Here is a 121,896-nt window from a genome sequence, read left to right on the forward strand (position 1 = left end):
AGTCACTCTGATACTGTATGTTGTGTGGTCCTCCCAGGGAGCGTGCAGTTTATTAGGCTACAGAGTAAATACATTATGATGAACTTCACAGTGTCATTAAAGTGCACGTTGATGAGCTTGATGCTCCTTTACAATAATGATCAGGGGTCTTATTCTGGTGACATGACGATCGATGCCTGGCTGCCCTTTGATAAATAGAAATAATCTTGCTCTTATCCATAATAATCTCATCATGTAGGCTAGCCTAGCTGCATTGTATTTGCAAGCTGTTGGCTAGAGTGCACACGCCAAGACCAGATGGGGCACATTTGCTATATAATGCAACAGTTTTTGTGACAAAACCGTCAGTAGAGTTGAAATTTGCTTTTTATTCAGTACATGACAATTTAACCTCATTCTTTCTGTGTACTGTCTTCAACCACAGCCTTTTATCCGCAACAAGTCAGTTTGATAGAAACGAAAATGCACATTGTTTTTATGCAGATTGTATAATAATCACATGAAAATCTGTCGCCAATTGGATGGAAATCTAGCTACTGCAACCAAAACATCTCGTCTTTGACGACTTTGTTTTACTTTGGCTGTGTAAGTGTCACTTTTCTTCCTTCTTAACGAGCATACTAAAATTGGGCACAAACAAACCAAATGCCCACCTTAAACACAACACCTCTAACTTTAAATTCAGCAGTAAATATTGTTGTAGTCATTCTAGTGCTCGGCCAAACACCACTTCACAGCTCACACTCTGTGCTGCTGCATCTTCCACAGACATGCCTTTTCTGCAATATTTAATAAAACTATAATTTATGATTTTTGGAAATGGCGTAAGACACTGCTTTTAGTTTGTGCTATTTTAAGCAATAAGGCCCGAGGAGGTGTGGTACATGGCCAATATACCATGGCTAAGGGCTGTTGTTAAGCACAACGCAACGCCTTAGCCGCGGTTTATTGGCCATATATCACAAACCCCCGAAGAGCCTTATTGCTATTAGAAACTGGTTACCAATGTAATTAGAGCAGTAAAAATAAATGTTTTGTCATGCCCGTGGTATACGGTCTGATATACCATGTCTTTCAGCCAATCAGAATTCAGGGCTCAAACCACCCAGTTTATAATGGACCATATGTACTTGACTGACATGTTTTATATTGCTGGATGTATTTATGATGGTTGATTGAGTAACTTCTGGCAATAGATATAGTAAAAATGTTTACACGATTACAAAAATATAAAAAATATTTAAAATCTTGACCAGGTGCTGGCATTCTCATATGTGCCCTGTAATAAAAATAAACCTGAAATAATTTCTCATATTGTTACCAGTTGAAACCACAGAGCCCAGATGGCATCAATCCAGAGCCAAGAGCAACTACTGACTGTTGGCAGTTATTCCATTGGTTTGGAAGAATGAGGCTGTGGGAAGGCAAAGAAGCAGGGTGGAATCCACATATCCAACCTTAACTGGTCCTTACCAAGATATTGGTGAGTTTTTGTACCATCTTGGGGTGTGTAGAGGTGAGCACTGGGCTTGGTGGGAAGCCAAGCGGGTGAGAGGTCTGGGCTCGGGGTTAAGAAGTCAAACATTAACTTTCCCGTGACCCCATAAGATGCGGATTTGGGCAAGCAGTGTGGAATGTAAGTTGGAGGTGAGATATCTTTCTTTTTGCGCCCCTTTTTTTGGAAGCATACAAAGAGTCACTCATCCTCTGTCTGTGTGTGTGTATATAAAGTGAGATCATGGAAATTCTTTCACATGCGAAAGGAGCTAAGAAGGCAGTGGACAGAGGAGTTAATCTCATTTCATATTTTCGCTCTTGCTGTCATGTTGTGTGATCTACCAATTTGTCACAAATTGTCATTTCCTCCCTAGTAATCAATGAGATGCACAGCTCAGAAAACTTTAACGCAGTATCTCGAGGAAAAGTCTGGACTGGATTATATAGTACCTGATGTGTACGAATGGGTATGCAACTCCAAAGCGTGCACTTGACACAGGCAATGAAGCCGTTCCTCTGTCTCCTCCCCATGTGAAGGAGGGGAGAAAGCCCATAGCTCAATGATCTGCGATCTGTACGAACTCTTGATAATGTTAGGCATAAAGGCCGGATTAGGATGCAACACCGCCCTGTTCAGATCGCCATTGAGGCGAGACAGTCGGGTCGCGTGGACCGAGTGCATAAGTCACTGACACGCTTAACAGAGATCAGGGCAAGTAACAATGCCATCTTCAAAGACTACATGTTTAGAGGAATCTCGGTACAGCCACCGGGTTTCTTCACGCATCGCGCCGACAGAAACAAACATCTCTCTAGTAAGAAGTGTGTATGCCTCATGATTAACGAGTCGTGGTGTGATCATAACAACATACGGGAACTCAAGTCCTTTTGTTCACCTGACCTAGAATTCCTTACAATCAAATGCCTACTGCATTATCTACCAAGAGAATTCTTGGTAGATAATCCCCCCCCCAAGCAGACACCTCGACGGCCCTGAAAGAACTTCATTGGACTCTATGTAAATATCCTGAGGCTGCATTTATTGTAGCTGGGGATTTTAACAAGGCTCCCTAAATGTTATCAGCATATCGAATGTGCGACCTGGACTGGAAAAATTCTGGATCATTGTTGCTCTAACTTCCGCGACACATACAAAGCCCTCCCTCACCCTCCTTTCGGCAAATCTGACCACGACTCCATTTTGTTGCTCCCAGTGTAATGTGTCTGTGTGTAGCTGGTGTAGAAGAGTCAGGCGCAGGACAGCAGATATGAGTAATGTCGCGATTTTACTCAATAATAAATACAACACGTCAATAATACCAAGGCAACAAATATGGACTGCAATACAATAAACAATCACTCACAAACAAACATGGGGGAACAGAGGGTTAAATAATGAACAAGTAATTGGGGGATTGAAACCAGGTGTGTAAGACAAAGACAGAACAAATGGAAAATGAAAAGTGGATCGGCGATGGCTAGAAGGCCGGTGACGTCGACCGCCGCCCGAACAAGGAGAGGGACCGACTTCGGCGGAAGTCGTGACACCCAGCCTATAGACAGAAACTAAAATGGGAAACGCCCATGCTCAGGTCTGTTCAACGCTGGTCCGACCAATCTGATTCTATGCTTCAAGATTGCTTCGATCACGTGGACTGGGATATGTTCCGGATAGTGTCGAACAACAACATTAATGTATACGCTGATTCGGTGAGCGAGTTTATTAGCAAGTGTATCGGTGATGTTGTACCCACGGCAACAATAAAAACCTTCCCTAACCAGAAACCGTGGATTGACGGCAGCACTCGCGCAAAACTGAAAGCGCGAACCACTGCTTTTAATCAGGGCAAGGCGACCGGAAACATGACCGAATACAAACAGTGTAGCTATTCCCTCCGCAAGGCAATCAAACAAGCTAAGCGTCAGTATATAGACAAAGTAGAGTTGCAATTCAACGGCTCAACCACGAGAGGTATGTGGCAGGGTCTACAGTTGATCACGGACTACAAAAAGAATACCAGCCCCGTTGCGGACCATGATGTCTTGCTCCCAGACAAACTAAACAACTTCTTTGCTCGCTTTGAGGACAATACAGTGCCACCGACACGGCCGCTACCAAAACCTGCGGACTCTCCTTCACCGCTGCCAATGTGAGTAAAACATTTAAACGTGTTAACCCTTGCAGGGCTGCTGGCCCAGACGGCATCCCTAGCCGCGCCCTCAGAGCATGCTCAGACCAGCTGGCTGGTGTGTTTATGGACATATTCAATCAATCCCTATCCCAGTCTGCTGTTCCCACGTTTCAAGAGGGCCACCATTGTTCCTGTTCCCAAGAAAGCTAAGGTAACTGAGCTAAATGACTATCGCCCCATAGTACTCACTTCCGTTATCATGAAGTGCTTTGAGAGACTAGTCAAGGATCATATCACCTCCACCCTACCTGATACTCTAGAGCCACTCCAATTTGCTTACCGCCCCAATAGGTCCACAGACGACACAATCGCAATCACACTGCACACTGCCCTAACCCATCTGGACAAGAGGAATACCTATGTAAGAATGCTGTTCATCGACTACAGCTCAGCATTTAGCACCATAGTACCCTCCAAACTCGTCATTAAGCTCGAGACCCTGGGTCTCGACCCCGCCCTGTGCAACTGGGTCCTGGACTTTCTGATGGGCCACCCCCAGGTGGTGAGGGTAGGAAACAACATCTCCACCCGCTGATCCTCAACACTGGGTCCCCACAAGGGTGCGGTCTCAGCCCTCTCCTGTACTCCCTGTTCACCCATGACTGCGTGGCCATGCTCGCCTCCAACTCAATCATCAAGTTTGCAGACGACACTACAGTGGTAGGCTTGATTACCAACAACGATGAGACGGCCTACAGGGAGGAGGTGAGGGCCCTCGGAGTGTGGTGTCAGGAAATTAACCTCACACTCAACGTCAACAAAACAAATGAGATGATCGTGGACTTCAGGAAACAGCAGAGGGAGCACCCCCCTATCCACATCAACAGGACAGTAGTGGAGAAGGTGGAAAGTTTTAAGTTCCTCGGCGTACACATCACTGACAAACTGAAATGGTCCACCCACACAAACAGTGTGGTGAAGAAGGCGCAACAGCGCCTCTTCAACCTCAGGAGGCTGAAGAAATTTGGCTTATCACCAAAAACATTCACACATTTTTACAGCCCAACAGAGAGCATCCTGTTGGGCTGTATCACCGCCTGGTATGGAAACTGCTCCGCCCACAACCTCAAGGCTCTCCAGAGGGTAGTGAGGTCTGCACAATGCATCACCGGGGGCAAACTACCTGCCGTCCAGGACACCTACACCACCCAATATCACAGGAAGGCCAAAAAGATCATCAAGAACAACAACCACCCGAGCCACTGCCTGTTCACCCCTCTATCATCCAGAAGGCAAGGTCAGTACAGGTGCATCAAAGCTGGGACCGAGAGATTGAAAAACAGCTTCTATCTCAAGGCCATCAGACTGTTAAACAGCCATCACTAACATTGAGTGGCTGCTGCCAACATACTGACTCAAATCTCTAGCCACTTTAATAATTCAAAATTGGATGTAATAAATGTCTCACTAGTCACTTTTAACAATGCCACTTTATATAGTGTTTACATACCCTACATTACTCATCTCATATGTATATATGGTACTCTATACCATCTACTGCATCTTGCCTATGCCGTTCGGCCATCGCTCATCCATATATTTATATGTACATATTCTTATTCATTCCTTTACACTTGTGTGTAGAAGGTAGTTGTTGTGATATTGTTAGATTACTTGTTTTTATTACTGCATGGTCGGAACTAGAAGCACAAGCATTTCGCTACACTTGTATTAACATCTGCTAACCATGTGTATGTGACCAACGGCAGACGTTTTGTCGTAAACATTCGAAAAGGCCTTTTGGCTACACTCTTGTTTAGAACGCGTAGGTCCATAATTGTGTTCCAGGCTTTTGTTTTTCCATTTCCATTTTGTCATCTCGTTAGTCAGAAGGTGTTTCACCTGTGCTAGCCCAGGTGATATTTAACAGCGGCTGGCCCAGTGCTCCAGTTGTCTTGAGAGATGTGGAGGGTTAACACCTTTAGTCGGCTATCCCTATTTGATTTTTAGAAAAACAATCCATTATCTGATCTTCCCTGTTTTTGTTTTGCTCCACTTTTTGGTTTTCTTCCTGTCTTTAAGTTTGGTGTGGGTTTTTCTTTTGTTTACCTCTTCTTGGGCAAATTTTGTGGGTACTCATGGTGATTGTCTTTTAGGTCCCAGTTGTTGTTGTTTCAGTGGACACCACCTAAAGCCCCCCCTGTTTTGTTTTGGTTGTTGTCAGTGACTCTTTATTATCCCCCCCCGACAATTTTGGTTCTCTTGCTGGGGAATGTTACATTTAGCACAAAGAAACAAGCCAAGTAAAGACCCTTGTTTCTCTCCTCTGGGGGAACTACTGTGACCGACTCTTTCGACCAAGAGTTCTGCAATATCTGTATTTAGAGCAGCGACCTTCTCTGGTGATGTCATCTCCACGACCCCAAAAAAAGTGGTCCAGTGAAATTGTATAGTTTAACCCTTCCTCAGCGTCTGGTCTAGCCAGGCGGATAGAGTACAGCTTCCCATGAAAGGGAGATGCAAGTGTGTCAGGCTTTTACAGTTCTTCGGTAATTTGATAGTTCCCATCAAATGTCTTGTCTTTCCACGTTTTTTTTCTCCTGTCATGCGTCTTATATGAAATGTATCATCATGCTATCAGATGCTGTCTCTTTCAAGTCTTTTTCATGTCCTCAAAAGGCGATTCGTCCTGTGTACTGTGAAATAACTCCTGTTTCATATTTGTGTTTTCCTAATATGTGGGTGCAGTTCTGAGTCATTGATGCCTGAGTGTGAGTGTTATTTTCTTATTTACCTCGTCTGTGACTTTTATGCCTTCATAGTTGATTGATTTACTTGACTGTGTTTATACTATATTTAATATGTATATTTTATTTACTTGAGTGTAATTCTTGTCTTGTTGTCTGAATGTTTTGTTTCAGTCGATTTGAAATTATTTAAAGTGTAAACTGTTTGGAAGTTTGTCTTTCACTGGGTTACATTAAGAGGTGAAAATAACGTCTTCACCTCAGGTTCCTACCTGTAGACTAGAGTCTAGACTGATCCATGTTGAAAATATATATATTTTTAAAGTGGTGTTGAGTCAACCCTTTGTCTGTGATATATTAATTACTCAACTTTGTTGTAGAGTGTGTAGTTGGGAGATATTGCTCCTTATTGTAACAAGTTATATTCCCAGTAGCTGTACTGAAGGGATGCAAGTCTTTCATTGGTGCAAGGCAGCATATCATTTTTACAAAGGTACAGTTTACAAATTTGGCTTGCTTTTTTTGTCCAATTGTAAACATTGTTAAGACAAGCTTACTAAGGCTGATTGCCCACAAGTCAGTGCTAAGCAACTGCTTTGGTTTAAGTGCACTGTGTTGGCTTCTTTTTCCCATGTATCCAACCTTGGTGATTCACCATGTGGAGCCCATCAGTCACTGTCCTATTTGGTGAACCCCCTTCTCTTAGTCTAAGTGTTAATGTACTTTAAGTGTCCAAGTGTGTACACCATGGCCAAGGAATTGGATTGTGGGGCTGTCGTGTTTCCTAGAAAAGGGAGGAGCATCTCCAAAATGGGAATGTCCAAAGCCAGAGAGCTGATGAGAGGAGGGGCACTTGAAACAAGAGTGTATATGAAGCCCTCACATGCACAGGATATGCCAACAGTAGAGCAGCTGCATTCCCTTTTCTGCTGGTGTCTCTCTCTCTTTTGGCTTTTTTATTCTGTTGGGTCTCCACCATGTTGGGATGGCTACTTCTACGGACTTTGCTGGTCCTTTGGCTGGCGCATAGTGCACACCTTAAGAACAATGGTAAGTGGAAGAGTTGTGGAAAGAGAAAGGGTCTGTCACATATTTCTCAGACGTATCAGTGGTTTTGATGGCTAAGTAGATTGGAGCATAGTGCTGGTAACACCAGGGTTGTGGGTTCAATTCCTGGAGGGGCCACATACAGTATGTGACACTGTTAATGTTGCCAGGTCTGTAAGTTGCTTTGGATGAAAGTATCTACATGATGCCAACCTGACAATCCTCTGAGAGATACTCACAGATGGCAATATGTAAGTGCTACCCTTGAGTTTAGAATGCACTGGCACAGGGAATAGCTGTAGTTGAAGACCTTAAGGAAATGTAATTGGTTACAAATCTTTCTTCAATTTTTTTGATTCTTAAACATTCCTTTTTATTTATTTATTGAACATTCTTGCACAGAGTCTTGAATTGCACCTTCAATTGCAAATATTGTATTGGGCGTAATATTGATTTGTTACCTTGGATGTCAGTATGCAGGGAAAATGGTGGAGCTAGTCTTACATTTTTATGGTGGCATTTTGATCATTTAGATTAGTATATAGTTGCTGATAGTTAAATTGTAAACATTTACTGGAATAAAATCTTTCTTTGAAGAATTTCATGAAGTCAGTAGTTTGTCAGTGGTATGTCTGCTATGAGAAGGTACGACGCTCCATGACCCACAGCTTTTGAGTTATGAGCGTCAAGACATGTGGCCAGCAGTTATGATGCTGTGGCTCAGTAGCAGTTGGCGCTGAGGTGGTTGTCTCGGTTTTATGTTTGTGTAAGCCCCCCATAGCTACCTTTTGGCTATTTGTGGGTATACTTGTCACTCCAATACAATTCTTAAGATGTGGACATATTGGTTTCTGTGGTTCAGTTCAAGTAAACAGCTGTAAAGTAAATCTACCTGTTGCTACTCATTGCTCATTCATAGGGAATTATACTGTACACGTTTATGCAACATTAAACTCGGTATACAGTACTACTTGTATTACCCTCACACATCAACTTTTAAAAAGCAAATTTGAAAAATATATCATGTCTTTCTATGTGGCAGTTTTCCAACAGACTCAAAATGGTTGATAATAAAACTCAGGATCATTAGAGGATCAAGATGATGATAACAAAGGGAGTTTATAGATACTTGACAAGTCTTTTTATGTGTTATGACCATATTATAAGGCATTACACTTGTTATCTAGGTCAAAATACGATCTTCAACCTAGCCTGTTGTAAAGGTCTTTTCCATTTGTTTGAAGGCAAACATGTCAGTTTCACTTGGAGCAGTTAATTACCATTTGTACCATTTAAAAAAAACTTAGATTGGTTTTTAAGGAGCCAGACACCTACAGTACATGTATAAAACATTCTGGATGTGTGCCCTCTAAGATCTGATGTGAGATGCACCATTGTTTAGATTACCATACAAAACTAGGCATGCGTATTGAAACACTTGGAGATGGGTGGTATGCTGCATGGGGATTCAAATACGGCTTGAGTCTGCAAACAATATCAAATCACATGTGCCGAATACAACAGATGTAGACCTTACAGTGAAATGCTTACTGACGAGACCTTAATCAACAATGCAGTTAAAAAATATATGGATAAGAATAAGAAATAAAAGTAACAAGTAATTAAAGAGCAGCAGTAAAATAGCAATAGCGAGACTATATACAGGGGGGTACCGGTACAGAGTCAATGTGTGGGGGCACCGGTTAGTTGAGGTAATATGTACATGTAGGTAGAGTTATTTAAGTGACTATGCATAGATGATAACAGATTAGCAGCGGTGTAAAAGAGGGGGAGGGGGGGCAATGCAAATAGCCAGGGTAGCCTTTTGATTAGGTGTTCAGGAGACTTATGGCTTTGGGGTAGAAGCTGTTTAGAAGCCTCTTGGACCTAGACCTGGTGCTCCGGTACCACTTGCCGTGCGGTAGCTTAGAGAACAGTCTGTGACTAGGGTGGCTGGAGTCTTTGACAATTTGAAGGGCCTTCCTCTGACACCGCCTGGTATAGAGGTCCTGGATGGCAGGAAGCTTGGCCCCAGTGATGTACTGGGCGGTTCGGACTACCCTCTGTAGTGTCTTGCGGTCGGAGGCCGAGCAGTTGCCATACCAGGCAGTGATGCAACCAGTCAGGATGCCCTCGATGGTGCAGCTGTAGAACCTTTTGAGGATCTGAAGACCCATGCCAAGTCTTTTCAGTCTCCTGAGGGGGAATAGGTTTTGTCATGCCCTCTTCACGACTGTCTTGGTGTGCTTGGACCATGTTAGTTTGTTTCTGATGTGCACACCAAGGAACTTGAAGCTCTCAACCTGCTCCACTGCAGCCCCGTCGATGAGAATGGGGGTGTGCTCGGTCCTCTTTTTCCAGTAGTCCACAATCATCTCCTTTGTCTTGATCACGTTGAGGGAGAGGTTGTTGTCCTAACACCACACAGCCAGGTCTCCAACCTCCTCCCTATAGGCTGTCACATCGTTGTCGGTGATCAGGCCTACCACTGTTGTCATTGGCAAACTTAATGATGGTATTGGAGTCATGCCTAGCCGTGCAGTCTTGAGTGAACAGGGAGTACAGGAGGGGACTGAGCACGCACCCCTGAGGGGCCCCTGTGTTGAGGATCAGCGTGGCGGATGTGTTGTTACCTACCCTTACCATCTGGGGGCCGGTGTTTAGTCCCAGGGTCCTTAGCTTATTGATGAGCTTTGAGGGCACTATGGTGGTTAACGCTGAGCTGTAGTCAATGAATAGCATTCTCACATAGGTGTTCCTTTTGGCGCTGGAGATGAATTTTGAAAATATTATGCTGGGCACATGCAGTGTATGTTTCTATGCAATATATTATTCTGAAAGTCAAGACAACATTCAATGTAAGGATTTTTTTTTTATGATGCCAGATACTGTAGCTCTGTTCAAAAGTATGAATTAAGTTTGAGATGGTGGCGTTTGCATAGGCCTTCTTTCATTTATTCATTATTACCTATGATTGCAAGAAGGGTGTTAACCGGGCAAAGTCTGTCTTTTAAATCTATTTTGAAACTTTTAATAGATGACCTTTAATTGATTGGCATGTACACAGTAAATATAGTATACAGTATTGATTACTTGGCGTGGGTTTTATCTAACCTTTTATCTTTATATTTTACTCATTGATAGTTTCACTGTATGTTGTCTTCACCTGTTTCTATATATATATACATATACCCATTGATTCTTGAAGAATATAACTATGTTCAACTGTCATTCCCCATCAGAACTCAATATATGAGCTTGTTTTACTCCTTTTGTTTGAACATTGTAAACGTAAACAAACACTGTATAGCCTTAAAACATGGTTAAAACTATCATCTTTATCATGGATGGTTAGACCCTATATCCATAGCTCTGGCCATGAGTTTGAGAGTGGTTCAATTTCTCCAGCCCGATCCCTCAGCTATTTACCAAATCAGTGGCAGGGTGACATTGTTATTGTTCGACAGATTGCCCATTTAAGTGTTTATTGTACATTTACAAATTGTAATATTTTCAAAAAATGTTGTGTGTGCAAAGCACTTTGAACTGCTGTGTGTTAAGTGGTATCGAAATAGTAATTACAATTAGTATTACTAAAAGTATTTTCTACACAATTAAATGTCATTTTGTTGAAAGATGGAACTAGTATTACTTCATGAAACGGTCCAGTCCTCATGCCTGAATGAAGAAGACGGAGAAGGCAAAGAAGAGAGAAATCTCTAGCAAAAGCTGGTGTTTACCTGTCACATTTCAAATGATCATGTCAAATTGAAGAAAGACAAACATCTGAGTGATGCTTGCTATGCAACTCTTAAGTGCATTGCTGTGGCCCTCAAGTTCTCTTGTGATCGTGCGAAACAACCATATATTCCTTTTCCACTGGTTCTCTTTCTTGAAATCAAAGGCAGCTAAGCTTTGGTGGCAGCGACAGTCTAAATTTGACATCTCACTGTGAGAAAATAGATTTTACTACTTGTACACAGTCCCTGTATTGAGGGATTTCCCTCTAGTGTCAATGGAACTCATTTCCCTTAAATGATCTGCAAAATGCAGACTCACACAGGAATGTCATAGTTTTTATATTTAACATACATTTTCATCATTAAAAAGTAGCCAATCAGTTTCTCCAAATGTCATGTTGATTAGTTAATGTGAGATTACATCACTGTCAAAATGTGACAGCTTTTACATTTTTGCTGATGTAATTTGTGATTCCCAATTGTAGGATATAGACTGGCACTGGCAGCTGTTGTGCCCGATGGACGTGGCCCTGAACCCAACTCAATTCAACTTAGGCTATTTGAGATCTTTATGCTTTATCTTAAAACCTTTTATTTTCCCATTTCAGGAAATGGTGGGGGTGTTGGAAGGATGTTGATGCCATCCAATGGATATGGATACAAGGGAAATGGTAAGTTGTGTGAAGAGGTTGCTGTGGCCTACTTGGTCTGTGCATTAGGGTAAATGTGTGATAACTGGTATGGTAGTCTGACCTAGGTCAAATCATTTCAAATACTTTAAACATTTTCTTGAGTCTCCCTGGAGTGCAGGGTTTGCAATTTTTTGACAATTCTATTGGTGCATTAAGCCAGACAAGCTCAAACAAAGTGTTTGAAACTATTTTAAAGTATTTGAAACCTAGGTCTAATGGTAATAACAGTTGCCATACTAATTGTAGGATATTTAACTAGGCAAGTCAGTTAAGAACAAATTCTTATTTACAACGATGGCCTTCTCCGGCCAAATCCTAACGCGGACGACGCTGGGCCAATTGTGTTCCACCCTATGGGACTTTCAATCACGGCTGGTTGTGATCCAGCCTGGAATCGAACCTGTAGTGACACTTCTAGCACTGAGATGCAGTGCCTTAGACCGCCGCGTCACTCGGGAGGGGGGATAAACCTAACGGTATGATTTGTTTGACATTGTGAATCTGCTTTATTTTGTCGGACAACGTTATATAAACAACGTTGTATAATCATGCTTGGTATAACACTGTATGATCCCAATTGAAGTTTATGGTGCTTGAGGTGGACTGCCCAATGGACAGGGGGCTAAACCCAATGGTAAATCCACCCTATTTTGTGTGTGTGTTTTTTAAGGCACACAGGCCGCCCTTTTCTGATATATTTTTACTACTACTTTTTACTGCTCTTTTGACCAATCAGATCAGTGTTTTGCCAATAATTGGGCAAAAGATCAGAATGGGCTGCTTGTGTAAACGCAGCCTAAGAGTTTACATCCTACTGTATATCAACAACTTGAATGCTTGACTATTGACCAGTAGGTGTCATGTCCTAATCATTGTCTTGTAAACATTGTCAAATCAGCATAAGGGTCATTCCACCAAATGAATACCCTTTGTGTCCCTTTGAAATTTTAAGTAGAAATTGTGCACCAATATTGAATATTAAAGGAAGTTCCCTTTAATATACTGTATACCACATGGAAACATTAAAGAAATCAGATTTTGCATATGAATGAAGACTTGCTAAAGTGCCAAAATTCTGCATTTTGACATGTTCCACTGTTTACCCTGTTATTTCTCTGAAGATTTGAACCCACTTAACCCCAACATTTCTCCCAATTCTCATTGTAAAGCCTTCGTTATTTTGTTGCTTTGACAGTCATTTCTGAAGATTATTATTTATTTAATGTGATTAGTTATTCATCTAATCACATGAAAAGTCTGTCCCTCATTTTAAGTGCCTAAGAACACCAACGTAACCTGCCTAAATGACTACCGACCCGTAGCACTCACATCTGTAGCCATGAAGTGCTTTGAAAGGCTGCTCATGGCTCACATTAACACCATCATCCTAGACACCCTGGACCCACTCCAATTCGCATACCTCCCCAACAGATTCATAGATGACTCAATCTCTATTGCACTCCACACTGCTCTTTCCCACCTGTAGAAAAGGAACACCTCTGTGAGAATGTTGTTCATTGACTACAGCTCCACGTTCAACACCATAGTGCCCTCCAAGGTCATCACTAAGCTAAGGACCCTGGGACTGAACACCTCCCTCTGCAACTGGATCCTGGACTTCCTGACGAGCCGCCCCCAGGTGGTGAGGTAAGGCAATAACACATCTGCCATGCTGATCCTCAACACTTGGGGCCTCTCAGTGGTGCGTGCTCAGTCTCCTCTTGGACTCCCTGTTCACCCACGACTGTGTGGCCGCACACGACTACAACACCATCATTAAGTTTGCCGACGACTCGGCGGAGGTAGGGCTGATCACCGACGATGAGACAGCCTATAGGGAGGTGGTCAGAGATCTGGCAGTGTGGTGCCAGGACAATAACCTCACCCTCAATGTGGGCAATACAAAATAGCTTATCTTGGACTACAGGAAACGGAGTGCCGAACAACCCCCATTTACATCTACGGGGCTGTAGTGGAGCGGGTCAAGAGCGTCAAGTTCCTCGGTGTCCACATCACTAAGGACCTATCATGGTCCAATCACACCAACACAGTTGTGAAGAGGGCATGACAATTCCCCCTCAGGATATGGTGAAACTCTTCCTTTTTAAATATATATAAAAAAAATAATATTGTACATCTAATAGTCAAATCATAGTGTAAAAGCAGATGAGCTGGTTCTACTCTTTTGGGCCATTTTCTGACATTTTGTGGTGGAAAACTGAGTGGGTCGAGCATAAGATGTTAACCATATATAGGCTACAAATGTTTTAGAATTATTTATTTTTTGTGAAGCTTGCATTCAGTTGCCCCTCCCTGTTGCACCCAACAAGCTTCCATTCCCCCTGTCACAAGGGGATTTATGGCTGATTTTAAGATGAAATCGTCAACCCTTTTACAGTCAACCCTGTTACAATAGTCATGTTTTCATTTAACCTCTTGAAATGGGACCATGTGTTTTTTATTAAGTTGTACATGTGATCTTTATGATAATGTCAAAATTAGGTGAAATAAAACCTTTTTTTAGGTTACACTACCCCAAAAATACTCATTTGGTGGAACGAACCATAACGCCATGTATAACTTTTATACCTGTAATGCCAATGCTAACATTTTGTGTGTTCGTAATTTTCATATGTTACATAGTATATGTTGGTAACACCTGGGTGTTCTTTAGGTTACAGTGCTGGAGCTGGGGTGCCCAATGGAAACAGTGCCAAACCCAATGGTAAATACTCACTTTGCACTGTGTTTCTCTGTTTACATTATGTTTCTTGCACAATACTACAGTTGGGAAAACATGTTTTGGTTGGTGTTGAATTGATGACCTCTTATCAGTGTACAGTGGGGCAAAAAAGTATTTAGTCAGCCACCAATTGTGCCAGTTCTCCCACTTAAAAAGATGAGAGAGGCCTGTAATTTTCATCATAGGTACACGTCAACTATGACAGACAAAATGAGAAAAAAAATCCAGAAAATCACATTGTAGGATTTTTTATGAATTTATTTGCAAATTATGGTGGAAAATAAGTATTTGGTCACCTACAAACAAGCAAGATTTCTGGCTCTCACAGACCTGTAACTTCTTCTTTAAGAGGCTCCTCTGTCCTCCACTCGTTACCTGTATTAATGGCACCTGTTTGAACTTGTTATCAGTATAAAAGACACCTGTCCACAACCTCAAACAGTCACACTCCAAACTCCACTATGGCCAAGACCAAAGAGCTGTCAAAGGACACCAGAAACAAAATTGTAGACCTGCACCAGGCTGGGAAGACTGAATCTGCAATAGGTAAGCAGCTTGGTTTGAAGAAATCCCTCGATCTGGGGCTCCACGCAAGACCTCACCCCGTGGGGTCAAAATGATCACAAGAATGGTGAGCAGAAATCCCAGAACCACACGGGTGGACCTAGTGAATGACCTGCAGAGAGCTGGGACCAAAGTAACAAAGCCTACCATCAGTAACACACTACGCCGCCAGGGACTCAAATCCTGCAGTGCCAGACGTGTCCCCTTGCTTAAGCCAGTACATGTCCAGGCCCGTCTGAAGTTTGCTAGAGAGAATTTGGATGATCCAGAATAGGATTGGGAGAATGTCATATGGTCAGATGAAACCAAAATATAACTTTTTGGTAAAAACTCAACTCGTCGTGTTTGGAGGACAAAGAATGCTGAGTTGCATCAAAAGAACACCATACCTACTGTGAAGCATGGGGGTGGAAACATCATGCTTTGGGGCAGTTTTTCTGCAAAGGGACCAGGACGACTGATCCGTGTAAAGGAAAGAATGAATGGGGCCATGTATCATGAGATTTTGAGTGAAAACCTCCTTCCATCAGCAAGGGCATTGAAGATGAAACGTGGCTGGATCTTTCAGCATGACAATGATCCCAAACACACCGCCCGGGCAACGAAGGAGTGGCTTCGTAAGAAGCATTTCAAGGTCCTGGAGTGGCCTAGCCAGTCTGCAGATCTCAACCCCATAGAAAATCTTTGGAGGGAGTTGAAAGTCCGTGTTGCCCAGCGACAGCCCCAAAACATCACTGCTCTAGAGGAGATCTGCATGGAGGAATGGGCCAAAATACCAGCAACAGTGTGTGAAAACCTTGTGAAGACTTACAGAAAACGTTTGACCTGTGTCATTGCCAACAAAGGGTATATAACAAAGTATTGAGATAAACTTTTGTTATTGACCAAATACTTATTTTCCACCATAATTTGCAAATAAATTCATTAACAATCCTACAATGTGATTTTCTGGATTTTTTTTCTCATTTTGTCTGTCATAGTTGACGTGTACCTATGATGAAAATTACAGGCCTCTCTCATCTTTTTAAGTGGGAGAACTTGCACAATTGGTGGCTGACTAAATACTTTTTTGCCCCCCTGTATGTACAGCAGGGTTGGTGGGGTGTGACATGTTGTTCCATGAGAGTTGAGTTTATTCAATAGCTAAATTACATATGGAGGGTTTACACCTGTGGAGTGCAGCGATTTAATCTACATGCAATGTTTGTATGATTTATATAGGTTACGGTGCTCCTGCAGCTGTGTCCAATGGAAATGGTGCCAAACTCAATGGTTAATCTCCCTTTTTTCTTTCATGCCAATTATTTGTATTAAAGCAAGTAGTCTGCATTAGTACTTTTTCAGGGATTCAGTAAGTGATACAACTTTGACCATTGGTTTTAATCTGTTTTATCTCTAGGTTATTATGGTGCTCCTGCAGCTGTGTCCAATGAAAATGGTGCTAAACCCAATGGTAAATTACCCACTTATCTGTACTATGTCATATCGGATTTATTTGTTGAGATCTGGTACAATCATGCATTTTCTGTAACACTTTGACATCCCTGTTGAAGGATATGGTGCTCCAGCTGCTGTACCCTATGGTCAAAAGTCAAAAGGTTAATCACATCTTTTTTTTCTCTTTTGAGTATCAATTTTGTGTTTTAGTAATTATATTGGCACTAGGTTTTCAGAGGTTCAGTAAGTGACAGATGTAGCATATGGTTTGTTTGAGTTAACATCTGTCTTATCTCTAGGTTATGGCGCTCCTGCAGCTGTGCCTAATGGAAATGGTGCAAAGCCTAGTGGTAAACAATTGTCTTTGTATGCCATTTAGTCTTAGGCTATAGCAAGTATATTCATATTTTGTTTTCAGAGGTTCAGTAAGTCACACAACTACCATGTGGTTTGAGTTAACAACTGTCTGATCTCTAGGTTATGCTGCTTCTGCAGCTGTGCCCAATGGAAATGATGCTAAACACAATGGCAAATGATCCCCTTATCTGTACTATGCCATATCAGATGTATTTGTTTATCTGGTACAATCATGCTTTTTCTGTAACACTGACGTCCCTGTTGCAGGCTATAGTGCTCCAGCTGCTGTACCCAATGGAAATGGTCAAAAATCAAAAGGTAAATCATTTTTTTTCTTTGAGTATCAATTTAGTGTTTTAGTAATTATATTGGTATTCAGAGGTTCAGTAAGTGGCACAAGTACCATTTAATTTATTTGAATTAACATCTGTCTTATCTCTAGGTTATGGTGCTCCTGCAGCTGTGCCTAATGGAAATGGTGCTAAGGCCAATGGTAAACCTCCTTGGCTTTGTTTCTGTCCATATATAGATCATTCATGGTGAATTTGCAGTATATGATAATTGTTTTGTTGTGACAACTATTTTATTTCCAGGTTATGGTGCCGGTGTGCCTAATGGCAATGGACAAGGAGCTAAACCCAATGGTATCGTAAGCTCTTATATTGGTGCCACAATCATAGCTCATAATGATGTCTTTGCCAAGTAAATTTTCATTGAGACTGTTCACAATGACAAATGATTACTTGTTCCCAAACCGTCTGTGAACGATTGTTTCAGGTTCCGTTACGTTTAATAATGTATTTATAGGTTACGGTGCTGCTCCAGCTGCTGTGCCCAACGGACAAGGAGCTAAGCGCAATGGTTCGCCTAAATTCATTTTGTAAAGTGTGCTTAAATATCAATAGAATTTTATAATATTGTTTAAATATCAATTTATAAAAATAAGTTGTTTGGTGTCATTTACCTGAAACCTCTAGGTCAAGGAGCTGCAGCTGGTGCACCCAATGGACATGGTGCGCCAAATCCAAATGGTGTGTGTGTTGTACTTATGTGTTGTACTTCAGAGTCTGTACAACTAAAATTGGCATATAGATGGGTTGGTTGTTTAGCAACGAAACCGAAACTTGCGCAGCTATGCGGCAAAACAGACTGGGTTGGCTTAGATTGTTGACAACAGGTCAACTTTATTTTGTCCCCAATGTTTATGGAAAGCATAAATACATTTGCACAATGTTTCTCAAATACATTGTTAGTTGTTGGTTAGCTAGCGAATTTAACTAATATTAGCATTGACATGAAATTAGTCGAAACACCTCAAAACAAGACATCGTATCAAGAACAACGTTAAACTATCTGAAACGAGCCACTTACGATTCCCCACATGGCAGTTTCTTGTCAATGTTGCTAACTATCTGGCCATCGGAATCACAGCAACACACGGTCTTTTGCCCCATTGAAGCGAGTGCATCGCTTTCGTGACGTTGTCAACCCGCCTATACATTGCCAATATTCATTCAGCATGACTAAATTAATACGTTTACATTAGCACTGGATGCTAGTTTTGTTACATGATTAAGTAGCGTTCCTCATCTTTTCCAAGATAACTTCTGCATGTCTGTGTTTTTAATGGTGGAGGAGTTTGAGTTGGGTTACATCATGTTGTTTTGTGTATTGTATTTGTTTCACAGCTGGCATGAAAGGACCCATGAAAGGATACGGCCGACCACCTTTTGGTGCAGGTAAAGTACTGTGTTCTCTAACCACCCACCATTTCTTTATAGCATAATAATCTATCATTTATCACAATGACTGCATATTTGCTCCTTTGTTCTTGTTTTGGTATCAGGTGCTTCTCTTGGAATGGGGACTCGAAAGGGTCTGGGGGTACCTCAACTAGCTGCAAACAGGAGGGGGGGTAAGTGAGAAACTGAAAATTGTGTATGGGTATATGAATTCACTTTTTATAGATGCTTGTTTTAACTATTAATGTTGTAATTTGTGTTTCTAGTGTATGGCAGTAATGGGTATGGTGGTAATGGATATGGCGCACAGCCAATGAATGGTGAGTCAATGCAAAACTCTATCTGAGCTATTGAAAAAATGTTCCTAATCATTTTGAATATTATAGTGTATCCTTGTATACTTTTGACCCTTGTCCATTGTCTAACCAGGTTACAGGCCAAATGGTGCCTATGCCAGGGCTGGTCTTGGCCTGGGTGGTGGCCTCTCGGCTGGATACTCTAATGGAGGAGGCCAAAAAAGACCCACGCAGGGTAAGCTTAGCATTGTGTTTGAAGAAGTCTTCCTCAGCTGTTGATATGAAAAGTGTTTTGTTTATTTACACCATTTGTGATTCTCTCTGTAGGTTACGGTGGTCCCAATGGACAAGGTGTTAAACCCAATGGTAAATCTCCCTTTTTCTTTATATGCACATGTTGTGTTTTACCAAGTTTGAATGTTTTAAGATATTCAGTAAGGCTATACACATAATTGTGTACTGTTTGAAGGATGCCGCACTTCACATTTCTCAATTCGCTGTAGTGTGGAAGTTTGGGTTTGGATCAATCGCGGTAAATCGAATCATGGGAATCAAAATAATAATTTGTCAATCATGGTAAAAGTAAAAAAGATTAGCTGTAGCCTTTCATTTGAATTATGTCTCTGTGACACATGTATTGTACATACTTAAACTTGATTTGGGCATTACATTTATGGGACATTGCAACAAAATAGATGCTAGTCAGCCTGCAAATGAAACACTTCTAAGGTAAGTTAAATACATTACATGACCAAAAGTATGTGGACACCTGCTCGTCGAACATCTTATTCCAAAATCGTGGGTATTAATATGGAGTTGGTCCCCCCTTTGCTGCTATAACAGCCTCCACTCTTCTGGGAAGGATTTCCACTAGATGTTGGAACATAGCTGCGGGGACTTGCTTCCATTCAGCCAAAAGAGCATTAGTGAGGTCAGGCACTGATGTTGGGCGATTAGGCCTGGCTCGTAGTCGGTGTTCCAATTCATCCCAAAGGTGTTTGATGGGGTTGAGGTCAGGGCTCTGTGCAGGCCAGTCACGTTCTTCCTTATCGATCTCAACAAACCATTTCTGTATGGACCTCGCTTTGTGCATGGCGGCATTGTCTTGCTGAAACAGGAAAGGGTCTTTCCCAAACTGTTGCCACAAAAGTTGGAAGCAAAGAATAGTCTAGAATGCCATTGTATGCTGTAGCGTTAATATTTCCCTTCACTGGAACTAAGGGGACCATTGTTCCTCCTCCACCAAACTTTATAGTTGGCACTAGGTAGCATTCTCCTGGAATCCGCAAAACCCAGATTTGTCCGTTGGATCGCATTTCGACTGCTCCAAAGTCCAATGGCGGCGAGCTTTACACCACTCCAGCCGACCCTTGGCATTGCACATGGTGATCTTAGGCTTGTTTGCGGCTGCTTGGCCATGGAAACCCATTTCATGAAGCTCCCGACTGGTTGAGAGAATGCCAAGAGTGTGCAAAGCTGCAAAGGGTGTCTACTTTGAGGAATCTGAAATATATAAAATATATTTTGATTTGTTTAACACTTTTTTGGTTATTACATTTTCATAGTTTTGATGTCTTCACTATTATTCTACAATGTAGAAAATAGTAAAAAAAATAAGAAAAACCCTTGAATGAGTAGGTGTGTCCAAACTTTTGACTGTTACTATATATATATATATATATATATATATATATATATATATATATATATATTGTGCATTTGGAAAGTATTCAGACCGCTTTACTTTTTCCACATTTTGTTACGTTACAGCCTTATTCAAAAATGGTTTAAATAGTTTTTTCCCCTCATCAATCTACACACAATACCCCATATAGACAAAGCATAAACATGTTTTTAGACTTTTTTTGTAAAATGTGTGTTAAAAACATGACACATTTACGTAAGTATTCAGACCCTTTACTCAGTACTTTGTTGAAGCACCTTTGGCGGCGATTACTGCCTCGACTCTTCTTGGGTATGATGGTACAAGCATGGCACACCTGTATTTGGGAAGTTTCTCCCATTCGTCTCTGCAGATCCTCTCAAGCTCTGTCAGGTAGGATCGGGAGCGTCCCTGCACAGCTATTTTCAGGTCTCTCCAGAGATGTTTGATCGGGTTGGGCTCTGGCTTGGCCACTCAAGGACATTCGCAGAAGCCACTCCTGCGTTGTCTTGGCTGTGTGCTTAGGGTCGTTTTCCTGTTCGAAGGTGAACCTTCACCCCAGTCTGAGGTGCTGAGCACTCTGGAGCAGGTTTTCATCAATGATCTCTGTACTTTGCTACGTTCATCTTTCCCTCGATCCTGACTAGCCTCCACCATGCTGCCACCACCATGCTTCACCATAGGGATGGGGCCACGTGAAAAGTCACTGAGCTCTTCAGTAAGGCCATTCTACTGCCAATGTTTGTCTATGGAGATTGCATGGCTGTGCTCGATTTTATACATCTGTTATCAACGGGTGTGGCTGAAGTAGCCGAATCCAGTAATTTAAATGGGTGTCCACATACTTTTATATAAATGGGATGTATAGACATTATGGACAGAATGTGGATAGAATATGTACTATATATGAAGAATACATGGATAGAATAGTAAATGTGCAGCAATATTTTAATAGGATGGCCTTGACTAAAATACAGTATATACATACAGTTCCAGTCAAGTTTGGACACACCTGCTCATTCCAGGGTTTTTCTTTATTTTTACTATTTTCTACATTTTAGAATAATAGTGGAGACATCAAAACTATGCATCATACAGAGATAATTTCAGTATTTTGAAAGTTACATCCCGCAATTCAATTGTGACATGAGGCAGAGAGAGAACTTTTTAAAGCTTAAATTACAGTGCATTTATGTAAAAAAAAAAAAAATAATTATATATATATATATATATATATATTTTTTTAATATATTTTATATATATATATATATTGGTGAATACAAGAAGCGTTGAGTTAAAAAGGTTATAATTGGTGAAGTGCTATGGATGCCAATATCCCTGTGAGCCTCCCAGACCCATGTTGCCCCAGGTTAAGAACATAAATTGTAGATTAATAATATTACATTGTATTACACCCTCTAAACGTATTCCAAGAACCCCTGTGCCAAAATGTGTTTAATCTGTTCTTAGTAATATTCATTAAAAAATTACATGTAAAAAATATACACTGAGTGTACAAAACATTATGGACACCTGCTCTTTCCATGACATAGACTGACCAGGTGAAAGCTATGATCCCTTATTGATGTCACTTGTTAAATCCACTTCAATCAGTGTAGATGAAGGGGAGGAGACAGGTTTAAAGATTTTTAAGCCTTGAGACATGGATTATATGTGTATGCCATTCAGAGGGTGAATGGGCAAGACCAAAGATTTAAGTGCTTTTGAACGGGGTATGGTAGTAGGTGCCAGGCGTCAAGAACTGCAACGTTGCTGGGTTTTCATGCTCAACAGTTTCCCGTGTGTATAAAAAATGGTCCACCACCCAAAGGACATCCAGCCAACTTGACACAACTGTGGGAAGCATTGGAGTCAACATGGGCCAGCATCTCTGTGGGCTGTTCTGAGGGCACTTTGAGAACCCCTGGCCTAAGTGGTACAACCATGTGCGTTGGTTTGAATCTGTCTGATCTCTAGGTTATGGTGCTCCTGCAGCTGTGCCAAATGGAAATGTTGGTAAAAAAAACAAAGGTAAATCTCCCTTTTTTTCTTTATAAGCTAATTTTGTGTTTTACCAAGTATTTTAGGATTATCTTATGCTTGGAGGTTCAGTAAGGGAAACATGGTGCTGCTGTGTACAATGGAAATGGTGCTAAGCCAATGGTAAACTGCCTTGGCTCTGTTTCTGTTCATTCTAGATAATTCATGTTGAATTAGCAGTATATTATAATTAGGTGTGCTTGCTGAAAGCAAGAACAACAGCTGAAATCTGACATTTATTAGTCGTCTTCCGCTGCCACCTGTAGAACCAAAACCATCAAAGCTACTAATACCAAAACAACTACAAAATGTACAAGCTGATTGTCTTCAGGTTGCTAGAAATAAACTTCTTGATACTTATGATACTTTTCACACTACAACCATATTTGCATAAATCCCAATGCATTTTAATGGCCATAGACTTGAATGGTAAAAAAGAAAATACAAAAATGGGGACATCTCCGATTGAACTGTTTAAGCTATCAACATCAAACCAATGTTGAAATGTGCAGACTGACTAAACATAGATTGCTTATATACAGCTTTTTGTTACTATTTATAATTTGAACTATAACAATTTTACATTTGCATAAAAGGTCTAAAGGCTTTACTGGGAAGTATTTGGATTCGCCACTGCTCAACCGTTTATTCTACAAACACCACACTAACATTGAAATGTGTAGACTAACTCAACTAACATTGGTTTTAAAAAGCTTTTTGAATATATTTATACTTTTTGCACTAACATTCTACATTTACATAAAAGCTCCATAGGCTATGATTGGTACATTTTGCTTTTCCTCACTGCTCTTGAACCGTTAAAGTAACAAAACACCAAACGTTGACGTGTACAGATTGACTGAACTTAGATTGCTTGTAAAATATATTGTTGATACTATTTGTACTTTTAACCCCAACCATTTTATATTTTCAATAAATGCTCCGTAGACTTCAATGGTCAAATTGGATCCGACACCTTTCTTGAACCATTTATGCTACAAACACCAAACCAAAGCTGACGTGCTGACTGACTCAACTGCTTGTCAAAAGATTGTTGATACTATTTGTACTTTTTGTACTAGAACTATTTTAAATTTGTACCATTTTAAATTTGCATCCATAGTCTACAGAAAAGCACATTTTGAATTTGCCACTGCTCTTGATCCTTTTGAGCTACAAACACCGAACCAACGTTGAAATATGCAGACTGACCCAACTTAGATTGCTTTAACACATCTTTTTGCTTCCATTCATAATTGTATAATCTATAAAGCTTGTTGTATTCCCACTTCAATGGCAGAATGCAGGCTTCAACATTCTAAACTGAGATCACTGCTACAGAACTTTCAAAATGTTGAAAAACACATTTCAAGACTTATGATGCTATAGGGTGCATTTGTAAATTCACTCTGGCTATCTATTCCGATTTCAGAGCGCTCTCACCTGAGTGTGCCAGAGTGCAGAATGACTGATTAATTTACGAATGCCCGCTGAATATGGCCGGTGTCAGTAAATGGTGGCAAAAAATTGTCATTAAATTGTTGCCAGCAGCACAGTTAGTCACCAACGCGCTGGATAACATGAAAACAGCCCAACTAGCTCTGCTAGGGCAAGTAAAATGGTCAGAGTGAAGTGTTCTCTCATTTGTGTCTGGAAGTAGCTTGCAAGCTAGCCAACGTTAGCCAGTTAGCTTGGGTGCTTGACTGCCGTTGTGAGGTCACAACGCTTGAATCAATCCTACTCCTCAGCCAGAGTGTCCAGTGTGCGCTCTAAACGCTCTGCGAGCGGAACGCTCTGAATTTACAAACGGACAATCTGACAACGCTCTGAATTTATGAACGCCCAGAGCGCACTCTGAGCACACTCTGGCACTCCAGAGTGAATTTACGAACACACCCATAGTACTCCCTCTAGCCTACTATACTAACTCACTATAGAGACTCCACACTACAGCTCACCACACAATTAACCCATAGGCCTATAACAGCCCTATTACTACCATTGCTACTACTAACATTACGACTGCAGTCACTACCACTACTACTATTTCACAACGATGCAAGCACACACATTTTCTTTAGGAAATGTCATTTTCTAGTTGTTTTTGTGACAACTGTGTTATTTATAGGCTATGGTGCTGGAGCTGATGTGCCAAATGGACATGGTGCCAAACCCAATGGTAAGTCCAAATAAAACAATTCTGTGTTTGTCAGTTTATTGTTAGTGTTTTAGCATATATCAGTATTATGTTTTCAGAGGTTACGTGACACAACTACCATTTGGTTTGAGTTAACATTTGTGTGGTTTCTAGGTTATAGTGCTGGAGCTGGTGTACCCAATGGACAAGGAGCTAAACCCAATGGTAATGTAAACCCCTACACTGGTGCTACAATCACAGCTATTAAAGATGCCATTGCCAAGTGAAATTTCTGTTGAGACTGTTCACCATGAGAACTGGTTTTTATAACTGCATGTAGTCCAGGGATTCTTGAAAGACGGGACAATCCCAATAAATAAAAAAATCTCAATATTAACAACATTGTAAATATACTCCATCAGACACCATAAAAGGCATTTACAAAAAAAGTGTTTAAAGACCTTGATTCTAATATTAGATTATTCCAATATTTAATACAAATATCCAAACCCAATAGTAAGTCCCCCCTAGAATTCTGTTTGCGGAGTTTCCTAAATCTTATGATTGTTGTTGTTGAACCATGTCATTCAAGGACCCAATTTTGTTTGAAATCGGTCACAATCATCTTTAAGTAAAAAAAGTTTTGAATTTATTCTTCCTGTGGGGATAACTTCAGGTTATGGTGGTGTACCCAATGGATATGGTCCCAGACCCAGTGGTAAGACTGCAATGTTACTCAGTTGTATTAATTCCTTTTTTGTTCTATAGTTATGGTCATTTGATATCAAACCAGTTGTAATGACCGTCTAAGAACATAAGCATTTGTCTGTTTCTGATTCCAAGGGTATGGATATCCCAATGGTGGGGCAAAGGCACCCAAACCAGGTAAATATCAACAACACGTCCCAACCCGTGTACGACCCGACTGATTTCAGATAGAAATGCGAGTTATAGACATGTCATTCTCATTTAATGCAAGTCTGATAAGTGGTAGATCCTTTTTATGAGTGATACTTCTATGCTTCCCTTTCTGTAAGTTCTGTTTTTTTTTTTTACTTTCTGTTTTGTACATCTGCTTCATACTGCTGAAAATATGATATTTTTGGTTATTGAAAAGATATTTCAGAGTTTTAGATGGAACAATCTTGAGCCACCCATAAGAAAATATATGCACACATTACTATAAGTCGCTTTGGATAATAGTGTCTGCTAAATGGCATATATTATAAAATTGTAGTATATATTATTATATACACTTCCGTTCAAAAGTTTGGGGTTACATTAGAAATGTCCTTGTTTTTGAAAGACAAGAAAAAAAATGTGTCCATTAAAATAACATCAAATTGATCAGAAATAGTGTAGACATTGTTAATGTTGTAAATGACTATTGTAGCTGGAAACGGCTGATTTTAAGAAAACTATTTTCTTTATGGAATATCTACATATGCGAACAGAGCCCCATTATCAGCAACCATCACTCCTGTGTTCCAATGCCACATTGTGTTAGCTAATCCAAGTTTGTCATTTTAAAAGGCTAATTGATCATTAGAAAACCCTTTTGTGATTATGTTAGCACAGCTGAAAACTGTTGTTCTGATTTAAAGAAGCAATAAAACTGGCCTTCTTTAGACTAGTTGAGTATCTGGAGCATCAGCATTTGTGGGTTCGATTACAGGCTCAAAATGACCAGAAACTCGTCAGTCTGTTCTTGTTCTGAGAAATGAACGCTATTCCATGCGAGAAATTGCCAAAAACTGAAGATCTTGTACAACGCTGTGTACTACTCCCTTCACAGAACAGCGCAAACTGGCTCTAACCAGAATAGAAAGAGTGGGAGGCCCCGGTGCACAACTGAGCAAGAGGAAAAGTACATTAGAGAGTCTAGTTTGAAAAACAGACGGCTCACAAGTCCTCAACTGGCAGCTTCATTAAATAGTACCCGCAAAACACCAGTCTCAACATCAACAGTGAAGAGGCGACTCCGGGATGCTGGCCTTGAGCCATATCTCAGACTGGCTAATAAAAAGAAAAGATTAAGATGGGCAAAATAACACAGACATTGGACAGAGGAACTCTGCCTAGAAGGCCAGCATCCCGGAGTCGCCTCTAAACTGTTGACATATTAATGCTATATTTGATCTCAGCTGGTGTACCCAATAGATATGGAGCTAAACCTAATGGTAAATTCCTGCTAAAGTGTTTGAAAGTCCTGAAAAGTGTATCCAATATTTATTTTTTCTACACATAATACCCTTTAAATGTTTTTTTTTTTTTTAAAGGAAATACAGAAATATCTAATTTACCTAAGTATTCACACCCCTGAATCAATACTTTGTAGAAGCACCTTTAGCAGCAATTACAGCTGTGAGTCTTTCTGGTTAAGTCTCAGAGCTTTCCACACCCAGATTGTGCAACAATTATTTAAAATAATATTCCAGCTCTGTGAAATTGGTTGTTTATCATTGCTAGACAACCATTTTCAGGTCTCGACATATAGATTTTCAAGTAGATTTATGTCAAAACTGTAACTTGGCCATTCGTGAACATTCACGGTCTTCTTGGTAAGCAACTCCAGTGTCGATTTGGCCTTGTGTTTTAGGTTATTGTCCTGCTGAAAGGTGAATTCCTCTCCCGGTGTCTGGTGGAAAACAGACTGAACCAGGTTTTCCTCTAGGATTTTGCCTGTACTTAGCTCCATTCTGCTTCTTTTTTTATCCTGAAACTGCCCAGTCCTTAACGATTACAAGCATAGCCATAACGTGATGCAGCCACCACTATGCTTGAAAATATGGAGAGTGGTACTCCATAATGTGTTGTAATTGGATTTGCCCCAAATGTAACACTTTGTATTCAGGACAAAAAGTGAATTGCTTTGCCACATTTTTTGCAGTATTTTTTTAGTGCTTTGTTGCAAACAGGATGCATGTTTTAGAATATTTGTATCTGTACAGTCTTCCTTCTCTTCACTCTGTCAATTAGGTTAATATTGTGGAGTAACTACAATGTTGTTGATCCATCCTCAGTTTTCTCCTATCACAGCCATTAAACTCTGCAACTGTTTTAAAGTCACCATTGACCTCATGGTGAAATCCATGTCTGCTTTAATAAAACAAAAAATTATCCATCTACCAATAGTTACCCTTTGTGAGGTATTGGAAAACATACCTCGTGTTTATGGTTGAATCTGTGTTTGAAATTCACTGCTCGCCTGAGGAACCTTACAATTATCTGTATGTGTGGGGTACAGAGATGAGGTAGTCATTTAAAAAAAATCATGTTAAACACTATTGCACACAGTCCATGTAAGTTGTTGGGTTGCACACTTTTCAGCTTTTAATTTTAATTAATTTTTAAAGAATTCAAAAAACCAAATTCCGCTTTAACTTTATGGGGTATTGTGTATAGGCCAGTGACAAAAATCTAAATGTAATCTATTTAAAATTCAGGTTGTAACACAAAATCTGTAAAAAGTAAATGGGTGTGAATACTTTCTGAAGGCACTATCTGATCTGTTGAATAGGAAGTGTCTACATTAAAACTATTATGGTGAATTTGCACTAGGTCGATTAGGAATTTTCAGTAGGTCTAAATCGTAATTGTTTTGTTGTTATTTCCAGGTTATGGTGCTGGAGCTGGTGTGTCCAATGGACAAGGAGCTAATGGTAAGTCTACCCTGGAAGTTTGTTTAGATTCCATCCCAGGTAATACATGTATCTTCTTCATTGTGCTGTAGCAAATTGATATGTTACTGGTAAATGTTGTAGGTTATGGAAATGGATCACCTCAACCTCAAAATACTAAAGGTGTCGGAGCACGTGCACCCATTGGAGGAACTAAAGCGTCAAATGGAGGAGCTAAAGCACCAAATGGTGGTAAGCATTCACTATTAAAAACTGAGATTGTGTAAATGTTAAGAACTGCGCACTGTATGTTTGAACATTTGTATTATTTAAAATAAAACATTTGCTCACTCTATCCGATGTTTGTCATTTTCCAATGTTTTGTCAATTGCCACTTTGATCTTGTTGGTTATTATGTTGGTCATAAGCAATGTATATTGTAATGCGCACTGGATTTGTGAGTCAGTATTTTTAACTCTTGTGGTTCCTAGGGTATGGTGTTCCTGCTGGTGTACCCAATGGACATTTGGCTGAAGTAGTCAATACTGGTAAATGCTCCATGTTGTCTGATTGTGGCCTCAGCTTTTCCGTCTTAACCAGTTTGAGTCCATTTTGTTCTGTATGGTTGAGTTTATCTTGTATGTGGTTTGTCTCAGCATGTCTTACAATATGTGTCTTCTAATCTAATGTGGGTGAAACTAGTAGTATGGTGTTTAAAGCATGTTTTCATGTTCTTCTTGCATGTTGTAATTTGTGTCAATCGGTCTGTACTGAACAGTTTGTCTATATATGTGGTTTGTCTCAGAGTAAATGTACTAAGGTATTATGGTGCATGTGTTTAATTTTATAAGCAATAATTGAGCAGTATTGCGTTTCAGATTTCAAGCATGTCTTCCTGTTCTACTTATGCATGTGCTGTATGTCTATCGTGGTTTGTGTTAATCGGTAAGACGTCCCCTGTTTGTTTTATCTCCTAAATTATCGTGTCAAGATAATGTCATACTGCATGTTTCACTGTTGCACTTTTTCACTGATTTAGTTATCTTTTTAGTTGGTACAAAGTTACTGTGTTTTGGTTCCCAGGTTATGGCATGCCAAATGGATACAGCATGTCAAATGGTCAGGGTACTAAAGGTGTTGGTGCACCGAATGGAAAGGGCCCCAAAGGTGAAGCTCTTACTCCTGAAGCACTAAGCCTTGCACCAGCACCCGAGCCAGGACTTGTAGTACCTGAGCCAACAAAGGGTGTAGCTCTAATCGTTCCACAAGGGAAGACATACCCTAAGCCAGCACCAGTTCCACAAGGGAAGCTTTTCCCTAAGCCAGTACCTATAGTACCACAGACAAAGAGTCCAAAGACAGTACCAGAGCCAGCAATGGTTCCACAAGGGAAGACATACTCTAAGCCCGCACTAGAGCCAGCAATGGTTCCACAAGAGAAGACATATGCTAAGCCAGCACCAAAGCTAGCACCTGTCATTCCACAAGGAAAGCCGTGCCCTAACAAAGCACGGGAGGCAGCACCAGTTCCACATGGGAAGACATACCAAAAGCCAGCCCCAAAGCCAGCAGCTGTAGTACCACAGGCAAAGAGTCCGAAGACGGCACCAGTTCCACAAGGGAAGCCGTACCCAGAGCCAGCACCTGTCGTTTCACAATGGAAGCCGTACCTTATGCCAGCACCTGTGGTTCCACAAGGAAAGATGTACCCTAAACTAGCACCAGTGCCAGCATCACAGGCAAAAAGTCCAAAGCCAGTGGCATCAGCCGTGCCTCAAGGAAAGCATCCCAAAGTACCAAACATGGGTAAAACTCTACTATTCTCTGTATGTCCATGAGGTGGTGTGCCATGTTAATGGCATGCTTCATATGTAGTTAGAATTTCTATCACACTGGCCAAGGGGTGTAAAAGCTTCAGATTTTCTTAAAGCATGTGAGTAGCTAGCTATGGCAATAACCTGTATTGAAATGGAATATCCTCACACAAACAGGATAATGGTTTGGGATGTTCAATCAATGGAAGAATATTTTTAAACCAACCTTTACTTGCCGATTCTTCCTTCTCGACTTGGAAGGAACCGTTGTCTTCTGAATTCCCATGGCTAGTTGCAGGTGTATTTAGGAATTTAGGAAATGCTCTGTTAAAACCTGTTGGGGATAAGGGGCAGTATTTGCACGGCCGGATAAAAAACGTACCCGATTTAAACTGTTTACTACTCTTGCCCAGAAACGAGAATATGCATATAATTAGTAGATTTGGATAGAAAACACTCTAAAGTTTCTAAAACTGTTTGAATGGTGTCTGTGAGTATAACAGAACTCATATGGCAGTCAAAACCCTGAGACAAATCCTAACAGGAAGTGGAAATCTGATGTGTGGAATCACTTCAAACCTTTGCCATTGAAACACACAGTGAGTTAGGATTCATTTTTCACTTCCCAAGGCTTCCACTAGATGTCAACAGTCTTTACAAAGTGGTTTGAGTGTTCTCCTGTAAAAACTGACCGAACGAGAAGGCTGTAAACTAGGTCACAGGCGGATGGCCACGTCTACAATGACGCGCATGCGTGTGGGGACCCTTTCTTTCCGAAACGTTTTATAAGACAATGCAATCGTCCGCCTTGAATATTATTGAAGTTCTGATTGAAAAAGGCCCTAAAGACTTATGCTATACAACATTTGACATGTTTGAACGAACGTAAATATTATTTTTTTTGCTCTTTTGTGGCGACAAGTCCCGCGGGCTTCGGTACATTTTGAGTAGCCTACAGAACGCGCTAACAAGGAGCTATTGGGACATAAATTATTAACTTTTTCGAACAAAACTACATTTGTTGTGGACCTGGGATTCCTGGAAGTGCCTTCTGATGAAGATAATCAAAGGTAAGTGAATATTTACAATAGTATATTTGATTTTAGATGGTTCCAAGATGGCGCTAACCTGTATCGCCTAGCCTATTTTTCTGAGCATAGCACCTCGTTTATTGCAAAGTGTGATTTCCCAGTAAAGTTATTTTGAAATCTGGCAATGCAGTTGCATTCACGAGATGTTAAACCTCTTACATCTAGCCGTTCCGCTAGCGGAACACCTGCTCCAATATCCAATGATAGGCGTGGCGCGAATTACAAATTCCTCAAAAATACAAAAACTTCAATTTTTCAAACATATGACTATTTCACAGCATTTTAAAGACAAGACTCTCCTTTATCTAACCACACTGTCCGATTTCAAAAAGGCTTTACAGCGAAAGCAAAACATTAGATTATGTCAGCAGAGTATTTCTGGCTGGGTAATCAGACACCCATTTTTCAAGCTAGCATATAATGTCACAAAAACCCAGAAGACAGCTAAATGCAGCACTAACCTTTGATGATCTTCATCAGATGACACACCTAGGACATTATGTTATACAATACATGCATGTTTTGTTCAATCAAGTTCATATTTATATCAAAAAACAGCTTTTTACATTAGCATGTGACGTTCAGAACTAGCATACCCCCCCGCAAACTTCCGGGGAATTTACTAACAATTTACTAAATTACTCACGATAAACGTTCACAAAAAGCATAACAATTATTTTAAGAATTATAGATATAGAACTCCTCTATGCACTCAATATGTCCGATTTTAAAATAGCTTTTTGGTGAAAGCACATTTTGCAATATTCTAAGTACATAGCCCAGCCATCACGGGCTAGCTATTTAGACACCCGGCAAGTTTAGCCTTCACCAAAATCAGATTTACTATAACAAAAATGTTATTACCTTTGTTGTCTTCGTCAGAATGCACTCCCAGGACTGCTACTTCAATAACAAATGTTGGTTTGGTCCCAAATAATCCATCGTTATATCCGAATAGCGGCGTTTTGTTCGTGCGTTCCAGAAACTATCCGAAATGGTAAATCAGGGTCGTGCGCATGGCGCAATTCGTGACAAAACATTTCTAAATATTCCATTACCGTACTTCGAAGCATGTCAACCGCTGTTTAAAATCAATTTTTATGCAATTTATCTCGTAAAAAAGCGATAATATTCCGACCGGGAATCTCCTTTTCGGCAAACAGAGGAAAAATCACAAAGACGGGGCGGCCAGGGCACGCGCCTAAGCCCACAGTCCCTTGATCGGCCACTTGAGAAAGGCGATAATGTGTTTCAGCCTGGGGCTGGGATGACGACATTCAGGTTTTTCCCGGGCTCTGAGCGCCCATGGAAGACGTAGGAAGTGTCACGTTAGAGCAGAGATCCTTTGTAAAAGATAGAGATGGCAAAGAAGTTCAAGAAATGGTCAGACAGGCCACTTCCTGTAAAGGAATCTCTGGTTTTGACCTGCCATTTGAGTTCTGTTATACTCACAGACACCATTCAAACAGTTTTAGAAACTTTGGAGTGTTTTCTATCCAAAGCCAATAATTATATGCATATTCTAGTTACTGGGCAGGAGTAGTAACCAGATTAAATCGGGTACATTTTTTATCCAGCCGTGAAAATACTGCCCCCTAGCCATAACAGGTTAATCTATAATTCTTTGAATGACAATATTATAATTTACCAATGTTTTCGAATAGTAATTTTGTAAATTGTAGCGCTGATCCACCGGCAGCATTTGAGGGAAAATATTTTCTGAATTTCACTGCCACTGTAAAATGCTGTTTTTGGATATAAATATGAACTTGATAGAACAAAAAATGCATGTATTGTCTAACATAATGTCCTAGGAGTGTCATCTGATGAAGATTGTCAAAGGTTAGTGCATCATTTTAGCTGGTTTTCTGCTTTTGGTGATGCCTGTCTTTGCATTGACAAAACATTACACACAGCTATTTTCAGTGTACTGTCCTAACATAATCTAACTTCATGCTTTCGCCTTAAAGCCTTTTTGAAATCGGACAACGTGGTTAGATTAAGGAGATGTTTATCTTTCAAAGGGTGTAAGATAGTTGATTGTTTGAGAAATTTAAATTATTCGATTTATTCTGTTTAGAATTTCGCGCGTTGTATCTTGTCAAGCAATCCCGTTAACGGGATCCGAACGGGAAGGGGTATCCCCAACAGGTTAAATAAAATAAATGTTTGTGCTATGAAGTAATCCAACAATGGATTATTGTATACTCATACAATTGCTCATTGTGTACTCATACAAAATATAGGGGTCAAAATTGACACCCCTGTTTTCAATAACTTTCAATACCACACCTTGCGAGGATAACGACACTGAGACTTTTTCTAAAATGTTTTATGGTTTGGAGAACATATTGGGAAGGATCTTAGATCATTCCTCCATACAGAATCCTTCCAGATCCTTGATATCCTTCGTCTGCGCTTATGAACTACCCTCTTCAATTCAAACCACAGCTTTTCAATGGGTTTCAAGTCCGGAGACTGAGATGGCCATTGCAAAATTTAGATTTTGTGGCCTATTAACCACTTCTTTGTTGATTTTGATGTGTGCTTGGGGTTGTTGTCTTGCTGGAAGATCCACTTGCAGCCATGTTTCAGTCTCCTGGCAGAGGCAACCAGGTTTTTGGCTAAAATATCCTGGTACTGGGTAAAGTTCATGATGCCATTGACCTTAACAAGGGCCCCAGGATCAGTGGTAGCAAAATAGCCCCATAACATCAAAGATCCACCACCATATTTTACAGTAGGTACAGTAGGGGTTCTACCTTTAATAGTTTTGAGCTGATGCCGTTACTGTTTGTGGTAGATGGTGACAGATTGTGGTAAATTTCGTCATTCTGGCAACAATGGCTGACACTTAAATAACATGCCATAGAATTTTGCGGCACCCCGCAAGCTGTGCTGCAGTATGCCGCAACTTTTAAAGGATGAACCACTATGTGGTTATTTTCTGCTCATGCATTCTAATTTAGACGCCAAACCCACCACTGGTGTGCATGGCCAAAGAGCTCTATTTTCATGTCATCTGACCAAAGCCCCTGTTCCAATCCAAGCATGGTGGTGGATCTTTGATGTTGTGGGGCTATTTTGCTTCCAAGTGGCTCTTCCAGCAAGACAACCCCAAGCACACGTCAAAATCCACAAATAAATGGTTAATTGGCCATAAAATCAACATTTTGCAATGGCCATCTCGGTCTCCGGACTTAAAACCCATTGAAAGCCTGTGGTTTGAAATGAAGAGGGCAGTCCATAAGCGCAGATGAAATATATCAAGGATATGGAAGGATTCTGTATGGAGGAATGGCCTAAGATGGCCTAAGATCCCCCCCCCTAATGTGTTTTCCAAGTCATAAAACATTTTAGAAAAAGGCTCCATGCCGTTATCCTCGCAGGTGAGCTATTGAGAACAGGGGTGTCAATCATTTTTACTTCTACCTTTTCTCTGAGCAATTGTATTAGTATACAATTTAGCTCAGTATTTTAATTTGTTATTTTATACAGTCATTTTTGCTAATCTTTATCAAGAGTTTCAATCATTTCGGACCCCACTGTATAATGTATGCCACCATCTTTTCGAAAGCACAAATGTGCCTTCCAAGTTGAGAATTAAGGAAGTATCGCCAAGTTAAGGTTGGTTGAAAAATGATCTCCCTTGGATTGAACACCCCAAACCATAACGGCTGTTCATGTGAGGATAATCCATCACGTTACTGGTTATTTCCATAGCTAGTGAGTAGCTTCACCACTCAAATCTGGTATACTGTAAGTAGCATCATATATGGGTGAAAAAGCTGACACATTGTAGATTCCCAAATATAATTTTCTATCAGCAAAGGTCTAGCCAGTGATCATTTTCTGTACTAGGGACTGGATATCTATGATCCTTCTCTTTTTAGAAAGCACTGACTGGTCAGCAATATCCTGTGGACAGGTACCCCGACCACAGTCAAGCACTCTAGTCTGAAGTTTTTTACACCCCTTTTCCCATGATCGGAATATAGTCTACTACTATGGTACTCATGTTTTAATGCATTCTAACATGTGCTATGTTATACTACATGTATGGTCAATCTGCATCACTTGTTTCTAATTTGCTAGTCTAGAAATTGGCACTCAATGTCAGTCTATTGAGTTATTTAAGTATCGTTCAATGGATTACTCTATTCATCTTTCTTATTCTAGGATCTGCTGTTTTTCCTATGAAATGTCATTTCAAATGTTTTCCCCCCCATGGCTTCAGAAAGTATTCATTACAGTGGCTTCAGAAAGTATTCATACCCCTTGACTTATTCCACATGTTGTTGTGTTACAGCCTGAATTAACTACACCATAATGAAAACATGGTTTTAGAAATGTTTGCACATTTATTGAAAATAAAATAGAATTATCTCATTTACATAAGTATTCACGCCCCTGAGTCAATACATGTTAGAAACAGCTTTGGCAGCGATTAGAGCTGTGAGTTTTTATGGGTATGTCTTTAAGAGCTTTGCACAATATTTGTACAACATTTGCACCTTATTTTATTTTTTTTATTCTTCAAGCTCTGTCAAGTTGGTTGTTGATGATTGCTAGACAGCCATTTAAGTCTTGCTATAGATTTTCAAGCAGATGTAAATCAGACTGTAATTCGGCCACTCAGGAACATTCACTGTCTTCTTGATAAGCAATTCCAGTGTAGATTTGGCCTTGTGTTTTAGATTATTGTCCTGCTGAAAGGTGAATTCATCTCCCAGCGTCTGGTGGAAAGCAGACAACCTGGTTTTCCTCTAGGATTTTGCCTGTGCTTAGCTTCATTCAGCTTATTTTTTATCCTGAACCTGCTCAGTCCTTAACGATTACAAGCATACCCATAAAAATGTAGCCACCACTATGCTTGAAATTATGAAGAGTGGTCCTCAGTAATGTTTTGTATTGGATTTTCCCCAAACATAATACTTTTTATTCAGGACAAAAAGTTTATTGCTTTGCCACATTTTTTTCCAGTATTACTTTAGTGCCTTGTTGCAAACAGGATGCATGTTTTGGAATGGATTTTTCTTTCTGTATAGGCATTGTTTTTTTCCCTCTGTCAACTAGGTTAGTATTGTGGAGTTACTACAACGTTGTTGTTCCATCCTCAGTTTTCTCTTATCAAAGCCATTCAGCTCTGTAACTGTTTTAAAGTCACCATTGGCCTCATGGTGAAATCCCAGAGCGGTTTCCTTCCTCTCCGGCAACTGAGTGACTGGGTGCATTGATACACCATCCAAAGTGTAATTAATAACTTCACCATGCCCAAAGCGATATTCAATGTCGTATTTTTTACCATCTAACAATAGGTGCCGCCCTTTGCGAGGCATTGGAAAACCTCACTGCTCTTTGTAGTTTAATCTGTTTAAAATTCACTGCTCCACTGAGGGACCTTGTAGAAAATCAATCAATAAAATGTATTGATAAAGCCCTTCTTACATCAGCTGATGTCACAAAGTGCTGTACAGAAACTCAGCCTAAAACCCCCTAGAAAGGCCAAAACCTAGAGAGGAACCAGGCTATGAGGGGTGGCCAGTCCTCTTCTGGCTGTGCCGGGTGGAGATTATAACAGAACATGGCCAAGATGTTCAAATGTTCATAGATGACCAGCAGGGTCAGATGATGATGATGATAATAATAATAATCACAGTGGTTGTCGAGGGTGCAACAGGTCAGCACCTCGGGAGTAAATGTCAGTTGGCTTTTCATAGCCGATCATTCAGAGTATCTCTACCGCACCTGCTGTCTCTAGAGAGTTGAAAACAGCAGGTATAGGACAAGGTAGCACGTTCGGTGAACAGGTCAGGGTTCCATAGCCGCAGGCAGAACAGTTAAAACTGGAGCAGCCGCACGACCAGGTGGACTGGGTACAGCAAGGAGTCACCAGGACAGGTAGTCCTGAGGCATGGTCCTAGGGCTTAGGTCCTGAGAGAAAGAGAGAGAGAATTAGAGAGAGCGTACTTAAATTCACACAGGACACCGGGTAAGACAGGAGAAATATTCCAGATATAACAGACTGACCCTAGCCCCCGACACAAACTATTGCAGCATAAATACTGGAGGCTGAGACAGGAGAGGTCGGGAGACACTGTGGCCCCGTCCAACGATACCCCTGGACAGGGCCAAACAGGCAGGATATAACCCCACCCACTTTGCCAAAGCACAGCCCCCACACCACCAGAGGGATATCTTCAACGACCAACTTACCATCCTGAGACAAGGCCGAGTGTAGCCCACGAAGATCTCCCCCACGGCACAAACCCAAGGGGGGGCGCCAACCCGGACAGGAAGATCACGTCAGTGACTCAACCCACTCATGTGACGCACCCCTCCTAGGGAATTGCATGGAAGAGCACCAGTAAGCCAGTGACTCATCCCCTGTAATAGGGTTTGAGGCAGAGAATCCCAGTGGAGAGAGGGGAACCGGCCAGGCAGAGACAGCAAGGGCAGTTCGTTGCTCCAGTGCCTTTCCGTTCACCTTCACACTCCTGGGCCAGACTACATTCAATCATAAGACCTACTGAAGAGATGAGTCTTCAATAAAGACTTAAAGGTCGAGACCGAGTCTGCGTCTCTCACATGGATAGGCAAACCATTCCATAAAAATGGAGCTCTGTAGGAGAAAGCCCTGCCTCCAGCTGTTTGCTTAGAAATTCTAGGGACAGTAAGGAGGCCTGCGTCTTGTGACCGCAGTGTACGTGTAGGTATGTACGGCAGGACCAAATCGGAAAGATAGGTAGGAGCAAGCCTATGTAATGCTTTGTAGGTTGGCAGTAAAACCTTAAACAGCCCTAGACTTAACAGGAAGCCAGTGTAGAGAGGCTAGCACTGGAGTAATGTGATCAAATGTTTTGGTTCCAGTCAAGATTTTAGCAGCCGTGTTTAGCACTAACTGTGACGATCGTCGTAAGGAGTAGACCAAAGTGCAGCGTGTTGAGTGCTCATGATAAATATTTATTATTATACTCAGAACACTATACAAAACAATAAACAAAGAAAAAACGAACATCACGTTCTGTAGGCTTTACAGAGCTGTGCAAAAACAAGATCCAACAACTCAAGGAGGGAAAAAGGGCTGCCTAAGTATGGTTCCCAATCAGAGACAACGATGGACAGCTGCCTCTGATTGGAAACCACACTCAGCCAAAACAAAGAAATAGAAAAACTAGATTGCCCACCCCACATCACACCGTGACCTAACCAAACTAGAGGAAAATAAACGTCTCTAAGGTCAGGGCATGACACTAACGGAAGTTTATTTAGTGCTTTATCCGGGTAGCTGGAAAGTAGAGCATTGCAATAGTCTAATCTAGAAGTGACAAAAGCAAGGATACATTTTTCTGTATCATTTTTGGACAAAGTTTCTGATTTTTGCAATGTTACATAGATGGAAAAAGCTAATAATAATAATACTTGTATGTGTGGGGTCCAGAGATGAGGTAGTCATTCAAAAATGATGTTAAACAGTATTATAGCGCACAGTGTGAATCCATGCAACTTATTATGTGACTTACTAAGCACATTTTTACTCCTGAATTAATGTAGGCTTGCCATAACAAAGGGGTTGAATACTTACTGACTCAAGACATTTCAGTTTCTCATTTTTTATAATTTAATATTTAGAAAAATGTAATCCCACTTTGATATTATTGGGTATTGTGTGTAGGCCATTGACAAACAAATATCAATTTAATATATTTTAAATTCAGGCTGTAACAAAACAAAATGTATGTCTAAATCTGTTGACATGTTTTATTACCGTGTTTAACATTGTCTGTTTTAGTTGGTGGTGTTTGCTTTAGTTTAGACAATGAAAGCTTTGACAGTGCCTGTATTTACACATTTTGGGCTGAATCCTAACTTGAGATCCATGCAACCAAGTCAGACTTTCGCATATATCATGCATTGAAATGATGTCAATGACAAATTTGTACAAAGTTTCAAGATAGGGGTGCGGATTTCATGTTGGGTTTCCACCCTGTGTGTTTTCAGTGTTTACAATGTGCAATTCTTTTGCACACCATGGTTGTTGTTCACTAGGGGACTGTCATAGTTTTTTGTGTCCACCAAAATGTTGATGTTCTAAAAAGAAGAGCCTTATGTGGGAACTTCACTGGGAATGTTTAATTTTAGGCAAATAACTAAAACCAGATGACCGTTGACATTATATCTGTTAACAATTTCAAACTAAAATGACCAGTGGCTGTAAGTGGTGATGACCTTGTGGCCCTTAGGTTATGTCACTGGAAGTGAGGTCCCTGAGAAAAAAAATGGTGGGTCGGGCACACCTCCTGGGAAAGGTGATTGGGGCGTAGACCCTGAACCTCAGGTGCCTAAAAGTACTGGACCCATGGTTACAAAGGTTGTGCCTGCATTGGTACCTGAAACGATGGCAGCTAAAAACACTGGTCCCATTGTCCCTGGAGAAACCCTGACTAAAGGTGCACCAGGGGTGGCACCGGAAGAAGTGAGCAATAAAAGTGAGCCTGCAGTTGTACCTGAAAAATCAGCAGTGGAACATGAGAAGCTGGAATCTAAAGTTGGGAGTCCACTTGGTAAACTAAAACTTGATATTGTTTGTGTCTTTGGATGTGTAAGTGCTGTCATATAAACACAGTGTATGTTTGTCACATAATCACTGGTCCTTGCATATGTCTACACCTGTCCCGCACCTGTGTAATGTGTAGTGCATGTGTATGTACATGTCAAGTCTTCTGTTTGTCTTGTCAACAAGTTCATAGTTCATCACATGTTGCTGGCATCCATATGGTATCATTTATGCCCCTGTCAGGTCTGTTTGAGTGTGTCACATTATTTATTTTGAATTGTTTTAGTGTGTTGGTTGTATGTTTTTGTTGCATGCTTTCTTGTGGTGTTGGCTTATCGCCAAATACTTTAAGAAAATGTAGGTTTATTAATGTCATGATATGTTTTTTCTTATTGCACTTCTCATGTGTTGGTCTGTTGGAACTTCCACTGGTGCACTGCTGCATCCAATGTTACTGGACATGAATAATCTAAATGATACCATATAGATTGCAGGTTCAAGTATTTGTTTGATGTTGAGTGTGAAGCCTGTGGTCTGTCTGTCTATGTAGTCATTGGTTGTTACAAGACATCTCTTTGTGTTTCCCTAGTTTGAGATCAGTTTCAATCAACGTTTTAAGTATGATTACTGGCGGTTATTTGTCTTGATAAATCTGTGGTGTAGCCTAATATTTCTCTGCGAGTAAGTTGAGGGATGTATGTTGAGGTCGGCCTTGCCAGTCTTGTTTTATTGATACCGTTGTGACCCCTAGTAGATGGTGAAGGAGCTGGGAATCCCAATGGCAATGGGCAGGGAGCTAAACCAGCCAAACCTGGTAAACGTCAGTTACTAGTAATATCAAGTAAAATATACAGTACCATTACACCCATAGATAAATACAAGTATAACTAATGTAGAAATAGTTTGCTACCCCAGCACCGCAATTTTATTGTGCTATTAGTATAATTAAAGTTAGGTTTTGTCATTTTATTCATTTGTTAACTTGAATACATGGCATTCTATTTATATTGCATTTTTCTGACATGGATATTCTAGACTTTGGACCATCAGGAGTGCCAAATGGACAATGGGTGAGAATACCAAGTAATGGTAAACCAAGAGTAGTATGTGTTATTCACAGGCGATCTGAATGGCATTTATTAAACAATGTGCCATGATCACCTCAACCTAAATGGTTTAAAGTACATGCTGTTTTCTGTTTTTGTCTATTTGTGCAGTTAATGTTTTTGCATGGATATTGTTGTTTGATCTGGCATGGTAACAACTGTTGGAATGTCTTTGTTATTTTACGGTGAATGTTGAGTCTCACTCTGAGTGCATGACCTTTGACTCATGCTGCTTGTGACCCCTCTTCCCTAGATTGTTCACGTTGAGAACCTACGATGTGTCCCACTTGGTTGACCTGTGCTGGTGGAGGAATTGTTCATTTATAGTGCTAAACCTAACTTGAACACAATAATAATAATAAACGACATGTATAGGAGTTACCCATTTGTAGAACAGTTAACTCGTACCTGATTTCACTTCACATGTTATTTAAGGTTATGGTCCAGGAGCTGGTGTTCCCATTGGCTTGGGTGCTAAACCCAATGGTAAATTTGCCCTAGAGCCTAATGTCATACATTATTGTGCATGCCATGAATGAGGTCTTCCACACACTCAGCTTTCTGTGTATGATGATTAGGTTACGGAGGAGGAACTGGTGTAAACGGAGGTGGTGCCCCCAATGGCTATGGCGCGAAACCCAATGGTAAATTGTTACTGGTTAATCGAAGCAGTCATAGTAGCTATTTATTATAGATTATTTAAAGATGAACGTTACCACGTAGGCCCACAACATAACAGTCACTCTTATACAGTGCTTTCGGAAAGTATTCAAACCCCTTCCCTTTTTCCAAATGTTGTTACATTACAGCCTTATTCTAAAATTGATTAAATAGTTTTCCTCGTCAATCTACACACAATACCCCACAATGACAAGGTGAAAACAGGTTTTTAGAAATGTCTGCAAAAACAGCAATGCCTTATCTACAGAAGTATTCAGACCCTTTGCGATGACACTCGAAATTGAACTCAGGTGCATCCTGTTTCCATTGATCGTCCTTGATTTTTCTACAACTTGATTGGTGTTCACCTGTGGTAAATTTAATTGCTTGGACATGATTTGGAAAGGCACACACCTGTCTATATAAGGTCCCACAGTTGACAGTGCATGTCAGAGCAAAAACCAAGTCAAAGGAGGTCGAAGGAATTGTCTGTAGAGCCTGAGACAGGATTGTGTTGAGGCACAGATCTGGAGAGGGGTAATAAAAAATGTCTGCAGCTTTGAAGGTCCCCAAGAACACAGTGTCCTCCATCATTCTTAAATGGAAGAAGTTTGGAACCACCAAGACTATCCTAGAGCTGGCTGTCCGGCCAAACTGAGCAATCGGGGGGAAAAGGGCCTTGGTCAGGGAGGTGACCAAGAACCTGATGGTCAGTCTGAGAGAGATCCAGAGTTCCTCTGTGGAAATAGGAGAATCTTCCAGAATGACAACCATCTCTGCAGCACTCCACCAATCAGGCCTTTATGGTAGAGTGGCCAGGGGGAAGCCCATCCTCCGTAAAAGGCACATGACAGCCGGCTTGGAGTTGCCAAAAGGCACCTAAAGGACTCTCAGACCATGAGAAACAAGATGCTCTGGTCTGACGAAACCAAGATTGAACTCTTTGGCCTGAATGCCAAGCATCACGTCTGGAGGAAACAGAGCCCGGACAACGCTCCCTATCCAACCTGACAGAGCTTGAGAGGATCTGCAGAGAAGAATGGGAGAAACTCCCCAAATACAGGTTTGCCAAGCTTGAAGCGTCATACCCAAGAAGACTCAAGGCTGTAATCGCTGCCAAAGGTGCTTCAACAAAGTACTGAGTGAAGGGTCTGAATACTTATGTAAATGTGATATTTCATATAATAATTTTTGTACATTTGCAAAAATTTCTAAAAACCCGTTTTTGCTTTGTCATTATTGGGTATTGTGTGTAGATTGATGAGGGGGGAAAATGTAATCCATTTTAGAATAAGGCTGTAACGTAACACAATGTGGAAAAGGTCAAGGGGTCTGAATACTTTCCGAGTGCACTGTATGTGGTGCCGGCAATATAATACCCAATGCTGAATTCATTATAGAAGAACTTTGGCAGAGATAATCGTGTGCAGGAGTTGTCTTTTATAAGTGTTTTTAGTGGGGGGGGTTTGTACAAGTTTTTACATGATTGTGCATGCTATCAATGAGATCTTCTACACACTTGGATTTCTGTTAATGGTGAATAGGTTACGGTGTCGGAGCCAGTGCACCAAACGGACGTGGAGCAAACCCCAATGGTAAATCTACTCTGTCTTGTGTGCTTTTAAGCCTAAACAAAACGTTTGTCATTTCATGGTGGTATCAGGTTTTCCAGTGCAATTAGGATGAAGGTTCATATTTTTTTTGAGCTGTTGTCTTTGTCGATTTTAATGGTTTGTGGGAGTTTACTTTTTATATTAAGTTTAGTTTTCATCATACATTCTTGTGCATGCCATTAATGAGGTCTTCCACACTCTAAGATGTTCGTTAATGGCCATTAGGTTACGGTGCAGGAGCTGGTGTACCAAATAGAGGTGGTGTCCCCAATGGCCATGTTGCTAAACCAAATGGTAAATTGCTAATGTTTTGAAGAAGTCATATGTGGTTCTTGGAATAAAACCCCCAGTGTTGAATTAATTATCAAAATAATTTATTGTTGATGTTTCAGTCTTTGGTTACATACCTAAATGTTGACATGTGCAAAGGTAATAAAGTGTGCAGGAGTTGTCTTTTATATTTTAAATTACAGTTTTCATCATACGTTCTTGTCTGTCTTTTACTATTTTATGATGGCACCAGGTTTCATATTTTTGATGGGGTGTTGGTGTTGTCAGTTTGCATGTTTTAAACATTGTGTGTGTAATGTATTTGTTTCTAACCCATTTATTGACTGTGTGCAATGCACTCAGTGGCTCTGTTTTGGAAATGCCTTTACGGATTGTCTTTTTAGAGGCTTCATTTCAAGTAAATCTGTGTGCCCTGACCGAATAAATGCATTTTACTAGGGTCATTGGCCACAATTTATCTCCATATGCGTCTCCGATTTTGCTCAATTTAATGTAAGTGTTTGTCCATGGTTCAAGCACCATTTTCTATTGCACTCAGTAACTAAGTTCTGCTTTTTCAGATATTAGGTAAAAGATATTCAGACTTTGTGATATATTTGTTATAGGATATGGAGCTGGAGTATATCCAAATGGAGGGGGAGCTAATGCACCCAAACCAGGTAAACGCCTTGTTTTAAATAAGTTATGAGCCTTGCAACCTTTCTAACACCTGGCAGTGTTTTTTCTAAAGTGTGTAGTAAATGTTGTCTTGTGATCCATAGGTAATGGTGCTGTTGCAGGGAGCTATAATCCTGTTGCTGCCGGCTATGGATATGGACCTGGAGCAGGTAATATCAATACTCACTGTAGAATGATTGTGAGTGTGAAACATTTCCATTTTTGTACTGAAGAAAACATGTTCAATATAGGCTACTAAATGTCCTAATATAAATTCCTCAATGGATTTTCTTTGTGCAGGTGAAAATCCTTTCGCAGGGAAACCCAAACAACATAGTGGTGAGTACCCAGCTAGCACACAACATTCTAAGAGAGCATGCCCAAGCGAAAAACAATTAATTGTATTATAATACAAGTATACTTAAATATACAAAACATTAAAATAATATACTTCAAATATGAGATGTACTTCTAGCATATCTTACGTATACTATAAATATAATATAATTACACTTCAACACACAAAAGTTTACTTTAAATTCACTGTTCTTTTCTGTTTTTTCATATACTATGAATATACTATTATCAACCTTCAATACACTTATTAAAAGTGTACTTCAAATTCATTGTTTTTCAGTCTTAAAGTATACTATATGTTCCCTATCATTAAACTTAAACAAACTCATTAAAACTGTACTAAAATTTCAAACGCTTTAATTGTAATTTAGTATATTAATTCTAAATACACTTGGAGTTGAAGCATAGATTTATTTCAAAAGGAAACTCTGCTTGTGAGTGATCAAGTACACAGTACCTTGCAAAAGTATTCATACACCTTGTATTTCTTCACACTTTATTGTGTTACAAAGTGGGATTAAAATTGATTTGTCATTTGTTGTCAACAATGAACTCAAAATACTCATGTCAAAGTGGAAGAAAAAAAGTTTGATTAATAAAAATTTGATAACTAAAGTATAGTTGTTGCATAAGCATTCAGACCCTTTGTTTAGGCAAGCCTAAATTATGCTGAACAAAAATATACTGCTCAAAAAAATAAAGGGAACACTTAAACAACACATCCTAGATCTGAATGAAAGAAATAATCTTACTAAATACTTTTTTCTTCACATAGTTGAATGTGCTGACAACAAAATCACACAAAAATAATCAATGGAAATCCAATTTATCAACCCATGGAGGTCTGGATTTGGAGTCACACTCAAAATTAAAGTGGAAAACCACACTACAGGCTGATCTAACTTTGATGTAATGTCCTTAAAACAAGTCAAAATGAGGCTCAGTAGTGTGTGTGGCCTCCACGTGCCTGTATGACCTCCCTACAACGCCTGGGCATGCTCCTGATGAGGTGGCGGTGGTCTCCTGAGGGATCTCCTCCCAGACCTGGACTAAAGCATCCGCCAACTCCTGGACAGTCTGTGGTGCAACGTGGCGTTGGTGGATGGAGCGAGACATGATGTCCCAGATGTGCTCAATTGGATTCAGGTCTGGGGAACGGGCGGGCCAGTCCATAGCATCAATGCCTTCCTCTTGCAGGAACTGCTGACACACTCCAGCCACATGAGGTCTAGCATTGTCTTGCATTAGGAGGAACCCAGGGCCAACCGCACCAGCATATGGTCTCACAAGGGGTCTGAAGATCTCATCTCGGTACCTAATGGCAGTCAGGCTACCTCTGGCGAGCACATGGAGGGCTGTGCGGCCCCCCAAAGAAATACCACCCCACACCATGACTGACCCACCGCCAAACCGGTCATGCTGGAGGATGTTGCAGGCAGCAGAACGTTCTCCACGGCATCTCCAGACTCTGTCACGTCTGTCACGTGCTCAGTGTGAACCTGCTTTCATCTGTGAAGAGCACAGGGCGCCAGTGGCGAATTTGCCAATCTTGGTGTTCTCTGGCAAATGCCAAACGTCCTGCACGGTGTTGGGCTGTAAGCACAACCCCCACCTGTGGACGTCGGGCCCTCATACCACCCTCATGGAGTCTGTTTCTGACCGTTTGAGCAGACACATGCACATTTGTGGCCTGCTGGAGGTCATTTTGTAGGGCTCTGGCAGTGCTTCTCCTGCTCCTCTTTGCACAAAGGTGGAGGTAGCGGTCCTGCTGCTGGGTTGTTGCCCTCCTACGGCCTCCTCCACGTCTCCTGATGTACTGGCCTGTCTCCTGGTAGCGCCTCCATGCTCTGGACACTACGCTGACAGACACAGCAAACCTTCTTGCCACAGCTCGCATTGATGTGCCATCCTGGATGAGCTGCACTACCTGAGCCACTTGTGTGGGTTGTAGACTCCGTCTCATGCTACCACTAAAGTGAAAGCACCGCCAGCATTCAAAAGTGACCAAAACATCAGCCAGGAAGCATAGGAACTGACAAGTGGTCTGTGGTCCCCACCTGCAGAACCACTCCTTTATTGGGGGATGTCTTGCTAATTGCCTATAATTTCCACCTGTTGTCTATTCCATTTGCACAACAGCATGTGACATTTATTGTCAATCAGTGTTGCTTCCTAAGTGGACAGTTTGATTTCACAGAAGTGTGATTGACTTGGAGTTACATTGTGTTGTTTAAGTGTTCCCTTTATTTTTTTGAGCAGTGTATAACATGCAACAATTTCAAAGATTTTACTGAGTTACAGTTCATATAAAGAAATCAGTCAACTGAAATAAATTCATTAGGCCCTAATCTATGGATTTCACATGACTGGGAACAAAGATATTCATCTGTTGGTCACAGATAAATTCCAACAAAAAGGTAGGGGTGTGGATCAGAAAACCAGTCAGTATCTGGTGTGACCACCATTTGCTTCATGCAGCGCAACACGTCTCCTTCACAGAGTTGATCAGGATGTTGATTGTGGCCTGTATAATGTTGTCCCACTCCTCGCTGCCAAAGGTGTTTCTAGCATGTATTGTCTCAAGGAGCTGAATACTTTAATTTTATCCAATTGTTCAGAGAACTTTAAGAAATGTTTTTCTTTTATAGGAATTTCAGTACTTCAACGTAATGTTTCCTAGAGGTTCCCAAAGGTTATATTTAAAAACATCTGACTATATTCTGGGAACGTTCTCCAAAATGTTGTGACATTACGGATGTTCCAAACCTATATTTTTAGACAATGTCATTACTTCAGCAGAACATTTCATACAAGTTCTCAAATGGTTCTATTTAAAAATGTGTTTTACTATTGTAGGTTATGGTCAAGGTGTCTACCCTGGAGGTGGTTATGGATATGGCGCAGCTGCAAATGGAAATGGCTATGGTGCACCTGCAATTGGTAAGTTTAGCATTGCAGGCTACTGCATGTTTGGATATTGAAGTGACACCGGTCTTGCCCTCATGTGGTAACACTTTTTTTTCTTACCATACGATGCATTTGGAAAGTATTCAGTATTCTCCCACCAGAGGGGGGGTCTAGGACTTTAACGACCGGTCGTCAACTTCCTCTCTTGGGCAATGCAATATGGAGAAGTCAAAAATCCCACACGTGTGTAGAGAGAGACTCTGCCCCAAAACGTTAAGAGATTTCACAATGTATATGTCAGAGTTACATCTAAATGTTGTAAAACTTATATGATTAAATATGAAACTATTTGTGAAAAGATAGCAATGTGATTTTAACCTTCTAAATGAGAAATTGTATTTCATATAAAGTTTTATCCAGTCATTAACCACGCCCACGTGAGAACAGACATTATGCCGGCGTGATGGAACGCCCCCTTTGACCAGAGCGCCCCCTTTGACCAGAGCGCTTTAAAAGGACTGGTGACAATTTTACATTAGACCAAGCAGGCGGACAGTGTAAGCCGGACATCACGAATGGTTAGACTCTACTCGACCAGACAGCGTGGAGCGGTGGCTATACGGCTGACAAATAGTTTAAAACTACTAGACCAGTATATGTGCAGCGCGAGCTGAATACGTGACAAATGGTCTAAAAATACAAAACCCTATGAAACAAAATAGAGAAGAAGACTAGACATGCACTGCCTGCAGCTTTGCATGTAAAGTAGTCTAGAACTTTAACCAAAGGCACGAGGGAGATCTTATCAAACGGTCATTGGAACGTCTGATGTATCCAGTCTAACGGACACTTCCAGAACAAAGAAAGCTACTACTACAACTACTAAGGACATAGTGATCTCTGGTGGACCACCAGAGACTTACACAACCAGAGACCTTCTGTCGACCTATTTGTCAGACGAATCGGGCAATTTCAACAGAGAGACAACAAAGACATACAAGCGTAAATATTTACATTGCATTTCTAAATCCGAATAATCGGTTGTTAGGGTGCTAAATATCCATATTTACGATGAGCGTATTATTCAACTGTATGTACGATAGTTGAATAACTTTGTCTCTCCTTCTCCTGCTATTTCTTTCCCCACCCCTTTCAATATGTAATCTGCCGTCATATCGAGTTAGTCCACTAGGGACTTTTCATTGTTAGTAATCAATGTGTAATCTATCCTGTGTGTGTGTGTGTGTGTGTGTGTGTGTGTTAATGTAATTCTGTGTGATTATTTGGTAGTTAGTAAATTAATGATTAGGCCAATTTGTTTATCACCGAGTCATGTAGACTAGGGTTTATGCAGATTTATAGAATATTACGACGTTGAGAATGAAACTGATATGATGTAATAATAATTCATGCATGACTAATATGATAACGATATATTCTAATATTCTTGAGTTAATTTAATCACAAACAGTTAATTGATTTAATAAGTCATTGCATTAATGATAGTCATGACACAGCGCATTCGCAAAGTATTCAGACCCGTTCCCTTTTTCCACATTTTGTTATGTTACAACCTTATTCTAAAATGGATTAAATAAAAAAAAATCCTCATTAATCTACACACAATACCCCATAATGACAAAATTAAAACAGGTTTAACATTTTTTTTTGCAAATGTATTAAAAACAAAAAACAGTTAACTTATTTACATAAGTATTCAGACCCTGCTATGAGACTCAGGTGCATCCGTTGATCATCCTTGAGATGTTTCTACAACTTGATTGGAGTCCACCTGTGGTGAATTGAATGGATTGGACATGCTTTTGAAAGGCACACACCTGTCTATGTAAGGTCCCACAGTTGACAGTGCATGTCAGAGCAAAAACCAAGCCATGAGGTCGGAGGAATTGTCCGTAGAGCTCCGAGACAGGATTGTGTTGAGGCACAGATCTGAGGAAGGGTACCAAAATGTCTGGAGCATTGAAGGTCCCCAAGAACACAGTGGTCTCCATCATTCTTAAATGGAAGAAGTTTGGAACCACCAAGACTCTTCCTAGAGCTGGCCGCCCCAGCCAAACTGAGCAATTCAGGGAAAAGGGCCTTGGTCAGGGAGGTGACCAAGAACCCGATGGTCACTCTGACAGAGCTTCAGGGTTCCTCTGTGGAGATAAGAGAACCTTCCAGAAAGACAACCATATCTGCGGCACTTCGCCAATCAGGCCTTTATGGTAGTGGCCAGACGGAAGCCACTCCTCAGTAGAAGGCACATGACAGCCCGCTTGGAGTTTGTCAAAAAGCACCTAAAGACTCTCAGACCATGAGAAGCAGGAGTCTCTGGTCTGATGAAACCAAGATTGAAGTCTTTGGCCTGAATGCCAAGCGTCACGTCTGTAGGAAACCTGGCACCATTCTTACGGTGAAGCATGGTGGTGGCAGCATCACGCTGTGGGGATGTTTTTCAGCGGCAGGGACTGTGAGACTAGTCAGGATGATCATTATTGGACTCTGTATACTGTTTTTTTGTCAAATCAAAATGTTATAAAAAAATATTTTAAAAAATAATGTCAAATCAGGTACTATAATCAAGCCACATTTTTCTGTGAATATCTAAAGGATCACAGGTCATTACACATTATAGTTAAATCCAGCACATACAGTGCCTTCGGAAAGTATTCAGACCCATTTACTTTTTCCACATTTTGTTAGGTTACAGCCTTATTCTAAAATTGATGAAATTGTTTTTTTCCTTCATAAAATAATGTATTTGTCACATGCGCCGAATACAAATGCTTACTTACAAGCCCTTAACCAACAATGCAGTTTTAAGAAAATACAAAAAAAAAGTAAGAAATAATTAAAGAGCAGCAGTAGAATAACAATAGCGGGGCTATATACAGGGGGTACCGGTACAGAGTGAATGTGCGGGGGCACCGGTTAGTCGAGGTAATATGTACATGTAGGTAGAGTTATTAAAGTGACTATGCATAGATAATAACAGAGAGTAGCAGCAGTGGGGGGGGGGGGCAATGCAAATAGTCTGGGTAGCCATTTGATTATATGTTTAGGAGTCTTATGGCTTGGGGGTAGAAGCTGTCTAGAAGCCTCTTCAACCTAGACTTGGCGCTCCAGTAGCAGATAGAACAGTCTATGACTAGGGTGGCTGGAGTCTTTGACAATTTTTAGGTCTTTCCTCTGACACCGCCTGGTATAGAGGTCCTGGATGGCAGGAAGCTTGGCCCTGGTGATGTACTGGGCTGTACACACTACCCCCTGTAGTGTCTTGCGGTCAGAGGCCGAGCAGTTGCCATACCAGGTAGTGACGCAACCCGTCAGGGTGCTCTCGATGGTGCAGCTGTAGAACCTTTTAAGGATCTGAGGACCCATGCCAAATCTCTTCATTCTCCTGAAGGAGAATACGTTTTGTCGTGCCCTCTTCACGACTGTCTTGGTGTGCTTGGACCATGTTCGTTTGTTGATGTGGACGCCAAGGAACTTGAAGCTCTCAACCTGCTCCACTACAGCCCCGTCGATGAGAATGGGGGCGTGCTTGGTCCTCCTTTACCTGTAGTTCGCAATCATCTGCTTTGTCTTGATCACGTTGAGGGAGAGGTTGTTGTCCTTGCACCACACGGTCAGGTCTCTTCTGACCTCCTCCCTATAGGCTGTCTCGTCGTGGTCGGTGATCAGGCCTACCACTGTTGTGTTATCGGCAAACTTAATGATGGTGTTGGAGTCTTGCCTGGCCATGCAGTCATGAGTGAACAGGGAGTACAGTAGGGGACTGAGCACGCACCCCTGAGGGGCCCCCGTGTTGAGGATCAGTGTGGCGGATGTGTTGTTACCTACCATTATCACCTGGGGGCGGTCCTGGTAGGCTCGTGTCACAGGGCAGCTCTTCCCTCTGTAGTCTGTAATAGTTAGCAAGTCCTGTCACATCCGACGAGCGTCGGAGCCGGTGTCGTACGATTCAATCTTAGTCCTGTATTGACACTTTGCCTGTTTGATGGTTCGTCGGAGGGCATAGCAGGATTTCTTATAAGCCTCCGGGTTAGAGTCCCACTCCTTGAAAGCGGAAGCCGTACCGTTTATCTCAGTGTGGTTGCCTGTAATCCATGGCTTCTGGTTGGGGTATGTACGTACAGTCACTGTGGGGACGACGTCATTGATGCAATTATTGATGAAGCCAGTGACTTATTTGGTGTCCTTCTCAATGCCATCGGAAGAATCTTTGAACATATTCCAGTCTGTGCTAGAAAAACAGTCCTGTAGTTTAGCATCTGCTTCATCTGACCACTTTTTTATTGACTGAGTCGCTGGTGCTTCCTGTTTTAATTTTTGCAATACCCCATAATGAGAAAGCAAAAACGGGTGTTAACTTTTGTCCTCGGAAAGTATTCCTTATTCTAAAATGATTTAAAAAAATACACCTCATCAATCTACACACAATACCCCATAATGAGAAAGCAAAGGTAAAACCTGTTTTTGCTTTGTCATTATGAGGTATTGTGTGTAGATTGATGAGGTGTATTTATAAAAGATTGAGGTGTATTTAACAGATTGAGGTGTATTTATAACAGGTAAAACCTGTTTTTGCTTTGTCATTATGGGGTATTGTGTCTAGATTGATGGTGTATTTTTCATCACCGACAACTGGTTTTACCTGTTTTTGCTTTGTCATTACGGGGTATTTTATGTCGATTGATGAGGTGTAATTATTTTTTAAAATCATTTTAGAATCATTTTAGAAAAATAGTCAAGGGATCTGAATACTTTCCGAAGGCACTGTATGTGCTAGATTTAACTATAATGTGTAATGACCTGTGATCCTTTTAGATATTCAGAGAAAAATTACGATTGATTATAGTACTGGATTTGACAATTCATTCATATTTTTTTTTTTTACAGTAGAACATTTTGATTTGACTAAAAACCATTATGTTGAGTCCAAGAGTGAGTTTTCAAAATAACAGTGAATGTCAAACGTTTAATCTTTCTATCAAGGTGTGCCTGCTGGTATGGAGGGCAAATCAGGTATGTAAGGCTACTATATGTCATAGACAAATACAACATCAGTCCTAGCCTCCCACCATGTCAAGCAATGAATCCATACATCCTAATGCAGGTGGGGTTGGTGCAGGACTTGAAGAGCCTGCAAATGGTGGCAAATATGGTGAGAAGGGCCCCCTCAAATTTTAAGAAGAAATTAGTGCATGACAACACTGAATGGATCAGAAGAATACTATAAAAACTGCATTCCCCTCATTTTCTTTTACAGGTGGTTCCGGACCTTATGGCGGAGCACCAATCATTCCTGCTGGACTGGATGGTAAGATTACACTCATATCTACACACAGTGCTTATCTCATGTACAGTGTGGGTGTACACTCATATACACAGTAGCTGAAATGCATCTCTCCTCCTTGACAGGAACAAGTCAGTTTGAACCTCAACCCGCTGGCCTACGTCCTGATGGAAAATCAGGTGGAATGTATGGTGGTGAGTTGGTTGTACACAAACACATTTTCGTCAGGAAATGTACCTTTTCTAGATAATATGTAAACGTCCCTTTTTCAGGACCCTGTCTTTCAAAGATAATTCGTAAAAATCCAAATAACTTCACAGATCTTCATTATAAAGGGTTTAAACACTGTTTCCCATGCTTTTAAACAATTAATTAATTAACAATTAAACAATTAATGAACATGTGTAACAGTGTAGGTTCCGTCCCTCTCTTCGCCCCAACCTGGGCTCGAACCAGGGACCCTTGCACACATCAACAACTGACACCCCACGAAGCATCGTTACCCATCGCGCCACAAAAGCCGCGGCCCTTGCAACGCAAGGGGAAACCCTACTTCAAGTCTCAGAGTGAGTGACGTCACCGATTGAAACGCTATTAGCGCGCACCACCGCTAACTAACTAGCCATTTCACATCGGTTACACATGCTCCTGTGGAACGGTCTTTAAGACACACAGCTTACAGACGGTAGGCAATTAAGGTCACAGTTATGAAAACTTAGGACACTAAGGAGGCCTTTCTACTGACTCTGAAAAACACCAAAAGAAAGATGCCCAGGGTCCCTGCTCATCTGTGTGAACGTGCCTTAGGCATGCTGCAAGGAGGCATGAGGACTGCAGATGTGGCCAGGGCAATAAATGGCAATGTCCGTACTGTGAGACGCCTAAGACAGCGCTACAGAGAGACCGGACCGACAGCTGATCGTCCTCACAGTGGCAGACCTCGTGTAACAGCACCTGCACATCCGAACATCACACCTGTGGGACAGGTACAGGATGGCAACAACAACTGCCCTCACCAGATATCACCGGTAACAATGTCGCCTATGGGCACAAATCCACCGTCGCTGGACCAGACAGGACTGGCAAAAAGTGCTCTTCACTGACGAGTCACGGTTTGTCTCACCAGGGGTGATGGTCGGATTTGCGTTTATCGTTGAAGGAATGACCGTTACACTGAGGCCTGTACTCTGGAGCGGGATAGAGTTGGGGTGGTGTGTCACAGCATCACCGGACTGAGCTTGTTGTCATTGCAGGCAATCTCAACGCTGTGCATTACAGGGAAGACATCCTCCTCCCTCATGTGGTACCCTTCCTGCAGGCTCATCCTGACATGACCATCCAGCATGACAATACCACCAGCCATACTGCTCGTTCTGTGCGTGATTTCCTGCAAGACAGGAATGTCAGTGTTCTACCGGATCTCAATCCCATTGAGCACGCCTGGGACCTGTTGGATCGGAGGGTGAGGGCTAGGGCCATTCCGCCCAGAAATGTCTGGGAACTTGCAGGTACCTTGGTGGAAGAGTGGGGTAACATCTCACATCAAGAAATGGCAAATATGGTGCAATCCATGAGGAGATGCACTGCAGTCCTTAATGCAGCTGGTGGCCACACCAGATACTGTCTGTAACTTTTGATTTTGATCCCCCCTTTGTTCAGGGACATGTTATTCCATTTCTGTTAGTCACATGTCTGTGGAACTTGTTCAGTTTATGTCTCAGTTGTTGTATCTTGTTATGTTCATACAAATATTTACACATGTTAAGTTTGCTGAAAATAAACGCAGTTGACAGCCCTTTTGCTCTGTCGTTCACAGGATTGGGTGGGCCATATGGTGGTCAGCCCCTCGGAATGGGCCCAGAGGCAACATCTCAGACCAAATATGGTGAGTGAGTTACTTGAGTTACAAGATTTAGGCTCAGGGTTGCATTTCTCCAACAATACATATTTACAGGAAAATAATGAGTAACAGGAAGATAAGTGTATAACTGATGCTGCCTCGCTTTGTGGACCTTTTTCTCATCAAGCTTTAGAAATTCGTAATTGTCCACATAATGTGGAAATTTGTCTTTGGCTTCACATTAACATCACAGCAGTGACTCACAATGAACAGTAGTTTACAACAGTCTACTAGCCATCTCTTGCTTTTATGCCCACTCCCTCTCTTGCTTCTTGTCCTAATACGTTATCTTGCTCTGACTCAGGCATTGGGGGGTTGCCATTTGGTGGTCAACCCCTCGGGTTGGGGACTTATGGTGCAGGCAAGTATGGTATATGTATGCCTGCTGCATCTACGGGTAACAGCCAAAATAATGTAAACACATGAGTAATTGTATTTATTAAGGATCCCCATTAGCTGCTTTCAAGGCAGCAGCTACTCTTCCTGGGCTCCATCAACATAAGGCAGTTATATAGCATTTTAAATATTACATAACACTTTTCACAACACATTAAGTGTGTTCACTCATGCCACTACTCTACCATCACATACAAGTATCTACAATACAAAATCCATGTGTACGGGGGGGAGTATTTGATCCCCTGCTGATTTTGTATGTTTGCCCACTTACAAAGAAATGATCAGTCTATAATTTTAATAGTATGTTTATTTGAACAGTGAAAGACAGAATAACAACAAAAAAATCCCGAAAAACGCATGTCAAAAATGTTATAAAATGATTTGCACTCTTTGGTCAACTACTGAGCACCTTCCATAGTCTGTTCTTGACTTGGGGATTGTGAAGAGACCTTTGGTGGTATGTCTTGGTGGTATGTCTTGTAGTTTAAACAGACACCTCAGTGCATTCACCATTTCAACACTTCTTACAAAAACAAGTAATGATCAAGTCAATCTCTCCTCCACTTTGAGCCCGGAGAGATTGGCATGCATATTATTGTCAGCTCTGTGTACATCCAAGGGCCAGCCGTGCTGCACTGTTCTGAGCTAAATGCAATTTTCTGAGGTCCCTCTTTGTGGCACCTGACCACACGACTGTACAGTAGTCCAGGTGTGACAAAACTAGGCCTGTAGGACCTGCCTTGTTGATAGTGTTGTTAAGAAGGTAGAGCAGCGCTTTATTATGGACAGACTTCTCCCCATCTTAGCTACTGTTGTATCAATATGTTTTGACCATGACAGTTTACAATCCAGGGTAACTCCAAGCAGTTTAGTTGCGTCCACTCAATTTTCACATTATTTATTACAAGATTTAGTTGAGGTTTAGGGTTTAGTGAATGATTTGTCCCAAATAGAATGCTTTTAGTTTTTGAAATATTTAGGACTAACTTATTCCTTGCCACCCATTCTGAAACTGACTGCAGCTCTTTATTAAGTGTTGCAGTGATTTCACTCACTGTAGTCGCTGACGTGTATAGTGTTGAATCATTTGCATACATACACACTGGCTTCACTCAAAGCCAGTGGCATGTCATTAGTAACAATTGAAAAAAGTAAGGGGCCTAGACAGCTGCCCCGGGGAATTCCTGAAACTACCTTTCCAACTCAAGCTGGAAAGACTACAAACTAGCTGCACTTCGTTTCGTTTTTACTGTATTTCAATTAAGAAAAAAGAGGAAACCCACTCGCTGCTCTTTAATAAGCTTTACGTATCGGCCTCAAGGACTTCGTCAGAGCTTTTGTGCTCACTATTTGAGAGACCGGGATACTAACAAATACCCACCAACAAACTTTATTCTAGAGCTGGCTGAATATGTTTTGACGTATAACTATGTCAGGTTTGATGATGAATACTACCTCCAAACGAATGGAACATCGATGGGCTCCACATTCGCTCCGAGCTATGCTAACCTTTATGTGGGTCTATTTGAAGAACGTTTTGTTAACAATGAAAACGAACATCAATTTTGAATGAAGTCCTGAAGTGGTATTGATATATTGACAAAAAAAAAATCCATATGGGGAGGAATGGGAGAAGAGTTGTCAGACTCTGGCATTACTCAATGACATTGACCACAATCTAAAATGCACTATTGAATGTGATACTCATTACTTCTATGTGGATTGAGAAATCAAATGGAACCTTGTTTACAACTCTGTATAGAAAAGAAAGACTGAGATAGTATATTACAGGGGGACAGCTCCCACTCTGAGAAATTAAAAAGAGGACTTCCAAGAAGACAGTTTTTCCAGATAGTCCTCTGTGGAGTGGCATATATGGCACAATCTAGAAAAAGCAGCGGAGATGCGCAATAGGTTTCTAAGAAGAGGCTACTCTCCACAATGTGTGGATGAAGCTCTTGATTTGGCATTGGGGAAAACACGAGATGAAATTCTACAAAAAAAAAGACGCACTAAAGCTAAAGAACACTGTAATGTTCACCACCACATATACGTTGAATTTGCGCAATGTGGGCGATGCTGACAAGAAACACTGGCGTGTTTTATCATCAGACCCAGCTTTGCCTGCTGAATTTAAGAATCCACCACTTATTGTATACAGGGGCGGAAATCCCGGGGGGGATGGGGGGGACACGACCCCCCCATCCTGGGAAAAATATGATTTGTCCCCCCAATATATCACTGAAACATAACTATGTAATTTAAATAATCTGAATAATACGCAATGAAAGCAATTGTGCTGATTATAGACACTTAATAGCGCGTTAAGTTTCAAAAGATTGCAACCCCCCCACCCTTTGCCTCACAATGGTTTGATCTACTGCCAGTTCCTTAGTTTGCTAGGTAACAGAGAGGTCGTATCTACTGTCTGAAAGGCACTCAATGCACGTAACTGACGTGAGGTTAATCCAGTCAATCGCGCACACACACTAGCTGAATATGCAGAGCTAGCGCGCAAATATGAACTATTACGCTAGCTAGTACCTATTCCATTTATGTGGCGTCGTCAAAGATGGAATCAGCATGCAGATGATGTAAGTTAGTGCTTCAAAGTCCCTGTGATAAGGTTATCGATAAACTGAAATCCAAACTGAACAGAACTACACTCTCTTCTACCATTGTCTTAAATATATTTAATGGTCTCGTTGCAAAAGCTAAATTGTCGCAAGGGAACTTTTATTAATTTATTTTATTTCACCTTTATTTAACCCGGGTAGCAAAGATTATAGCAAACACCACTGAAACTGAATTGGTGCTCGCTAGCTTTGCAAATTCAGCTATTGTTGGAAGCCAGCCAATATGAAACAAACTATTAAAATTACAAAAGGTTGCAGCATATGTTGTGTAAATGGTGAACTCATACAGCTGTCAACTCTTGTCATTTTAATCCGTTTCACATTTGCTAGCTACCTTTTAGATCGAAGCCCAAATAGAATGATTGAAGATGATAGAAGCCCATCTCCTACTGTAAATAACCTACACACTGTGTGTGTGTGTAGCCAGCCAGCCAGCCAGGTATAAAAATGGCAGAAAAATAAAAGACGAAAATCAGAGTATTTTTCAATACACCAAAACGCATAGTAAGAACCCTAGTAGCCTAATATCTCAAAGACTAGTTGATAAAATGTTCATAAGAAAGAAATGAAATTCTAATGGAAATGTTTCACAATGATGTCATTAGGCAGAGCAGGCAACAGATGGCACACTGACAGCAGAGTTGGGGACAGATATGCAGGGAGAGACTGGCAGAGACAGGGAGTCTCAGGTAAGTTTGTTGAGTCTTTGTTTGGCAACATTATGAAAGGTTCTCAATTTTTTTGACTTGTAAAATAGGAACATAATTGGAAAATGCCATGGATACCCCCACTCTCAACTTAAACTGGTGACTGAACTAAGATTTGTTAAAGGCAATGGTATTGCTGTTGTGATTAGTTGTGTAGTTTTGGGTACCGGTAGTTAGGAGTACGGCAAACACCTTATTTCTTTGGTTCCTCAATATACATTTACCATATTACAATGTAGGCTATGTGTTACAGCACTACTTTTGGTGTCCCCCTCAGGAATTGCTCTTGAGAAAATTTCATGTAATTGTCCCCTCCAAAGTTGATATCAGATTTTCGCCAATGATTGTATATAGGACAGGTCACAATTTACGCGATAAATTGGTCCATGTCAACTGCCAGCCACAAAATAAACTTTTACGCCCTCTTCAGAATGGTAGCTATAAATGCAGAGGTTGCACACAGTGCAACAATATCATGAAGTGTGAATATTTCTGCCACCCACATACAGGAAAAAGGTTCCAAATAAATTACATTATTACGTGCTCCACCACCCATTACATCTACATGATTAAATGTCGATGTGGGCTGTGTTATGTAGGTAAACCTCTCGTTCTCTCAAGCAGAGAATTAGCGAACATAAATTCAATCAGGAGAAACGACAGTCACAGTACATTTTAATGACCAAAGACATTTCTACCTCTAGATTTTATGTCATAGAGAAAGTTAAGATATCAGACATGGGAGGTGATATAAATAATACTCTGAGCAAAAGGGAATGTTTTGGGATTTTCACCCTCCAGACATTATTTCCTAAATGTCTTAGGCATTTCATCATTATGTATGATATAAATGTGAACATTAATTAATGCCCCATTTCAGATTACGCTGCCTTTTTTCTTGCGCTGTACCCAATGATTTATGAAAACCTGCTTGGTGGGTCATGCCCTCATTGTAGTTTTACAGACGTGTTTAATACCTTTTATGTACACACTTTATTCGAATATTTATGAAATGCACATTGTTCTATTTGGTAACACTTACTTATTTTCCCTCGACTCCAACCCCATTCGATGCATGGAACGTATGTGGATGGACCTATGTCTTCATACGGGCGCTAATACATTTTTCTCAAATAGTGAGCACAAAAGCTCTGACGAAGGCCCTGAGGCCGATACGTAAAGCTTATCAAAAGCAGTGTCCCGGTTTCTTATTTTTTCTCATCTTATTCAACTGTTACTATGCACCTGCAATAAAGATTGCTCAGATGTGCGAGTGCCTTTTTGAATTTACCTTTTTTCAGTTGACATTCCTTTGTATATATCCATGCAAATATGGAACACAGAGGGTTTTAACCAATCATCGTTCAGGATTAGACCCACCCATTGTATAGTAAAGAAAACCACCTGTGTTCTGTTAGACAGGTAACTTTTTATCCACAATATAGCAGGGGGTGTAAAGTCATAACACATATATTTTTCTATTAGCAGCTATGATCGATAACGTCAAAAGCCGCACTGAAGTCTAACAAAACAGCTCCAACAATCTTTTTATCATCAATTTCTCTCAGCCAATCATCAGACATTTGTGTAAGTGCTGTGCTTGAATGTCCTTCCCTACATAAGTGTGCTGAAAGTCTATCAATTTGTTTACAGTAAAATAGCATTGCATCTGGACAAACATAATTTTTTCCCAAAGTCTACTAAGTGTTGATAACAGGCTGATTGGTCTGCTATTTGAGCCAGTAAAGGGGGCTTTACTATTCTTAGTGGAATTACTTTGTTTCCCTCCAGGCCTGAGAGCACACACTTTCTAATAGGCTTAGATTGAAGATATGGCAAATAGGAGTGGCAATGTCGTCCTCTATTATCCTCAGTAATTTTCCATCCAAGTTGTCAGACCCGGGTGGTTTGTCATTGTTGATAGACAAAAAAAGAATCCCTTCTTCCACACTAACTTTACGGAATTCAAAATTACAACGCTTGTCTTTCATAATTTGATCATTTATACTTGTGTAGTGTCAGCGTTTGTTGCTGGCATGTCTTGGCTAAATTTGCTAATCTTGCCAATGAAAAAATTATTACAGTAGTTGCCAATATCAGTGGGCTTTGATGAATGATCCATCTGATTCAGTGAATGATGGAGCTGAGTTTGCCTTTTTCCAAAACATTTCATTTAAGGTGCTCCAAAGATTTTTACTATCACTTTTTATATAATTTATCTTTGTTTCATAGCATAGTTTCTTCCTCTCTTTATTCAGTTTAGTCACATGATTTCTCAATTTACACTACTTTTACCAATCGGTTGGCAGCCAGACTTATTTGCCATTCCTTTTGCCTCATCCCTCTCAAACATAACATTTTTAAATTCCTCATCAATCCATGGGGATTGAACAGTTTTTACAGCCATTTTCTTAATGGGTGCATGCTTGTTAATAACTGGAATAAGCAATTTAATAAATATGTAAAGCGCAACGTCTGGTTGCTCCTCATTACACACCACAGACCAACAAATATTCTTTACATCAACAACATAGGAATCTCTATGAAACTTATTGTATGACCTTTTTATACACTATATTGGGAACAGCCTTTGGAACTTTGGTTTTCCTAGATATGGCTACTATATTGTGATCACTATATCCTATGGATTTGGATACTGATTTAAAGGAAATTTCTGCAGCATTAGTAAAGACATAATTAATCAATGTTGACGATTTCATTCCTGTGCTGTTTATAACTATCCTGGTAGGTTGACTGATAACCTGAACCAGGTTGCAGGCACTGGTTCAAGTTAAGCATTTTTTAAATGTATTTTTTAGTGGGTAGATCAGCCTTAATACTGAGATAGATTGTAGCTTCCATCAATGTAATTGTCTACATCATTTCCAATCCCCCATGTATGTATGTATGTATGTATGTATGTATGTATGTATGTATGTATGCACACACACACACACACACACAGTACCAGTCAAAAGTTTGGATACACCTACTCATTCAAGGGTTTTTCTTTATTTTTACTATTTTATAGATTGTAGAATAATAGTGAAGACATCAAAACTATGAAAAAGCACATGAAATCATGTAGTAACCAAAAAAGTCTTCAACAAATCAAAATATATTTCAGATTCTTCAAAGTAGCCACCCTTTGCTTGATGACAGCTTTACACACTCTTGGCATTCTCTCAACCAGCTTCATGAGGTAGTCACCTGGAATGCTTTTCCAGCAGTCTTAAAGGAGTTCCCACATATGCTGAGCACTTACTACTTACTGCTACTTTTCCTTCACTCTGCGGTCCAATTCATGCAAATGGACATGTGTTTTGGGTCATTGTCCTGTTGCATCACCCAACTTCTGAACTTCAATTGGAGGACAGATAGCCTTACATTCTCCTGCAAAATGTCTTAATAAACTTGGGAATACATTTTTCCGTTGATGATAGCAAGCTGTCCAGTTCCTGAGGCAGCAAAGCAGCCCCAAACCATGAGGCTCCTTCCACCATACTTTACAGTTGGGATGAGGTTATGATGTTAGTGTGCTGTGCCTTTTTTTTCTCCACACATATTGTTGTGTGTTCCTTCCAAACAACTCAAATATAGTTTCATCTGTCCACAGAATATTTTGACAGTAGCGCTGTGGAACATCCAGGTGCTCTTTTGCAAACTTCAGACTGTGCAGCCAGATATTATGGAGTAAATTAGAGATACAAAGTATATTGAAAGCAGGTGCTTCCAGAGTTAATTAAGAAATGAACATCCCATAATTCATAGGGTCATGTATATAAACGCTGGGCAGGCCATTATTTTTGCAATTATTTTGGCTACCATGGCTTTGCCTCCATAGGATGACAATACCCCTGTCCACAGGGGTACAAGTGGTAACTGAATGGTTAGATGAGCATGGAAATTATGTAAACCATATGCCATGGCCGTCTCCATCACCAGATCCCAACCCAATTGAACACTTATGGGAGATTCTAGAGCGGCGCCTGAGAGCATTTTCCATCACCATCAACAAAACACCAAATTATGGAATTTCACTTGGAAGAATGGTGTCGAATTCCTCAAAATCTGTCATTCTGCAACCGGAACTAGTTAACCCACGGTTCTCCGGTAGACCATCATTGTAAATAAGAATTTGTTCTTTACTGACTTGCCTAGTTAAATAAAGGTGAAATACTTTTTGTATTTAAAAAAAAAATAGAATCTATAGCAAGGCACATTGAAGCTGTTCTGGCTCGTGGTGGCCCAACGCCCTATTAAAACCCTTTGTGTTGGTGTTTCCTTCATTTTGGCAGTTACCTGTATGTCTCTGTACCTTTTTATGTTAACATTGTAAATGCGTGTGTTTATATAATGTGTTGTATGCATGTCTGTTGATTACTGGTATGTATGTATTTATCTCAATGTATTTATGTAATCATGCACGTATGCATTTAGTGTATGTGCCAGTATGTACAATTGAAGTCGGAAGTTTACATACACCTTAGCCAAATACATTTAAACTCCAGTTTTTCACAATTCCTGACATTTAATCCTAGTAAAAATTCCCTGTCTTATGTCAGTTAGAATCACCACTTTATTTTAAGAATGTCAAATGTCAGAATAATAGTAGAGTGATTTATTTCAGATTTTATTTCTTTCATCACATTCCCAGTGGGTCTGAAGTTTACATACACTCAATTAGTATTTGGTAGCATTGTCTTTAAAATTGTGTATCTTGGGTGAAACGTTTCGGGTACCCTTCCACAAGCTTCCCACAACAAGGTGGGTGAATTTTGGCCCATTCCTCCTGACAGAGCTGGTGTAACTTTTTGTAGGCCTCCTTGCTCGCACACGCTTTTTCAGTTCTGTCCACACATTTTCTATAGGATTGAGGTCAGGGCTTTGTGATGGCCACTCCAATACCTTGGCTTTGTTGTCCTTAAGCCATTTTGCCACAACTGTGGAAGTTTGCTTGGGGTCATTGTCCATTTGGAAGACCCATTTGCGACTAAGCTTTAACTTCCTGACTGATGTCTTGAGATGTTGCTTCAGTATATCCACATAATTTTCCTGCCTCATGATGCCATCTATTTTGTGAAGTGCTCCAGTCCCTCCTGCAGCAAAGCACCCCCACAACATGATGCTGCCAGCCCTGTGCTTCACGGTTGGGATGGTGTTCTCTGACTTGCAAGCCTCCCCCTTTTTCCTCCAAACATAACGATGTTCATCATTGCCAAACAGTTCTATTTTTGTTTCAGACCAGAGGACATTTCTCCAAAAAGTACGATCTTTGTCCACATGTGCAGTTGCAAACCGTAGTCTGGCTTTTTTATGGCGGTTTTGGAGCAGTGGCATCTTCCTTGCTGAGCGGCCTTTCAGGTTATGTCGATATAGGACTCGTTTTACTGTGGATATAGATACTTTTGTACCTGTTTCCTCCAGCATCTTCACAACGTCTTTTGCTGTTGTTCTGGGATTGATTTGCACTATTGACACCAAAATACGTTCATCTCTAGGAGACAGAACGCGTCTCCTTCCTGAGCGGTATGACAGCTGCGTGGTCCCATGGTGTTTATACTTGCATACTATTGTTTGTACAGATGAACGTGGTACCTTCAGGCGTTTGGAAATTGCTCCCAAGGATGAACCAGACTTGTGGAGGTCTACAATTGTTTTTCTGAGGTCTTGGCTGATTTCTTTTGATTTTCCCATGATGTCGAGCAAAGAGGCACTGAATTTGAAGGTAGGCCTTGAAATACATCCACAGGTACACCTCCAATTGACTCAAATTATGTCAATTAGCCTATCAGAAGCTTCTAAAGCCATGACATCATTTTCTGAATTTTCCAAGCTGTTTAAAGGCACAGTCAACTTGGTGTATGTAAACTTATGACCCACTGGAATTGTGAAATAATCTGTCTGAAAACAATTGTTGTAAAATTACTTTTGTCATGCACAAAGTAGATGTCCTAACCGACTTGCCAAAACTATAGTTTGTTAACATGAAATTTGTGGAGTGGTTGAAAAATTAGTTTTAATGACTCCAACCTAAGTGTATGTAAACTTCCTACTTCGACTGTGTGTTAATTATTAGATATTTCCTTTGTCTGTTGTTTTACAGATATTTTCTTCACGTACAAGAAAATGCACTGCGACTATGCTATATTCTGCATCTATACACTGAGTATACAAAACACTAAGAACACCTGCTCTTTCCATGACGTATACTGACCAGGTGAATCCAGGTGAAAGCTATGATCCCTTATTTATGTCACTTGTTAAATCCACTTCAATCAGTGTAGATGAAGGGGAGGAGACAGGTTAAAGAAGGATTTCTAAGCCTTGAGTCAATTGCGACATGGATTGTGTATGTGTGCCATTCAGAGGGTGAATGGGCAAGACCAAATATTCAAGTGCCTTTGAACGGGGTATGGTAGTAGGTGCCAGGCGCACCGGTTTGTGTCAAAACACTGCTGGGTTTTTCACGCTCAAGTTTCCCATGTGTATCAATAATGGTCTACCACCTAAAGGACATCCAGCCACCTTGACACAACTGTTGGAAGCATTGGAGTCAACATGGACCAGCATCCCTGTGGAGAGCTTTCAACACCTTGTGGAGAGCTTTCAACACCTTGTAGAGTCCATGCCCCGATCAACTTGAGGCTGTTCTGCAACTTAATATTAGGAAAGTGTTCCTAATGTTTGGTGTACTCAGTGTATGTATAGTATGTTTTTTTTCTTCTCTATCTACTGTATGTATTTATGCATGTACTGTATGTGCCAGTATGTCTGTATTCTATGGGTTTGCATTTTGTTCTCTCTGAACTTTGTCTCAATCGCGCTCAGGAAATGGTGGAATCTCCAACGCACCTGGACCTGATGTTGGCAAGTCAGTTGGTAAATACGGTGAGTGCCATTCATTTCTCTATATCACTGAGAATCTGTAAATCTGAATTATATCCCTATTATTTTCTAATATATTCATTGCACTGCTTACACAAACAGGAAATGGTGGTCTACCCTATGGATCTCAGACTCTCGGATTGGGTGCTGACTCCAAATCCTCTGGAAAATACGGTAAATTTATCAATCAAATGTATTTAATGAAGCCCTTTTTACATCAGGAGTTGTTACAAATTGCTTTAAAGATAACCAGCCTAATACCCCAAAGATCAGGCAATGCAGAGGTTCCAGCCTCTGAACCTAGGAAGAAACCTAGAGAGGAACCAGGCTCCAAGAGGTGTCCAGTTCTCTTCTGTCTGTAAGGGGGCAGGGGGTCAATCTGTTAAACAAGTAGGGCTAGTTTTTTTTAATAGGTTTTTAATCCAGGACTAGGCTTAATCTGTGTTAAGGAAACCGGACCCTAAACAAATGATTTAATTCTGTTTCAGGCGGGCTAGGCACTGGAATGGGAGGGGATCCTGCACCTGGAAAATATGGTGAGCTACCTAATTTCTATCTGAAAAGGACCTCTATAATACAGACAGACCTATGCAATATCTGATGAAATATTATAATAAATGAATGTTTTCATGCATGGTATAGGCCTAGTAAATAAAATAAAAAAAGGTAATTCCTTAAGGTTCCAATGCAGCAGTTTATATCTCAATATCAAATAATTTGTGTAACAATTAAGCACCTTACTGTGATTGTTTTTCTGTTAAAGTGGTCAACAAGAAACAAAAATAGCTTCTTAGCAAAGAGCAATTTCTCGAAGAATTTTGCTAAGGGATGGATGATCGAAATTTACAGAATTGGAACCTGAAGGAAAATAGGGGAGGGTCATGCTTTTTTAATTTCAGTCAAAGGGAGGGTTTAGAGTTTTTTTCAAAATGTAGTCCAGGTTAGGGTCCTGTCATTTGTAATTAATGACATTTCAATATTTCTCTGTTTTAGAATTAGTTGCTTATTAGGATATATATCGATGTGTGCCCAATGCCGCCCTACATCTCTGATTCTCTGCTGGGCACGCAATATCAAGTGCGCCTATAGCCTATTTAGTATGGTCTCAATCAAATGATCCATAGCCTATAGGCTAGGAAGTGCAAGCTCGTAGAAGCACAGAGCAAAGTTATATTTCTAAGATATCTGCTGGGATGGTGTAAATAAAACCAGGCAGCATTACACACTGCAATGGATATTCCAACCCTAAGCCCCGGCCTGCTCTGCTCTTGCTGATCAAAAACTTTTTTGTGTGCTGCCTAACCAATGGTGTGACGTGTAGGCCTACTGTGGCAGTTCAGGAAGAGAGTCAAAGGCTTCTTCCAATTTTTATTTATTTATTAGGCCTAGTCCAAAAAATCTTGCGTGCGAACTAACCTATAGCCTTTGTTCTGTTCAGTTTGAGGAGGTCGCAAAGATTTTAAATTTTTTTATTTAACCTTTATTTAACTAGGCAAGTCAGTTAAGAATAAATTATTATTTACAATGACTGCCTACCCTGGCCAAACCCGGACGACGCTGGGCCAATTGTGCGTCGCCATATGGGACCCCCAATCATGGCCGGAAGTGATACAGCCTGGATTCGAACCAGGGACTGTAGTGACGCCTCTTGCACTGAGATGCAGTGCCTTAGACCGCTGCATGGCGCAGAAGGACCGGAGATCAACTTTGATAGCTTGCTACTACTATAATAGCTTTTTATTAAAAACTGAGTGCACAAAACATTAGGAACTCTTTCCATCATATAGACTGACCATGCGAATCCAGGTGAAAGTCATTATCCCTTATTGATGACACCTTTTAAATCCACTTCAGTGTAGATGAAGGGAGGAGACAGGTTAAAGAAGGATTTTGAAGCCTTGAGACAATTGAGACATGGATTGTGTATGTGTGCTATTCAGAGGGTGAATGGGCAAGACAAAATATTTAAGTGCCTTTGAACGGGCTATTGTAGGAGGTTCAAGGCGCACCGGTTTGTGTCAAAACTGAAATGCTGCTGGGTTTTTCACACTCAACAATTTCCCGTGCATATCAAGAATGGTCCACCACCCAAAGAACATCCAGCCAACTTGATACAACTGTGGGAAGCATTGGAGTCAACATGGACCAGCATCCCTGTGGATCGCTTTTGACACCTTGATAGAGTCCATGCCCCGAATAATTGAGGCTGTTCTGAGGGAAAAGGGGTGCAACTCAATATTAGGAAGGTGTTCTGAATGTTTTGTACACTAGTGTTTTATCAGAGTTATTGACGTCACAGTAAGCCAGATTCAAGAAACTTACATTATGGTGCTGACACTTGAAGCAGCAGCCGCCACACAATCAATCGGAAATGGACAGCTCATGGTGCTGAAAGGCCTCTCTCTGTCCATTCTTAGCCTATAATTTCAGTAATTTGTGTGCTATTAAAAAAGGTTCTGCTAATATGTAAAATTATATAGAATTGCATGCCATTTATATAAAAGGCAACTTTTTTCTCAGACCTGGAAATACAATGATAGATTCATGAAATGCTTTAATTATAAAGGAGATGTTTCCACCCCTACTCTTGTTCACGGTGGTCTGCATACCCACAACCTTCTGGCCCGCAGCCCTATGCGCTATCAAAATTCAAGCGTTGCCATGTAATGCTTACAGGTCGAAAAACAGTTTCTAAAACTGCATATCTAAGGCTCTGGTCTGCCCAAAAAGTGAGGGTTAACAGTAGACATGGTGTCTGCTATCCACTTAGTTTTTATTATTATTTTAGGTATAGGGGAGGTTCACTCTGTTTTTCTTTCAAGCAATCAGGGAGGGTTTAGGTCAAAAATATTTTGCTGAAGGGAGGGCCATCCATTTTCATTTCATAGAGGTCTGATTTTCTCCATGTAAAACTGAACATTTGCTGTTATTGGCATAGGTTTGGAACTCTCTTTCTTATTGGTCTATTAACTCATTTACCTCCTGGTGATGTCACCAGGTAGGCCAAAACTCCATCCCACCAAAAGAGGCTGAAATATCAGCCGGTCTTTTCAAACAGCTCTTACACTAAAAGAGCTGTATTATTCCAACTTCATAGTGTTTTTGAATGCACTGGGCCTTTAATAACGTGAAATGGATGCAACAAATAATTAATTTCAGGCAACTTGGATCTACAAAATGCCGTTGATTGATGCTAGTTACAGGTCATTTCCTCCAATGGTGTAATGCAATGTAATCTCTGTCTCACCCTAGGATATGGTGCACCCTATGATGGGCAACGTCTTGGCCTAGGGGGTGATCCTGGGAAATCAGCTGGCAAGTATGGTAAATGCCTCTTTCACTTCTCCTTTGTCAGTAAGGTTGCGTCCCGATTCTTTACCTAGTGCCGGCGCTATTGGGGGGCAATGCCTCCCTAAATTGAGGGAGGCATCCCCCCAAAATTTTTATTTACAGTTAAAGAAAATTACATTTTCTCAAAATGCATTATACTATCATCAATATATTGCTAGAAGAACACATCACCCACACCAGTGTCTACAGCAGGAACTTTCTGAATGTATGTCTGTCTGTCTGTCCTCTGTTTGCAATGCATCAGTGCAGCAATTTGAGGCTATTTATCACCACCATCCAACCACATCAAACCAGACCAGAGCTACACTCTCTCACCATTCAAACGCTCTTCTTACCAGTTCATTGCCAACGCCGTGCCCTATTTTATGCTCAGCAAGTAAGAGCAAACTGCTTCTCGCCTTCAATATTAGTAAAAGAAATTGCTCAAAATAAGTGACCAAAACTACACTGCTCGAAAAAATAAAGGGAACACTTAAACAACACATCCTAGATCTGAATGAAAGAAATAATCTTATTAAATACTTTTTTCTTTACATAGTTGAATGTGCTGACAACAAAATCACACAAAAATAATCAATGTAAATCCAATTTATCAACCCATGGAGGTCTGGATTTGGAGTCACACTCAAAATTCAAGTGGAAAACCACACTACAGGCTAATCCAACTTTGATGTAATGTCCTTAAAACAAGTCAAAATGAGGCTCAGTAGTGTGTGTGGCCACGTGCCTGTATGACCTCCCTACAACGCCTGGGCATGCTCCTGATGAGGTTGCGGATGGTCTCCTGAGGGATCTCCTCCCAGACCTGGACTAAAGCATCCGCCAACTCCTGGACAGTCTGTGGTGCAACTTGGCATTGGTGGATGGAGCGAGACATGATGTCCCAGATGTGCTCAATTGGATTCAGGTCTGGGGAACGGGCGGGCCAGTCCATAGCATCAATGCCTTCCTCTTGCAGGAACTGCTGACACACTCCAGCCACATGAGGTCTAGCATTGTCTTGCATTAGGAGGAACCCAGGGCCAACCGCACCAGCATATGGTCTCACAAGGGGTCTGAGGATCTCATCTCGGTACCTAATGGCAGTCAGGCTACCTCTGGCGAGCACATGGAGGGCTGTGCGGCCCCCCAAAGAAATGCCACCCCACACCATGACTGACCCACCGCCAAACCGGTCATGCTGGAGGATGTTGCAGGCAGCAGAACGTTCTCCACGGCATCTCCAGACTCTGTCACGTCTGTCACGTGCTCAGTGTGAACCTGCTTTCATCTGTGAAGAGCACAGGGCGCCAGTGGCGAATTTGCCAATCTTGGTGTTCTCTGGCAAATGCCAAACGTCCTGCACGGTGTTGGGCTGTAAGCACAACCCCCACCTGTGGACGTCGGGCCCTCATACCACCCTCATGGAGTCTGTTTCTGACCATTTGAGCAGACACATGCACATTTGTGGCCTGCTGGAGGTCATTATGCAGGGCTCTGGCAGTGCTCCTCCTGCTCCTCCTTGCACAAAGGCGGAGGTAGCGGTCCTGCTGCTGGGTTGTTGCCCTCCTACGGCCTCCTCCACGTCTCCTGATGTAGTGGCCTGTCTCCTGGTAGCGCCTCCATGCTCTGGACACTACGCTGACAGACACAGCAAACCTTCTTGCCACAGCTCGCATTGATGTGCCATCCTGGATGAGCTGCACTACCTGAGCCACTTGTGTGGGTTGTAGACTCCGTCTCATGCTACCACTAAAGTGAAAGCACCGCCAGCATTCAAAAGTGACCAAAACATCAGCCAGGAAGCATAGGAACTGAGAAGTGGTCTGTGGTCTCCACCTGCACAACCACTCCTTTATTGGGGGTGTCTTGCTAATTGCCTATAATTTCCACCTGTTGTCTATTCCATTTGCACAACAGCATGTGAAATGTATTGTCAATCAGTGTTGCTTCCTAAGTGGACAGTTTGATTTCACAGAAGTGTGATTGGCTTGGAGTTACATTGTGTTGTTTAAGTGTTCCCTTTATTTTTTTGAGCAGTATATATTACTATTCCTGGGACTTGCATTGAGCTAGGCTACTCGTAGGCCTACAAGAGCTATTAGGAATAGAAAGAGGAGAGGCGAAGAGAGAGAGGCCAGTGGATCTGTTGTCATCCAGAGATGCATGAATTATTCAAGATGGGAACAGTGAAGACAGCGAGATGTGTAAATTAGAAATTAGGATCTGTCATTCATAGGCCTATGCTGCCATACTCTTCTTTTTTGTTGTTGACTACAGTGCATTCGGAAGGTATTCAGAGCCCTTGACTTTTTCCACATTTTGCTACGTGGTTCCCTCATTTCAGTACCTCTCCGCCTTCCCCCCTCCCTCTTTCTCTCCCTTCCTCCCTCCTATTCGTGCAGGCTATGGAGAGGTGCCATACGAGCCTCAGCCTCTTGGACTTGGCCCCGATTCCGGTAAATCGAATGGAAAATATGGTATGGCTGTCTTTTGGCTTTTACTTCATGTTCTTTCTCTGCTTTCTTTACATATACATTTCTTTATGTATGTATGCATTGCACTAGTGTTTATGTACCATGTAGTCTGCTATTACTGTTGTGTGTGAAGTTTAAAGATCAAATATAGAAGTTTGTTTACATACATACTGCGTTAGTATCGTTCCGCGGACCACATTAGGAGCCGTATGTTTTTCTATGCATACTGCACGTATGTATTGTGCTATTCTTTATGCTGCCATTGTCTAATCAAGAGGTGTGCTAATAGTGTATGCCCAATCAAACATACTTTGCTGTGGTTTTTTTACAGGACAGGGTGGGTTGCCATACGAGCCTCACTCTCTTGGGCTCGGTCCAGATGTTGGAAAATCTGCAGGCAAATATGGTGAGACTCAGCAAACCTGGGGTGTATTAATTGTTTCAAAAACTTAGCAAAACATTTTGCACATTTTGCAACGGAAAATGTTTTGCAACGAAAACAAGAGTTTCTATTTGCTAAATTCATGTAGGTCCCTTTTCGTTTAGTTTGCTTCTGTTTGCTTCCATTTGGTTCCATTTTGTTCCAAGTGAATACACTCCTTGCACCTTCCGTCTTTCTGCCGCCTGACATGTCTATTTTCTCTGTGGTTGGCATGTTAGGGGGCGGTGCACCAGACTCCTATGCACCAGAACCTCTTGGCCTTGGTGGTGAAGGGCAGAAATCTGCTGGCAAATATGGTGAGATTTCTGTTGTATTTCACCTTGCTATTGTTTTTTCATTATTGTTCATTCTGTCATTTCTTCCTACCCATCTTAAAGTTACTCTCTGTATACTCCTCTTGCAAAGAGCTGCACTTTCTTTGTGTATCAAATACTTGACCAGTACTCTAGTCCTCATCTGTCCTGGCTTTTCTCCACAGGTAACCTTGGACCATACGAGCCACAGACCCTTGGATCAGTCACTGATGGCAAATCCACCGGACAATACGGTAGCTACATCTCTTCTTTAAAGCCACACTTTTCAAATTGTGTATAGGCTCAATGAAAGGGTGACCATTTGGTTGAAATTATTTGACATCCATCCATCCTGCCTCTTGCACTATGAAATTAATCAATAAGTGCTACATTGTCCGAACCCCCTTTTAATCTCATCTCCTCTCTTTTCTCTGTCATTAGAAAATCCTATGCCTTATGAGCCTTTGCCCTTCGAATCAGAGGCTGTCGGAAAGTCATACGGTAACGATATGAGTGTAGTGGTGAATGGTAGACATTTGTTTTTGCTCAAAGCTACAGTAGCCTGGTCCCAGATCTGTTTGTGCTGTCTTGTCAACTGTCACTCATTGACATGTTTGGCAATGACAACAACCATAGGAGTTTGCTATAGGCCTACAGCACAAAAAGATGTTGGACCAGCCTAACATACCTCATGCATCTCCCAGTAGATCTGCCGCTTTCAAGGAGCAGGACACTAATCCGGCGCTTATAAGAAATCTCGCTATGCCCTCAGATGAACCATCAAACAAGCAAAGCGTCAATACAGGATTAAGATTGAATCCTACTACACCGGCTCTGACACTCGTCAGATGTGGCAGGGCTTGAAAACTATTACGGACTACAAAGGGAAACCCAGACGCGAGCTGCCCAGTGACGCGAGCCTACCAGACGAGCTAAATACCTTTTATGCTCGCTTCGAGGCAAGCAACACTGAAGCATGCACGAGAGCACCAGCTGTTCTGGATGACTGTGTGATGACACTCTCGGTAGCTGATGTGAGCAAGACCTTTAAACAGGTCAAAATTCACAAAGCCGCAGGGCCAGATGGATTACCAGGACGTGTACTCAAAGCATGCCTGGACTAACTGGCAAGTGTCTTCACTGACATTTTCAACCTCTCCCTGACTGAGTCTGTAATACCTACATGTTTTAAGCAGACCACCATAGTCCCTGTGCCCAAGGAAGCGAAGGTAACCTGCCTAAATGATTACCGCCCCATAGCACTCACGTCGGTAGCCATGAAGTGCTTTGAAAGGGTGGTAATGGCACACATCAACAGCATCCTCCCGGATACCCTAGACCCACTCCAATTCACATACCGCCCCAACAGATCCACAGATGATGCAATCGCACTCCACACTGCCCTTTCCCACCTGGACAAAAGGAACACCTATGTGAGAATGCTGTTCATTGACTACAGCTCAGCGTTCAACACCATAGTGCCCACGAAGCTCATCACTAAGCTAAGGACCCTGAAACTAAAACACCTCCCTCTGCAACTGGATCCTGGACTTCCTGTCTGGCCACCCCCAGGTGGTAAGGGTAGGCAACAACACGTCTGCCACGCTGATCCTCAACACTGGGGCCCCTCAGGGGTGTGTACTTAGGCCCCTCCTGTACTCCTTGTTCACCCATGACTGTATGGTCAAGCACGACTCCAACACCATCATTAAGTTTGGTGACGACACAACAGTGGTAGGCCTGATCACCGACAACGATGAGACAGCCTTTAGGGAAGAGGTCAGAGAACTGGCAGTGTGGTGCCAGGACAACAACCTCTCCCTAAACGTGATCAAGACAAAGGAGCTGATCGTGGACTACAGGAAAAGATGGACCGAACAGGCCCCCATTAACATCAACGGGGCTCTAGTGGAGCTGGTCGAGAGTTTCAAGTTCCTTGGTGTTCACATCACCAACGAACTATCATGGTCCAAACACACCAAGACAGTCGTGAAGAGTGCACGACAAAACCTTTTCCCCCTCAGGAGACTGAAAAGATTTGGCATGGGTTCCCAGATCCTCAAAGTTCTACAGCTGGACCATTGAGAGCATCCTGACCGGTTGCATCACTGCCTGGTATGGCAACTGCTCGACCTCCGACCGAAGACACTACAGAGCCACCCTAGTCATAGACTGTTCTCCCTGCTACCACACGGCAAGCGGTACCGAAGCGCCAAGTCTAGGACCAAAAGGCTCCTTAACAGCTTCTACCCCCATGCCTGCTGAACAATTAATCAAATGGCCACCGGACTATTACATTGACACCTCCCCACCCCCTCCATTTGTTTTGTACACTGCTGCTACTCGCTGTTTATTATCTATACATAGTCACTTCACCCCTACCTACATGTACAAATTACCTCAACTAACCTGTACCCCCGCACACTGACTCGGTACTGGTAGCCCCTGTATATAGCCTCATTATGTTATTGTGTTACTTTTTATGATTTAAAAATATATTTTTTCTTAACTCTTGTTGAACTGCGCTATTGGTTAAGGGCTTGTAAGTAAGCGTTTCACGGTAAGGTCTACACTTGTTGTATTCGGCGCATGTGACAAATAAAGTTTGATTTGATTGAATCTCCCCTTCTCAGAGAGAATAGGAGAAATAGCACCAGCACAACCTACTAGACTTGAAGAAAAGGGAAAATCTACTGACAAATATGGTATGAATTGTCTGGACATACATTGACTTAATTTATATTGTTTGTTTCTGTGTCTGTCTGGACATGCACCGAAATTAATTTATATTGTTTGTTTGTTTTCTGTGTTTGTCTGGACATGCATCAAAGTGAATTTATATTATTTGTTTTCTGTCTCCCAATGTATTTACTTAATCCCAATGTACTCTTTACATTTCAGGCAATGGGGGTTATATAAATGGACAAGTTCAGCCAGAAGGTAATGAAAGCACCCAGTTGTCTAGTTACTACACTTGCAAATCATGTAAAATAGTAATACAACTGCAATAATCTCAACTTTCATTTGTCTATGCTCATACATTACAGAAACATAATTATATTTACATCAGTAGTCCCAAACCCAGTATTAGGTATCTGCAATAGCAACAATGTTTTGTTTGACATATCCCATACATTTATTTTGTGTCTTCGTCCGAGTTCTTGTACACTATATGACCAAAAGTATGTGGACTCCTGCTCGTCGAACATCTCATTCCAAAATCATGGGCATTAATATGGAATCGGTCCCCCCTTTGCTGCTATAACACCTTCCACTCTTCTGGGAAGGCTTTCCACTAGATCAGGTATTCCCAAACTGGGGTACACGCAATGCCATTTGGGGTAAGCCAAATAAAAATGTGATTCATTTTAAAAGTACATACATACATAGTTTTTTCTTCACATTTTCAAACAGTCCATTTAGTAAGGCCCACGTCCATAGAGACACATACCAGCTCTACTGGTAGTACTGCTACTACCATCAGTACTACACCTGCACCTGTCGACGACACAAGTTGTTCTGCTTCCACGAGCATGTCCAATGCTAGCATCAGTAATTCTACATTTGTTGTTAGCCAAGCTAGCATGGACACTAACAGTTGTGAATCTGATGCAGCTGAAGAGCTACTGCCCCCTTACCCGGAAAAGCACAGAACAACAGACAGGGACGTTGCAAATGTGATGAGAACTACATTGATTTGGGGTTCACTTATATGGGGAGTAGTGCCTTTCCTCAGCCACAGTGTGTTATATGTGCAAAAGTATTATCTCACAACTCGATTAAACCTTCACTCTTGCCAGACATTTATAGAAACAAAAAATTCAAATTTGAATAGATATGCCACATGAGTTTTTTGAGCGAGAATTAAGGTGACTTTTGAGCAGTAAGACATGTATAAAAGCAACAGATATATTAATAAGAAGGGGCTAGAAGCGTCTTTTATGGTGAGCTACCGAGTGGCTAGGACAGGCAAGCCCCATACTATTGTGGTGGACTTAATTCTTCCTGCTGCCGGGACAATGCTGGGGGAAATGGCCAAAGAAACTATACAGACAATGACTTCATCAAACAACACTGTTTCACGACGCATCAGTGACATGGCAGGAGATGTTTTGAAACAATTACTGCTTCGTATACACGCTAGTGAATTCTATGCGTTACAGCTGGATGAGTCAACAGATGGGGCCGGCCTGGCACAACTCCTGGTATATGTCCGTTACGTTTATGGGGGGTCAATTAAGGAAGACATCCTCTTCTGCAAACCACTGGAACCCAGGATAACAGGAGAGGATATTTATAAAGTACTGGACAGCTTTGTGACATCAAATGGACTTTGGTGGTCAAGATGTGTTGGTATCTGTACTGATGGCACAAAAGCCATGACAGTTAGACATAGTGGAGTGGTAACGCGCGTGCAAGCAGTTGCTTCCGACGCCACTTGGGTACACTGCAGCATCCACGAGAGGCTCTTACTGCCAAGGGAATGCCTGACAGCTTGCAAGACGTTTTGAACACTACAGTAAAAATGGTTAACTTTGTTAAAGCAAGGCCCCTGAACTCAATGTGTATTTTCTGCACTATGCAATGATATGGGCAGCGACCATGTAAAGCTTTTACAACATACAGAAGTGTGCTGGTTATCAAGGGGCAAAGTATTGATACTTTTTTTTAATTGAGAGACTAGCTTATAGTTTTCTTTACTGACCATAATTTTCACTTGTCTTTTCACTTGATGACGAGTTTCTCACACGGCTGGCATACAGTGGCTTGCGAAAGTATTCACCCCCCTTGGCATTTTTCCTTTTTTGTTGCCTTACAACCTGGAATTAATTGATTTTTTGGGGGGGGGGGGGGGGGTTGTATCATTTCATTTGCACAACAGGCCTACCACTTTGAAGATGAAAAATATTTTTTCTTGTGAAACAAACAAGAAATAAGACAAAAAAATGGAAAACTTTGAGCGTGCATAACTATTCACCCCCCCAAAGTCAATACTTTGAAGAGCCACCTTTTGCAGCAATTACAGCTGCAAGTCTCTTGGGGTATGTCTCTGTAAGTGTCACGTTCACTATCTTCAAACTCCCGATCATAAATAAACCAAGGCGCAGCGTGCATGGAATTCCACATCTTTTAATGAAGATGAAACTCACCAAACAGAACAGGAGAAAAATGAAACATGACATTCTGGGCTGCTCACAGGCAGCTACACAAAAACAAGATCCCACAATCACAGGTGGGAAAAGGGCTGCCTAAGTATGATTCCCAATCAGAGACAACGATAGACAGCTGCCTCTGATTAGGAACCATACTCGGCCAAAAACAAAGAAATAAACAACATAGAATGCCCACCCCACATCACACCCTGACCTAACCAAATAGAGAAATAAAACGGCTCTCTAAGGTCAGGGCGTGACAATAAGCTTGGCACATCTAGTCACTGGGATTTTTGCCCATTATTCAAGGCAAAACTGCTTCTGCTCCTTCAAGTTGGATGGGTTCCGCTGGTGTACAGAAATCTTTAAGTCATACCACAGATTCTCAGTTGGATTGAGGTCTGGGCTTTGACTAGGCCATTCCAAGCTATTTAAATGTTTCCCCTTAAACCACTCGAGTGATGCTTTAGCAGTATGCTTAGGGTCATTGTCCTGCTGGAAGGTGAACCTCTGTCCCAGTCCCAAATCTCTGGAAGACTGAAACAGGTTTCCCTCAAAAATGTCCGTGTATTTAGCGCCATCTATCATTCCTTCAATTCTGACCAGTTTCCCAGTCCCTGCTGAGGAAAAACATCCCCACCGCATGATGCTGCCACCACCATGCTTCACTGTGGGGATGGTGTTCTCGGAGTGATGAGAGGTGCTGGGTTTGCGCCAGGAATAGCGTTTTCCTTGATAGCCAAAAAGCTAAATTTTTGTCTCATCTGACCAGAGTGCCTTCTTCCATATGTTTGGGGAGTATCACACATGCTTTCAGGTGAACACCAAACGTGTTTGCTTATTTTTGTCTTTAAGCAATGGCTTTTTCTGGCCACTCTTCCGTAAAGCCCAGCTCTGTGGAGTGTACGGCTTAGTGGTTCTATGGACAGAAACTACAATCTCTGCTGTGGAGCTTTGCAGCTCCTTCAGGGTTATCTTTGGTCTCTGTGCTGCCTCTCTGATTAATGCTTCCTGGCCTGATCCGTGAGTTTTGGTGGGTGGCCCTCTCTTGGCAGGTTTGTTGTAGTGCCATATTCTTTCCATTTTTTAATAATGGATTCAACGGTGCTCCGTGGGATGTTTAACCTCTTGGGGCTATGTGGGATGCTAGCGTGCCACCCGTGGTGCACCCTATCAACAGCAGGTGCATTTCAAGAGCGGCAAATTTGAAACCAAATAAATGTCAAAATTCAAATTTTTCAAACATACAACTATCTTACACCCTTTGAAAGATAAACATCTCCTTAATCTAACCACGTTGTCCGATTTCAAAAAGGTTTTACGGCGAAAGCATAAAGTTAGATTATGTTAGGAGAGTACATTGACAATAGCTGTGTGTAATGTTTTGTCAATTCAAAGACAGGCGTCACCAAAACCATAAAACCAGCTAAAATGATGCACTAACCTTTGACATCTCCATCAGATGACACTCCTAGGACATTATGTTAGACAATGCATGCATTTTTAGTTCTATCAAGTTCATATTTATATCCAAAAACAGCGTTTTACTATGGCGTTGATGTTCAGGAAATCGTTTCCCTTCAATAACCGGCAGTCAAGTCAGCACCACAAATTAAATAATTAAAATTAGAAAACATTGGTAAAATATTATATTGTCATTTAAAGAATTATAGATTTACATCTCTTGAACGCAATCGACTTGCCAGATTTAAAAATAACCTTACTGGGAAATCACACTTTGCAATAATCTGAGCACTGTGCCCAGAAAAATACGCTTTGCGATACAGGCAAACGGCCATGTTGGAGAGATCTAAAATCGAAAATACTATGTAAATAATCCATTACCTTTGATTCTCTTCATCAGATGTCACTTCCAGGAATCCCAGGTCCATAACGAATGTAGTTTTGTTCAAAAAAGCTCATCATTTATGTCCAAAAAGCTCCGTGTTGTTAGCACATGATCTAAGCCCGCCGGACTTCACTTCATGAACGAGGGGAAAAAATATATTTACGTTCGTTCAAACATGTCAAACGTTGTATAGCATAAATCATTAGTGCCTTTTTTAACCAGAACATGAATAATATTCAAGGTGGACGAATGCATTCTCTTTTAAAACGTATTGGAACGAGTGTACCCAACATGACCTCGTGCGCCAGAGTCTAATCGGCCATCACCGTTCCAAGGCTCTTGTTCGGTCAGATCTCACAGTATAAGACTCAAAACACTTTGTAAAGGCTGGTGACATCTAGTGGAAGCAATAGGAAGTGCCAAAACATTAATCAGCCCCTGTGTGTTTCAATGGCATAGGCTTAAAGGTAATTCAACACATCAGGTATCCACTTCCTGTCAGAAATGTCTCAGGGTTTTGCCTGCCAAATGAGTTCTGTTATACTCACAGACACCATTCAAACAGTTTTAGAAACTTTAGGGTGTTTTCTATCCATATATAATAAGTATATGCATATTCTAGTTACTGGGTAGGATTAGTAACCAGATTAAATCGGGTACGTTTTTTTTATCCAGCCATGAAAATACTGCCCCCTAGCCCCAACAGGTTAAAGTTTCGGATATTTTTTTTAGAACCCAACCCTGATCTGTACTTCTCCACAACTTTGTTTCTGACCTGTTTGGAGAGCTCCTTGGTCTTCATGGTGCCGCTTGCTTGGTGGTACCTCTTGCTTAGTGGTGTTGCAGACTCTGGGGCCTTTCAGAACAGGTGTATATGTACTGAGATCATGTGACAGATCATGTGACACTTAGATTGCACACAGGTGGACTTTATTGAAGAAATTATGTGACTTCTGAAGGTAATTGGTTGCACCAGATGTTATTTAGGGGCTTCATAGCGTAGGGGGTGAAAACATATGCACGCACCACTTTTCCGTTTTTTTATGTTTGAAGTTATTTTTTTCACTACACCAATTTGGACTATTTTGTGTATGTCCATGACATGAAATCCAAATAAAAATCAGTTTAAATTACAGGTTGTAATGCAACAAAATAGGAAAAACGCCAAGTTTCTTTTGCAAGGCACTATATCTGGGTGATGTTTTTTCTCGCTTGAATGATCTGAATCTAGGATTACAGGGACTCTCCGCAACAATATTCAATGTGCGGGCCAAAATTGAGGCTTTGATTAAGAAGTTGGAGCTCTTCTCTGTCTACATTAACAAGGACAACACCCAGGTCTTTCCATCACTGTATGATTTTTTTGTGTGCAAATGAACTTAAGTTTACGGACAATGTCAAATGTGATATAGCGAAGCACCTGAATGAGTTGGGTGAGCAATTACGCAGGTACTTTCCTGAAATGGATGACACAAACTGGATTCGTTATCCCTTTCATGTCCTGCCTCCAGTCCACTTACTGATATCTGAACAAGAGAGCCTCATCGAAATTGCAACAAGCGGTTCTGTGAAAACTTTATTTAATCAGAAGCCACTGACAGATTTCTGGATTGGGCTGCGCTCAGAGTATCCAGCCTTCGCAAATCGCGCTGTTAAGACACTGATGCCCTTTGCAACCACGTACCTATGTGAGAGTGGATTCTCGGCCCTCACTAGCATGAAGACTAAATACAGGCACAGACTGTGTGTGGAAAATGATTTAAGACGAGACTCTCTCCAATACAAACCAACATTGCAGAGTTATGAGCATCCTTTCAAGCACACCCTTCTCATTAACCTATGGTGAGTTATTCACAATTTTCGATGAACAAATAAGGTTTCATATGTAAGATGGTTAAATAAAGAGCAAAATTATTGATTATTATTATATTATTATTTGTGCCCTGGTCCTATAAGAGCTCTTTGTCACTTTCCACGAGCCGGGTTGTGACAAACTCACACTCATTCTTATGTTTAATAAATGTATCATATAGTTTGTGTGTGGCAGGCTTACAATGATGGCAAAAAACAACGTTTGAGAGTGCGCTGACCCTGGTGCTTGAGGGGGTACGCAGCTGGAGGTTGAATGTTTGAAGGGGTACAGGACTATAAAAAGTTTGGGAACCACTGCACTAGATGTTGGAACATTGCTGTAGGGACTTACTTTCATTTAGCCACAAGAGCATTAGTGAGGTCAGGCACTGATGTTGGGCGATTAGGCCTGGCTCGCAGTCAGCATTTCAAGGACAGACTATTTGTACGCGCAACACGCTTCAGCATCCGGCGGTCCCATTCTGTGAGCTTGTGTGGCCTACCACTTCGCGGCTGACCCATTGTTGCTCCTAGACATTTCCACTTTACAATAACAGCACTTACAGTTGACCGGGGCAGCTCTAGCAGGGCTCTGACTTGTTGGAAAGGTGGCATCCTATGACAATGCCACGTTGAAAGTCACTGAACTCTAAAGTAAGACCATTCTACTGCCAATGTTTGTCTATGGAGATTGAATGGCTGTGTGCTCGATTTTATACACCTGTCAGCAACGGGTGTGGCTGAAATAGCCAAATCCACTAATTTGAAGGGGTGTCCACATACTTTAGCATATATAGCATATCTCCATGTGTTTCATATTTTGTTCAGTGTCAGTCTGGCTTTGGTTTGTTCTGTCTTGTTGTCTTTGTGTTCATCCTGATTGTGCTTTTGAGCTTTTGCATCTGTGTGCTTTACAAACCCTCCTCTTCTTTCTCCCCTTCTTTCATCCCTCTTTCATCCTGCCATGCCATCCACTCCTTCTCTTTTCTATAAAATCCCTTCATCCTCTTTCCTCAGTCGTCTCCTTCCCCCCAGCTCCCACTCCTTGGCCCTCCATCTCCTATCCCCCCATCCCCTCATTTGTGCCCGTAGTGTCCTTCTTCCCCCCCGAGGCCCCTGCCGCAGCTGTTTCAGAGGCCCCACCCAAGCCTGTGGGCACTGCCAGCCTCTCCCTTGCATCTGCGCCCAGCACCCAAATGAAAGCCCCGCCACACGGGCCTGACACTGCGTTGCTTCAGCCACCGCACCAGATACACATTCAGCAGCACCTCAAGCTGCACATTCACCCGCAGGGCAAATCATGGCGAGGTAAAAAGTGCAGACCAGGCTTATGTTCATTAGGGCACGCAATGCAAAAATGCTTTAAAACGGTTGGCGATTGATCATGGAAATGAGAGTTTCTTATTGGACAAGTCCCGGTAGAGTCCCTCCCTGTTTCAGTCCGTTTTTTTCCCGTTAAATGCCTATTGAACATGACCTAGTGCCAATGGAGTAAAAAGAGTGGAGCAAAGTTGAGTTCACATCACCACCTTGAGCAAGACACCATGAGCTTGATTGTATTTTGACTAAGGGATTATGGTAACCAGTCAGAAGTCAAATAGACAATAAACTGTATTGATAGGAGTGGATAGTGATAAATCTCCTACTTGGAGAGATTGGATCCTGGAAAGTAGAGTAGCAGTTAAGATAGAACAGCTTTGCACACCTGCTGGCTTCACATACCTATTGCTATTGCTTTGTGCTTTGCTTTGCTACCCCTAAACTCACTTGTTTTTACCTTTTTTATACAATATATCCTGATTTAAGTAGCCAGCCAAACTTTAGAAATAACAAATACAACCTTATGGAACAATCCTTGGATAGCTTTTCAGAATTATTTGATAAATTGGCCCACATGGAAAACTAAAAGCATAGAAATCATAAATGACTTGGTAATAGGAAATACATTTATTTCCATGACAGCTTTAAAAAGCAATTTTGGGTCGACCAATGTAGATATTTTCAAATACATATTTTATGTCACAAAATGTAGATTTGAAATCTGGACATCAGAGCAATCTTGAGGGAGTTTTATTTGAGTCAGAAAAGGATATTCATATTATAGGCAATCTATACAACACCTTACAACTGACAATCTCTTAGAAAAAAATATAAACTATTCGAACCAAGATATTTTTGTTGTTGTTGATATTGGCACAAGATGGATGGAATGTTGTAACATAACTAACCGGATTACAGTTAATGAAAATGTATGCTTAATCCAGTATAAATTAATGTATAAAATGTATTATACAAGAGACAATTCCCAAATTCTACAGTACAATAGAGTCATGTCTGAAGTGTAAACTACTAATGATTTCAGAGGTATTGAAATGTAAATGTACTTTTAATTCATCTGTGTATATTTTAAGACGTGACAAATGAGGGTTCAGTGAGATACCCAATGAGTTGGACAATAATCTTCTCATCAATTATTATATATTTTTTTAATTCTACTCAAACTGGAAATCAGCACATCCTCTGTCGTTCACGCAATGGAAAGGTCAAATGTTTTATTATCTCAAAATTGAAAGAATGTGGGCGATGGAGAGAAACAAAATTGTGCAGTTTGAGGCCATGTGGCAGAAAGTGATAAGGGCACTGGAGATAGGGATGGGGGCTAGTGGGTCTGGGCAGGTGTGATGTTTGTATGATGTAGTCATTTGTATGTGTATGTTGTCTATTGTTTATAAAATATCAAATCAAATCTTTAAAAAATATATACACTACCGGTCAAAAGTTTTAGAACACCTACTCATTCAAGGGTTTTTCTTTATTTTTTCTATTTTCTACATTGTAGAATAATAGTGAAGACATCAAAACTATGAAATAACACATAGGGAATCATGTAGTAACCAAATAAGTGTTAAACAAATCTAAATATATTTTATATTTGAGATTCTTCAAATAGCCACCCTTTGCCTTGATGACAGCTTTGCACTCTTGGCATTCTTTCAACCAGCTTCATCCGGAATGCTTTTCTAACAGTCTTGAAGGAGTTCCCACATATGCTGAGCACTTGTTGGCTGCTTTTCCTTCACTCTGTGGTCCGACTCATCCCAAACCATCTCAATTTCAAATCAAATCGTATTAGTCACATGCGCCGAATACAACAGGTGTAGACCTTACAGTGAAATGCTTAATTACAAGCCCCTAACCGACAGTGCAGTTTCAAAAAATATGGATAAGAATAAGAGATAAAAGTAACAAGTAATTAAAGAGCAGCAGTAAAAAATATCGATATATACAGGGGGGTGCTGGTTCAGAGTCAATGTGCAGGGGCACCGGTTAGTTGAGGTAGTATGTACATGTACCGTAATTTCCGGACTATTAAGCACACCTGAATATAAGCCGCACCCACTGAATTTAATTTTTTTTTTATTTTGAACATAAATAAGCCGCACATGTCTATAAGCCGCAGGTGCCTACCGGTACATTGAAACAAATGAACTTTACACAGGCTTTAACGAAGCACGGCTTGTAACAAAAATAAATAGGCTTTAACGAAACACGGCTTGTAACAAACATAAATAGGCTTTAACGAAACACGGCTTGTAACAAAAATAAATAGGCTTTAACGAAACACGGCTTGTAACAAAAAATTAAACATTTGCAGTAAACAGTAGCCTACCAAGAAAGTTATTGGTCACCATCTTCCTTCTCCTGTGCACTGAAACCATCTCCTTCGGTGTCGGAGTTGAATAGCCTCAGAATTGCTTCATCCGATATTGGATCGTTTTCATTGTCGCTCTCGTCACTTTCATCCGGAGGCAAATCCCCCGCTGAGCCCTCTTCAACATGCAGCAGTCCAGCCTTTCGAAACCCGTTGATGATAGTGGATTTTTTGACAATGCTCCACGCTGTCAGGACCCATTGGCAGACTTGACCATAAGTTGCTCTTCGCATGCGGCCCGTTTTAGTGAAGGATTTCTCCCCACTTGTCATCCAAGCCTCCCGCTGAACATGGAGCGCCACCTTAAATGCACGATTTACACTGATGTCGAGTGGCTGCAAATATTTTGTTGTACCCCCAGGAATCAGGGTGACAAAATGACTACCGTAATCAGAATGATGGGAAGTTTGAGAGCGCTCGATTTAATCTAAACAGTAAACAAAAATAGTTGTTTGACCTTAACCCGTTCGGCAATTTCATTGGTCTAATGAAAGCTTCATGCCACCAAAAAACTGAACACGTCACAGAATGTGTTTTTTTTTTGAAAATAATTTGAAAGCGGGAAAAATCCATATATTAGCCGCGTCATTGTTTAAGCCGCGACGTTCAAAGCCTGGGAAAAAAGTTGCGGCTTATAGTCCGGAAATTACAGTAGGTAGAGTTAATTAAAGTGACTATGCATAGATGACAACAGAGAGTGGCAGTGGTGGGGAGGGGGGGGCAATGCGAATAGTCTGGATATTAATTTGACTAGATGTTTAGGAGTCTTATGGGTTGGGGGTAGAAGCTGTTTGGAAGCCTCTTGTACCTAGTCTTGGTGCTCTGGTACCTCTTGCCGTGGGGTAGCAGGGAGAAGTCTCTAACTAGGGTGGCTATGTAGTGCCTTTGGTAGGAGGCCGAGCAATTGCTATACCAGGCAGTGATACAACCAGTCGGGATGCTCTCGACGGTGCAGCTGTAGAACCTTTTGAGGATCTGAGGACCCATGCCAAATCTTTTCAGTCTCCTGAGGGGGAATAGGTTTTGTCGTGCCCGCTTCACGACTGTCTTGGTGTGCTTGGACCATGTTAGTGTGTTGGTGATATGGACACCAAGGTACTTGAAGCTCTCAACCTGCTCCACTACAGCCCCGTCGATGAGAATGGGGGCGTGCTCGGTCCTCTTTTTCCTGTAGTCCACAATCATCTCGTTTGTCTTGATCACGTTGTTGTCGGTGATCAGGCCTACCACTGATGTGTCATCAGCAAATGTAATGATACTGTTGGAGTCGTGCTTGACCATACATTCATGGGTGAACAAGGAGTACAGGAGTGGGCTGAGCACACACCCCTGAGGGGTCCTTGTGTTGAGGATCAGCGTGGCGGATGTGTTGTTACCTACCCTTACCACCTGGGGGTGGCCCGTCAGGAAGTCCAGGATCCAGTTGCAGAGGGAGGTGTTTAGTCCCAGGGTCCTTAGCGTATTGATGAGCTTTGAGGGCACTATGGTGTTGAACGCTGAGCTGTAGTCAATAAATAGCATTCTCACATAGGTGTTCCTTTTGTCCAGGTGGGAAAGGGCAGTGTGGAGTGCAATAGAGACGGCATCATCTGTGGATCTGTTGGGGTGGTATGCAAATTGGAGTGGGTCTAGGGTTTCTGGGATGATGGTGTTGATGGTGTTGTGAGCCATGACCAGCCTTTCAAAGCACTTCATGGCTACAGACGTGAGTGCTACGGGTCGGTAGTCATTTAGGCAGGTTACCTTAGTGTTCTTGGGCACAGGCACTATGGTGGTCTGCTTAAAACATGTTGGTATTACAGACTCGGACAGTGAGAGGTTGAAAATGTCAGTGAAGACACTTGCTAGTTGGTCAACGCATGCTCGCAGTACACGTCCTGGTTATCCGTCCGGCCCTGCGACCTTGTGAATGTTGACCTGTCTGAAGGTCTTACTCATATCGGCTGCGGTGAGTGTGATCACACAGTCTTCCAGTACAGCTGGTGCTCTCACGTCTGTTTCAGTGTTATTTGCCTCGAGGAGAGCATAGAAACAGTTTAGCTCGTCTGGTAGGCTTGTGTCACTGGGCAGCTCTCGGCTGTGCTTCCCTTTGTAGTCTGTAATGCTTTGCAGGCCCTGCCATATCCGACAAGCGTCAGAGCCGGTGTAGTACGACTCGATCTTAGTCCTCTATTGACCCTTTGCCTGTTTGATCGTTCGTCAGAGGGCATAGCAGGATTTCTTATAAGCTTCCGGGTTAGAGTCCCGCTCCTTGAAAGAGGCAGCTCTAGCCTTTAGCTCAGTGTGGATGCTGCCTGTAATCCATGGCTTCTGGTTGGGGCATGTTCGTACGGTCACTGTGGGGACGACATCATCGATGCACTTATTGATGAAGCCAATGACAGATGTGGTGTACTCCTCAATGCCATTGGAGGAATCCCAGAACATATTCCAGCCTGTGCTAGCAAAACAGTCTTGTAGCTTAGCATCGGCTTCATCTGACCACTTTTTTTTATTGATCTAGTCACTGGTGCTTCCTGCTTTAATTTTTCCTCGTAAGCAGGAATCAGGAGGATGGAATTATGGTCAGATTTGCCAAATGGAGGGTGAGGGAGAGCTTTGTATGCATCTCTGTGTGTAGTATAAATGGTCCAGAGTTCTGGTTGCACATTTAACACGCTGATAGAAATTTGGTAAAACTGATTTAAGTTTCCCTGCATTAAAGTCCCCGGCTACTAGGAGCGCCGCCTCTGGGTGAGCGTTTTCTTGTTTGCTTATGGCGGAACACAGCTCATTCAATGCTATCTTAGTGCCAGCCTCTGACTGTGGTGGTATGTAAACAGCTACAAAGAATATAGATGAAAACTCTCTCGGTAGGTAATGTGGTCTGCAGCTTATCATGAGAAACTCTACCTCAGGCGAGCAATAGCTCAAGACTTCCTTAGATATCATGCACCAGCTGTTGTTTACAAAAATACATAGACCGCCGCCCCTTGTCTTACCAGATGCCACTGTTCTATCCTGCCGGTACATCGTATAACCAGCCAGCTGTATGTTGATATTGTCGTCGTTCAGCCACGACTCCGTGAAGCGTAAGATGTTACAGTATTTAATGTCCCGTTGGTAGTTTAATCTTCCCAATAACGCGTCCATTTTATTGTCCAATGATTGCATGTTTGCTAGCAGAATTGAGGGGAGTGGGGGTTTATTAGATCGCCTCTGACTCCTCAGAAGGCAGCCCGCCCTCCGGCCTCTCTTTCTCCGCCTCCTCTTTACGCAGATCACTTGGGTCGGGGCCTGTTCCCAAGGGAACCGTATATCCTTCGCCTCGGGCTCGTCAGAGTCGTGAAATAAGAAAAAGGGTTCTGCTAGTCCGTGGTAAGTAATCACAGTCCTGATGGTTGAGGTCAGGGGATTGTGGAGGCCAGGTCATCTGATGCAGCACTCCATCACACTCCTTCTTAGTAGGGCTCCTGAGTGGCGCAGTGGTCTAAGGCACTGCATCTCAGTGCAAATGATAGTCCCACTATGCCCAAACCAGATGGGATGGCGTATCACTGCAGAATGCCTTGAATTCTAAATAAATCACAGACAGTGTCACCAGCAAAGCACCCCCACACCATAACACCTCCTCCTCCATACTTTACGGTGGGAAAAACACATGCAGAGATCATCCGTTCACCCACACCGTGTCTCGCAAATACACGGTGGTTGGAACCAAAAATCTCCAATTTGTACTCCAGACCAAAGGACAAATTCCCACCGGTCTAATGTTCATTGCTCGTGTTTCTTGGCCCAACTAAGTCTTCCTCTTATTGATGTCCTTTTAGTAGTGGTTTCTTTGCAGCAATTCGACCATGAAAGCCTGCTTCACGCAGTCTCCTCTGAACAGTTGATGTTGATGTATCTGTTACTTGAACTCTGTGAAGCATTTATTTGGGCTGTAATTTCTGACGCTGCTAACTCTAATGAACTTATCCTCTGCAGCAGAGGTAACTCTGGGTCTTCCATTCCTGTGGCAGTCCTCATGAGAGCCAGTTTCATCATAGTGCTTGATGGTTTTTGCGACTGCACTTGAAGAAACTTTCAAAGTTCTTAATGTTCCGTATTGACTGACCTTCATGTCTTAAAGTAATGATGGACTGTCATTTCTCTTTGCTTATTCGAGCTGTTCTTGCCATATTATGGACTTGGTCTTTTACCAAATAGGGCTATCTTCTGTATACCACCCCTATCTTGTCACAACACAACTGATTGGCTGAAAAGTAAATATTAACTTTTAACAAGGCACACCTTTTAATTGAAATGCATTCCAAGTGACTACCTCATGAAGCTGGTTGAGCGAATGCCAAGAGTGTGCAAAGCTGTCATCAAGGCAAAGGGTGGCTATTTGAAGAATCTCAAATATAAAATCTATTTCATATGTGTTATTTCATAGTTTTGATGTCTTGACAATTGTTCTGCAATGTAGAAAATAGTAAAAATAAAGAAAAACCCTTGAATGAGTAGGCGTTGTAAAACTTTTGACAGGTAGTGTACGTGAAATGACAAATATAAAGCAAACTTATGGCACTTTCAATGGACAAGTTATAGAGGGCCCCAACATTGTAACCATTGAGTGGATTCTGTCAAATTGTGCAGTATAAACTCATAGAGTGCCTGCCTTTATAGGACATAAGCTTGCTTCCTACAGTATAATGAAATTCATCATATCATACAGGATTCCAATATAGAACTGTTGTCATCATTGTAAGTAAACTCAGCAAAAAAAGAAACATCCCTTTTTCAGGACCCTGTCTTTCTAAAATAATTTCACAAATCTTCATTGTAAAGGGTTTAAACACTGTTTCTCATGCTTCTTCAATGAACCATAAACAATTAATGAACATGCACCTGTGGAACGGTCGTTAAGACACTAACAACTTACAGACGGTAGGCAATTAAGGTCACAGTTATGAAAACTTAGGACACTAAGAGGCCTTTCTACTGACTCTGAAAAACACCAAAAGAAAGATGCCCAGGGTCCCTGCTCATCTGCGTGAATGTGCCTTAGGCATGCTGCAAGGAGGCATGAGGACTGCAGATGTGGCCAGGACAATAAATTGCAATGTCCGAACTGTGAGACACCTAAGACAGCACTACAGGGAGACAGGACGGACAGCTGATCGTCCTCGCAGTGGCAGACCACATGTAACAGCACCTGCACAGGATCGGTACATCCGAACATCACACCTGCGGGACAGGTACAGGATGGCAACAACAACTGCCCGAGTTACACCAGGAACGCACAATCCCTCCATCAGTGCTCAGACTGTCCGCAATAGGCTGAGAGAGGCTGGACTGAGGGCTTGTAGGCCTGTTGTAAGGCAGGTCCTCACCAGACATCAGCGGCAACAATGTTGCCTATGGGCACAAACCCACCGTCGCTGGTCCAGACAGGACTGGCAAAAAGTGCTCATCTCTGACGATGGTCAGATTCGCGTTTATCGTCAAAGGAATGACCGTTACACTGAGCCCTGTACTCTGGAGCGAGATCGATTTGGAGGTGGAGGGTCCGTCATGGTCTGAGGCGGTGTGTCACAGCATCATCGGACTGAGCTTGTTGTCATTGCAGGCAATCTCAACGCTGTGCGTTACAGGGAAGACATTCTCCTCCCTCATGTGGTACCCTTCCTGCAGGCTCATCCTGACATGACCCTCCAGCATGACAATACCACCAGCCATACTGCTCGTTCTGTGCGTGATTTTCTGCAAGACAGGAATGTCAGTGTTCTGCCATGGCCAGCGAAGAGCCCGGATCTCAATCCTATTGAGCACGTCTGGGACCTGTTGGATCGGAGGGTGAGGGCTAGGGCCATTCCCCCCTAGAAATGTCCAGGAACATGCAGGTGCATTGGTGGAAAAGTGGGGTAACATCTCACAGCAAGAACTGGCAAATCTGGTGCAGTCCATGAGGAGGAGATGCACTGCAGTACTTAATGCAGCTGGTTGCCACACCAGATACTGACTGTTACTTTTGACCCACCCTTTGTTCAGGGACACATTATTCCATTTCTGTTAGTCACATGTCTGTGGAACTTGTTCAGCTTGTCTCAGTTGTTGAATCTTGTTATGTTCATACAAATATTTACAGCCGCGGGAAGTAGGCGTGCTGACTGCAGCACCCCCCGATAAATATATATATTTTTTATTATTATTAAAAATGAATGTCCACAAAATTTGAACAGGCCTTCATTACTCCTTACTTTATTACTCCTTACATGACTTTGTTACCCCATCGACAGGACCTCTAACCCAAAACATCTTCCCGCAGCCATGCACACGTTCAACCAAGGAATTTAAGTTATTGAAAGATTCTGTTGAAGTGTTGGCATTACCATGCCAGCTTTTGTGGGGAACACTGTCTGCATTGCCCCTCTGGATATATTTAAAGAGCAGTGGTATTATGTAATCAAGCAAACAAATGTCTGTGTCTTTGAGTGTTTATCTTGGGCAGATAAGAGATAAATTGATACAAAATGGTCTTATTTTTTCTATATTTTTTCATTTTATTTTCAGGAGGTGCAAAGGAGAACAAATATGAATTAACAGGATTCTTTGGGAATAGTGGATACTAAGGTAAAACATTAAAGGTAGACTAAACTTGTCCTATAGATGATCCTATAGATTTTAAATATTGGGCAGTATGAATATGAATTGTGTTGACCACTTTCTCTCCCTCTTGTCTTTCTCCTCCTAGGTTGACCAGGGCGACGGTGGCCATTTACAGCATTTAACTTTTACATAGCTGTTGTTGTTTTATATTTGTTTTAATTCCCTTTTTAAATGATCTTTAGTTTTTGTATAATTATTCATATCTCCCTGTCCATGCCAAACCAGTCCTGCCTGCCATATTTTTTTTAATCGTTTTTATGCCATGTCTGTAATATCACTAGAACTAAGAAAACACACATTTATTAAGTCTTGTTAGGGCATACCTTCTTTGTAGTTTATATTTTCTACAAGTTTATCTTGATTATGTGTCTGTCTTATTTAATTTCGTAACCACCTGTCTTACTACACTTACTGGATACGGTGAATCATGTTTTGAGAGTTTGTGTGCTACAAATATTTAATGTGTTGATTGAATCAGTCCAGTTTTTGTCTGCATAGTTTTATAAACTCAAACTCAAACAAATGTATTTTGTATGGGAAAGTTTTTTTTTTACTACCTGTGGCAAACACCTGTACATTTTTGGACAGTTTTGATGGAATAAAAACAGACTGGAAATACCATCAGTGTGGCAAAAGTTTATTTTTGCATGTATTTATTTTTTATCTTTCAAGATGTGATGTCATTGCTTTCAAACAATATCTTGTTGGTGTAGTTTGTTTGAGCAGTACTGTAGGTTGCCCATCTTGAAATGGCCTGTGCCACATTTACCATAGCTTCTTTAAAGCATCTTTATCTCAACTATTCCTCATACTCATTGTGGTGCAACGCCTAGATTAGATTCGTTTTTGTAGGCTGAAATGACAGTACTGTAGAGCAAGAGCATTGGAATATACTGTGCATACTGCCTACAAACTCCACAACAAACAGACAAATTGAGGAGAATGTTGAGTAGAGGCTTGGTGGCAACAGGTATATGACATTGAAATAGTGAGCAGAGCACACCGCGCACAGCTTTCCAGTGAGGATTACACCAGATTTAACCCTATGAATAACAGTGATTGCTGATTGGTCACACAGAAAGCATGCCACTCTGTGAGCTCAACAGGTCGCTTGCTAAGAAGTTCAGTACCTGTTCCAAGGATGAGACTCGTGCCAACATTATCCTGCCAACTATCCTGCTTGACTTGACAATGTATGTTCCTAAAGTACTTACTGGAGACTCTTTCAGGATATATGTATATTGCACTATCAACTGATGTCCTGTAAACTCAGGGGGACATTGGCTGGAGAAAGCCACCATGGCTTGCTTACATGGACCACGACTACTGAATTTGGAGAAAACCCCTCCTCATCTTCAATTCAATGACTTGATCCTGACGGGGTACCGGCCAATTTCAACCTTTCAGGGGTGCATCAGAAGCTTGTTCTACTTGCACAATGAATTTGGTAACATTTATACCCATGGTAAGTATACGGACCCTACCATTGAAATATCAACTGGCATAGTTTATTGATAATTTACACTTCAGAATAACTCATAAATGTCTCATTATAAATGTGTTTATATATATCTAAATGATGATGCATATATAACTGATAATTGTAACGCTTATTCATTTGCATGTTTACAAAAAATGTATGAAATACAAATTGATTTATTATTTATACTATTCACAAAGTGTATTCACGATTAATAATTCAATATTATAAAGTGTTATCTATGGTTCTTCTGTTTTTTTACTAAATTGTCTCATCTCATGTGTATTATGTATTTAATGTATAGTCTACGTGAGTATTTAGTCTTTGTAGGCTAGTAGATGTCTTACTACACCAGGAATTAAACTGTTAACAGCTGCAAGTTTGAAAAAGAGGCCACTTTGGGCTACTCTCACTTATGGGCCATTTACAAGCATACTGGAACTAGACAAGTATGTGTAAAGAGACAAGGATATGGGGGATTACTGGTAATCTGTCCTTGTCCTGGATATATCGCACTAGTAATTGGCCTTGGAGTTGTATGATTGACCCATTAAAGTGGTAAAAAAATATTCAAAACACTTTTCTATCTTTGGCAACAACTCTCAATAGGCTATGCATGAAACTTCAAAGCTGCACCAAAAAAAGAGGAATTATTATCATACATTTAGGATACATTTTGTTTGTATAATTATTATCCACTGTGTCAGGAACCCTGCAACTGAGATGTGCATAATGCTATGCAATGCATAATGTGCATAACAGTAGTAGTTTAAGCACGTGCGGCTATGCACCCTTGAACTAAGTGTGGCATCCTCTATGATGTGACTCCTCCTTGGATATCCTCTATAGCTAAGCACATTAACACTAACTCTAACTCAGGAGGGGATTAGCATAGGAGAGTTGCTCAGCAGGCTGCAATACACCCTGTGAGAGAGACTTCAGAGAAATACAATGGTGTTGGAGAAAACAAACTGCAGGGCCATTATACTATGAGGGCCATTTCACGGATACATATTAAGCCTTTATCTGGTGTACTCTCCTGCATGTACTGGTACCAATATACCTGGCCTAGACTGTGTTGAATCCACTGCGCCTCCATCTTGGTACTCCTCCTAAAAAATATTTTGGAAGGTAGAGAAATGCATTTATTAATGTCAACATTCGTTGTGTACTTTTAAATGATATTATGTGAGCTAAACATAAATATTAAATGAAAACAAAATTACACTTTTTTAGATGAATGTCCCCACTACAACAACAAAAAATATTAAATACATGTAATCTTTACCTTGAAAGATTTAATTGAAATACCGTAGAATTCAGATACTGTAGGATATCTGTGTCCGATTTATGTGCCAGACCACGCCCATGTGGATGTTTATTGGTCACATGTTGTTTGAGGTGCTAGGCTGGAAAATATTGCATTGAGAGAACTTGGTCCATAGATGCCATGTTTTAGGTTTAGTGCAAATCGGTCATTCGTTGCGAGAGGAGTAGCGTTTTAAGTGTTTTTCACAAAATTGAAAATGGCTGGACAATCCATCATGGCGGACCTTATGGGTCCTAGAGGCAAATCATTTCTTGTGAGGAGAGGGACATATGTACAACATTTTATGACTCTAGGGGAGAATCTCAGTTGCATACTCCTCACGTCCTCTCTCCTCACCTCCTCAAAACAGGACCTCTGGCTTTCTCATTCAGTGGGTTTTGAGAAGGAGAGAGGACACAATGAGTATTGAGATTCTCCCTAGGTCTCATGGGGTGAAGGGCGTGACCTTTCAACGTTTGCATCTTCAATTGCTTGTTATAGCACCACCATGTGGCCAATTTACATGGCACTGCTTGACAGGATGTCGCCCTTTACCTTTTTGCAAAGACTCAACCTTGTAGGCCTTACCATCTCACAGGAATTTGAATTTGTGTGAATTTGCCCTTACGGAATAATAATAATAATGAACCCCAACAAATACAATAAGGTTTCTTGCAGCTTTGCTGTTTGAACCACTAATTGGCAAAGCATGGCAAAATAAGAGTCTAGACTTCAAAAGTCTATCAATACTGAGACATCTCCCTCCATCCATCCAGGAATCCCATTCTTCTGTTTCCTTGTGCTGCTGCCACTTAACATCCCCTGGTCTGAGGTGGAGCAAACGTGGATGTGTGTGTTCCACTACCTTGCCTGCCTGTCCCCCACCGTGGGCTCAGTGCTTTACCACACCTTCATGAACCATGAGGGCGGGGAGCCCATTTACGACACACTCCTTTCCCTTGACATGGTCGGAGTCTGCCTGGTCAACACCTTGGGTAGGTAAAGTCAGATTCCAGATCAGTTTCTCAGGTCCTGTTTGAAAACGTATCCTTCCTTCCTATTCTCATCACAGTCACTCACACATTCATCTTCATTGACTCTCCTGTTTCTGTGTCAACCAGGATGCCTGCCCATCATCTATATCACCCTGATGTGCTACCCTGTCACTTGCATCCTGGCCCTCCTGACCTACAGCCTAATCTCAGCCTGGGGCATCCTCTGTGCCACCACAGCGCGTAGTAACTACGGGCGCCTTCGCGCTTTCATCTGGCAGGCCCTCTTCCGTGTGTTCCTCTTCCTATTCCGTTGGCTGGGCGACGGCGTAGGCAGCCCAGCTTCGCTGCGCCTCTTCTTCACCATGGACATGCTGGCTATCATGGGTGGCCTGGTGAACCTTAGCCGGGTGCCCGAGCGTTTTAGCCCAGGCCTCTTCGACTACTGGTGCAACAGCCACCAGATAATGCACGTGCTGGTGATCTGCTCCATTATCTACATGCACTGGGGGATGCTGGAGGATTTAGTCTGGATTAAGACGTTCCAGTGTCCGGTGTTGGAGTGAGGGACAGAGAAGGATGGACAAGTCAAGGCCAGGAAACAATAGGGCTGGGGCGTAGGATTTAAGGAGGGGTGGGTAGGAGTGACCATAAAAATAGAATGAACAGAATGGACAGCCCCATTCAAGTCTATGTTCGGTGATGGGTGGACTGGCGGCCATATTGAATGTACTTACCGATAAGTGCACATGAACATTTCTGTGGTCTGAGGGGCTTTGAACCGTTTCGTAATTATATTTCTATGGGTGATGAGAGTGAAATTAAAGTTTTAAAATGCACTTTAGGACTAGCTGCTGAAATTACTGTTAAGGATTACGATTGATTCACTGTCCATTTTGAAATATTCACCCCCGTACAGCAGAAGAATGTAGGGATAAGAATCGATTGGTGCTATTAATGATGGCCATCAGGGAATTGTTGTATAGCTTTTGAACCCAAATTTCAGTGTTATTACTTTGCAATGAGATGGACGCACATCTACAAGATTCTGTAGCAGTTAAAATGCAGTAGGCCTTTGCCTCCAGTGACCAACATAAATATTTTCAATGAAAAGGATTGCAATAAATTAAATATATATTTCTATCTCCTGTTTCGTTATACTCCCTTTCAGTGTTTGATCATGATCATTTTCTTGTCAGAAACAACTGTTACTGAGGCATCAAAAAGTACAAAAGTTACTACGAAAGGAACATGGCAGGACAAGAAAACGTAAGCTTTGGCGGTTTTATTGCAAGAAAGAGATATATATACACACACACACTCAAAAAGAAAAATGTAGATGCAAAACTCTCATTAGAAATTAATTATACATGTTTTATCAATATTAATACACTGTACTAGCATTTTATATCCAGATCAATCAGGTTTGCATTTTCTGTGTATTTATTATTATTTGTGTTTTATTCAGACTTGGCACCAAACAAATTACAGGCTTAACCATAGCATTAATGTAAACCAGAGTTTATCTTTCAGGCTTAGCATTGGTACCACTTCTACTTGTACTGCACCTTAAACCCAAAAGCACCAGCATGTCAAATTCTGTGAGTATGATGATAAAGCAATAATGGACAGGTTTTGCACTTTATGCACTATTTCTTCTTGCAACTTTGCGCTGTGTTCCTCTCAGTTTTGCAGACTAAGAGTACCCCCAGGTCTAATTTCTCTGTTGCAGTGTGTAATTTATTCTTCATCAGAGCTGCTGTCATCCTCAGGCTCCGATAGATCAGCGATGGGGAAACGCAAGATGGCCGCCACTCCACTGAGCTGGGTCAACTCTGTACAAGGGAGAGACAGAGGAGGAGACTGCTCAATTGTTTTAAGCAAATTATACAATATTTGGTTGACAAATAATAAATATCACACACTCAATGATGCAATGCTACTCAGTAACCCTATCAGTGAAATCCCCTATGGTGAGAAGAAACATGGGGTGTTTCTCAATATGCATACTACCGTATCTCCACACTCTCATGCTCCGACTACGTTCTCTTGAGTACGTTCTTGTGAGTACGTTCTTGTGAGGAATGCATAAAACAACACATTTGAGAAGCACACGCACTCCCCCTACTGTGTTACCTTACGCTTCACCTCCCCATGTCCTGAACCTTCTTCTAGCCCTGCCAATGGCAACAATAGACCAAACAAGATATATACAAAGCAAACTTCATAATTTTCAGCTAGATATGTGAATCGTAATAATCTAGCTAGCCAGCTAGTTAAACAGGACATTTTTTTACCTAAAACTAAAGTTATGCAAGGTAGATGTAGATTTTTCGTGGGTAGCTACCAATTCTTCGTGGCTAGCTACCCCTATTGACTTACTATGGACTTATCCGTTCACTGAACCGTCTACCAGCCAGGACAACAATGGCAATAGAGACGAAACAAGATGTACACAAAGCAACCGTTTTACTTCATAACTCTCTGCTAGCTATATGTGAATCGTAATAATGTAGCTAATCAGATAGTTTAACAGGCAAAAATGACCTAAAACTAATATTATGCAAGATAGATGTCAATTGTTTGTGGGTAGCTAGCAAACAATTATTCGTGGCTACCTGGCTAGCTAACAGTACTAGTAGCTAGCCCTATTGACTTATTATGGGCTTGCAATCTACGGTACGTAGGCAGGTAAACATGCCAAAATTAACACAGCATGTATTTATTAACATATCAAGATAAAATATTGTAGTCAGGCAACATATCAAATGTGAATAGGCAACATTTCATTCTGAAGTCGGCGTGTTTTTTCTTACGCTTCAGCTCAAATAATGTCCGCCATTGATTTCAATGAATGTTGCATCATTTTGTACGCAGTTGCGTACAAAATACTTTCTGTTGACGTTTACGTCGATGCATGTACAAACGGAGTACGCATTTGAGAAGTGGCCTCTGTGCTCCGTTTCACATACTTTGAATTGGACTCGCACTCCGACCCTACCGTGCTCCAATTTGCATGCTCGGAGCACGGTCGTATGCATTGAGAAACACCCATGGTATACTACCAATAACGCATTTGTGAAATTGGCATTGCCATGTCACTGAATATGGAAGGAACAAAACTTACGTTCTCCAGATACATGAAGGCTTGAAAATATTCTGTGGAAGAAAATAAAAGAGGATCGAGGACATGATCACTATAAGAAACAATCATCATAATTACAGTATAACTTGTCTACAGTAGCCTATCATATTTTTTTACTCGTCATAATCATCATTTCTCTTCCCTGCCTATCCCTACCTCACGGTTCCACCATTGTCTCTCACGTTGTCCACCAGCCGTACGTATCTACTCCGTGTGGTCACATCCTGGTGCCTGTGGACAGACATCCAAATTAAATGAAGAACATGCACAGATAAGCGACGATACCCCCTCACAGCTCATCTTCTTGCCACCTGCTCTTTCCATGACATAGACTGACCAGGTGAATCCAGGTGAAAGCTATGATCCCTTACTGATGTCACTTGTTAAATCCACTTCGATTTGTGTAGATGAAGGGGAGGAGACAGGTTAAAATAAGCATTTTAAAGCTTTGAGACAGTTGAGACATGTATTGTGTATGTGTGCTATTCAGAGGGTGAATGGACAAGACAAAAGATTTAAGTGCCTTTGAACAGCTTATGGCAGTAGGTGCAGGCCCACCGGTTTGAGTGGGTCAAGAACTGAAATGCTGCTGGGTTTTTCACGCTCAACAGTTTCCCGTGTCTATCAAGAATGGTCCACCACTGAAAGGACATCCAGTCAACTTGATACAACTGTTGGAAGCGTTGGCGTCAACATGGGCCAGCATCCTTGTGGAACGCTTTGACACCTTGTAGAAGTCATTCCCCAAAGAATTGAGGCTGTTCTGGGGGTAATTCAATATTAGGAAGGTGTCCTAATGTGTTGTACACTCAGTGTAAGTCTACTTATCTTGAGAATAGAATAACTTTCTTTTTTTCTGGAGGGAACTTTGGTTGTGGCATTCAAGTTAGGTTATAAACACATATGAGCACAATTCACACATGACAGATACACATGCATTGTATGTGTACGTCTCTATCCTCACTTTCTCAAATATTTATATAAAACACACACAATATACAATGTTTTCCCCCACAGAAATCCAGATATAATTCCATAAAACTACATACCTGAAGAGGTTATCGCTAATCAACAAGATGTCAATAGCCAGTGCTTCGGAAGCTTTCTCCACGTGAGCCAACCTGCAACATCAAGTGAATAGAAAGGTCAGTGTTTAGTAGTGGTGGAACATGAGGACTCTCAATGTCATAGTCAGTCATTGGTGTCGGGTTCAGTAGGGGACACCGTAGCAAAACATTTTGCAACGGAAAACGTGTTCTTATTAGCCTAATTCAGATTTTAGCGTCAAAGAACGAAAACAAACGAAAACAAGGAGGTACTATCTAGATGTGTCCAACAACATACATTTTTGTTTTCTGTCACCAAACGGTAAAAAACAGTTTTGGATGTATGCCCTAATGAACACGACCACGGTCTCGCTCTCTCACCCATAGAAGGCTCTGTCGGGCTCATGTTGTAGCATCTTGTAGAAGTCCTCCAGGGCTTTCACCTCCCCTGCTGCCTGTGAGTCACAGAGAAGACAAAGCATGAATAAATTGCAGTGTTTCTATTGAAAGGACCACGCAGCTGGATTAATAGACTATTAGTAGGATTAATAGACAAAATGGGACACTCACCTTGGTATCAGACAATCTAGCTGTGACAGCTGGATCGCATAGAATCTCTACAGGAAAAAACCCAACCCAGTAAGCATCGCCCCACAAAAAAGGAAGAAATATCAAAACATTCTGAAATAAAATAAACATTAGTAACACATTACTTAAAGCTGACAAGTATATGTATTATTACATTTTATAAACACGATAATAAGATATAAGGGGTTACAGATCCTTATGGCAATTCTTACAATGCATTACAACCACATTAATAATGCATTGTAATAATACATTGTAACGTTATCAAAACATGTTCCCTACCTTTTAGGGAGTATTTGTGTCCCGAGGAGGAGTGGACTAACATGAACTTGGGCCTATTCTCCAGCAGAATCTTGGAGTCTTGTCGGACTGCCTCCCTGAAGAGGTAGGCCATGAACTGGTCCTTCACAAACCCTGGACTGGCCACCAGTATACACTTCACCACTGACACATTAAAGACAGGGGACCGGAGTGAGAAAGAGGCGATATTAGGTAAAAGGTGAGGTGTAGGGGGAACGACCGTCACGTGATCTAAATCTGCCCCATTTCACAGGCCAGATGATGCCTGCTTAATCAGCCCTGAGTTGTGTTCAGTAGGGAGTTTCACCATGAAGGGGGATATACTAGCGGACCCACCGTCAAAGTTGATATGTCTGAGGATCCCCTGCATCACTGCCTCATAGAACCTATCCAGGGCCTGAGAGAGGGAAAGAACCCATTAGGAAACCAAACCCTTGCCCATACTGATTGTTAAGACGCTTACACTCAGGAAAATAAAATACAGCCGCCTCTATTAGTTTCTATGTAAAGCTGGCGGCAGGTTTGCCTCCCACCCTGGCGAGAGTGGAACAGGGAGGGACGGCAGCTGCCGCCAAGGGCACGCGAGGTACATTCTTCTCTGCCGCTCCAGTTAAACACTTTCATCTTCTCGTGCTGGGTGCAGCTGCCTCTCCTCTTGCGAGGGATGGTTACCCCCACCTTGGCCCTTAGTAGGGTCATAGCGGGGGTCACCAGCACCAGGTTGGCCAGACTCTCATGCATCACCAAGGCTAATTACTTTTGTATTACCATAGAATAGTCAATATGGCAATATACCATGTCACACGGATTTCAAATACTTCCGGAAACACTCAAATGGCAACCACCCACTGATGGTAGAACTGTAGTATGGCATATGAACATTGTTCTGTTTGTTCCAAATATGACAACAACCATAGTTGGATACACAGCACAAATAGATCTGGGACCAGACTAGGATTATGTAGCATAGTGATAGTGTAATAGAGTTAGATTTGCAGCGTGCCGCCCGTGCCGACTTTGGCAGCTCCCTGTCTGTAAGCCCCTTTAATGATGGGGTCATGAAGCCTATACTGACCTTCTCGTGCTGGGTGCAGCTGCCTCTCCTCTTGCGAGGAATGGTCACCTCCACCTTGGCCCTTAGTAGGGTCATAGCAGGGGTCACCAGTACCAGGTTGGCCAGACCCTCCTGCATCACCACGGCCGCTACGTCTGCCTTCTGGGTGGGGTCACACGCCTGCTCTGAGAGGGCCACAGGAAATAGAATAAGAGTTCAGGTTGCATACAGGCCAAGGTACTCAAAACAGGGTTCCCACTCTGTGGTAAATCCATTTACTTTCCCATTACTTTCCATGTCTACAGATAAGAATTTCAATGTGACAACTTTCACACACATTAGGCAATGCAATGTACATGTTTTTGATCATTTAATGAATAAACTGTGATTCATATGAAACGTTCCCTGATTTTCCATAATTGCATCAATGTATTGACTAAATTCCCTGACTTTTCCTGTCCGGAATGCGTATTTGAAAATTCCATGATATTCCTGACATTTCTCGACCCGTGGGAACCATGTCAAAACAAAACAGGTCTCAGAGAACCATATGAAAGACTTAGTGAGTGGAATACCTTGAAATTCAATGATTTTGATTGACAGATTTCGTACAAAACAACAAAACAGGGATTTAAGCCTTTGAGGAGCACCATCACCTCCCAGGTTACAAGTACACACTCACCGATCCTATCGAGGACGACACTATCCCAGATCTTTTTGGCAAGTGTGAACTTCCTGTTTAACTCCAACTCAATGGTGTGGTAAGCCCCCATCTAAGGACAGAGGAAAAAGCACATCCTTCACTTGCTACTACAAAACAACAAAATATTAAATTGGAAACCCCATGCAACTTAGACCATTAGCATTAGCTTTCCTAGCATCATGATTTGTCTACTGGTAATGTGACAACGCCAAACTGACATAATAACAGTTACAGGCTAAAGTGTAAGTGCGTTGTTTTTGTCCTCAACGTTGTTCATCTCGGACCTTCACATATTGATTCTCCTGGATGTTGGTTCCCTTCACCCTCAGCTGGCAGGCCTGTGAGTCAAAGTCAATAGTATCCACACACACACACAGGGTGGTGCGCACTCTCGAGCTCCCCACGCTGCCCGTGGAAGACTCAGTCTGCACCTTTCTGAGGAATCAGGGAGAAAGGTATCATGGGTCACTAAGGCTGCGCTTTTTAGTAAAGGTGTGTGTGTGTGTGATAGAGAGAGCGAGCGAGCGAGTGAGTGAGTGAGAGCGAAAGAGAGGTAGAGCATTACAGCTCAAGTGAGAAAAGCTAATTCTTTTTTAATTACCATAAAATAGTCAATATGGCAATATACTATGTCACACGGATTTCAAAGACTTCCTGAAACACTCAAATGGCAACCACTCACTGATGGTAGAACTGTAGTACGATCATGGTTCGCAGCAGGATTATATTAACCTGGTACCAGATCTGTTTGTGCCAAACATGACAACAACCATATTTGTCTACACAGAAAAAATAGATCTGGGACCGGATTAGGATTATGTACCATAGTGATAGTGTAACAGAGTTAGATTTGTAACCTCACTCCATAGCTTGAAATGTTTCCACCCACACGATCAAATCGCTAACTTTTCTATAGCGCAATTGGCTATGATGTTGTCAAGTGGGCAGTCAAGTGAGTTTGCAAAACAGAGGATCCGAGATTGAGTACCAGTGCATGCTCGAGTGGAAGGCAGTTATGCTGTTAAGCAAGCACAATGAAATCCGTCACAATAGCAAGTTACCTAATAGTGGAGGCCATAAGACTGTCACCGATCTGCAGTAAGTTGTAGGTGTGCCACATGTCCTCGGCCTCTTCCGGCATCAGTGTCACCTGACTGGGAGAGAAACACACACACACACACACAACCTTGATAACAGAGCTCGGTTCAGGTTGTGTGAGACTGAAAGTAATCAAAATCAGCAGTAATGGGAATTGCTATTAGTGGTTCAAGTCAATGTTGGAAGGTTAGTCATTAAATTTGATCAAGACAAGAATAACTGTTTCAGTGTAACAACGAGGATGGAAATGTATTGAGCAGGGGTTTTCAAACAGGGTTCCGCTGCCCCCAAGGTACTGCAGGGGGTGTACCAGTCAAAAGTTTGGACATACCTACTCATTCAGGGTTTTTCTTTATTTTTACTATTTTCTACATTGTAGAATAATAGTGAAGACATCAAAACTATGAAATAACACATATGGAATCATGTAGTAACCCAAAAAAAGTGTTAAACTAACCAAAATATATGTTATACTTGAGATTCTTCAAAGTAGCCACCCTTTTTGCCTTGACAGCTTTGCACACTCTTGGCATTCTCTCAACCAGTTTCATAAGGTAGTCACCTGGAATGCAATTTCAATTAACAGGTATGCCTTGTTAAAAGTTCATTTCTGGAATTTCTTTCCTTCTTAATGTGTTTGAGCCAATAAGTTGTGTTGTGAGAAGGTAAGAGTGGTATACAGAAAATAGCCCTATTTGGTAGAAGACCAAGTCCCTATTATAGCAAGAACAGCTCAAATAAGCAAAGAGAAACGACAGTCCATCATTACTTTAAGACATGAAGGTCAGTCAAATTGAAAAATGTCAAGAACTTTGACATTTTCTTCAAGTTACAGTCACAAAAACCATCAAGCGCTATGATAAAACTGGGTCTCATAAGGACCGCAACAGGAAAGGAAAACCCAGAGTTACATCTGCTGCAGAGGATAAGTTCATTAGAGTTAAATGCAACTCAGATTGGACACAATTAAGAAGAAGCGACTTGATTGGGCCAAGAAACATGAGCAATGGACATTAGACCGGTGGAAATCTGTCCTTTGGTCTGATGAGGCCAAATTTGAGGTTTTTGGTTCCAACCGCCGTGTCTTTGTGAAACGCTGAGTAGGTGAACGGATGATCTCTGTGTGTGTGGTTCCCACCGTGAAGCATGGAGGAGGAGACGTGATGGTGCTTTGCTGGTGACACGATCTGTGATTTATTTAGAAATGAAGGCACACTTAACCAGCATGGCTACCATAGTATTCTGCAGCTATACACCATCCCATCTGGTTTGCGCTCAGTGGGACTATAATTTATTTTTCAACAGGACAATGACCCAAAACACACCTCAGGGCTGTGCAAGGGCAATTTGACCAAGGAGTGATGGAGTGCTGCATCAGATGACCTGGCCTCCACAATCACCCAACCTCAACCCAATTGAGATGGTTTGGGATGAGTTGGACCGCAGAGTGAAGGAAAAGCAGCCAGATCTGTGCTCAGCATATGTCGGAACTCCTTGAAGACTGCTGGAAAAGCATTCCTCATGAAGCTGGTTGAGAGAATGCCAAGTGTGCAAAGCTGTCATCAAGTACCAGTCAAAAGCTTCATGACTACCTCATGAAGCTGGTTGAGAGAATGCCAAGAGTGTGCAAAGCTTTCACCAAGGCAAAGGGTGGCTAATTTGATTAATTTGTTTAACACTTTTTTGGTTACTACATGATTACATATGTGTTATTTCATAGTTTAATGCTTAATAAAGATCTTGTACCATTGGAATAGTATTTTTTCCAATGGTAACTACCTCTAATTTCCTTCATACTGGACGCAGAGACATAATAATGGTATCCACGGTGGTATTCTGTTGCAGCTAGTGACATTCAGTAAATAATTATTTTTCACATTTAAAAAAACTGTATATATATATATATATATATATATATATATATATATATATATATATATATATATATATATATATATACAGTGCCAGTCAAGATTTGGACAAACCTACTCATTCCAGGGTTTTTCTTTATTTTTACTATTTTCTACATTGTAGAATAATAGTGAAGACATCAAGTTTTTTTTTTATGTGAAAAATAATTATTTAATGAATATCACTAGCTGCAACAGAATACCACCGTGGATACCATTTTTATGTCTCTGCGTCCAGTATGAAGGAAATTTGAGGTAGTTTCATGAGACAATGCTAACTAGCATTAGAACAATGGCGAAGTCTACAGGAACAGTTAACATGCTACCTGTTCCTGGTCACCTGACTCTGAGGAAGTAGATAAATAAATGACAGTCATTGGAGCTTATTACAGGGCTTTTCTATGTGGAAAACTCTTAGGTGGGCCGTCTAAGTGGTTATTTTCAGGATGGAAAAACTGTGTGTGTCAAGTTAAACAACTAAAACCAGATAGAAAGCATGCAGAAAAGAACTATATATATTTTTTTTTTCAATAATACCATCGTTGAGAACTAACAATCAAATACAAGCTAAAAAAAAATGATACAACTTGTATTTTCCTACTAGCACTGACTTTGTTGATAAAAATCATAAGTTTGACAGAAAATGTACACTACATGACGAAAAGTATATGGACACCTGTTCATCGAACATCTCATTCCAAAATCATGGGCATTAATAATGAGTTGCCCCCCCTTGCTGCTATAATAGCCTCCATTCTTCTGGGAAGACTTTTCACTAGATGTTGGAACATTGCTGCGGGGACTTACTTCCATTCAGCCACAAGAGCATTAGTGAGGTCGGGCACTGATGTTGGGTGATTAGGCCTGGCTCGCAGTCGGCGTTCCAATTCATCCCAAAGGTGTTCGATGGGGTTGAGGTCAGGGCACTGTGCTGGCCAGTCAAGTTCTCCAACACCGATCTCAACAAACCATTTCTGTATGGACCTTGCATTGTGCACGGGGGCATTGTCATGCTGAAACAGGAAAGATCATTCCCCAAACTGTTGCCACAAAGTTGGAAGCACGGAATCGTCTAGAATGTCATTGTATGCTGTAGTGTTAAGATCTCTCTTCACTGGAACTAACAGGCCAAGCACAAACAATAAAAAACAGCCCCAGACCATTATTTCTCCACTACCCAACTTTACAGTTGGCACATCGCTGTCGGGCAGGTAGCGTTCTCCTGGCATCCACCAAACCCAGATTTGTCCGTCGGACTGCCAGATGGTGAAGCGTGATTCATCATTCCAGAGAACGCGTTTCCACTGCCCCCAGAGTCCAATGGCGGTGAGCTCTACACCATTCCAGCCGACGCATGGCATTGCACATGATCTTAGGCTTGTGTGTGGCTGTGTGTGGCTGCATTTCATGAAGCGACCGACGAACAGTTCCTGTGCTGAAGTTGCTTACAGAGGCAGTTTGGAACTCAGTACTAAGTGTTGCAACAAGAGGACAGATGATTTTTAGGTGCTACGTGCTTCAGCACTCGGCGGTCCCGTTCTGCGAGCTTGTGTGGCCTACCACTTCGCAGCTGAGCCGTTGTTGCTCCTAGACGTTTCCACTTCGCAAAAACAGCACTTACAGTTGACATGGGCAGCTCTACCAGTGCAGAAATGTGACGAAATGACTTTTTGGAAAGGTGGCATCCTATGACGGTGCCACATTGAAAGCCACTGAGCTCTTCAGTTTGGCCATTCTACTGCCAATGTTTGTTTATGGAGATTGCATGGCTGTGTGCTCGATTTTATACACCTGTCAGCAACGGGTGTGGCTGAAATAATGAAATCCACTAATTTGAAGGGGTGGCACATACTTCTGTATACAGTGTATTCGGAAAGTATTCAGACCCCTTCAGTTTTTCCACATTTTGTTACGTTACAGCCTTATTCTAAAATTGATTCAATTGTTTTTTTCCCCTCATCAATCTACACACAATACTCCATAATGACAAAGCAAAAACAGTTTCTTTTTCTTCACATTTAAAACAAAAACATCACATTTACGTAAGTATTCGGACTCTTTACTTAGTACTTTGTTGAAGCACCTTTGGCAGCGATTACAGCCTCGAGTCTTCTTGGGTATGATGCTACAAGCGTTACACACCTGTATTTGGGGGGTTTCTGTCATTCTTCTCTCCAGGTCCTCTTAAGCTCTGTCAGGTTGGATGGGGAGAGTCGGTGCACAGCTATTGTAGGTCTCTCCAGAGATGTTTGATCGGGTTCAGGTTCGGGCTCTGACTGGGCCACTCAAGGACATTCAGAGACTTGTCCCAAAGCCACTCCTGCACTGGAGCAGGTTTTCATCTAGGATCTCTCTGTACTTTGCTCAGTTCATCTTTCCCTCAATCCTGACTAGACTCCCAGTCCCTGCTGCTGAAAAACATCCCCACAGCATGATACTGCCACCAACATGCTTCACAGTAGGGATGGTATTGGCCAAGAAGAGCGATGCTTGGTTTCCTCCAGATGTGAAACTTGGTAATCAAGCCAAAGAGTTCAAACTTTTGGCCGTGCTTCCTACACTTGGAGTAGCTTACTGAACGCGCAAACAACAAGGAGGTATTTGGACATAAATTATGGACTTTATCGAACAAAACAACATTTATTGTGGACCTGGGATTTCTGGAAGTGCCTTCTGATGAAGATCATCAAAGGTAAGTGAATATTTCTAATGCTATTTATGATTTTAGATGACTCCAAAATGGCGGGTATCTGTATTGCTTGATGTCTTTTTCTGAGCGCAGTACTTCTCCGTGAAGCTTTTTTTAAATCTGTCACAGCGGTTGCATAAAGGAGATGTTCATCTATAATTCTTTGAATAACAGTTTAATATTTTATCAACGTTTATGATGAGTATTTTTGTAAATTGTAGTGCTGATTCACCGGCAGTATTGGAGGCAAAATATTTTCTGAACATCACGCGCCAATGTAAAATGCTGTTTTTGGATATAAATATCAACTTGATCGAACAAAAAATGCATGTATTGTGTAACATGATGTCCTAGGAGTGTCATCTGATGAAGATCGTCAAAGGTTAGTGCATAATTTTAGCTGGTTTTCGTGACACCTGTCCTTGCTAGGAAAATGGCTGTGTGGTTTTTCTTGTGTTGGAACTGTCCTAACATAATCTAACTTTATGCTTTCGCCGTACCGCCTTTTTGAAATCGGACAATGTGGTTACATTACGGAGACGTGTATCTTTAAAATGGTTTAAAATAGTCTTATGTTCGAGAACTTTGAATTATGACATTTTGTGGTTTTGAATTTGGCGCTCAGATTTTTCACTGGCTGTTGAATAGTGTGAACCGTGGGTGGGTAGCGTCCCACCTCCCCAAGAGAGGTTAAATGTAAATGTCAAGGAGAATTGAAAATTCCAAAAACCAGGCATTCAAGGCACATGCTCATTGATTTTGTAATGTTTGCGCAGAGGAACACAGCATTAGCCATGGCAAAATGCACAGAATTCAAGTAAATTAGTTTCAAAACTTCAAAATGTGTACTGCAGAAAATGTGATTTCCAACAGTAACATTTTCTGTATGCCAAGAAACCTTTACATTTCTGGTTAAAAGACTATGTAAGAGTTTACACTTCCCCTTACAATGAACTGTGGCCCAGTCATTTAGCAGACGCTCTTATCCAGAGCGACTTACAGTAATGAATGCATACATTTCATACATTATTTTTTTTTCTTTTCGTACTGGTCCCCCGTGGGAAACGATGTGTTTTGTGAGAGAGATTATTTAGCTAAAATAAATACAAATCTGAAAACATAGTTTGTATGGAACCATCGCACAGGGATCCCAATAACTTGTTAGGTCCTGTCGGTGAGCACCAGTATCATTCTCTGTGGGGTCATGGACAACAGCACACTTATTCAGTACTGCAGATTACACTGATCAACCACAAGATAAAAATAAACTGTCTACCAAATCTATTTATTTGAAAATGTTGATTACTTCTACTTGACATTCACCTTATAATAAAACATGACGGGATTGTATATATTTTTGCTAACATATGGGTCGTCTGGACAATAGAACGTGTTAAAATTCACCCAAGGCTGAAAAATGGCAAAAGAACGTTGGCTAAGATGGAACACTAGCGTGAGCCCATAGCTAATGAATGGAATCTAACGTTCACAGAGCCTGTTTTGACTGGAGAGATGCCTAAATGGCACCAAAAAATGTATCCTTTCTTATTTTACCACTACAATATGTTCTTAGGACGAAACTTAAAAATAACTACTCGTGTAGAAAGTAAACATCCGCACATCGATGGTGCCAAGTGTGCTTATGTCTGCATAACATGTAGGGGGGAAATGGCAACTTTTGACTATTTCTGGTCCAGCGACCGATGACAGGAGAGTACGCTGCCCAACCTTGTGTAATTAGAAAGAGAAGATTATCTTGATTAACAATGGTGTCCGACTTGAAAAGAATATAAATATACACCTTGCGAGATGGCAAAATATACCAGTATGCCTCTCCATAGGAAAACAATGGGGGGAACAATGGGGGGAAGCCTTACACAATTAGAAAGAGGAGATTATCCTGTTTAAAAGTTTCCAATTTGAGAAAAAAAATCAAAATATAAACATTGCGAGATATTTGGCAAAATAGACAGACATGCCTATATTTCCCTATAGTAAACAATGGGACGACCTCAGAGTTCCATGAGTATTTTTTGGTTGTTGTTTCCATTCTAACTACCAGCAACGTGGGCAGGTCTCGTTGCCATCGATAGCGAAGCAGGCATTGTAACATAGAACAATAAACTGGGAATAGAACGTTCAGAAGGCGACTTAGTGCCACGTTGCTCAATATAACTAATAAAGCCAGTTTTTTCGTGATTACTTCAAAACTACGGCAAGCAGCTGGGACATACAGTAATATTATGATACTGGGCTCCACAACCGATGCAATGAACTAGTTATCAGAAAAAAAGTGTCCAGCCTAATTCGCCGGTTTGCCTGCGCGGGGGTCCCTTAACAACAAAAGTTTGAAAACCCCTGGTATAGGGCACTCAGCACAACAATATTATAATGCAATGGTATTCCTATGATGATATTCTAGCTAAGCTAGCTAGTATGCATGACTATGAGTATGGACAACTGCCCATATTTTGTGCTCAGCAGCTGATAAACCAGGACGGCCATTTCCATGTCAAATTCAACAACACATGGATACAACATTGTTCTTGTTTAATGATGTATCGAGATGCATACAATACACTGGTGGTGACTGTGAATAGTTGCACTGCACCAGATGTATGTACTGCTACGTCGGACACTTGTGCTAGCTAGCAACAAAATAAGGCGACAGACTTGCGCTAGCGTTATTGTACGTTAGCTTGCCAGCTAGCTAGCCTGTTGACGCTTACTTACCCGGCATTGTCTTTTTCGATATCTTTATGAAGCAACTTCATGGTGTAATAGCTTTGTTATAAACAACAGTACTATTTGTTAGCATATGAAGGCGCTATTATTACATTTAGCTAGTGTCATATTTACTCCCTCTCAAGAGTCTATTTCTTTAGAATGAACCACTCAAGAGATTAGGGTTGGTGGCCTGACCTCCGTTCCGCCAGCAAGAATAAGTTATACCTCGCAAGAATAAGGTGGAAACTTCCGTTCAAAATAAAAGTCCCACAGTGAAGACGGTAGATTTTTTGGTTCTTTCGAAATTCGTGCAGTAATACCTAACAATACAAAACGATACACATAAATTAAAAAAACTAAGACATCAGAAAGAGCAGAGTCCGGAATATAAATATATATATGTATATACAATGGTGTGTATAGACAGTATGGACAGTATATTAATAGAAAATGTGCATACAGAAGTAGTTATATAGGACTAGCCTTGACTAGAATACAGTCTATACATACGAAGTGGGTAAAACAGTATGTAAACATTGTGACCAGTGTTCGATCACTATTTACCGTGCCTTCAGAAAGTATTCACACCCTTGACTTTTTCCACATTTTGTTATATCACAGCTTGAATTTAAAATGGATTAAATTTAGGTTTTGTGTCACTGATCTAAACACAATACCCCATAATGTCAAAGTGGAATTATGTTTATAGACATTTAAATTGTTTTATTAAAAATGAAAAGCTGAAATGTCTTGAGTCAATAAGTATTCAACCCTTCTGTTATGGCAAGCCTAAATATGTTCAGGAGTAAACATGTGCTTAACAAGTCACATAATAAGTTGCCTGGACTCACTCTTTGTGCAATAATAGTGTTTAACATGATTTTTGAACGACTACACACATACAATTATCTGTAAGGTCCTCAGTCGAGCAGAGAATATCAAGCACAGATTCAATTACAAAGACCATTGGTAGATGAGTAAAAAACAACAGACATTAAATAATCCCTTTGAGCATGGTGCAGTTATTCATTACACTTTGGATGATGTATCAATTCACCCAGTCACTACAAAGAGGCCCTTCCTAACTCAGTTGCCAGAGAGGAAGGAAACCACTCAGGGATTTCACCATGAGGCCAATGGTGATTTTAAAACAGTTATAGGGTTTAATAGCTGTTATATGAGATAACTGCGGATGGATCAACAACATTGTAGTTACTCCACAACACGAACATAAACACCATAGTACCCTCTAAGCTCATCATCAAGCTTGGGGCCCTGGGTCTGAACCCTGCCCTGTGCAACTGGGTCCTGGACTTTCTGACGGGCTGCCTACAGGTGGTGAAGGTAGGCATCAACACCTCCACTACGCTGATCCTCAACACAGGGGCCCCACAAGGGTGCGTGCTCAGCTCCCTCCTGCACTCCCTGTTTACCCACGCACGCCTCCAACTCAATCATCAAGTTTGCAAACGACACAACAGTGGTAGGCCTGATTACCAACAACGACGAGACAGCGTACAGGTGAGGGCCCTGGCATAGTGGTGTCAGGAAAATAACCTCTCCTTCAATGTGAACAAACCGAAGGAGCTGATTGTGGACTTCAGGAGACAGCAGAGGGAGCACGCCCACATCTACATCGATGGGGCTGCAGTGGAGAAGGTGAAAAGCTTCAAGTACCTTGGCGTACACATCACTGACAATCTGAAATGGTCCATCCACACAGACAGTATGGTGAAGAAAGCGCAACAGCTCCTCTTCAAACTCAGGCTGCTGAAGAAATTCGGCTTGGCCCCTAAGACCTTCACAAACTTTTACAGGCCTGTCGGGCTGTATCACCGCCTGCTACGGCAACCTCACCATCTGCAACCGCAGGTTTCACGCTGTTGAGTGTGAAAGATGACGCTCCTCGGTGTGTAAACTATGTGGATTTGGATAGTAAATGTGCTCCTAAGTAGAATGGGAACCCCTATTACTGCAACACAATGTATAGGCAATAACGTACAGCTGTTATAAATGATAGGAGTGCACAAACAACCTTGTTAACCATTTAAGCTTAAAATAAATACAAATATTTATTATAGAAATACTTTTAAATATTCTTTGTATAGTATCTAGTGTAAACTATATCGCTAATTGTGCAATTTTTTCATAATTTCCGCCCTACTTATTCATTTAATAAGGATACAGGACGGGACTCTTATTCTGAAGGATTGCGCTGGGCTCAAACACAAACGTCAGTGCTGGTGCGCATTCGTGACCCGGAAGTGTTTAGTTATTCTTGCCTGTTTCACATCGGTGGTGGCCTGTACATTACGTCATAAAGGGGCAAGGCTTCCGGTATAGAAACACGGTTTCAACTGCTCGGTTTAAACACTTTTGCTTCGTTACTGCAGTTTAACCACACAGTTTATATGTACCCAAAGACAGTACAGTATAAAGCTAGGCAAAATGCTTCTCCAATATAAATCCCCGGCAATGTCATGTTGACGCCGAGATGAAGACAGTTTCAGGTTGGATATTCGCGCTTTCAAACCTCAATAGCTTTCAAACCACTTGAGCCACAGACTCCAAATAAGTGTCATGATGTTGGAAATATTGCGCACAACATTGCACAGGTCTTATTTTCACGATTTGGACAATAATTCACTTTGCAAAGCTAATAAATGTGGAAATGTAAGCAGCATTTTGTATTCCTAGTTTAATTAGTTAGGGAGCGTAAAAGTACAAACTTTTTTTACATTCGAATTTCAATAGCTCTTTGGTCATGTGACCTAATGACTTCAAACAAGGTTCAGAATGTACACTCAGTGGGCCTACACATTGCACACCATTTCTTTTGGTCCATTTCCATCACACGATTTTACATGAATATGCCTGCTCTGCCCCCTGAAGGACAGTGACCCCATTGACCTGGTGACCTATGACTCCTGGACTCTAGGCCTACAATCCCTGCCCACCTGCCTGCCCTCTCCCTGGGCCTGAGAGTGTATAGCTTATGCCCTGGAACTACAGACCTCCAGGCCTCCACACCTACTTTCCCTACCCGGTCAACACACCTCTCCATTACTAAAATGTCTATAATCCTGCTGTCAGGAACCATGTGCACCTGGTAACCCGAAACAGGTTCTGTACACCTGGTAATCCGAAACCGGCTCTGTGCACCTGTTAACCCGAAACAGGTTCTGTGCTCCTGCTGACCCGCCCGTTTTTTTCTGCTCACAAACTAAGTCCCCACTCCAACCTCCATGGCCTGAGTGCTGCCCCCAGACCCCAAGTCCGGCCGCCCTTGCTCGGACTCCAAGTGCCCCTTGCCTTGGGGGAGGCCTCCTCGTGCACCTGGTGACCTTTTGACTTCCACAGCGAGTCCCAACCTGACTCACAAGTTCCACCAGAGGATGGGCCCGGGCAGATGGGCGACCACCACCACCCCTACCTATCCAGAGCCCAATGTCAATGTCTTATGCCTTCTACCCGCCTGCCTGGGCTCTCTCACACTCTGTGTCTGGCCTCTGGCCCTTCTGCGTGTTTTGTTCAGTACTAAGAACATTTGTTGTTACTTTGATCTCTCCCCTAGTTCAAGGTGGAAACTTTCTCCCCCTAGGAGGAGGTGACTGACACACAGACACCGTGGAGACAAGTGATTGGTTCCCCATTACTCACGCCATCCCTTCACATGGTTTGCAATAAAGACACACAGTTCATATATGGAAACAATGTTACCTTCTGACCTCCTTTGCCATAATCCCCATAATCCCCGCTGATATTCTGCATATCAACAGGGACATGTTGGAGAGCCTGACTTCTTTCCTCTGGACCCAAGGTGACTGAGGCCCATTTGAGGGAGGAAGTGCAGCTGCCAACACCAGAGTCCAAAAGAAGACATTCTAATAACAAGAGTTTCAACAGTTCAATCGCATAAACATATTCTGCAGATAAGACATCTTAATTATCTTTGTTACTTAGCTAATATGAGTTAGTTAAAGAAACTCTCAAGCCCAATGCCTAGGCTTAAAGAAGGATATTTTAGTACGGAAGCATTAGTAGGATTTAACAGAACATTTCCCTCACAATCGTGAGGCCATGCTTTCATAGTCTGTATTCATACTGAAAATCAAGATCAAGTGAGCTTTTGCCCTTCTGCTCCACGGGAAGTGTGCCTCCCTAAGCTCGCCTTAGGACACCTGCATTACCGTTTGACAGGTGTACCGCCCCAGTCAAACTCCCCACCTGCCACTGTCCCCGGAGCGGGTCGCACCCGGCGCGAGCGCCCAGGGCTCGCCTCCCCGGGTAAGTGAAAAAACGATAAGAGTAGTGATATTTCACCGGCGGCCAGGGTCTCCCACTTATTCTACACCTCTCATGTCTCTTCACAGTGCCAGACTAGAGTCAAGCTCAACAGGGTCTTCTTTCCCCGCTGATTCCGCCAAGCCCGTTCCCTTGGCTGTGGTTTCGCAAGATAGTAGGCAGAGACAGTGGGAATCTCGTTCATCCATTCATGCGCATCACTGATTAGATGACGAGGCATTTGGCTACCTCAAGAGACTCTTACTTATGTCCCGCCGTTTACCCCGCTTCATCGAATTTCCTCACTTTGACATGAGGGGGTCACAGCCACCCGTGGCATCATCAGAGGCTTTTCTGTCTTACAAACTGGACATCAGTTACCGCTACTAACTTTCAGCGGACTTCAACTGGGTTTTTACACCCAATCGACATCAAGTACCAGCGCAAACTTATAGGCTTGAGAACCAAATACCCATCGCAGTATCTAGCGGCACCATCGACCGGGTGTCGGAAGAAGCAACAGAAAATAATCATCCCCTTTCAATCATTTGCTTGCCCAGTCAGCCCTCCGGGACAGAGCCATAGGAACCACCTTTACCAGCACTTCATCGATATTCCTCACTTTGACAGGAGGGGGTCACCATCACCCATGGGTGGTTGGAGTGTGACCGCGAAAGGTGGGTACGCTCCTTTGAATTTTATCAAGTTGACATTCAGTGATCTGTGCCCAGTGGGAACCTAAGCGTCTTCTGTCCGTTTTATGGTTCCACAGCAAATCAATGGGCGTGGATGGTACTACCCACATCAGACGTAGGCCTCCCTCCCCAGACAAGCTGGAGATGCCTCTCCCCACTTCGTAGGGCATGAGCCAGATCCATGCAATGCCCTATCACTGCGGGGCCAATGGGTTTAGTCTCCGCCTCAAGTCTAGTGAGCGTAGAGGAGACCTCTCCACCTACAATGTGTGGGTCCGGTGAGTGCTGTAGCTGGGGAGATCCACGAGAAGGGCCCGGCGAGCGTCCAGAGTTGCCGCCGCCAACCGCCGGACCAACCCCCCACCGGTTCCCCTTCGGACATCACCCTGGTGAACCTTCACACGTAGCCCCTTGCGAGACCTCGCACGAGAGACCGCGAGATGGGCCGCACATCAAATTTCCAATGGTGGCGAGATGAGGGCGAAAGAGCAACTGCTCCCCCAGCCGCGGCTCGAGCCCAGCCCCGTTTCGCACCCCAGCCCGACCGACCCAGCCATTAGAGCCAATCCTTATCCCAAAGTTATGAATCTTTTTTTCCAACTTCACTTACCCACATTGTTATAACATGCCATAGGCTGTTCACCTTGGAGACCTGCTGCAGATATGGTTACGGTCCAGTGTGAGATTTACACCCTCTCCCCCGGATTTTCAAGGGCCAGGCAGAGCTCACCGGACGCCGCCGAAACCGCAACGCATTCCAGGGCTTGGGCCCCTCTCTCAGGGCGAACCCATTCCAGGGCGCCCTGCCCTTCACAAAGAAAAGAGAACTCTCCTCGGGGCTCCCGCCAGCTTCCCCGGGATTGGTCGCGTTACCACACTTGATGCCTCGCGGCACCCTTCTCCGCCAGTCCGTGGACATTCTGAAAGTAGTTTGAGGTCAGTAGGTCACATTAACAAGGAGCAATTGAAATGATACATTTTGAAAAATGTATGTAAAATCGTGTGAGATGAAAATGAACAAACTAAAGGGTGTGCAATATACAAGGGTCGTCAGTGGACATTCTGAACCTTGTTTGAGTCCAGTAGGTCACATGACCAAAGAGCTATTGAAATTAGAATGTTTACAAAATTAATGTAAAATCGTGTGAGATGAAAATGGACAAACTAAAGGGTGTGCAATGTGTAGGCCCACTGAGTGTACATTCGTAACCTTGTTTGAGTCCAGTAGGTCACATGACCAAGGAGCTATTGAAATTCTAATGTTGACAGAATTCATGTAAAATCGTGTGAGATGAAAATGGGCAAACTAAAGGGTGTTCAATATACAAGGGTAGCCAGTGGACATTCTGAACCTTGTTTGAGTCCAGGAGGTCTCATGACCAAATAGCTATTGAAATTAGTTAGCGTGAACTAAAGCGTGAGCATTATAGAAGGGTAGTCAGTGGACATTCTGAACCTTGTTTGAGTCCAGGATGTCACATGACCAAATAGCTATTGAAATTAGTTAGCGTGAACTAAAGGGTGAGCAATATAGAAGGGTAGTCAGTGGACATTCTGAACCTTGTTTGAGTCCAGGAGGTCACATGACCAAGGAGCTTTTGAAATTAAAACATTTACAAAATTCATGTAAAATTGTGTGAGATGAAAATGGACAAACTAAAGCATGAGCAATATTGAAGGGTAGTCATTGGACATTCTGAACCTTGTTTGAGTCCAATAGGTCTCATCACCAAGGAGCTATTGAAATTCAAAAGTTGACAAAATTCATGTAAAAACGTGTGAGATGAAAATGGACAAACTAAAGGGTGTGTAATATACAAGGGTAGTCAGTGGACATTCTGAACCTTGTTTGATTGCGGGCAATTCTACTGGCATTATTTTTCTTTGTAGATTGCATGGCTGTGTGCTCGATTTTATACACCTGTCAGCAACGGGTGTGGCTGAAATAGCCAAATCCACTCATTTGAAGGGGTGTCCACATACTTTTGTATACACAGTCCATTCAGGAAAGTATTCACACCCCTTGACTTTTCCACATTTCTTTCTTAACTTGATTATTTAGTTTAGTTATTTTTTGTATCAGTCTACACACAATAATGACAAAGCAAAAACAGGTTTTTAGAATTTTTTGCAAATGTATTAAAAACAAAAAACTGAAATATGACATTTACATAAGTATTCGGAAGCTTTACTCTGTACTTTGTTGAAGTGCCTTTGGCAGCGATTACAGCCTCGAGTCTTCTTCAGTATGATGCTACAAGCTTGGCACACGTGTATTTGGGGATTTTCTCCTATTCTTCTCTGCAGATCCTCTCAAGCTCTGTAAGATTGGATAGGGAGCATCGCTGCACAGCTATTTTCAGGTCTTTCCAGAGATGTTCGATCAGGTTCATGTCCGGGCTCTGGCTCGGCCACTCAACAACATCCAGAGCCTTGTCTCGATGCCACTCCTGCGTTGTCTTGGCTGTGTTCTTAGGGTCGTTGTCTGGAGCAGGTTTTCATCAAGGATTTCTCTGTACTTTGCTCCGTTCATCATTCCCTCGATCCTGACTTCTGGTCACTCTGACTGACTTCATCTTTCCTAATTCATCCTTTACCATCCTCAATACTTCAAACGGATCTCCCAAAAAAGCATAAATATTAGTGGATAGTACCAAAAACCTATGCTCATTTTAGCCCTTTTTGTTTAATTTTCCTTTATCCCTGTCTCCTACTCTTTTTCACTATTTTTGCTCAATGCGCCATCAGATTCAAGTTTGTCTATCCACCTTCCATATTCCTCCACCCTGGAAACCATCATCCTTCTCGTCCTCTTGTTGTACCTTGATAGCATCTCCATTCCGTCCGGCCATGCTGGATCCATCTTCCTCGTTCTCATCTGACTGAACCCTCCCACCGAAATCCCTCCTCCTCTTGCCCCCAGTCGGTGACCATCATTGATCACCACCTTTCAAAGTGTTGTGACTTTAACATTCATTTGAAGACTGCTATTTATCTAATTAACTATGTTTAATTGTTACCAGATCAAATTAATCATGTAACAATTAACTCATTAGGATCTGGGGCACCACGAGAGCTGCTCTTTAAAGAGTTACCATCTCCCGAAATAAACTCTAAAAGGTCTTTAACTATCACGTGTATAAACAGCCAATTTATTAATCATAACCTCGTATCATATCACCATTCTGAACAGTCGTAACCTCTTTGCATCTGCAAAAACCAGAGCCTTACTTAAGATTCAGTACTACACAAATTGATTTAATTATTTATTTACTAGCTAATTAAATGGGAACACAGGATAAACATACACACTTTGCACTGGTTATTGACTGGGGACTTAATACTCTGAAAACAAGTCCCTAGTGGAATGACAACAATATGGCTGCTTGTTAAAGAAGAGATGGAGAGGGAGTGAGAGAGGGACAGAGACACTTAACATTGGTACATTCAGAAACGACTCTCACCTACAGTAACCATATATTTGCACACAAACCGCCGCCCACTTTGAGTAAGAAATCATTCATGTATTTACGTGAAATGCCTGGGTTCGCCGGGGATCTCTCTCGGTGAAGAAGGTACCCTTGGAAAGGGAGTTGGGCCTTTTTTTTGTGGCACACTTGTAAGGCTCTGATTGTCCAAAATGGTTCCGACAAGCCTTCTACTGTTGTCCTTCTCTGTAGTTGTCCGGTATCCGGTGACATGTCGTGTGGTCCTGAACAGAACTACAGAGTTGACTTTCCTTCCATCCACTTTTGAAGAGGCTTCTTTAAAGATAGGCTAGCCAGCCGTATCGATGGTTTGAGCAGAGTAACAGGATGGTTCTACTTAAATTTGCTTTTGAAGATACTTTACTTAGGACAGTTAATCAGCCGTACCAGTGATTGTCCGGGGGGAGGGGGGTTTATCATCTTCACCTCGTGTTGAGATTCAAAGTTCAAACCACTTTAAACGTGCAGCTGCAGCTTCACGCCTTTCTGGTCTGGTATGTTAATTTCTTAACACATAATTTATACAGTTTGCAGGAAAGGGGCGGTTCTGGCCGGCTGACACGCTTTCTGACCTCACTCAGGGGCGGTGACTACACGCTGTGCAAAGTTATAAAAAACTATTATTTCTTATGGCTTCTTTAATCACATCCCTCTCTCAACAAAAACACTTTCATAATTTTTCATATTACATGCACCATGCATAGTATGGAAACTTCATACATGTAGTGGGTATACTTCAAAGTTACAGTATTTCCTTTATAACATTTTTAATGACATCACAAAATGACATTTGTGTTCTATAGATCGCCTCTGACCATTCCCCACGTTCTATGTTAGAAATATTGTTCCAGTATTCGCTTTTGAACGTGTTAGAGTTTCAGCAGGAAAAAGTCTGTTTCAACAAAGAACATTCCTTTGATGAATCTTGAGAGCGCAGACCTGAATCTTCTCCCTTGATTTACAACAGGGCTTGAGTTGTTAACCTGTTAGGGCTAGGGGGCAGTATTGACACGGCTGGATAAAAAAACATACCCGATTTAATCTGGTTACCACTCCTACCCAGTAACTAGAATATGCATATACTTATTACATATGGATAGAAAACACCCTAAAGTTTCTAAAACTGTTTGAATGGTGTCTGTGAGTATAACAGAACTCAAATGGCAGGTCAAAACCTGAGAGATTCCTTTACAGGAAGTGGCCTGTCTGACCATTTCTTGAACTTCTTTTCCATCTCTATCTTTTACTAAGGATCTCTGCTCTAACGTGACACTTCCTACGTCGTCCATAGGCGCTCAGAGCCCGGGAAAAACCTGAACGTCATCATCCCAGCCCCAGGCTGAAACACATTATCGCCTTTCTCAAGTGGCCGATCAAGGGACTCTGGGCTTAGGCGCGTGACCTGACCGCCCCCGCCTTTGTGATTTTTTCCTCTGTTTGCCGAAAAGGAGATTCCCGGTCGGAATATTATCGCTTTTCTATGAGAAAAATTGCATAAAAATTGATTTTAAACAGCGGTTGACATGCTTCGAAGTACGGTAATGGAATATTTAGAATTTTTTTGTCACGAATTGCGCCATGCGCACGACCCTTCTTTACCATTTCGGATAGTGTCTGGAACGCACGAACAAAACGCCGCTATTCGGATATAACGATGGATTATTTTGGACCAAACCAACATTTGTTATTGAAGTAGCAGTCCTGGGAGTGCATTCTGACGAAGACAACAAAAGGTAATCAAACTTTTATAATAGTAAATATGATTATGGTGAGTGCTAAACTTGCCGGGTGTCTAAATAGCGAGCCCGTGATGCCTGGGCTATGTACTTAGAATATTGCAAAATGTGCTTTCACCAAAAAGCTATTTTAAAATCGGACATATCGAGTGCATAGAGGAGGTCTGTATCTATAATTCTTAAAATAATTGTTATGCTTTTTGTGAACGTTTATCGTGAGTAATTTAGTAAAATTTTAGCGAATTCCCCGGAAGTTTGCGGGGGGGTATGCTAGTTCTGAACGTCACATGCTAATGTAAAAAGCTGGTTTTTGATATAAATATGAACTTGATTGAACAAAACATGCATGTATTGTATAACATAATGTCCTAGGGTTGTCATCTGATGAAGATCATCAAAGGTGAGTGCTGCATTTAGCTGTCTTCTGGGTTTTTGTGACATTATATGCTAGCTTGAAAAATGGGTGTCTGATTATTTCTGGCTTGGTACTCTGCTGACATAATCTAATGTTTTGCTTTCGTTGTAAAGCCTTTTTGAAATCGGACAGTGTGGTTAGATTAACGAGAGTCTTGTCTTTAAATAGCTGTAAAATAGTCATATGTTTGAGAAATTGAAGTAATAGGATTTTTACGGTTTTGAAAATCGCGCCACAGGCTTCAAGTGGCTGTTACGTAGGTGGGACGAATTCGTCCCGCCTAGCCCAGAGAGGTTAACCCCCCTAGTTCTTTCCTTCCCCCTCTAGGGTGAAAGGGGGTCTGATTGAAGTTATTCATTACAAACCTGATCTGACCTATTTGGATTCTCGTGTACAGTCATGACAGTTGCATTATGGGGGGGATTCTGACTTGTAGAGCTCTGCTACCCAACTCGAGCCCGACGGGCCCCGACATTATACATTGGGTTACAGGCGGGTAAGGCCTGTTTTTCGTCAATAACTAGGGGACAGGTAGGACTCAGGTATCACTAAATTGAACACGCCATTTGCTCATACTCTCCTGCGCAGTACAGTCATATCTGACTAAGATCATAACATTGTGTCAGAAGTGCTTCAACCTTGTCAAACATAGAACATGAGAGATTATTTCTCAGAAAATAATAATGTTCCTTGAGTTTTGTCAGAGTTTAGAGGGATGAAAAGTAACTAACTGCTCTCTCATGTCTCTTCATTGAGCAGAGCAGGCCAAGTTGAGCTGTTGCTATGGATACTCACAGACTCATGAGCAGAATGCATGCAGAGCGAGCTAAATGTGCAGTGAGCGAGTGACAGACAGAGAGGAGCGGCTAATGGATATACTAATGGAGGAAGTCATTTCTGATTTGGGGTTTTGGGCAGATGCAATCAGGCCTGGGTAGGGTAGGGCTTGAATGTTGCAGACACAGGTAGGGCTCGGCCTTAAAATTAATGCCTGTGCAGGGCTCTACCGACTTGCACCTACATGTCGACTCCATGAATTTTACAAAAACCATGTGATCAAAGGTCATGCAGTTTTTTATGAAGTCGCCTTCAAGTCTTAGTTGCTTCTCACCAACTTCACCACACAGCCATTGCCTAGCTATTTAATGGGAGGCACTG

General features: G+C 41.7%; 3 protein-coding genes, 1 long non-coding RNA gene and 1 other non-coding gene across 30 annotated transcripts; 3 read left to right on the forward strand and 2 right to left on the reverse strand.

The window, feature by feature from the left end:
- Nucleotides 1-7,253: 7,253 nt before the first annotated feature.
- cmn (calymmin) lies at nt 7,254-91,698 on the forward strand. Of its 25 annotated transcripts, none has more exons than XM_014158571.2 (55): nt 7,256-7,426; nt 11,772-11,834; nt 14,530-14,580; nt 16,384-16,434; nt 16,562-16,615; nt 16,716-16,760; nt 16,899-16,949; nt 17,224-17,274; nt 17,399-17,449; nt 17,550-17,600; nt 17,734-17,817; nt 17,934-17,987; nt 18,645-18,695; nt 18,803-18,871; nt 18,965-19,018; nt 19,128-19,229; nt 19,322-19,360; nt 22,635-22,688; nt 24,826-24,876; nt 25,009-25,059; nt 25,511-25,552; nt 25,678-25,719; nt 28,452-28,496; nt 28,599-28,706; nt 28,946-29,002; nt 29,538-30,260; nt 39,603-39,923; nt 41,458-41,508; nt 41,601-41,666; nt 43,227-43,277; nt 43,521-43,589; nt 44,192-44,245; nt 44,348-44,413; nt 44,544-44,582; nt 47,457-47,540; nt 52,509-52,538; nt 52,630-52,677; nt 52,783-52,833; nt 52,935-53,003; nt 54,626-54,694; nt 55,014-55,070; nt 65,283-65,342; nt 65,442-65,513; nt 65,828-65,875; nt 68,592-68,663; nt 71,075-71,149; nt 71,478-71,552; nt 71,807-71,884; nt 72,067-72,135; nt 72,323-72,382; nt 74,515-74,586; nt 74,783-74,821; nt 81,752-82,042; nt 90,984-91,057; nt 91,165-91,698. In XM_014158571.2, the coding sequence occupies exons 1-54, from the start codon at nt 7,354-7,356 to the stop codon at nt 91,040-91,042; spliced, it is 4,362 nt and encodes a 1,453-aa protein (XP_014014046.1). In that variant the 5' UTR covers nt 7,256-7,353; the 3' UTR covers nt 91,043-91,057; nt 91,165-91,698. The 25 variants fall into 25 exon arrangements, with proteins under 25 accessions (XP_014014063.1, XP_014014051.1, XP_014014058.1 ...); XM_014158569.2 differs by having other exon boundaries at nt 7,257-7,426; nt 90,984-91,043; XM_014158572.2 differs by having other exon boundaries at nt 7,257-7,426; nt 17,764-17,817; nt 90,984-91,043.
- Nucleotides 39,930-41,403, forward strand: LOC106579070 (uncharacterized). The gene is made up of 2 exons (XR_001322573.1): nt 39,930-40,986; nt 41,276-41,403. It is a non-coding gene; the product is annotated as an uncharacterized lncRNA (long non-coding RNA).
- A 478-nt stretch (nt 91,699-92,176) lies between the features above and the next one.
- LOC106579068 (progestin and adipoQ receptor family member 4) lies at nt 92,177-96,003 on the forward strand. The gene is made up of 3 exons (XM_014158568.2): nt 92,177-92,544; nt 94,645-94,863; nt 94,990-96,003. Exons 1-3 carry the CDS (start codon nt 92,379-92,381, stop codon nt 95,424-95,426), a joined length of 822 nt encoding a protein of 273 aa, XP_014014043.1. The 5' UTR covers nt 92,177-92,378; the 3' UTR covers nt 95,427-96,003.
- A 127-nt stretch (nt 96,004-96,130) lies between these two features.
- On the reverse strand, nt 96,131-110,356 carry pelo (pelota mRNA surveillance and ribosome rescue factor). 2 transcript variants are annotated; one of them, XM_045702595.1, is made up of 14 exons: nt 110,127-110,350; nt 102,758-102,850; nt 101,981-102,131; nt 101,676-101,766; nt 101,043-101,178; nt 100,564-100,591; nt 100,276-100,336; nt 99,922-100,083; nt 99,622-99,668; nt 99,433-99,506; nt 99,055-99,126; nt 98,162-98,236; nt 97,988-98,019; nt 96,131-96,695 (listed from the first exon to the last, which is right to left on the reverse strand). In XM_045702595.1, exons 1-14 carry the CDS (start codon nt 110,165-110,167, stop codon nt 96,601-96,603), a joined length of 1,158 nt encoding a protein of 385 aa, XP_045558551.1. In that variant the 5' UTR covers nt 110,168-110,350; the 3' UTR covers nt 96,131-96,600. The 2 variants fall into 2 exon arrangements, with proteins under 2 accessions (XP_045558551.1, XP_014014042.1); XM_014158567.1 differs by lacking the exon at nt 100,564-100,591 and having other exon boundaries at nt 101,015-101,178; nt 110,127-110,356.
- Nucleotides 108,517-108,647, reverse strand: LOC123729070 (small Cajal body-specific RNA 14). Its single transcript, XR_006760849.1, has one exon.
- Nucleotides 110,357-121,896: the final 11,540 nt, after the last annotated feature.

The sequence above is a fragment of the Salmo salar genome, chromosome ssa19, assembly GCF_905237065.1.
Source record: "Salmo salar chromosome ssa19, Ssal_v3.1, whole genome shotgun sequence".
In the NCBI taxonomy this organism is placed as follows: domain Eukaryota; kingdom Metazoa; phylum Chordata; class Actinopteri; order Salmoniformes; family Salmonidae; genus Salmo; species Salmo salar.

Bases quoted from the DNA above. Each gene is read 5' to 3' on its own strand.
- cmn (XM_014158571.2), top strand. From the start codon at position 7,354: ATGTTGGGATGGCTACTTCTACGGACTTTGCTGGTCCTTTGGCTGGCG. The intron at 18,696-18,802 runs GTAAAGTACTGT...TTTTGGTATCAG, and splicing joins CCGACCACCTTTTGGTGCAG to GTGCTTCTCTTGGAATGGGG. The intron at 25,060-25,510 runs GTAATGTAAACC...GGATAACTTCAG, and splicing joins ACAAGGAGCTAAACCCAATG to GTTATGGTGGTGTACCCAAT.
- LOC106579068 (XM_014158568.2), top strand. From the start codon at position 92,379: ATGGCTTGCTTACATGGACCACGACTACTGAATTTGGAGAAAACCCCT. The intron at 92,545-94,644 runs GTAAGTATACGG...CCATCCATCCAG, and splicing joins TGGTAACATTTATACCCATG to GAATCCCATTCTTCTGTTTC. The intron at 94,864-94,989 runs GTAGGTAAAGTC...TGTGTCAACCAG, and splicing joins CTGCCTGGTCAACACCTTGG to GATGCCTGCCCATCATCTAT.
- pelo (XM_014158567.1), bottom strand. From the start codon at position 110,167: ATGAAGTTGCTTCATAAAGATATCGAAAAAGACAATGCCGG. The intron at 100,084-100,275 runs GTGGGTCCGCTA...TTAATGTGTCAG, and splicing joins CAGACATATCAACTTTGACG to TGGTGAAGTGTATACTGGTG. The intron at 96,696-97,987 runs GTAAGTTTTGTT...TCCCTTGTACAG, and splicing joins CCTTCATGTATCTGGAGAAC to AGTTGACCCAGCTCAGTGGA.